At 44.1% G+C, this 144,179-nt stretch overlaps 2 protein-coding genes across 6 annotated transcripts; one reads left to right on the plus strand and one right to left on the minus strand.

The window, feature by feature from the left end:
• Positions 1–2,311: 2,311 nt before the first annotated feature.
• Herc4 (HECT and RLD domain containing E3 ubiquitin ligase 4) lies at positions 2,312–121,081 on the minus strand. Of its 5 annotated transcripts, none has more exons than XM_077648201.1 (30): positions 121,027–121,081; positions 119,533–119,605; positions 115,918–116,070; positions 115,425–115,610; positions 110,490–110,919; positions 107,371–107,494; positions 96,547–96,677; positions 95,887–96,086; positions 87,850–88,032; positions 78,573–78,676; positions 68,540–68,670; positions 65,443–65,611; positions 54,012–54,201; positions 49,472–49,521; positions 45,911–45,955; positions 42,941–43,000; positions 40,643–40,762; positions 38,562–38,654; positions 32,040–32,207; positions 28,058–28,105; positions 25,383–25,478; positions 20,445–20,563; positions 18,491–18,538; positions 18,339–18,405; positions 15,452–15,534; positions 12,661–12,769; positions 11,636–11,710; positions 11,375–11,477; positions 6,853–6,905; positions 2,312–3,296 (listed from the first exon to the last, which is right to left on the minus strand). In XM_077648201.1, exons 3-30 carry the CDS (start codon positions 116,060–116,062, stop codon positions 3,141–3,143), a joined length of 3,486 nt encoding a protein of 1,161 aa, XP_077504327.1. In that variant the 5' UTR covers positions 116,063–116,070; positions 119,533–119,605; positions 121,027–121,081; the 3' UTR covers positions 2,312–3,140. The 5 variants fall into 5 exon arrangements, with proteins under 5 accessions (XP_077504327.1, XP_077504326.1, XP_077504328.1 ...); XM_077648200.1 differs by having other exon boundaries at positions 120,925–121,077; XM_077648202.1 differs by having other exon boundaries at positions 87,850–88,029; positions 120,925–121,061.
• Positions 121,082–131,811: 10,730 nt separating this feature from the next.
• On the plus strand, positions 131,812–132,327 carry LOC144094445 (uncharacterized). The gene has a single exon (XM_077628384.1). It carries the CDS (start codon positions 131,812–131,814, stop codon positions 132,325–132,327), a length of 516 nt encoding a protein of 171 aa, XP_077484510.1.
• The last annotated feature ends 11,852 nt before the right edge of the window (positions 132,328–144,179 follow it).

Here is a 144,179-nt window from a genome sequence, read left to right on the forward strand (position 1 = left end):
TCCCCACGACATCACGAATGCATCCCCTCCCTTGGCCCACCTTGGCAACAACTCCTCTATGCAGTAAGCGAAAGCAAGAGCTTTCAGTCACGGCACGGCAGTACGCTACTGTTCACTCAGAAGGAAATAGTTATCGCTGTAAAAGTCTAACTGCATAGTAACTGAACATTACTCCCACATGGGTAATTAAAGAAGTATAGGCAGCAAATCTTGGTACTGTGTTCTTTCCTCGGAAGAATGCATAAACAAATGGGTGATGGCTCACAATGCCAACGCAAAACTCCATGTGTGGCCTACAAGCGTGCGCACCCACGCGATCATCATGCAAATGCTTTTTAACAGCAGCGGGTGCAATGTACAGGGTCCATTATGAAAGTAATGCGCATTTTCTGGGAAAAATAGATTTATTGACCGGACCTGAACAAATGGATAAAATTCTTCAAAATACATTCCCCCTGCATCAATACACTTGCGGCGACATGTCTGCCACGCCTGGAAGGCACCCTGAAAGTCCTCGACGGGAATATCTCTCGGGAGCGCTGCAACGTGCTTTTCAATGTTTTCCACGGTCTCCCAATGCTTTTCCTTCAGCGCTCTCTTCAGTCGGGGAAACAAAAAAAAAAGTCGCACGGAGCCAAGCCGGAACTGTAAGGGGGAGGGGGACCACCGGGGTGTTACTCCGGGCCAGGAAATTGGTAACGATGAAGGACATGTGGCTGGGGGCATTGTTATGGTGGAGCTTGACAGTGTCTTTGATGTCAGCCCTCACGTGTGCGACCCGGCGTTTCAATTTCTTGAGCACCTCGAGGTAAAAGGCTGAGTTGACAGTTTCTCCCCGCGGTACAAACTCTAAGTGGATGATTCCTCGGGCGTCAAAGAAGACAATGAGCATCGTTTTGATACGAGACTTGCTCGTTTGCGCTTTCTTGGAGTACGGGGATGATTTTGTGTGCCACTCGCTGCTCTGCCTTTTCGATTTTGGGTCGTACTTGAACATCCAGGATTCGTCTTGGGTTACAACAGAGTTGAGAAAGTCCCGCTCATTTTGAATCAAATCCAACAATTCTTGACATCACAAAACACGAAGTTCTTTCTGATCTTCCGTCAATACTTTTGGCACAAGCTTCGTGCAGACCTTGCGCATTTGCAGATCCTCGGTCACCATCCCATGTACCCCAAGTGGACATGTGTAGGGTGTCGGCAATTTGCTGGATGCTCAATTGACGGTCGGAACGAAAAACTTCGCTCACACGATCCACATTTTCGTCAGTCCTGGTCGTTGTTGGGCGTCTAGAACAGGGTTCGTCGGCGACCTCCTCCCGGTCCTCCTTGAACGTCTTGTGCCACCTCCCGGACTGTGACATTGATATGCAGTCGTCTTTCAAGGCCTCTTGAAGCATCTGGAGTGTTTCAGTTGCATTCCTTTCAAGCATCACGCAAACTTAATAGCGTATCGCTGGTCAAGTGAACGCTGCATCGCGGAGTGTTTGTCATCCGCTCACACTGCTCGGAGTAAACTGGCGACCGGCTACATTGGCAGGGCAGAACCCTTGCCACATTTCCAGACTGGTTTTACTGCGCTGCCATGGATAGTCGCATCATAATAAAATCATGCGCATTACTTTCATAATGGACCCTGTATGTGGGTGGTGGGAGAAAGATGACTGCGCCATAGTTTACTCCACGGAGAGTCTGCACCGAACCTCCTGCTTCACTGAAACGCAGACATCGGTGCACTGTTGCAGCCTTGTGGCAGCACCTGTGGGAAGGCACAGGCCAGCCTCAAAACCTGCCTAGCCTGCGGTCATGGAGGAAGGATAGCTTAGCAGAGGCCCTCGCTATCCTGGTTGCATAACAAAAAGTGTGCCGGAAGTCGCATGTTTGTGCAAGGACTACTGGGAATCTGGCTGATGGTGAAGCCAGCAATAACGCTGGGCGCAGCGGCAACGTCTGCATCATTAACTGCTGCACATGCGCAAGCTCAATAAGACAGAGGGCAACTAATGAGGAGGAGCCCTCAAGTCTTGGTTTAAAAAAATGTGATGCAAGGGCCTCTCACAAATTCTTGCCTTCTTCCATGACTATGTTTAGGTAAAAAATAAGAATACTGCTGGTGGCTCTAGGCAACAGTGAAAAATACTGTTTCAGTTTTTCTCCTAACCTATGTACCAGACTTTCTTCCTTTAGGCTGTTAATTTTAGATGGCTGCTGTATGCAGTCACCACTTCGCAATTTCTCATTGTTTAAAACAGAAACATTTAACTCCGAGAATTTTGTCACGCACTAGGCAAGTGCAAGTACAGCCACAAACTCAAAGAGTAAAGGCCGCCTTTATTTTTCAAACTTTGATCAAATGCAACAAACTTACACAAAACACACAGCTCACAGCGCACGCATGAGCATCAGAGAAACAAAACAAAGGCTCATGCATGCACAAATAAATTAAATTCGTGACTGCACGCCAGTAAAATCTCAAACAAACAAGAGCAATAGAAAATATATGCCCAGTTACGCCAATCACAGTAGAATGGACTTAAGCCCATAAGGCCAAGAATAGAGACCAGGCTCCTTGGGCTCTTTTCATGCATTCTAAATGCCAGTAGCCGAGAACTCTTTCATAATGCAAAGAAACACCTCGAGGCTTGAGTGCCAAGTAGCATTCCAATATCAGTAGCATATGCACATGGACTGTTGTGAATATTCAGTATCTTAACACACCTCCGAGTGACAAAACAGTTAAGATGTTGGAAATAGTTCTATTAAAATATGACTAAACTTGCCATTTTACAAGCAAAATGTAGTTGCTCATTCACTGCCTAAGTATAATAACTGGGCACTCTACTGAGAAAACGCCCAATAAGGATTTGGTTTTGACTCAAATCTTGAGCCACAGTTGCGATGTGGGTTGTTCATTTTTTTATGATATGCGACACAGCTTTTGGTATTTCTTGTGAGGAGCGCTCGTGCTTCTAAATGGGCCTAAAGTGCCTTGTGCGCCAGAGCTATACATATTAGTGGCAGCTTCCTGCTTTATTCACCCGTTACCCCTTGGGTTGAAAAAAAAAAAAAAAAGAAAGGCAAGCGCAGCTGACAATTGTTTGGTGTGCTTGCTGCTTTTCCAGCTATTCTTGCCAAGGAGGCTATACAAGACCAAACCCCTGGGCATTCTGGATGGCTAGCCGCAGTTTTTCTCGCATCACTGCTTCGCTTGAATACATTGGAAGATCAAGCAAGTTGAAGCATGTGTGGGCCACAGGTAAGTGGCTGTCATCCACTTTCATCGGCTGTAGGACAACCTGCGATGTAAAGCATATGACACTTGATCAGGAACTGTTCCCCTGATGTTTAAAATGAAAAATTATGCCCCCACCGTCTGGAAGACGAAGTAACAAGCGTTAGCTGTTTGGTACCGCAAACTATCGTCCATGCGATGTATTATCACGTGATTAGGCTACTTTTCCATACCTCACGGCGAGCGGGTGCCTGTCGCCTTGAGAGCTGCTGAGTGCTGACGTCACGGCCGCCATGTTAAGCCTAACCATATCTAAATATTAACCTAATTAGGTAATATTGATGTCTAACATGTTCTACTCATCAAGACCGTTACGAATATGCCATTAGTCAGATCATGATGTCATTGGTCAATTAATTACAAGCAATTAAATTTAAGCCTATCCATAAATAAATATTAAATTTATTAGTTAATATTGGTGTCTAACGTGTTCTACTCATCTAGAGGATTCCAAATATCTAATTAGTTTTATGATGACCTCATTAAATACTGAATTATAAGCGATTATACATAGTCACATGACTAGTTAATTATGACGTCACAAAATAATTGACCTCAAATCAATCACCAATTCGATATACTGATGACGTCACCAACAATCACCAGTTGGTCTGCTATATCGATTTAATATGGGGGGCCGCCATCTCGAATTGCTCACTTAGAAAATTTTGCGTCGAAGGAAGGTGGTAGCAGACCCCAAGAAATCGAGAAATGTGATGAATAAGAGCTAACGCTCTTAAAATTACATCAGAATCAGCTATTTAAGAATTTCAGCTGTGGCATGCCCACAGCCCTTCCATGGTTATATGTATCTTCAAACCTCTCCCAAAGGTGACATGCAAACCAAAAACATTGTCACATTTGTCGTCAGGCCTCAGTACTTTTGTGGTTCCCAAAGATTAGGCACACTGACATAAGCAGACACTGCCTACGCTCAGGCAGGGTCTTTTTCATACTTTTCTAATGGTAACTGCAATTCTGTGCAGCATTATGAGAGGCTTCATATGCTGCCTGGGGTGACCACATCATGCCCACATCAAGCAGCAGTCTCAAACTTGGCTGGCCAAGCAGCCTACATTGCTAAAAACTATGATTTTTAGGAATGGAAATGGCACAGTAACTGCCTCATGTATTGGTGGACTTCTCAACTGCGCCATGAGGGAAGAAATGAAGGCAGGAGTGAAAGAAGCAAGAGAGATAAAAGTGCTGTAGTGGAGGGCCCCGGAATAATTTTGACCCCCTGGGGATCCTTAATGTGCACTGAAACTTCACAGCACAGAGTGCCTTTTGCGATTTGCCTCCAACGGTGTTCCGGGACTGGCAAACTTTTGTCTTCCATTAGCTTGTACATGCGAAGAAGAGAGAAGGAAAAAGTAACCCCTTCATGCTGCCTGTGAGAATTTTAATTCTACCGCCGTGTCGCTTGTAGTAAGGTGGCTCAAAGCTGGAGATCAAACGAAGTTAGATTAACACCATTGTTTGGCTGTTGACTTACAAATAAGACAACTTGCTTGTGTCAAACAGTGCACAGTAAACGAGAAGGAGGATAAGCATGGCAAAAAAACCAAGATGGTACTGGCACAGCACTTGCAGAAGAACTGTTGAAATATTTGCTGAAAGCAGGCCACGTGAATCATATAGTGAACTAGAGGGTACAACCTTCTACTTATTACAGCTTGACACAATCAAGAGGAACCTGAAGCAAGTGGCAGTGGATGTAGCAGAGTGATGCAGACATTAGTTAGCAGCTTCATCATACGATGAACGTATGAAGCATTTGTTTGAATACATGTTAGGAAGTGCCACACTGCAAACAGTGGGAATCGGGCAGTATCGTGCAAGCGTCTGCAAGTAAAGCCTGGAGAGAGGGCACATTTGTTTTTCTACATCTCAAACTTCCACTTTATTCAATCCAACACTATGATGCTGATTTAACTATGTGTATTTTAACCAGTCCTCTTGCACATTTTAATAAATTTAAATTGCAACTTTGGGTACAGTATTAAGTTATTGCACTTAATAATGAAGCAAGGGAAGATTTAAGGAAAGGACACCCCCCTCCTTATGCAAGGAAATTTTTATGGGAAAGCACATTGGCTACAGATGGATTTACAGAATGAGCTGGAAGTGGCTGAAAAATTTTTCATTTTTATTACAACGTAGGACACTTGGCGCTCACCATTTTTCTGATATGCAATCAGGAAATAATGAAAGCCAGAAGCATCATCAACATCAGTTGCTCTACCCAGCATTCAGTGAAGCTTCCTAAGGCCTGCTACACTGACTTGGTGGGGTCTTCACACATTATTACCAGCACATCACTGGCCAAGCAGCAAATCGTGTGCTGGACACCTTTTAGTAAAGGGACACTAAAGGTGAGTACTAAGTGAAGCTAGCACATGTCACTACTGCGATGTGTGCTAGCTGACATGACAGCATCACATGATGGCAAATATGTCATTTCACTGAAAACAGAGCTTTGATAACCCAGAAAGTTGTGTGAAAGGGGAGGTACATGTGGTGACACTCCTCACAGATTCCTTCAACTATACCTAGTGACAAGAATTTTTCGCCGGCCACGATCGGTTCAATAACAATTGCCTTGGATTCAATAATAACAAATGCCTTGTCATCATGCAGAAAGGAACTATCTCTTGAGCACTTCAGTCAGAAACAAAAGTAGTTTTCAAATAAAGACTCGTAGGTCAATGCTAAGGCACTTAAAACATGCGCCTCCTGGCACCCTCTTCAGTGTTTTCAAAGAGCAGCAGTTGAGAATCTCCTCACAAGCATAAGGAATCGAAAGCCAATCTCAAAAACGACACCCAGCTGTTGTCTTAATTTTTTGATGAAGTGAGATAACAGAAGTTGAAAGAAAATATCGCCAACAATTGGGAATGAAAATGAATGACACAGGAACAATGACTTGATTTGTCTGAAACAGGCAGCTCTTGCTCCGAACCACAATGCATGCATTATCACCATGATCCAAGGTTAGCATACGCTCACACGAGCTGCAGTACACTATGCATATGATGGATGTAACTAATGATATTGGATGGCACATCCTCGTGCAGGCATGTGCCCTGGAAGTGCTGGGCACACAGCCAGCCAGGTGGATGCCTTGTTCAAAACACCAAAACCTCCTGCATATGAGGCAATATACTCTGCCAGTAGACCACTGCTGCAATGATTTGGTTTCAAAGAGGCACCTTGTCAAAATGCTTCACCCCTGCTTCAGGCCAGGGATGCTTGACCCCACCAGAAAAAAATTATTGGGCAATGGTTGGAAGAAACTGCGTCCCTAATGTGCATATCTAGAAATTGCATGTCACGGAACCTTCATCAGGTTTATTATGAAGATGCTATAAACAAGTGCTACACACCTAGAATAAACGATAACAGAAAAAAGGAGCTGGCTTCAGGGCACCACGTAGGCGACGCTCCGCCCCAAGGTGATGCAGCCAAGAGAAGCAAAGCAACCCCCTACCCAATAGCCAACTCACTCACATTTTGTACACACTAGCAGATTAAAGGAGTAAAACACTGAGGAAACTTACCTTAATCTCGCTCATTCCAAGGATGGGAATTCGGTCCGATCCTGTCAAGAAAACTGAAAAAAAGAAAAGAAAAAAGTGTGCACTAAAAAACAAAGCACAGCTTATCTGCTACTGCAGACAAACAAATGTAATCCCACTCAAGAAAACACATCTCAACATATTATAGTATGCCTCTACATCCACAAGTGGTGGAAATATATGAAAATTACTCAGTGAAGCCAGAATTACTTATCTCATTGCTTCTGAATGGTCAAGCTATCATTGCAGTAACAGTCATTATTAAGTGATGCACAAGTTGTCCACAGGAGTAAGTTTGAGGCTCCTTATCATGGACAACAGTGCACATGAACCTCTGCACAAGCATACTGCACTCAGAGTACATTATTAATGGCATTGCAAACAAAGATAAGTTTAACTGCGGAGAAAATGAAAAATGAACACGCACAGTGGCTTTTGTATAACACAGGCAAGTGACCCCAAGTGTTGTTGCGAAAGGTTACCCACTTCAGCTGGTGTAGTACCACATTTCATTTCACACTGTTATTTATAACATAAGCTAGAAGCCACCTATGTCAACCCTAATGAACAATGAAGAGTTAATTCTCACCTCACCAACAATGTCAACCTGACATAAAAGGTGGCATAATATGTGACTAAGTAAATATGTGACATCAGAATGTAGAAAGCCAAGAATAAAATATTAAAGTCTTCTGAAGCACTGAAAACTCTTGGAACAATATTCATGTAGTTAATATGACACGGCACAATACAACAGCTAATGAAAATATTCTGGATTGAAAAGGAGGTGCAAAAGACCTCACCTGCTGCCTCTGATAACAGGATAAGCAGCATACCCTGCAGATTGTTTTGTTTTTTTCGTGCATTAAGATATCACTTGTGGAAAGAAAAAAACTGTCTAAAGAAACGGAACATGAACGTGTGAAACGAGCCATAAAATGAATTGTGTTAAGAGGCCAGAGACTCGGTGCTGAGCTGAAGTTTTGTTTTTGTTTCTTCCCCATTGGGAAGAAACATCTTGAGCAGCTGAGCGCGGCATCATTTTCCTCCATGAGAGCACCCCTCAGTGCTGCGATCATGGCTGATATGAATTTCGGTCTGATAAGAATTTGTAAAATTTCTTGGCCGAACTGCGTTGTGTATGGTGTAAAAAATTTTGGAGGTTCCCAACCTCTCTCATGCCGTGTACCGATATTAATGCGAGAGCTGCGACTGCACCTGCGAGCAGCACTGCTCTCAAACTGTCAAAACCGTGATCGCCAGTCACCTAGTACCATCAGAAGCACTTAGTGGTGGCACGTCGCCCGCAAATTGCTGATGTTATCACTTCCGTGGTGGCCCAGTGGCCTTGCATGCGGGAGGTGTGGGGTCCGGTCCCCAGTGCCACTGGGCGCCCGCCGGTGATACAAAGGGGTACAAGCTTTCCCATGACCCGGCTCTGGGGTGCCATGCTTGGAAAATGACCTTGTGTAAAAAAAATACCTTGTGCCATGGCACTCTTCGGCCAGAGCTGCCCTTGCAGCAAAAAATAAAATAAAAAGTAATAATCATTATCATGTCGCCGATGCCGCGATTGCCATTCGTGTAGTATTGCTGCAAGCTCTGTTGCGGTGGCACGCAGCCAGCACATCGTCAACACCACAATCGCTAATCGTGTAGAACACACCGAGAGCACTGGCATGCAGCCATAAATAAATCACGTCAGTCATAGACAGATATGCGTGAATGCATTTCCATTTGCTTCAGCATGCATTCTTTTTTTCCTCCTGAGTTTCTCTCATGCATCACGGTTCTAGGAGCACTACAAAACTGTTCACAGTTTGTCCAAACAGTAAAATGGTGTACAAAAAAAAAATGCACGCTGAAGAATATGGAAATGCATTCACGAGTATCTATCTACGGCTGACGTCTTCAGCAGTAATTCTCTGTATTGATCGTGGTGAACCACCACATATATTTCTTTGCAAACCACCAGCTGCCTATCCACACTAGCGGAGTGACAGTGCTGTTACACGCAGGTCAACCTTGAGGCCAATATACACTTGGATCTCAGATGGTACCGCACTGTGCGTAGAGCACCACACAGTTGCTTCAGCCACTTGCAAAGTCTGCCACGTTTTAATAAACAACATATAGTTCGATATAGCCTAAATTTGCGACACAGAATTTCGTAAAAGACGCATGCGAGAAGAGTGCAATTTAGTCAGTGAAGAAACAGTAACTCAGGTGACCCTTACAAGACATTAGGGAGAGAACTTTTCCAAAGTTGTAGTGCCATTCTGAAAGCGCCCGCGGCGATTCCACAGGACGCGAAAAACAGCACCAAACTCCAGCTAGGCAGACTTCCCTGCACAGCGCCACCAGCATGCAGCAGTGGCAGTTCAAACCCCAGTTTAAGGTGACCTTCCCGCATTACAGGAGTGTCGCATAGAAAATGGTGCGCCAGAACAAAAGCTATAGTCGCTTTCACCACCTTCATGATAGCCGACCTGAGTTGGACAGCTGGACAGCCACACCTCAGGTTGGTTACTGCAATGCTACAACCGCCTCCGCTGCTGCTTGCAGTGCACTGTCGACGGGTGTGCGTGTCGACGGGTGTGTGTGCTATGGCACAAACGCTCGCCATATCACCACCAGTTACTAGTGTAGAGTGGCAGAACCTACCGCCTGCCATCGAAGCGGGCACCACTTGGTGCTCAGGAGTTAGATATATGGGTATCAGTATGCAGGGCTTAACGCACCAAAATGACACATGGGCTATGACGGACGCCATAGTGGAAGGAACTGGATTAATTCGGACCACCTGGGGTTCTTTAATGCGTGCTGACAACTCATAGCACACGAGAGTTTTGACAATTCGCTTCCACAGACATGCAGTTGCTGCAATCGGGATTTGATACTGCAACTTTGGGATCATTGACCACCAACGTCACTGACCAACTGTGGCAGGTTTCATTAGACCCGTTTCAGGGCCAACCACATGCAGTACATATAGGAAGGATTGCATGTATCTGTTCAAAATATTTAGGAAGCGTTTGATACAGCTAGGAATTAGACTGTCTGGTTCTCATTTTTTGAAAATCTGACAATTTTTTTGGTGTTTATTTCAGAACACATTTCCAGTTTTTCGGCGAATATTACTTTTATACTGATGAATCAGTGCTTTTTTTCAACGATATACTGTGGCATTTCGACGCAGTCAAAAGTCACACTGGTATGCCTTGGCCTTTTTGTAAACACAGCAGTCGGTTTACTACAGTCGAACCCAATTACTCCGCTGCAACGGCGGGTTCGAACCCGGGTACTTCGATCGAACTTGGGCAACTCTCGTCGACTCAAAAAGCTGGCTTTCCCTCAGCACAAAGTTAGCCTTGCCACGTGGACGTGCGGGTGCTATTCGTGCTACGTACCACGCGCAGACCAATGATGATGTGGATTTTTCATGCGATAGGAGGCGGGTGCATGCCCAGTCAACCAGAATGTCTTAGTTGCCTATGTGCCATAAAACCCAACACAACACAACACAACATCTGACTGCACGACTCCTGAATCTGAAAACTGGAAGACACACAAAAATCGATCTCTTAGGCGCCCTGTCTCTGACAAGTTAGTCGTGGATGTCAAAAACGGAACTATACAGATCTCCTTTCGATATTCTGGTCCCTGCTTTTCCGGCGAAGACGGAGAAAATTCTTTGCCGGGTGGGCTTGATGAAGTTGTCATGGGTCTTGATGATTTGCGGCACCAGCTGTCCGAATTTGCTGGTGCTATTTGTGATGGAGCGGCCGTAGGCGACTTTGTCTCCGTAGACGACGAATTTGATACCACGGGAGAGCTTGAACAACGACATCATTGCTGACATCATGGATTACAAGGACACTGTTGATGTGAAATGTGACGACGACTTGAAAGAATGTGTGCCCACGTGCTTCGACATGCTCTGTGCACTCAGCATGGCTCGTCGCTACTGCGCGTCGATTAAAGGCTGCAGTCTCAACTGTTCGGAGTCCATCGATAACAATGAAAAATGTGTTCTCTCTGAGGCAGTGAAGACGAAGAAACATAAAAATTCACAACTATTTTGCTCAGTATTCTGCGTGCAGCAAGTGGCTATCAAAGAAATTCATTTTTTTACATCTCAATATGTTCGTTGTTAAGCTTACTGCTACTTTTGCATCGAATTGCACATTATATCGAACTAGTTGACATTTTGTTGCAAGTTCGATATATGTGGGTTTGACTGCAGTAATTAAGGGGAGACACTCATAAAAAAATCCCTTTTTATTCATTATGAAGTTAGAGGGCTGAAATCTGCACAGCTGGTATAAATTGAGCTTCTGTTATGAAATATGTAATCAGTTTTTTGGCACCTTAATTTTTACGTTCAACGAAATGTATAATTAACTCCTTTTTTTGTGCACACAATTTTTCTTGTGTCATGAAAGGCAGTCAACTGTTACTAACACAATTCACAAGAGTTCAATGATGATACCAAGAAACTTACGCAGAAACTTCTTCTTCTCATCATAGTCAAGGCTGTGGAAGACTTTCCAAAACATTCGCACAGTCGGATGATTTCGGTGAAACTCGTCTTTGTATTCGGCATTCTAAAAAAAAAAAAGAAACAGTGCTACACACCACATCATTGCTCAAGGTTTGAGTGCTACAGCACATGCAATCATGACATGACCATATTAACTAACACATTATAATCCCACGTGTCAGTCTGTTTATGAAACTTTTATCTCTAATGCAACATCCATACCTTCTCGAGTTCATCCCAGTTGTAATTTTCACTGCCAACCACCAAGACCATCAACTCCTGAGCATGGAACAAGTCCTGGATGACAAAATAAACCATACACACAAACATACACTGTCTCAACTCCCTTGTGGACAAATCACCTTCGTGTACAAGCAATACAAATGTGGCAGACCTAATTACCAATTAACACATTTTTGTGTGACTGTGTGACTGAAAATAATACCTGCAAGGCTCAAAAGTGTCTATGGGACATTCCCTGAAGTAACTTTTCAGTAAGGAAGGAATCACAACTCAAAGCTGCTTGAGCTCAGTCATACGGCCACAAACAAAAAATAACTGGTGGTTTAGCAGTATTGTGCGAAAGCACTGTTTTTTGTAGGTGGAAACCACCACCACATGCCTTAAAGTGTGGTTGAGGTGTCCACTGACTGACCCAGGGGAGCCAGTTATGCACCTTTCCTCTCCTCAAAATCAATGGAGTCTTTACCTTGCGCTGGTTTTGAGAAAAGGAAAGGTGCACAACTGTTCACGCCACAGATGGAAGTTGATGAAGAAGACGATGTACAATGCACAGCGCGAGAGTGTGCTGCAGTTTAACACGAAGTGTGTTCGGCTGCAGCGATAGCCTAGTGGTCTCATGCAGCGGCCTTTGAAGCTGACCTGTTTACGCCGCCGCGGGTTCGACTCACAGTCATGGATATTTATGTGATTTCTTCCTCTGCCTCTTTTTTTTTTTCTATGCTCCCAAGGTGCATATACAAGACACGATTTTGAAAGGCTCTGAACCTCCGGATTAGTGCTTTTGCACTAAAAGCTTTACAGTTTGTCCAAAGTAACAGCAATGTGGCACAGCTTAGGAGCATAATCAAAATTACTGCTCTTACATACTAGACATATATAGCTCAAGTGACAACAACCACTCTCATTCACATGGCTTCATGCTGGATATGAATCGAAGCTGCACAATGTGCATAATTGCTGCAGCACTGAACAACAATGTTCTTTCCAGGAATAGCTCTACTTGCCAGGACTTTGCTGCTGCAGACCTTGTAGAAGCCTTGAGCAAAAGCCTCAAAGCAGTGCTGGACAGATGTAGTAAGGACAAAATCCACATAGAGATCCACATACTCCTGCCTGCAGTACCATGAAGCATTGTCCAATGTCACATAATGTACAGTATGCTAGCCAATGCATGCATACAAAATATGTTTTGTTTGTGTAGTAGTACAGCAGCAGAACAGGCAACAAATGCAGGGAAAGCATGCCTTTTGGTTATAGCTGTCTCAAAGTATAAACGATTCAGGAGCCCCAAATGTGCAAAGCAATGCGACAGCAATGTTGATAGAAATTTGCATTCTATACACTTTCTGCAATGCTTGTTTTGAGCATAACAGGAAACCCTGCAGTGTGAACCACTTTATTAGTTAATGTGCAAAGCTGTGTCTTTGTCAGACAATGCAGTGCATGCAATGTCCAGATGCCATTGCATTCACCAGATGAATTCACGGCCTTTATGGCTAGAACACAGAACCTCGTTGTTACTTTCCCAAATGATGCATTCTCCTGGCTGCTGTGTATTTGTGAGCCAGTCCCAATCTAGCCCCCATAGAAACCGATGCAATGCAAATACGACTTACATCGCAATCACAGCAGCATTCCCAAATGGTGCATCGCAAATGTCACTTTGCACTAATGCTTTACCCCATGCCGGTGCTTTGACAGCCTTTGTTTAGCATGCGCAAAATGGTGCTGGCACGCCAGCCAAGGTGGGACTCGTGCTCTATTGGCACCTGACCACCACTTGTGTTTGGCGGCTTTTGGTGCACTGCAGCCATGCTGACACTGACGCCAAGCACGCTTAAACCTGAACCACAAAGCAGCGCTTGCCCAGCGTTGCACCACTGTCTCATCTACCGGTGTCATCACTGGCAGGAAAGGAGGACCAAACACAAGCACATACAAACCTACTCAAACACCTACTCAAAGTACCTCACTGTTGGAATGAAAGGTGTGCCAGTTTTCCACCTATACTTTTTTTTCTTTACATGAAAAAATGCACTGAAGACAGCATAAACCAAGATAAAATATGACGAACACCTCTAGAAGAAAAAAACGCCATGCCCTTAACAGCACACAAGCCATATTTTACCAAGACATGGCCACGAGTTGGGACCGCTTATATCAGTAGCACCTGCTGCTCTGCGGAACGCCGCTTAAAAGCTGTACCCCATTTCATATATAGCAGTCAAGACTGCCAAAGCTAGCGCATCTGTTTGCGCAGGTGAAGTCCAAGCCCAAAAAGTAGTTAGCCATTCAACCAGACATATTTCACTTCAACAGGTATCAAGTACTGTGACTGGAAGCCTCCTGCACTTTGTTCCACCTCTTGCCACATTTTCATCTCGCAACTCATGGAGACTTCAAGAAGCAAGAATGTCATGTGGCGGAATGAAATGCGGCTGGCGGGCTGAATCCCTCCAACTCCATCTGCGCCTAAAAAGCAGTTAACACTCAACCAAAATTATAGTGAGAGGGCGTGAACACTGAGCACCTAACAGCATCAACCATAACTCCCAATGCTAGCTCTTCCTTTTTTACTGCTCTTTGTTTTCATTCATACACTCACCAAGGCTTCAAGAACAAATGATACGAAATGAAATATGTGGCGGAGTATTATGGCTTAGCGGACGCACTACTTCTGCAGCCTCCTCTACACTTTATCTGCTATGTATGAAACGTAGTATAGTTTGACAAGATTTTCAATGCCAAATTAAAAATTATAAATCCTTGTTTTATCATTGAAGGAGAGTGGTTTAGCGTCCCAAAGCGACACATGGGCTAAGAGGGACACCATAATAAAAGGCTCCAGACTAATTAAGACTAATTAAGTATGCTGACATCGCCCAGCACATGAACATTTTAATTTTAGCATTTTAGCATGCAGCTGCCGTGGTTGGGATTTAATCCCGCAGCCATGGAATTTGTTTGATCAGTCTTACAATGCTCTATTCCATCAACATGAAGCAAGATCTTTTCATTCTACCATAATATGCGTTGACTCATTTTGAACAATTGTTGGTCCCTTTAAATAAGTACTCTATTGTATAAACATTTTTCAAAAAAAAACAACTGGCAACCCTAGTCGTGTGTATTGTAATATCCCCCCCCCCCCCCCCCCCGGCAAAATATCGATTATGTCAAAACCACTGAGTCGTCGCCCTCCCCTAAAAAAAAAAAAAAAAAACTACGGGCATTGAAATTTGTGAAAAATACCCTCCTGAGTTGAGACTGCAAAAACGAAAGAGGTGACAAAGAAACTCCTGCATTCTCCTAAATTTTCGCGACCATAAGGTCAAGTATGGTCGCACAAAAAACGATCATAACAAAAGTAAACATTCTTTCGTTCACAAGCACAAGGAAGTCTGTTAGTGCCCAATACGGAACAGGGGGCCGCTACCTCTTTGTACCATGATAAGCAGCGCCGATACAGACCTTGTTGCAATTAGACTGCCCATCAACCCCTGCTTAATGGCACTGGACCTAGTTGCAATTGTGTGCAACAGGTGGCACTTTCTTTCGAAAGAGGTCTATTTAAGCTGCAGTTTCAGCTGCAATAAGCTGACTATTTTCTATTTTTTCCGATTTTTCTTTGTTTGATCCCTGAGACATGGCCCATCCCACTATATCTATGAATTTCAGGTGGTGGGGGGGCGGGGGGTGATGACTCAGGATATTACGGTAGCGTACTAAGAATGTAGCCTTGAAACTGGCGACAAGCTACACATTGAGCACAGAGGAGTGAGGCAAAGTACTTACCGGTTTTCTTTGGTCACTTTTATATTGTTGCCACCTTTCTTGAGCTCATGACTAAGTGTGTGGCCATAGTGCTCCACTGAGACCTAGTTAAAAGAAAAAAGATCATGGCAGCTGCAACTACAAAATCAAGGCCGCCTATTAATAAGCGAAACAATGTCAAAATACCGAAAATAACACTGAAGTTAAAAGAAATAAATTTCCAAACATTTCGTTCACACATGGGCCTACTGGCTGTGCAGTTGTCTTCAATATTGAAAAAAAACTAGCCAGTATTCCAACATGACTTGATGCCAGTGTTGATGGCAAACTTGGTGCTGGACTAGTTGGTTAAACATTTCTTTGAAACAGGTCAGCGCTAAAAAGATGAACACAAGGCGAGAGAACGATGAAATCTGTGTCGTGTCGTCGTTCTCTCGCTTTCATAGTCAACGAAATTCATATTCTTCAAAAGTAGCCAGAAAATTCCTTTTGTGCCCTCCTACGTTAACCCTTTGTTCGTGTAATTTTCCGGCTTCTGATAACGCCAACTTTCTCGGCGTTATTCTTGATTCAGCTCTTAAATTTTCCATCCATATCGCTCATCAAAAAAAAAAAAAAGATCTATGTTTGGCATCAGAGCACTAATTAAGGCACACCCATATTTTCCATGCAACCTATCTTTGTATTATGCCTTCATACATAGTCACATCACTTGTGGGATTATTGCATGGGGAAATGCCTATCATTGCCATTTATCGTCTGTGCAACACTTACAAAACCAGGCCATCCGCATTATTACCCGTAGCCCTTTCTCTACTAATGCTCGTTCTTTACTGCATGAGCACAATATTTTACCAGCCCACCAGCTTTTCCAGTATCACCTTGGAATCATGTTCTTTAGACTACTGCATGGCACCCTACATTTTCAGTTTGTAGACCCCATCCTGCTGATCAATCACAACCCTACCAGATTTGCAGCAAGAAACAATTTTCTGCTCCCCAAAGTCCATACCAATTATGGTAAAACAACGTAGTCTTTTCAAGCAATTTCATTTTGGAATACATTGCCGCCCACTCTAAAAACATCAATTTCCTTGCCAGCATTCAAGAATAAGCTCAAGGTATTTTTGTTGGAATGCTGTTTTATTCTCTTTTTATGTATATTACCTGCGTTATTGTGCTTTTAGACTGTTTTTGTGGTGTTACCTGGTAACTATGCTATCATTATTTCTTGTATTATTGGTCTATCGAGGGTTCCGGTACAGTCTTTGACTATGGGACCCTTGTCTGTACACTCATGATATTTTGTATATAATCTGGGACCAATAAACAGTCATTTTACCACAAGTGCACTGTCTCTGATGACGACTTTCTTATTATGCTGCCTCGGCTCTGATATGTAATTTGCCCCACCGGCCACCTCAGTTCAATGTCGGCAGTTTGGAGATTCTGTTGATCAATCTGTATGATGTATTGCCCAATATATGAGTAAACACTAGCTGCCTCTGGCTAAGATTTGATAACAACATGAGGGGTGACTTTTAAAACAGTGGTGCGGGTGACATGTGCTCCTTTCGCAGTGCCAGACTGGGAGTGACGAGCGGGAAGAGAGTTGCGACAGGTGTAATGATGATTGACGTGCAGTCATGGGCACACCTAATGCCCGTTCGGGCCAGGAGATTTCACTTTCGCCCGTGTGCAGCCCCAAAATTCCTTGTGCTGCAGCAGCGATGAGAATGGCATTTTCAGCATTCTAAAAACTGATATGGATATTACTTATCGAGGACTACGAGGACTACAAGCCGCCCAATAAATACGCAGCTTAATGATAATACAATCAGACCCGCTTATAACAATACTGGTTAAAACATTATATCGGATATAACAATGGACAACCATGGCGCCGTCAGCTTGGTAAAATAAACCGCTTATAACACTGCTGTCATAGCACATTACCAGTTATAACAATTTAGTCTGGTTACTAAGAGCCAACCTTAAATGAAACAGCACCATGGAAATGCTACAACCAAGCCAGAAACTATGCTTACAACCCAGAAGTGCGTGCGCGCATGTGGAGCCGATCGATGCATCGAGTCAGTGCAGCAGAAGTGAAAAGAGCATGTGAACACGCACTTAAAGACACTGGCCGAATCAGGGATGCTTGCATGCCGTAGCAACACAAAGGAGGAGAAAAGACGGATACTTTCCCCTGCATCAAGGCAGAGGAGGAGATAGAGAGTCTCTTTTGGTAGAGCAGTCTTAACATTTCTGAGGGTGCGTCACCTGTAAAGAATGCACTGGCACAAGTTTTTTGTTTTTTCCTTCTGCGTGAGGGCTTGCAGTGCGAGCGCGCTGCCCCATCCTCCCCTATTCTTCGTTAACTAAGCCGCGTTCCCTGCTGTTATGAGGGCAGGCGAGCTGCTGCAGTGGCCACATGCGTCATACAGCTCTTAATCAGTTGGTGAAGTGCAAATGCAAAGAGTTGCCAGCATGGTTTTTCTCCCGTCTTGCTTCACCATGCCCTCGGTCCTTCAATCTTCCTTGATTTCGCAAGTAAAATGCATGCATCGACACCGATTTTTGTGCAGATCCCAGAGGCCTTGCTGCTACACCGTCATTCACTTCAAAACAGCAGCAACCAGTCCTTTTCAGCATAGAAGTCACAAGTTTAAATCAATTGAGTGGCGGGAATATTTTTAAATTCAATTTTCTCAGCCATAAATGCATCTTTTGCTGCCGGGCAAACAACAGAAAGGCCCATAAAATCAATTTTTACTGAGAACAATAATTGGATAGAGTTGCCATTAGTGTCCACTTAGTACAATGCAAGACATCACCAGTGCAACATTAAAACCTGAGCTCAGCACTTACATACATGCTGGTTCAATTTTGTAATGCATAAGATTACCTCAAATGTGAGAAAAAATGTGTTTTCCAGGTCCTCTCCATTGTAGTCCAAAAGGTTTTGAAGACCCCTAAGTTGCAAACAAAGCACAACATTAATGAAGCATTAAACGCCCTTGCAATATGCACATTTAGATTACAAAAGTTGCCACTTACTTGGCTAAAGTAGGAGAAAGGTCCTGCAGATCCTTCAACGTTGGTTTCCTGCACGAGTTCAAATGTGCTAGTTATCACAGAAACCGAATGTCTTAATCCATACAGCCTGAAACCTGTACACCTCCTACACCTTTGTTTCCATTGTTTAATGTGCTAGGTAAAAAAAAAAAAAAAACATTTTTACATTCCGTGTAGAGCAGATTACTTAATCTACACTAAATATTTTTAGCAAGATGTAATAGCAGTGCAAATTTTGTTACTAAAACTGCGTCATATACCTCTGCAGAGATCAATTACCCCTGCCACAAGTGTTGACTAGATAACATCCCTTTTTAATGATAAGGACACAGAGGATACAGTTACTTTCTGCAATTATACTTCACAAAATTCGAAGCGTAAGCATGTGCTTCATATATATTATCTTCACAGCAACAATTTACCTAACTATGTAACCAAAAGCACGAAGTCTGCAAAAAGGCCCTTCATCATTTGACAAAACCATCATGCCAGCTATATTTATTCACTCTAGTTTTGATTAGCTACAGACCATGTAAACCATTATTAGCAATGAAATGTCATGGTGCAAAACTACTTCCAAACATCTGCACATCACTGCACCGTGATGCACCACTTATGAGCCACATGGAGTGATGAGCCACTTATGAGCCCACACAGTTATCATAAATGACGGAAAGCGTGACTTGGACTACCATCAGCGCCGTGAAACGACTGTCATGGGGTGCAAGATAATTCTCTCGGTACGTTTATGGTGGCTGATGATAGCTGGTGTGCAGCTCACTTTGCTTTTTCACCTGTGCCCGACCGCTGTGTAGACAGCACACTCGTTACTGGAGTGTTTCTCTATGCTTTGCTCGCCGATGCGGCCTCGCATGCCTGGGCAACGCATTGCAGTTTTCTTATTGTGGGAACCTGAAATTACATGTTAAGCTTCCTCAGCTCGCGCGCCTTGCGAGACAAAAAAAAAAAACAGCGCTGCAGTGTCCGTCTTTTCTTCAACCGTCTTAAAGCTGCGCTGTGTTTTTAGCTGTCATAAATTAGCAACTAGCCTGATCAGCCATGCTTGCACTGCAATGCTCGTAATATTTATTTTGTGAGATCGGCAACCATCAGACCAAACTTGTAAGGCGTGCGAGCTGAGGCAGCGTAGCGCACAATTTCGGGTTCCGCGATAAGAAAACTGCAACGCGTGCTGCAGGGCGTGCAAGGCCGCATCCGCGATTGAAAAGCGGACAAATGCCCTTGTAATGAGCGCACTGTCTATGTGGCGATCAGACACAAGCAAAAAAGCAGCCAAAGCGAGCTGCACACCAGTTATCGTGAGCCGCCGTAAACTTACCGCGAGCATTATCCTCAACCCGATGATTATTGCTTCGTGGCGCTGGTAAAGCTACGCTTTCCATCATTCGTGTTAAGTCTGTGGGCGCCTGTACATGAATGAGTAATTACACAACGTGACTTTTAGTGACCAATATTGCACAACACTTTCAGTGATGAATATCTCAAAGCACATGCCTGCTAAAGGAATAAAAATTAAGCGAGTCATTTTAAATGATGACCCTTAGATTGTCGCTCTCAGTTTTCTAGCTACTACAAAAACTAAGCTGAATAAGCAAGGTTGTGGCATTCAGCAACACAGATGGCACAAATGAAAGATTACTAAATATTTTATTGTAGGGCTACTAGCATTTAATATCTTACCACACGAACTAACTGGGGTAGTTGCTTCTTTTTTTTTTTATCTTTCTTCAGCAACACAGAAGAAACTAATGAAAGACAACCAAATATTTCATTGCAGGGATATTAGCACTTCATATCCTATCACACAAAATAGATGGAGTCGATGAAGCACTTCCATTCCAATCTCCAAATCTGCATGCATTGCCCACGGCTATCTTCAGCCAAATGCAGAGAATGTATAGAAATAGTTACTAACTGCTTGAGGAGCTTCTTGTACAGAACCAGTGGAAATGGTAGGGCTATGATGGTGAAGTTGTATATGGCCAGGCCACAGACGATACCAATCAGGTAGTACATGACGTCTTCTTCAAAACTCTGCATAAGGTTTTAGAAACAGCTATGTAAAAGCCATGCATATACATATATCAAGCAACATATACAGAAGACCCTTGTTAAAATAAAACAACTACATGCCAAGCCTGCCACAGTCCTGATTAAAATGCATACAATTTCAATCACATTACTCTGAATGAAAGAGCACTGCAACCAAGGGTTATACAGAAAATAACTAGAAACAGTTTTTCATGCACAGCAGTAAGGCACACGGAACAAGAAGCTGCAGTTAGTTTCATCAGCATTTTGTTGGAATGATTCACAGGTACGTGGCCATGCCATTGCTTGATACAAGATGGTAGTAACGTAGTCACCAAGGTCACTGTGAATGTGCACAACGTGTAAGGTAAAAAATGTCCCACTTGCAGATTTATACTACCCAATTAAAGCTAAAGTAATCCAAACTCTAACAAGGTAACCATGTAGGCTAGTTGGTGTATTTCAGACACAAGTTCACCAGCGGAAGCACGAGACACCACGAGAAGAAGAACACAGGACAACGCTGGTTATGTCTGTATGTCTGTGTGTAGTTATGTCTATAATCCAAACTCCTGCAGTCTGTGCATACCTTGCAACAAAACACTGTGTTGTAGGTACTATCGTCAATGATGAGATGGCTTCAACAACTTGCCCATATGGGCAAAAATATTGCCCATATGGAATTTTTTTTGTGCGTGTACCACTAATCTGGTGTTCCACAAAAAATTTAGCAATGTTCTAAATGTAGTCTTCCCTGGACGTATAACAGATGGCAGTACATTACGGGCATGCACCAGTGCATTGTAAGCTGCTTCAAGAAAAAACGCAAAACCGTCTGTTAGAAAATTATACCGGTGACTCTATGGGCACCTGCGCGCGTTCACGCCCAGTGCCACCCAGCGCCAGACATCAAAACTGGGCATGCACCTCCATGTGCCAGGTGCTAGCTCACTACCCTGCTCGCACAAACGCGCTTGATCAGAGAGTTTCATGCCGTGAAGAAAAGAGCAGCTATAGCAGTTGCAGTCAGCTCGAAAACTCCTCATGTTGCGGGAACAGAACATCCTCCGATTGGTGTATACCCGCATGCCACTTATGGGCGTGCGCATGGCTGGTGCAGTGCAGGTAGCACAGCAGCCAGTACTTGGCATGCGGCACGCATAGTGGAAATGTTGCAAGATCATGTGCAGAACTGCCTTCATAGAGCTCTACTACAGAGGCGGCAGCAATCAACAATTTAATAGATGCCAGAATGGGAAGCCCAAAGTCCTTCGTGGATGTTTTTTTACAGAAACTAACTCCTTTCATTGTTCGACATGCATTTGATTTTTACTATGCCAAATAACGATAACCTAACCCAGGGTTTTCAACCTTTTTCTCCTCAGGGAACCACGACAGCGTTCAAAATGTGCTGAGGAGCCTCATCATACATCTTGGCTTCCATTTCTCCCAGTCTGATATGCATGCAAAAAAGAGCAACATATGCACGGCCTCTAAAAACATGTTAACGTTCAGTTAATAATGACTGACTACATAGTGAAACACTCTTCTATAAAAAATTAGAGTGTAATTAGTCACAAAACAAAGTGGGTAAAGGAAAGGTGGTGCCTGAGGAATGCAAGAATTAAGGTGCTCAGGGAACCCAGAAAGAACTCCAAGGAGTCCAAAGGTTCCATGGAATTCAGTTTGAGAACCCCTGACCTAACTGTAATATGGCATACCAAATATATTATTTTCCTACATATTTCCTACATTTTGTACAACAAATTGCAAGTTATGAGAATGAACAAAAATTACATTCACGTTTTAGCACAAATCAAACTTAAAGGTCAATAGGCACCTAATTTTAGTTGTGTGTTTTCTTCCTTCTAATGATGCATTAGACAATAGAATACATGGATTACCACATGGTATTTGCCTATGACCGCTAAATAATTTATAACTGAATTTCTTCTTGACGCTGGTTCGTTGTTGTTCCGGTTTTCATTTCATCAAACGAACCATGGCTGTGATGTATAGTTGGTGTTTAGGTCACGTGAGGCAAAAAAAAAACTGCAATATATCTGCTGACACGAAGTTTTAATTCATTACAACACTTAAGCCAGCCTGCTTTAAGAGCTGGAATGACAAACAACGTATCAGCAATTGCAGTGTTTTTCATGCCTCAACGTGGCCTAGACAGCAACTACACGTCATAGCCATCGTTTTGTTGATGAAACCAAAACTGAAACAGTGTAAAAAAAAAACAACTGAATTATAAATTATTCAGCGGCTGTAGGCGAATACCACAGGGTGATCCACATATGCTAATGTCTAATGCATCACTTTAATGCAAAAGCATTACATGGCTCATCGGTAACGAAACCCAATGTCAAGAAAAAGTGGCGTCCCAAAACCCACGTGACCAGGCAAAGAAAAATAAAAATTATTCCGAAAGTGTGGGGAATCAAACCCAGGACTTTCAATTGCGAGGCGAGCATGCAATCCATAGGCCACAATACTGCATTTCTTCTAGGCGAACAAAGGTGAACCTAGTATATGTGTTGCCTAATGACAGTATGCTAATGAGTAGGTGTGTCATTAGAAAGGAAGAAAAAACAACAAAATAATAAAAACAAATAAAAGGAAATAACAAAAAAACTATGCTTCTGCATTGAAACCGTGTAAGTAGTCTTAGGTGACCTCTGCAATTTTTAAAGAAGAAAACAAGAAAGAAAAAATTCGGTGTCTATACTCCTTTGTAACAATTGTTCAAAGTCACGCGCATTTATGATGCCAGGAAGTCAGACCTGAATGTGACCAAAACAAACAGCTATGCTTTACAACTTCAAATGCTTGTAGTGAATATGACTAAATGTCTACTATTCCACAATAGGCAAGCAACATGCTACACTGATCGAGTGCTAACAAACTGAAAATATGTGCAGGCAGGATTCAGTAAATTAACTCTTTCGTTATCAAGCCACTAGGCATCGATCACCGTTGATAAAAAAATAAAAACTGCTACGACAGCACGACTGTCGCCGTTATGGACTTGCTGAGTCATCTGGTTTGTTGTTCACACACTGAACTTTCATTTCCTGCATAACTTGTATTTTTGCCGCAAGTTGGTATTTTTTGAAATGCACTTGAAGTTAAGTGTGCAGCGTCAAACGCTCCGAACAAGACGTCAAAGTTGGGAACGGCGCGCGCTCGAAACAACCCCGCTGCACACAATTCTGCTGTCTCTACAGCATTTATTTTTGATGCATCGAGTAGCAGGGACTTTGACGATGATGTTGCATCGTCAGATTTTGTTTCCAAAGCTAAAACTGCGCAACCAGATCCCGGAACGTTGGACTGTTTGTTTATTTTCTTGTTCCCAGTCGGTTTGCGCAAACAGGAGCGCTTCTATGGAGCTGCTACGGTGACGTTGTGCCATCTAGTTTGTTCTTCAGAAACTACAGTTTCATTTTCTGCATAGACTGAAATTTTCTCATGAGGCGCAAATTTCTGAAGTGCCCTTGAAGTGGAGGCCACGGCGTAGGGCGCTCCCAGCACGGCGACGGTGTGCGCTCGCAAAAACCCCGCTGCACACGATCCTACTTCATCTGTAGCATATATTTTCGATGCATCGAGTAGCAGGGTCTCTGACAATGATATTACATCACGGGATTTTGGCTAAGGTGCTCAAAACTGTGGAAACAGGGCTCAGAATGTTGGCCTGTTAGGTTTGCTTTTGGTTTATGGTATGCTTGTGTGAGCAGAGCGCCGCTATGAAGCATATGAAGGCTCTATGATGATGCGGTGCCATCTGGTTTATTTTTCAGAAACTAACTTCATATTTCTGTGTAGATTGCAATTTCCCCACGAGGCGCGAATCTTTGCAATGCCCTTGAAGCAGTGGCTATGGCTTAGGCTTCTCCAAGCATGGCATGGAGTGCGGGGACAGTATGCACTCGAAAAACCCTGCTGCATGCGATTCTACTGCATCGGCAGCTGATATCTTCGATGCATCGAGTATCAGGGCCTCTGACAATAGGATTTTGGGTCAGACACTGAAAACGCGCAACGGAGCCCGGAACGTTGGCCTGTTAGTTGTATTTGTATAATAATTGTGTTTGCAGAATTTTTCGTGATTTTTTCCTGAAATGATATTAGCTACAACTTGAATTTTTAAAAAGCATGCTTATCAAGCTTTATTTTGGCCCATAAAATAATACTACGAAAAAGTTCTTTTGTCTGACTGTAATAATTATATCAAGGACACACTGAAATCAGCCTTTCCAAAGAGTGCAAAGAAAAAATTTTTAGCTGAAAAAGTATTTGAGTTATAACTTTTACATTTTAGTGCCAAGTTATAAAAAGAATTTGATCATTTTGCAATTGCTAGAATTTTTTAATTAGTTATTTTGGTGAACTATTGTCACATAAATACAAATTTCTGTTCCTCTTTAATTTTTGCTGTTTTTCTATTTTTTCACAAACAAGTATTTCTGTTGAAATAAATTTGATTAGAAAGCACTTCCATTCCAATCACTGTTATGCATTTTGTATACATATACCTATCATACTTTTTCTAGGAAAAATGTTTGTCTGAGACCTATGAAAAACGGTCCCTTTTCCCGTGGTAACGAAAGAACTTTACTCTGAGGCTGATGCTGACAGGAAGTGAAAAAAAAAAGTGATTAGCCCAAAGAAAACTAAATTGTCTCACCATACAATACTAAGAAATCTGAACCTTGACTAGAGTACTCTGTAACCTTACGTAAAGACCACTGAAACCAATACCAGCAACAGCATGCTGAGGAATAGTGACAATTCTATTCATGTCCTCCCTTACCTGTGTGTTGAACCAGATGCACCGGGACTCTGGGTACTCTGTGAACATTCCATACTTAGGGTCCAAAATCTCCTTCAGTAACAGGAGAAAAAACTCCTGCATAAGTAATGACATATGCATGAAAATATTTTAAAAAAGAAATAGTCTGAGTGCACACACAGATACACAAAAGACCTCACATTTGCTACATTTACAGATTAAGCAAGTTAACAGTTGAGCCTTGATGAAAATGACAACAGTATGAATGCAAAAAAATTTTGCCTGCTCCTTCTTTTTCCACTAAAGAGTAACCCACATAGAGCGAACTTTCACAGTGAACTTCACGTGGCAAGCACCAGCGCAGCGAGATGCCGAAGGTGTTGCAGCACATATAGTGAAAAACAGGTAGCTGCCGCCCGACCGTTGCCGCCGCGATTTCAGTGTTGCTAGAAATGGCGAGATTCTATATACTCGATGAAATGCTGAAAAGAACAGCTTTGTATTTACACTTAAGCTATTATTTATTCACTGACGACAAATGGATGAATTATTATTTATTATTTTGACCCCCTTCTGAACCAAAATCGTTAACCTGCTTGAACCTCCCGCGCTTCCCGACACTAAACAACACATACTTGCTAAATCTAGCAGCTTTAAAAATGCAGAAGCAATCTCAAAATTTGCCCCGTTTCATTGCTAAAAATTTGCGGTGCAGGCATCTTTAGACAAAAGCCAAGGCTTCGTGTGCCTATCATTTGTAGCGGAAGCGAAAAATTGGTGGTGAAGCGAGAGGCCCCGCTTTGACGGGCACCGCAATATTGCACGGCAGGCGGAAGTCGGATGCTGTCGTGCCCTGATTGGTCTGCACTGACAGCTCACATTGGCCACTTACGGCAAGTGGCTGTTCGCCAACAAACTTATCTAGCTGGGCTTGATCGGCAACAAATGGCTGCCCCATTCGCCAGTTTTTCACAGGTTTTTCGCTCCATGTCGGTCGGCCTTAAAGCAAACCAATGCACATAATGCAGTGTGCTGTACGACTAGCTATACAATGAAGATAAAAAATATGAACATTAATCCAGAATTAACACAATGTAATTAACATGCCTACGAAAGAGTTGGACATACACACATGCATGGAGCCTTAACGGAATAATAAAAGAGCTCATTAAAATGACTCTGAAGTAGTGCAAGCACATGCGCACAAAAAATAGGAATAACGCATTGCAAATGATCCTAGGCACACAATTTTACCCGTTGTAAAACCCAATGTGTTGCTGAACTTAAAATTTCAGAAAAGTGCACAAACCAGAAAAATGCATACGGGAGAACAAATCCCCGATGCTGCTTCACAGTTAACATTTAGCATCTTCATATGTATCAACGTTACTCAAATAAATGCTTCAAATTACCAGTTCAAATGTAATTTTTTTTTCAGGCACAGTTTATGGTTTATGGTTTATGAGGTTTAATGTCCCAAAGCGGCTCAGGCTATGAGAGACGCCGTAGTGAAAGGCTCCGGAAATTTCGACCACCTGGGGTTCTTTAACGTGCACTGACATCGCACAGCACACGGGCCTCTAGAATTTCACCTCCATCCAAATTCTACTGCCGCGGCCAGGATTGAACCCGCGTCTTTCGGGCCAGCAGCCGAGCGTCATAACCACTCAGCCACCGCGGCGGCCTTTTTTCAGGCACAGTATACCGGGTGTTTCACCCAAGATGTTCTGCAATTTCTAAATATAGGCTTTTTGAGTTAGAAGAGTGCTTTTTTTTTTGCACAGCATTGTGAGCGATGTAGCGCATCAGAATAAAGCTAAGACGTGCTAACTAGTAGGTTCGCTAACTAGTTCGCCCATCTTAGCTGTATTCTGATGCACTACACCGGTGTAGTACACAATGCTATGCCGAAAAAAAGGGCTCTTCCACCTCAAAAAGCCTATCTTTAAAAATTGCAGAACATCTTAGGTGAAACACTTGGTATAACTCATTCACATCAAGGCTGCTATTCAAGGCTGCTCAAGCTGAGGTCAAGGGCTCGGCTTTTTTCCATGGCTGCTGAATTTTGGTAAAGGCAAGATGTGAAAACACATGTATAATAAGATTTGCACATGTGCTAAAGAACCCCAAATGGTTCAAATATTAGCAAAAGCCCTTCACTACAGCCTACCTCATATCTTACTATACAGCTTTTGACATGTAAAAAGTAATAAAAATGTCTCACTTCAAGAGAAAACAGATTTGCCAGGGCTGCCACACTTGAGACAGTGTATGACAGTCACTTGCAGTAAAATGGTATGTTCTATTATTGCAGATGCCATGTAGTGCTCTGATAGCTTGGCCAAAATGCTTAACATTTTACTGATTTGCACCACAAGTTATGAGAAGCACAAGTGGAAGCAACAATTAAGTAATTTATTGCAAAAAAACAGAAGAAAAACACAGGACTAATGCTTATTCTACCACTCATCAGGTGTGCTTTCTTTCCCTTTGTACAATTCACTTCAGGCCTCAACGAGCAAGGGTGGCAGATCGGACTGGTTGGCATATACATGGCATTTCGCAAGTGCACGAAATGACCTATAGTACCAGCATTTTGTTCATTAATTTCAGCAGCTGTAGCCAAAATTAAAGGAGGCTTATTTACCTTATAAACTGGACACAGACAGTAATGTCAAACACAGAGAGAGGCTTGCCTTTTTCACACCCCCAGCATCCACAGCATCTTCTCCGTGAAACTGGACCTTTTCAGTAAAAAATAAATAGCAACAACATTCCTTATTAATAAAAGAATATCAACACCGTGGCAGAATACAGTGCAAAAGCAGACAATCAGATAATGTAAGCTTTCCAACGGTATAGAGTGCGAGGACATACGGGGCACTAATTTCTGCCAGTGTCTCTTTGACAGAGTAGTATGCAGGATCACATACCGTGAACTGATGTAGCGCTTGCTTCAACAGAGCATTACATTTTACATCTTCTGTTATTCATTCAAAATTTGCAGAGTTTGTTGCTGCGAAATTTTATTTGGTAGCAGGTTTAACCCCTTAAAGGTCAAATTTTTTCCTCTGAAAAGGTGGCCCCAAAGTCAATCTTTTTTTTTATTGATGCTACACTACGAATAAGAATGCTAAATTAGGTACAAAATTTTATTTAAGGGTTACAATGGATGGTAGTATTTCAGTTCACAAATCAGTTCTATTGGAGGACATGCCATGCACTACCATAACAAAACAATGCACAGCTGAACGCCTCGAAGTAAACTGAGCAAACAAAGTGGAGAGTGATAACCCATGTGAGCATTGGAAATAAGCTAAGCGAGGTGCCAATCAAGATGTAAGCTTTCATACACCTCGACAAGAGCAGATGACAAGCACAAAGAAACCCAAACTCCACGAGTGCAGCACAATAAACCATGCAGAGCACTGAACAAGGCAAATGTTATTTTTTTTATTTTTTTCTATCGCAAGATAGAAGCACAAAAAAATGATTACTGCATGTCTCAAAATATGGTGTACTTTCAGTATGGCGTGAAATTTAGAACACACGATAACTCTTGTGAACCTCAACAACGGCAGGCGACAAGTACGGAGGAAAAAAAAAAAAAAAACCACGAGTGCAGGATCATAAACCATGCAAATCATTGAGCAAGGCAAAACTTAGTTTTTTTTTCTTTTTTTCTTCAGCAAGATAGGAGCACTAACAAAAAGATGGTGTACTTTCAGTATGGCATGAAATTTTGAACACACAAAAACTGCCAAAAATGTACTGCCGTGACCATGTGGGTTGTGCCTGCACCGCTGTACATATATGGCAGTGACTGCAAAGGGTCGATATCAATATGGATACCTTCTGTGTAGTCGGACAAACTCCCACGTTGTTTTCCAAAAGCCAATGTGAAAGAACTTTAAATCCATGGGCAGTATTATAGAACTGTTCAGGCATGCTAACCAGTATGAACGGAAAATTGCTAGATCCTGGCAGCAAGGTAAATAATGCACATAAGAAATATGTGAAGCCACACCACGTGGTTTTATAAAGTGGTACAACTAAAGCAGAAGAACAAATAATTCTCAAATCTCCTCCGAGATGTGTTCTAGGAGCTGCAAAAGATGTGCTTAAAGTTTGCGAAATGTACAAGGCTGGTTAGGTGACTTATCTTTAAGCTTGTAAGTTTTTTACACATTGCATTGCTTTACTCAGTCAGGTCAAGCCCCGGTTTGTGGGTATAAGCTAGAGTATTAGCGCAGCACCATCTGAAAAATTCTATGGCTCCTTTAGCTAAGCACCTTTCTTGTGTACCTATTGTATAATTCCGAGCAAGCGACCGCCCCCCCACCGCAAGTCAAAATTACTGGCAGAGTAAAGGGGGCACTATCCCGGAACAGCGCCGAAATCCAAGATTGCGGCAATATTTTCCCGCCAGAAAAAAAAAAAAAAGAAAAACGAAACGGCGCGGAAATGTGAAATTAACAGTGAAGTTAAGAGGGCCCTTGCATGGGTGGGGGCACTTGTTCAAAATTTTATGGTAGTCCTGGCTACCATCTGTCTGAAACATCCTGCTGAGAAATGTTCAGTTTTATTTAGGTGCAACATGACAGAGCTGAGTGTTAAGGGCCACTACCTTACTTTTTTTACTAGCAGGCATAAAACTTTATTCAGGTGCATATTAATCACATGGATGAATGGGCTAATTATGGCTTTCCGCTTAGACTTTTAACCTTGCTAAAGGGGGGCACCGCTTTCAACAATACCTTTTACTTTTTTTATGAATTCTGATAAACCTCTTGAATGTTAGTAATGCTTTGAAACTGAAGTACACAAAATTTCAGCAGTTAAGAACTTCTCCCCCACAAAATTTTGTTCTTCAACCATCTTGCGAAAAATCTGCAGACTCGACAAAATGCAAAATGTGGCAGAATACTAGTTCAACATTCACTATATTTCTGAAAGCATACTATGCATGATCACAATTTTCTTTTGCCTTAAATTTTTTACAACGCAGTTGGCACAGATAGGTCTAAATTGTAAACAAGATGCCACAACAAAAATCTACAATCCATCAAAATAGAAAAGCCAAGATTGCAATCGCATATTGCCGAGCTCTGTGAGAGCAACAAAACAGGGTCAGATCAGACAAAACTGAGAAGAAGAAATCGGCTTCACAAGGTGCACACCTAGTCAGAAAGCTGGAATGGAGAAAAACACCGATTTTTCAAGCATTTTCCCGGTATGCAATGCTACTGCGGTTCATGTATTTTTAGTACCTTCTGGCAGATTTCAGTAATCAAACTTTGGGATAGCACAGAAAATAAGGCATTATAGTGGATACAATAATTTTCAATAACTATTTCTATGGCCATTTTTCAAGCTTTCAAAGCCGCATCCCCACTTAATGGAGCAGAGACATTAAAATTTTTGTTGTGTATTTTTGCTGTCGAGTAAAGCATAAGGCATTAGTAAACATGAATCACCATGTCAAATTCGGTTTCAGTAGCTGAAAGAGGGTTGCTACATCATATGTGAGCACCAGATCACAACTTTTCAACTTTTCAGCTTAATTCTTTGTATAAAGGTATCATTTATGGGTACTTTTAATACCGTCATATTGTAGTTCCACTAGGGATACATTTCCTACTAGGACTGAGGGCAAAGAGGGAACTTTGTTCTAGACAGTGGTTGCAAGCTGATCCTTACCGGGATGAAATTAAGCAGTCAAAAAACCTAAGGCAAGGTTAAGGTCCACTTGAAGCACAACAAATGGCAAAATTTTCTACATTTAAACAGCATGCCAAACTACAGGAGCTAATACGCATGGCAATGTGCAGGTGTTGCTCGGACCATCTCAACTCCATGAATGGAGATTGTAATGTAAAAAATGCACGGTTGTGAGATAATGTCATCAGCAAACAAAAATAACAGCTAAAGCTTGCCAAAAAAATGTCCCCGGAGGAGGAGGCAAAGAGATAGAAGGAAGTAGTACAGGCATACCAAAAAAAAAGTCACTGAAGAAGCAAAGTAAAGTTACAAATGGTCTGAAATGCGCAAAACAGCAGACCTTTTAATGCGAAAAGCAGAAAAAAAGTAATCACTGCTACTAGTCATGTAAGACTACCTTGTGGTGAAAAGGTAAATATGCAGACAATAAACGTGGTAGAACATTTAAAAGGGGTACTGAGGACAATTCTATCCAATTATTAGTTCTCAGTGAAAACTGATTCTCTGCCTTTTTCTGGCTTTGTTGACTTTTTCCAGCAGGAAAAAACGCATTTAACGGTGAGGAAATTGTATTTAAAAATCTTCCTGCCAGTAGATTCAAACTCGTGATGCCCTCACTGAAATGGTCGGGTTGCCACTGCTTTAAAGTGAATGGTGATGTAGCGTAATCTATGGGTTCCACACCCAAAAATTGTTATAAATGCACGCATTTTACTTGCGAAATTGGCCAATGATGGCGACACCTGTAATTTCGTTTTTGGCCTTTCTAGCTTATAAAAGGTCGTTTTTTGGTGAGAGTGGTCTCCTTGCAATACAAACGTAGCATGCTACTGATACAGGCCAACTTCTACTTGTCCTCAGTGCCTGTTTAAAAGTCATGACATCTGCATTATGCAAAAATGGACAAATGCATTCACCCAGTTTTCTCAACAAATAGCCATCATGTCATCTAGTCACCTTGAGAGGCTTCTTGAGGTCTGCAGCAGACTGGTCGGCCAGCTGGTTAAGAGTATCATTCACTATATTCTCCCGGCCAACATACAACACCAAGTATGGATTAGAAGGTGGCACCACGGGCAAAATCAGGCTGGCAAATGTCTGCTGGCAGGCTGATTCCATTGCTTGCTGTAAGAGTAACACAACACATATTAATAAAGTTGGCAAAAAAATATTTAAAAAAAGAATAGAAGTTGGTGCCTAGTTGTTTATGCACATCCCTCGCATGCAGGAGGTATGGAATCCGATCCCAAGAGCTGCCAGGTACCCATCAGTGATGTAGATAAAAGCTTGACCCTGGTCTGGTGCTCGGCTTATTTAGAGTGAAATGCTGAGGAAATGGGTCTTTGACCCCACCTTGAGAAGATCAGTTGGTAGGGATACGAAAATTACCTAAGGTGGAGTAGAATTTGCAATAAGGGAGTAATTACTCATTGGCATCCACCCAAGCACAGCCATAGAACTGCAAAAAGGAAAGCTATACAGCTTCCACAGAAACTTCTTGAAAGCTTCACGGAAAAAAAAAAAAACTACAAACATTTCTTTAACTTCAAAGTTTCTGTGGAAGCTGTACAGCTTTCCTTCATAGCAGTGTGGATGCGCTTAGATGGATGTCAATGAGTAATTACTCCCTTATTAAGAATATAACTTGCTAGTGGTTGCTTTAAACGATGCAGAGCTTTTTTTCCCGTTAAGCAGAAGAACAGAAACATTAATTTATGACAAACAATTACATATCAAAAGGTTCTGTTTATTCAAAGAGAATCCAACAATTAATACTATTTTCATTATTTATGCATGAAATGTAACCAAATTTGGCATAGTTTTGCAATGTTTTATGCTTATTTAAAAATTGCACCTTATTTTCAGCTAGCTAGTATAGTTCATGAGTAATTGCAATTAACTCTTTTGTTACCATAAGAAAAATGACTGTTTTTGAAGGGATGGAGACCTTAATTTTTCCTGCAAAGTATTCGAAGTGCAAAAAGTGAAATTTATATTGAAACTGATGGCAGTCAAATGTGCTTCCTGAAGGCATTTATTTTAACACAAATATTTTGTGCGAATATGCGAAAAAAATAAGCAAACACACTAAAAAGTTGAAAATTAAGAAGAAAAAAAACTGCAGGGGACACTTAAGCTCCGCCTTGAGGATATGATGCATAGCGTAATGGGTTACTTCCCATATATGCAGAATGTCGTTCTCTACATTCATAGATCCCTACATTCGATTCACTACCTAGACCAACTTGCTACTCTTTTTTATTTATTAATTCTTCCGGGATTTTTCGCTCACAGCCAACGCCTTCAACGCCGCGTGAACCTGATGCTGCTGATGCTATGTACGGTGAAACGGATGCGCTGCGCGAGCGACAAACCATGTAGAAGCGCTGTCGGGCGCCTTGCCGAAACGCGCAAGACTCAAGTTGCGAGAGGCCTTTTCCGAAGTTTTAGCACTGTTTCAAAACCACTCACGGTGATTGCAGAGGCTGCAAAAAAACGAGCAGTACACGTAAGCTAGGTTGGCTTCCTGCAAAGCACTGCAGCACGTGGTGGTTGCAGGTCAAATGCCACATAGGGTGGCTTCCTCGCATCACAGAGGTGTCACATAAAAAATGTGACGCCAGGACAAAAGCTACTGCCATTGTCACCCCATCTGCTCCGTGACAGTAGATGCGAGCAGAGGATGACTGCTAGAAAACTACAACAACCGACCATGTCGGTTGTGCGCGAGCGGCACGAAGGGGTGCTGACCATCTGGCTACCAGCTATTTTCACCGCTATATCTTCTGCCAACGCTTGCCGCATCACCACTAGTCACCTGTGTATTGAGGCAAAGCCTGCCATCTGCCATTCACATAGGCATGGTTTGGCGCAAGGCAGTTCGATATATCTGTTTTATGGGGAACCGCTTTCGATTATTACAGTAAGGAATGTATGCGTTTGCTCAAAATATTTAGCAACAGTCTGATATAGCCAATAATTCGTAATATCTGTGTGCGCACAGTAACTGAATTGAATGCTTTACCATCAGGCATTAACTGAATGGAATGCTTTACCATCAGACATTGCCACAGAATCTGACCTAAATAAGTTTGAACATCTTAATCATTCACGTTTCAACAACTAAATATATATATATATATATATATTTTTTTTTTCCTGTTTCTACTTCAGTATACATTTCCCAGTGTTGTCTTTTTCTTCTGGTGATGTGTTATTCAATCCATAAGTTTTCCTGCATTGCGTATTGTTTAGACTCTTTTTTTGTAGATTCCCACTTTTCATTAATATTTTTTACTTGTATCTGTTTTATTTTAGTGCATTATTATAACCTCTAACCAATTCCTTGTACCCCCCCCCCCCCCCCCCATGCCCTCGTAATGAGGGCCTTTGAGGGTATTTTGAATAAATAAATAAATAAATAAATAAATAAATAAATAAATAGCTTGAAAGTACTCTACAATGCTTTGATTCTAAATCGTTTCAGATGATTTCGGACCAGTCAGAAGACATCCACAGCTTTCACGAACAACTTTAGCTATTATGAAGTGCCAATCCTAAGTTGGTGCCCTGATTTCTACCAGGCCTGAAGTAGATTCTTTTTTGGGGCAGATGGAACTAAATCTTGTCCTTATGATGTCGAGAAACTACAGAAACCAGACACATAATTCATGACATCAGTGTGACGCGTAAACCACTTCCATAAGCAAAAAAAAAAAAAACAGACAAGCGGAACATGAAGAAGCGGAAAAAAGCTTTGCTTCAAGTAAATACATGATTTTGAAAATCTGCATTGTGCCATTCAATCTCTTTTGTGTGCCAGAACAATTCGAAATATTCACTTTAAAACTGTTCAAAGAGAATTGCTATTCACTTCAAACGTGCTTCGAACCAAAAAACCACTTTTCACGCAAGCCTTAAAGTTAGCATATGAAAAAAGATGCGCAGCAAGCGTCCTTTATTTTGTATTAGTGCTTTTGCAGAAAGTGAATTATTATCAAGTATGTCACATATTGATTGCCATTATGACATCAAAGCTGAAATTGGTCCAGATACCTTTTCCAAGCACAAATTAATATCTTCACAAAGTCATCCCAATGTGAAGTAATTACTAGGGCAGAAATCCCAGTACAATTTATGCCTTTTAGATCCCAAGAAGTCGTCCATATGCTTTTATGCTTTCAGCAGTCGTTAAAAAAAAGGAAAGCACTCCCCATAATGAAATGCTACGGACTTCTTCAATATAGTAAAAGAATACCGGAGAAGCACAAACAGAAAACTTCACTGCACTCTTAAATGTCTATGTCACTAACTGCTCACAATGCAAAAGCTAGGAAAAGTAATGGTAGAGTGTAAGTGCTGATACCATGTACCAATCAATGGCTTGATGCATTCAATACATACTGAGCTGATTTACTCCAACACCTGTAAACTATGCAGATGAACTGCCAAGGGTTGGGGAAAAAAAAAAGTTATAAAGTGAATCCTTCAAATATTGAAAGAGTTTTATCTTTATATTCGGCATGCCCTCCTTTCAACGTCCTCTGGACACCTCCTGGTCAAGCGACACACTATTTAAAAAAACTCACTCCTGCAAAAATCTGTTGAAAAGGTTCTTAACAGCGAAGTTACAAGTCTCTCTATCCAGTAATTTCTAGAGGTGTGCGAATATCAAACTTCTGGCTGTGAAGCGAATACAAATAATAAAAATTGGCTGAGAATCAAATCAGATAGTTTCAAATATCAATGCAGGTTGTTTTAGAACAGTTTCAAATACCAGTACAGTAGTTACATTAAGATCAAATACTTTCCACAAGCTCCTGCAATAAAAAGAAACATGTATTCAAAGTTTTGTTTTCACCACTCATGAGCATAATTTAGTATACCTGTAAGGCCTTGCAGGCTTTAGACAATAGAGGAGGGAATCATGTAGTAGGAATAGTAACCTTGTTGTATGATGATGATGATGACGATGATGAATTTATGGTGCAAGGGCATCTGTGGCCCAAGAGCGCCATGGCACAAGCTTTTTTCATCTTGTCAAGGTGGGGTCAAAGACCCACTTCGCAAGCATTTCACACTAAAAAGGTCGAGCACCAGGCAGGGGAAAGCTTGTACCCATTGTATCACCGGTGGGTACCCGGCGGCACTGGGGAATAAGCTTGTTGTAGATTAGCTAATACCTTGTTTACAGTTCTTTGTAATATGACAGTTTGACTTAATGCTTACATGACAAAGGGGCTTACTGACTGCTGTCATGAAGCACTGTACGGTAGCCAGACACTTTCGTCACTGGAGGAGTGATGTCAGCGAACGCTAATTGGAGGGGCAAGGTGCAGGGCAATGCTGGCAAAACGGATACAAAAGTGGCTGCTCGAGCTCCCACGCTAACAGTACCATCCCATTCACGCTTCTCAGTGCACCTGAATGCAAAGCACAGGCTGTATGAACCCGCTCTAAATACAGTATTCACAGCGGCATGCAGTCTGCTTGGCTCTTGAGTGTCAGTTTCGCCTGACTGCAAGCCCTGTGATGGACTCAAACATTGTCGCAAATCGAAGGTGCAGAAATGAAGCCCCACCAGCCACGCCAAGTGGTTGGCATGGTTTCATTTCCCCTGCAGTGGGCCACAGTGTATACTGTGTGGTTGCGTGGCCTTCCTTCGACATTAATATTTCTCTCATAACTTTTCTTCTTGTCTTCTGTGGCCGAAGGTGGACAGTTTCCAGATGAAAATTGTCAAGGATGAAAGCAATCGCCAGGAAACAACCGCGGCAACGCATGTGGGACACAGCTTTGCCCCTTCCGCTATCCTCCAAAAGACCCGCTGCTCGTTGGTGCCTGTTCACTTTCATAGCCAGCTTGTTCATAGCTAGTCATTAACTGCATCATGGCATGTACGTGTTTTCCACGTGCTGGCTGTTGATTCTATGAGGAAATAGAAAATAAAATGGTGTGGCAAGTGCGAGAGAGAGATAAAAAGGAAGAGGGAAGGCAGGGATGTTCACCAGAAGGGTGTTCTGGTTGGCTACCCTGCACTGGGGAAGAGGGATAACGGGATTGAAAAGCGAAAGAGAGAGGGGGCGAGGGGCACAGTCACAACTGGTCCCTCAAGCCAGTCGCTCTCAGGAAGCAAAACAATGCCTTGTGGGCCTTGAGGGCAGTCGCAGCAAGCAGAAAAAGCAGAAATTTTGTCATTTTTATGTTTTTAGGAGGTTTGAGTACCTCGAATAGTAAAAAAGCAGTGCGAATTAAATTGAACAGTGAATATTATTCGCAAACTGTTTGAAATTTTAAATAATCACACACCCATAAAAATTTTTCTCGAACATCAGGCAACCAGCCTTCACAAGGGTTTCTTTCTCTTCACTTCAGGGAAAGAGGGGAAGATCCATCAAAAGTATACATCGACAATCCCATTTGCACCGAGCTACGTAGGTGCATGCTTTCAGCTGTTGTCAGGGGACAGTTGGTCATAATAGCGAAGCCCGCATTCCACTATGCTAAAACACTATTATCCTAACAGAAGAAATGAAAAGCATTGTAAAAAATGAGCTGCACATTTAATAGGGCGCTGTACTTGTACATACTAAAAAAATAGTGCACCAGTGAGCACATGATAAAAATACAACACAAAAATGAAACAAATAAAGAAAAAAAACACCATGCACTCCAACATGAAAATGTAAATGGACAAGAAAGCAAAGCTAAAATGCCTCATCTTAAAAAAGCGGCACAGTTAACATAGCAGGCGTAGCTTGCAAGAGACCAGATACAGAGAAAATGCATCACCCCTCAATCAAAAAGCCAAAACAATGGACTAATGAAATGCTTGGGCCCCTTCTAAGCATGTGCACTCATTTTGACACAAATGAAAGAAAGCTTGCATGAGGAGATTGGCTATGCTGGGAACAAGTGAGAGAGTTCTTTGGTCTGAGTGCATATGAACACTGCTTTCAAGTCTTGTGACAATTCTTTTTAACTGTGGTTGTTCATTTGAAATGTCTGGGGGCCCCTTAGAACCTGTCAACAGGCGGCCAAATTTATAATGAAAAGAAAAACTATGCAACAAACACAACCTCAGAAATGTATGTTTATGTCATTCACTCATGCTGCTTGGTTTGTTAGGTATACAAGACATGGAATAGAAAGAAAACAACAGCACAACATGTTCAAGTTATCAAAAAATAAAACGGTGATTAATATATAAAGAAATATTCAGTAACTCTACAAAAGTATAGTCATACACAGCATAAAACAGAATCACAATGCTTCTTTTGCATCTATGATTGCAATACCCTGTGTTGCATGCCCTGTTATGGGATGGTATAATTTCCTTGCAACTCCATAAATGGGGAATGATAACTGATAGTACTCTTACACAAATAAAAATACACTAGTCAAATAACGCTAAAATTTGCACAGTCAGAAGTTGAAAACAGGCTAAACACCAGAGTAAACAAATAAAAGCTTCATCACCTGCATCTGGAGATGAGAGTCTGTCTGCAGAATGAGCGTCTTGGCTTGAGCGTTGAACACAAAGGGGTATTCACAGAAGTACACCTTATGGCTCTAGTGAAAAAGAAAGATAAGAGATAGAGAAAGCAGTGTAGGTATTTACAAAAAATTATAACTTTCATTTCCTCTCCCCATCTAAGCTGCAGAAAAAACAAGAAACAGCATCAACAAAGTGAAAACTAAGATAACCACTTTTTATTCACTGATTTGTACTCACAGTGAGAGGCATTTAAAGAGGCAAGAATTTGCAAACAGAAAAAAATAAAAACACCAAGTATCAAATTAACAAAACCAATTTTCTGTAAATGTACCGCTATATCTCATGTTATTTCCTTTAAGACCGAGCATACACTATATAACACATAGATGTTTTTTTCATCATTTCTCAAATAACACTCCTGCAGCATAAATGCAGCTGCGAATCGTGTGGCACTTGCAGTGCTACCATCAAGTTACCATTACAAGAATTAGGTTTAGGTTTATGAGGGTTTAACGTCCCAAAGCAATGGAGGCTATGAGAGACGCCATAGTGGCGGGCTCCGGAAATTTCGACTACCTGGGGTTCTTTAACATGCACCGACATCGCACAGCACACGGGCCTCCAGAATTTCGCCTCCATCGAAATTCGACCGCCGCGGCCGGGATCGAACCCGCGTCTTTCGGGCCAGCAGCCGAGCGCCATAACCACTCGGACACCGCGGTGGCCTCCATTACAAGAATTGTGCGGCAAAAAGGGTGCTCTGAGTAGCCTTTCAAACAAGATTGTTTTGTCTAAATTAGTGTTCTGCTCATTGAAGCCAAGTTAGCACTAGATTTCTTACACTCTCAATACAAACTTGAAGGGGTCATGAAGAACTTGTTAGTCTTATCAGAAGTGCCTCAATGAAGGATATGTGCGCACGCTATAGTCAGATACAACTCAAAAATACAGTGGTGAATGCCCCTCAAAGGAGGCCCTTGAGCCAATGGTGTTGAAAACTTCTAATCACATCACAGTTCATCCCCTAGCATGAAATTGCAGGTGGCTGGTAGGTATGTACCTTCATGAAATGGGATTAACCGCAACAACATGGCAATCGGTTCCTCCTTGGCTTAGCTTGCCTTGGTGCCCAAGCGGATCGGGGCAAAGCCAAGGCAAGCTAAACCAGAAGTGAAGTTATGCCACAAGAGACAGAGAAGAAGAAAAGAAGAGAAAAAGAAGAAGGGAGAGAAATAGCTTCAGCTGCCATGGGCCCAAGGAGATCAACGCAAGCCAAGGCATGTCGAGCCAAACCAAGAGAGAATGAGAGAAGAGAGGTGAGAAGGACAAGCAAGAAGAAAAGAAGACGAAAGTCAGCATGAAACAAGAGGTGAGAATCAAGAGAAGGAGAGAAAATGGAGGGACACCGTGGTTGAGAAAGAAATGCACATGACGGCTCTTGCCGAATGTTTTAACTAAGCCATAGATAGCCTAGTTTAGCCAGCAATTTTTATAAATTAAAACAAAGCATAAAGCTTGGACAAGCCCAATGAGAGGGCTCACCCAGGCAATGTCAGACAACCCTTTGAGGTCAAGTAGGTAGGGCAGCTATAAATGCACGGAGTGGTGTCACTATAAGGCCAATGCAGAACCCTTACTCTTGACTCCTGATCATGATTTGATTTTAGAGTGCAAGGGCAGCTTGGGCCAAAGAGCGATCATGGCTAACATGTTATATCTCCACAAGGTGTGGTCAGATACCCATTTTCCCAAAGCTGTTCACCCAAGAAAAGCCTAGCATGAGGCCAGGTGAAAGCATGTGCCCATACAAAAACTGGTGGGTACCTTGCAACACTGGGGATAAAACCCTGCACCTCAAGCTGCTCAAGCCACTATGCCACGGCTGTGGCTTGAACTTGACTCAAATTCTGTACACAATGACCTCCTATACAAATATAATGAATTAAAATATAACCCGCCAAAATCGTTTCAGTGTCTTGTCCCTTAAAACACAGTGTTCCAGCTTCCTCATAGCATTACATAACTTGAAAAAGTTGCACAGCAGCCAAATGTAGAAGCTTACCCGGTCTTCTCTACTAGTCTGAATCCAGTGGATGTAGTCTAACTGAACATCCACCTTATCCGTGACATCAGGTATATAGAAGTGTTCATACGATACCAAGCCACCACACTCTTTGTTCACCTATTAAGGAGAAAAAATACATATCATAGCAAACTGAAGAAAATGATTACTAGAAGCATTTATTTATATGCTTACTGGCAGGCTTCAATGTGCAACACAGATGTTTTAGTTTCAGTAAAAGGAAGTGGCATAATGGCAAAAAAAACTGCTCCAAAATTACCAAGTGTCACTTTTAGATATAGGGACACAATTAGCATACAGAGAGAGGAGTGTAACAGCACTGATGCGGCGTTTTAGCATTACTGTAATGGCCTAAACTGATTTAAGCCCAACAAGGCTGTTTTGTCTTGAGTGAAAAAGCTTCTGAATCTCATTCTAGCTTCTATTTCTATCTACAGTTTTTAATACTTTTCTTTTTTCGAAGAAATGATTCTTGTTATCCCCCCTGCTAGTGGTATAGAAATATTTTCATACCAAGCCCCATCAGATATAAAGTCATTATGTGTTTACATAACTTTTGCAGTATTTGCACTGTTATACTCTGAAAACTAAAGAGCTTTTTGTATCCTGGTATTGGTTTTTTCTCCAGTAAGAGCCGATGATGCAAAATTACAAGCAAAACATTTTCCAACTCTAGAATTACTGGCATTCAATATAAGGTCCAGAACAAGAACTTTAAAGCCAAGGGTCGGTAGAATTTATCTAGCTGGTGATGACTGAAATTTTTATTGCTAAAAAAGCAACATGGGGAGCTAACCCCAAAGCCTAAAACAAGGCTTAAAGCAAGTGTTTTTCACTGTTCAAATCCAGCCAATGCACAAGGTTGACCAAGCATGGTGACAGAAGAGGCTGACAATTTTCGCTGAAATCAATGCCACTGCTCTTAAACAGGCACATATACGCACTTTCATATGCTCTGGAATGAACTAAATATGCTGTAGATTCTCGATGATATTGTCACGGCTAATACAAATTTCGGGATGATACGAATCTGTGAAATTTCCTGGCTGGTGATCGCACCATGAGCAGACCATGATAAAGCACATCCCACATGTCGCAAACATCACGAGCACCAGTTGCACAGCACGCATTGCGAGCAGGGGTGCACGGCTGTAAATAAATCTCATCAGCCATAAATGATCTACGTGAACGTGTTTTGCATGCGGATTTTGTTCGTTCTAGACGCCGCAAATATTTTCTGCTGCCTCGTGAGATATGTATCACTGAGATTCTACTGTAGTTCTTGAGTTAAGAGCACCGAATGAGTAAGAATAATCTTATTGTTATGATAAAATACCAACACACTCAACATACCGTATTTACTCGCGTAATTTGCCCACTCCTTTTCCTAAAATTAAGACTTCCAAAGGGGCTGCAAAAATTACGCGGAGATTTCACGAACATATCCTAAAACTCTACGAAGGTGTTAAGATGGACAGCATACTGTATGTTGTCGCATATAAGCTGACCCCACAGCCACGCTCCTCGATGGCCAAAAAAAGTTGATTTTAAATATAAGTCGACGCGAACCCAAACTCTATGCCCGTGCCAACCCCTGCCCTAGACTCACGTTATGTAGTTCCCCGCGTGAAGGCATAACAGCGCGTGCGCAGCTCAAAGCAATGAACGCGGAATGATAGAATCGCAAAGCCAGCAGTCAGAGGCAAATGGAGGTACAAGGCGATAAAGCAGCATCCTCGCATGCGGCCCGGCTGAGTAGAATAGCCAATGGTTCGGTAGTTTCGGATTCTGGCGTGCACCGGCAGTTACCGGAAGTTTGCTCTCAAAGGCCGTTCATACGGGAAATTGACCACCGGTACAAGCAAGCTGGATAACTTTTTTCTTACCGAAAGCAGTTTACAAACGAATTACTGACTTTTTTTTTCCACAACTCACTCACCTTTTGCAGTTTCATGCGGCGCCGCGGCCGTGTCGATCTTCCCCAAGCCTGCCCTGCGCACTCCCACGTGCATGCTTGCGTGCTTGCGCAACAGGGAGCGCAAAATATGAGAGTAAAAAAGTTTTTCAAAAATCCGGGTAAAAAGTTGGGGATGTGCAAATTATGCAGGTAAATACGGTAGGTGTTTTTTTTCTGCAACTTAACAATGTATTTAAATACCTCCATTTAGACTTGCAATGACAGCAGAAAATATGCTATATACTAGTGGAAAACCCGTAGGTCTATCATTTGATCCTGTCAGGCTAAAGAAAAATAAAGTGGCCTGAAGGCCATCTCACTGTGTTGAGCTTGGCCAGGACGTCAAGGGCCAGTTTGAGGTGTCCATGGTTCTTCTTTGTCTGGAACGACAGCACCTTCACAGACATGTTTCCCCTGCATACACACCACCTACCAGAAACCAGCCTTGGCTTCACTAGGACTAGTGCCACAACGTGGCATGACAACTTATCAAAATAATACTTGCTCCAACGTACAACCTTTGTCTGTAAAGTTCTGAGACTGAGTCCATTAAAAAAAATGCGTTTAACATTGAAACCATTTGTGCAGCAGCCCTTCGCAATAGTCTCCCTTGCAGTCTATACACAGCTTCCAACGCTTCTTCAGGTCTTGGAAACAGTTGTAAAATTCTTCTTTTGGCAGGGCTGCCAGCTCCTTTGTCGTGGCGTTTTGAATCGCCTCCACGCTCCCCATTCAGCGACCTTTTAGGGCTCTCTTCACACGAAGAAACAGGAAAAAATCACATGGGGAGAGGACAGGCAAGTATGGCGGATGGGGAAGTACAGTAATGCTGTGCTTGGTGAGAAATTTTGTCACGCTGAGAGCAGTGTGCAGCCTTGCGTTATCGTGGACAGACAGAAGGCTCCATTGTCCAGATGCCCATAAGTCAAGGCGACGGCGTCGCAGTGCATCAAGCATGCGTTGGAGCACGCGGATAAAAACCTGATTCACCATCTGTCCTTATGGGACGAACTCATGGTGTATAACACCGCTGGCATCGAAAAAACTATCAGCATCGTCTTTGTTTTGGTCTTTTGTCACCGCACCTTTCTCGACGCCGGAGAGCATGTGGACCGCCATTTGGTGCTCTGCCTCTTTGTTTGAGGATCGTATTGAAAACACCATGTTTCGTCTTCAGCAATGATGCTGTAGACGAATGCAGCATCCTTCTCTGCCTCGGAGAGCAAATCAGCCCTCACTGATGCCCCCGTGTCCTTCCAGTCCTGTGTGAGGGAGTGCGGCACAAGTCTGGCATTCAGCTTTTGTTTCCCCAAGTTCTCACGCAAAATTTGGTGGCATGTTGTCTTACTAATGTCGAGAGCATCTGATAGCATGTCTTGCTGTACAATATCCCTGATCCGAGCCACGTTGTTTTCATTCCGTGAGTTTGAAGGGCGCCCCTGCCTTGTGTCGTCTTCCACCGAACTGACGTTCTCTCTGAAACGAACATCTTGTCGGTGCCATAAGCGTCACGAAGGAGCTCATACGTCTGTGTGGCTGTCTTGCCAAGCTTCACATAGAATTTTATGTTTACACACTGTTAGAGGTGGACATCCATCTCTCCACATTCACTCACAGTAGAATGCGCATACAACTAGTGACAACATATTTTTCTACATGTAGTGCCATCTAGCGGCTGCCATAGCAATTAACATAAATAGTTCAGGTTAGTCCGAAAAGATGGCGCTACACATACGGACCAACATTTGTTTTAGGGTATCAATTCTAGAGAAGATAATACATATAGACACGTGTAAGGGCCGCACCTTGTTTTCCAGAAGGAAATGTTAGAAAAAAAATAATATCCGTATCCGTGTAAGGGCCGCACCCATACTTTCCAAACGACCCATGCGGGAATAGCCTTTGAAATGCATGTGCCGTGGCCTCCGCGATCAGCTCTGGCTGCGAGCAACGACGCGCTTCATTGCGGAGGCGACGCATGCGCACAGGAGTGTCCAAGTGCCGCCCACGGATGGCGCCACAGGCTACGGCTCGTTATCATCATCGTCAACTTTTTCCTCCGCCACAAACTCCCGCCAGCTCCCACTATTCATATCGGCATCAGTATCACCAGCTCTAGCGTTTTGTTGCTGTCAAAGGCACGGGTGTTAGTTGTAACTTTCGCGTACTGCCGCAAAACGTTGTAGTTTTAGCGGTTTTAGCACAATAAGAGAAGCACCTTAATAGCTACATGGCTGGGAGCTTGCTATCGAACACGGCAAGCAAGCGGCGGGCAGGAAATTAGACGTCGCCGAGAAGTGTGTCCGACGATGGTGCAACCAAAAGGATACATTGAGGAACACAAGCTGCAAAAAGCGCGCTTTCTGAGGCAAGCCGTGCAAGTTTCCTGAACTGGAAGAAGAGCCGCTCTGCTAAGTGATGGAAGCGCGGAACGACGGCTACGCGTTGACAGCGGACGTGCTGCGCGACTTCTTGTGGGATGAGCGTGCACCGGAGCACAGCACCAGTTTGGAGTGGGAATACACCGTGAGTGGCGATTGAACGTAGAATAAATGCCGCTGATTTCCTGATTGGTATGTTTTTACTTTAAAAAAAGTTTTCTTTTAGTAAATCGTGTGTATGGTCCACACACCAAAAATTGGCCCTCAAATGAGGAAAAAATGTGCGGCCCTTACATGCGTTTGTACGGTAAATCAGTCTCGGAACTTTATGGACAAAGGTCGTAAAATCAGAGGCCATAAGGATACGCTGCTTTTACCACTATGATATTCCGAAAACACAGCCACACACCAGCAATCCCAACTAGTTTTGTGAGTCAACAATAGTTACCCCTGCCAACAGCAGTCATTACTGATCACAGAAAAGAAAAAAACAGATATCTTACTTCTCCACGAGGTGAGGAAGTTAGATAAAAATAGCTGCATTGCCTAAACACACCTTTATGACAGCAACCACTCCATGGCCTACTTAGACCACATCTTTAGTGGTTACCAGGCGAACAAGAGCGTTTTCCTTTACAGCATGCCGTGCCAACAACACCATTAACTGCAAAGAAATTACCTCACACAACTATCACTATGAAATGCCCTCGCACTCTCTCCTTTGCCTACCTACAGGGCTACTTTCAAGGGCTGAATGGTCAAGCGATGGCCACAAACAAGGTCAGACAAGAACTTATGAAATCAAATTGAGTAATCTTATAACAGACACCGCATATCTTTTGAACAAAGACATGTCTCACTATGCAGAAAAACCTTTCCTTCAGCCTCGAGTTTATCATATGTACTCACCTGCATCTCACGGGAGAGAATATAAACTACGCACTCCTTAAATATCTGGAAAAGAAATTAAAAACTTTATAAGACATTAAAATCTGCTTTTGTTTCTGTGGTTTTAGCATATTTTTAGGTGCTCCAGGCTTTTCTGTCACTCAAGACATACATGCCATGCATACAGTATGGATAAATATATAACCTTGATCACACTTAGTGAGAAAAAAGAACATATAAACAAGAACATGTAAACAAAAACATTTAAGCAAGGATATTTAGCAAGAACATGTAGCAGGGAAGCCGCCTAGTAGCCTGGCACAGAACTGCAGCTCAGAATGTGCTTTGACTGCATGTATTATGCCATTAAAGCACTTCTGTGTTCTCTGCTACACAAATGCTATTTGCTACTGAAAAATGCGGAATCACAGACAAAATTCCAGTATCGTGCAGTTCAGCATTCACTTTTTTTAGTTTTAATAATTCTGGAACAAAAAAAAAAAAAAACACTTTTTATTTCAAAATACAGTTGGCAAGCACTAACTTCATTGAATCCAGCTTTTAAGCAGTTTAGTGCCACCTCAATTCCATAATAATATGTACAGCTGTTTACAGCAGCACTATGAATATGACTGACTGAGAAATTTGTCTACAAGCTTCAGAAGTGCCTCTGCATTGTTACTTTATTGCCATGTAACAGGAATTAGTCGTCCACACTGTCTGCCTGCAAGCCAACGAAAAACCTATAGCATTCTAATGCATCAATCATGATATTAAGGTGAACAGTTTAGTGAGTTGATCAATATTCATCATGGAAGGCTGCACAGAAACAGGAAATATGATGAAGCATCGGGATATAAGTCTTTTCACTGTTAATGATTTCACCAACTCCTCATGTACAGTGCTGCTTATTGCAGTGTGCATTTGGAGGGACCGGGCTGCCATGTCTATCCCCAGTACATCTTCACCATCTTGTGCGTCCCTATGCAGTTCTCAGGGATGAATAATGAAGCAAGAATGCATGAATATGAACTCAGCAGCAGGCTAATCCTCATTAAGAGGCCTTTTTTTTTTACGTGTCCTTTACTCTTCATGACAGTGTTTGTTTGGCCCTTCTATGAAACGAATATGGTAGGAAGCCAGTAAAAAGCACCACTTATTCATGCACGAAGAGGTCTGCACATTTGCTGCATAGAATTACCACACTACTGACAAGGAGTTTCCTGCCATAGCTCCTAGCATCTTTAGCAGACAGTGCGCGGACACTCCAGACAGCGCACGGACAATGGATGCTTTCTGACTGCATACTGAATGGCAAGCACTGTAGTTCTGTGCTGAAACGTTAGACTGCTAAGACAATACCACGTGCTATTTACTTCAGTGTACCTACTAACAAGATACGCAGACAGTAGATCCTGGATATATCGAACGGGATCGGGGGAAAAGTTAGATATATAGGTAGATAACTCTATATATAGAACACTCGCAATAGATAGGCCTATGTATAACTTAGAAGCATCAACATGTTGCACCCATTCTATCGGCGCACTTCTGCAGCAATGTCACGCAGTGGCTGGTTCTCTGAAACTAGCCATCACCTATCATAGCAGATCTAATACTGTAATATCTCACTAAAATTGTGGTACTGTTCATTTCTTCAGCAGCAAAGCAGGCCATGCGTAGCTGGCACAAGCCTTCGGTCAACTCTGTTGGCTTCATCGCATGTCAACAGATGTGCTGAACGCGGACTTCCCCGTACAACAGTGGTGTCGAGCTGAAACTAAGTATGCTGGACCAAAGGTTACCAGCAACTACACCTCATATTCCCCTCGTCATACGGTTCTCAACAAATTTACATGACTAGTGCAGCCAGCTGCTGTCCAAGGCAGCGCCGCCAACATGGGTCAGTGAGCGAAACATGATCGCAGAGAGCCATTTGGAGAAGTGCTACTTGCAGGAGCACGATGCTCAGTTTTGATATGGCCAATGTACCACTGAGGAGTTCAATAAATGTGAACAGTATTACTATACTTTTGCACGGAATTTTCAAGGGCACGTTTTGACTGTTCAATATGAACAATAATTTGATATAACCGGGTTCAATACGTCCGAAATAGACTATATATATGCTTCAGGCATTTTTGTAAAAAAAATCAATGAGAAAAGTTTTGACCTAACATTGCACTGGCAACAAATCACAATCAGTTGTTGTCATCATTAATTTGTTCATAAAACTACGTATACAAGCTTTATTTTCCATTAACAATAAGAATAAAGAAAAATAAAAAAGCAGTAATAAGTACAATCTGATGTGATGTGAAAATGACGAATCCAGGCTTAACCTACTCAGATTAATGTGCTCTAAAACAGTTCATTTTCACAAGAATGCTGAACAAGCTTAGGCAGCCGCTTTCTTCCTCTAGGCTTTGACAGGGTTGCTTTGGCCAGTGTGACGTCACTGTGCCACGCCCTAAATTAGAGCGCCACCACTTTCTGCACAACGGTACATTAGGCACAGAGTATGAGCACAGTGCTGCTCAATGCAGGCCCATGCGATGTTAATAACCTGCTGCATTTTATGTCATAATCAGGCATTCCTGAGTTTGTCAAGAACTCGTGTCATTCCTACACATCACTCCAAGTCTTTGAATCAACCGACAGTGATGTTTCATATGGGGAACTTTCCCTACTGCAGGGAATTTGAGAGGTAAAATTTGGTTAAACGAGAATTTTTACGGAGTTTCGGGGAATTTTTAGAACTGAAATCGTCTTTGAGTTTGAAATCGTCAAATTGAGTTTTCAAGCTGCCGCAGGAAAAAAAGGTCCTAAAATAGAAAATTTTGGGTCTGATTAAGGGAATTTTCAGTCACAGCATGAAGCATCATTGCTAAACGAGTCAGTGTAAACAGCTTGCTTGAATTATATGATAAAATTTACACGACAAAATGTGAGGACAAAGAAATTCTATAATACCTCGGGACTTCAAATTAACTGATATCAAATTATCAAGGTTTTACTGTACTGTCTTTGATTCGTACCATCCTCCGCACTGTCATTTACTCAGTGTAGACCATTGACTAAAGCAGTTTTTTCACATCTGGCATTCATTTATCGCAGAACTTTTTGCAACTACTTTACACTACAACAAAGCTTTCTTATGCAATTACTATTCTGCACACTTTAAATCCAATTCCTTCAGATTATATACACGAGTTGAAACTGCGTTAAGGCATACTGTTATAGTGTCGCAGATCAGTCATATATGCAGGCAGCATTTCATGGCTGGGCCACCCACAAGCACCCTTCCCATTTTTGTAATGTAATCATTAATCAAGAAGCACTGAACACCTTTTACTGTGGCCAGACACATTTTAACATATACCTAGAGGTCTGATTTGCTGTTACTCCCACAGTTAGGCACAGCACAGGAGTCTTGCATTCCATAACACAAGGTGCTGCCTCTTTTTGCCAGTGTTCTTTTTTCATGTAGTAATATTAGTTGGCGATTGGTTCACGGTGTAAAAAGAAAACTTAACAAACCAAGCAGAAAAGAAGACTACTGAACATTAAAATAGTTCTCACTGCCAAGAGGTCTTCAAACTGGGCTTGAGTCAAAAGGGACCACCATTTACCTGAAGAAGGAACAAAATGTTGAAAAGATCATTTTCAGTATGACAAGTCAATTAGTTTCAACCAAACTACTCTTAGCTGCCTCTAAGTTATTGCCGCAACTTGTGGTACTACCAGGTGAGAATAGAATAATTTTGTAGAAATGGCTATGTGGCCTACACTTTCGGAATTTTGCATCCACTCATACCTGTAATGCCCCTCACAGCTGTGATACGAACCACTGAGAAAAACTGAATGGAGAGTAAGAGAAAGACAGCGAGCATGTCCCGATATAGCAGCAAAAAAATATGAGCACAGTGTCCTCAGTGGTCACTCCATGAACCACTAAGCAAGGTGCCACAGAGGGCGTCAAGCACATTTGCTAGGGGTGTGCAAATACTGAAATTTACGAACACAAATCAAATACGAATGCAGTTAAACCTCGATGTAACGAACTTCAATGTAACAAAGTATTCCAGTTTTCATAACTTTACGTCCATAGAACACCGTGTATTTTTAAGCTTCAATATAAAGAAGTAGATTTTACCGCACTTTCAATGTGATGAAATTTTACTGTCAGCTGGAAACTAACCAAAGGAAAAAAATTGTACCACGGGCGCGAGTGGAGCAAAGCACGTACGTAATATGGGCGCCGCCCGGCTCTCACATACACAGCGCAGAGGCAGACGCAAATACGACAACGATCATAGAGGCGAGCGCGCTGCTTGCAGTGCCATCTGGGGTAGTACGGGCGAGGCTAGCACCAGCGTCTGCGCAGCCTTGCCAGCCTGCCAAGCCAGCCCGCAGTTTTCGCTATCTCAACCAAAATCGGTGCCGAATGCGACGCGCTGCCTGTCCTCAGAGGCAACGCACAGCGGTTATTGCGTTTACAGATGCTCAAAGCTTGATAAAAGGACTGGAAAGGTCAGTGCCATTGGCACAACTGTCGGCTGTACAGCCCATCGCTCCCTCGCTCTTTAATCAGACGATGCGTGCAGGTGCAGAAAGATGCGTGTACGGCGGAAAGCATGATAAGCAGGGCGAGCCTGTTTTCATTTCATTAGTTAGTTACAGGAGGACACTCTTCTCGCTCTCACCAACATGGAGAAAGAAAGGAGAGCAAGGGGAAGGGGAGGGGGGCAAACTGTGTGGCCCGCCGCAAGGCCACCGCCGGTGGCCACAAGATCGCAGCGGTGGAAGCGGCAGAATGGGTTGTGTTCGTAGTGTGCTCAGGGCACTTAAAAGAAAACGATGACAGTAAAACCAGAACTCAAAACTGGTGTGTCATCCCTGTCACCCGCGAGGTGGTTGGCACGATACGACGTGGTGAGGCGGCTCACGAGGTCGCAATATAAGCAAGATGCACGTAATGCCATTGCTGCTGGCAAAGCAAGGGAGAAGTAAAGGACTATTGTAATCACAAATAAAGGTTATTCCCATGAGTTATCTGCAGCACGTTTTTGGTGGATTCTTAGCATGCTGAGAGACTAATTTTGATGTAGTGAAACTTCCTTATTATGAAGTAAACTGCCAATTTTATCGACTTCGTTAAACCGAGGTTTAACTGAAGAAAAAATACCTTCAAATATCGAATATCTGTGCAGTATGAAATAAAATTTCAAAAAAAAAATTGGCAAATGTCCTTTTCAAAATAGCGCATAGTTATCTCAAGAGCAATAAACAAACCTAGACTGACTCAGCACCACACACACACACAAAAAAAATAACATGACATCCACAGAAATATACAGTAAAATCTCGGTGATACGAATCTCCCAGGGTCGCGAAAAAAATTCGTACCATCAAAACAAACGAGGTTCGTATGCAGAAGCATAGAAAATACATTCACACAGATCAGTTTATGGCTGACGGGATTTATTTACAGCCATGAAGCCATAGCTCGCTACTCGCGGTGCATACAGCACGGCTGGCCACGCTTAGTGCTCGAGGGTGTTGACGCGGCTCGCGCATTCATATCGTCTGTAGTGGCGCGAGAGAGAGTTCTGAACACCTGGAATTCCGCACAATGCGCACAATGTACTCAGATCAGGGAATTTTACGAATTCGTATCATTGCGAAATTTGTATCAGCCATGTTAGTATCACCGAGATTCTACTGTATACTGCTTGTTTAGACAGCATAGCAGTAAGCAGCCTGTACAGTGTCATGCACAATTAGAAACAAGGTGAAAAGCATGAATGACACATAACTAGCATTACCTGAAGGTCGAGCTATTAAATAGTGATATAATTGTAAATCCTAATAGCAAACATTTTGTCCAGAAGCAAAACAAGTCTTTAATGCAAGCATGTTTCAGCTCCTATCTTTTTTTTTTAGCAGTCTGCCATGACATTTAGTCTAATATTAGTGCATGCTGTGACCACGGAGTAGGTATACAGCTTCTTCTAGGTAAAAACCCCGTTGATACGTTCTGTTTTAATTGCGGAGAAAAAAAGTATTATCCGAGAAAACGTATCATCCAAACCACCTGATATCGAGAAATATAACTGTTGAATGAGGTAAAAAGACATTTATTGACAATTTCACTTTATAAAAAATGTCGATGGGCATTTCTTGGCACAAGAGCTGAACAGATCCTATTCTAGTTCTCACTGAATTCAGCCCGCATTCGCGCTGTCTTTAGCGCGGAAGGAAATTCGTAACACATCCGGTCCGTCGACTGCAGTGACAAAAGCAACCAAAATCTCTTCCGTGTCATTTTTGGATGCTTCGCCCCTTTGCACCCAAGTACAGTGGGAAAGCCATCTCGGCAACGTCGCAGTATTTCTGCTTTTTAAGCTGCGTTTGCCAGACCCGGCCTGTTCGTATATAAGTGCACCGCTGTAGTTCGTAGGAGATTCGCCTCCTTTACCTTATGCACTGCGAAGAAACCTCAGCATTTCTCCTTTTTATATCGCGTCCCCCCAGAAACGGCCGTCACAAATGCTAGCGCAGTTTTTATTTTTGTTCTTGGTGGAGTTGGTGATTGTGCCTCGCCTTGTAGCATCGAGGCACTGCAGAGAAATTACCACGGCAGGTGACTGCCGGAAAAAACATGTCGCGTGCCCTCTCGTTCGACCCACTTCTATGTTTGCACAAGTGGAGTTGGTCAATAAACGTATTATACGACCATAATTTGTTGAAATTTTAAACATAGTAGCCGGGAAATTGTGTTTTCCAAGCACATATTAACCGGGAAAAATATAGTGTAACTCTATGGGATATTTTTAATCGCCGCGATTTTCAGCGTATGGAGCGGTATATTGTATGAACTGGGAACGTATCAAAGAGGTTTTACTGTATACAGCTTGTTAAGAAACCTTAAGTCAAGAATATGATGCCACACTGCTCTTATCACTCACTGCATCACACAGGAACCTTGGAGAAATTTGTGTCTACAACAAATACGCCTACTTATGCATTCTTCAATTCTGCCAAATGTTTCAAGACAAGCTCAGACTGTGAGCAATAGTTTTTGCTAAGTCCAAAATGTGGTGTCAGCTGAAAAAATACAAACGCATCTCAAAAGTAAAATCTGAAGCCATGTAGCATTTTCAAGAGTAATATGACAGCAGAAAGTTGCTTGAAAGGGCTGGTGCTGAATTTTTAAGACAGTAGTAATGGCGACACATGGAGGCGCTCGCGTCCACTCGTGTCCTCCTGTGGGTTACCTCTCAGTCTTCAAGAATGTTGTTGCCCATGCAAACTGACTCTTCTTTTTTCAAGCGGTGTGTGCATTCGTTCGCGCCAGACCTGCGGCCGTGTCGCACTGTCTGGTATCGTGATGTGAAGCGGTGCGGACATGACAAAAGCCAGACCGTAGCCCAGATACAGTCTAATATCGCTTGGAAGCAGCGAATTCCGCTAATTTTAAAGCTGATTTTTGGCAGAAAATTTTTTTTTGAAGTTCATGAATTTTTATGACTGCTCGATTGTTCAGACCATTTTCTGGGTCCCGCCAAGTCCGAAAAATCGCTCGGTGACTGTATACATTCTGGCATGACTTATCTTACTCCAACATAGTTACTCCTCACATCAGTGCATGCTTGAACGATTATTACTAGTTTTTTTGAAAGATATCTTTTTAAGTTCCTATAAGACAGTGTGAGCACAGTTGCCAAATAAAAGGTCATACATTGTGGCACCATATTAGGGCAATCACATTTCTTGTATTTTGATCAGTTAAAGTGAAGGCTGTGGTCAAACGGTAGACTCATATTCAGTGCCACTCTTGATCACGTAACAGAATGATAAAGGCACTGAAAAGTTTTCATGCAAGCAAGCATTAATGAAGCACAAAACTGGTTCAGGTGGAGGGGTGGATTTATGGTCAATGCCTGGAGGAGGAAAGTTAGGAAACGCAGTCCTATTCACACATATCATTTTCTGAACTGTTTTCACACACAAAAAAATAGGTGCAGTGGAAAATTTAATGATGCTTGTGTGGGGGGACTGTCCCCTCTATTTAATCTGCCAACAGAGGAGAGCCACAAACGAAAATGACAGCTCTTACTAATGACTTCAGCAGCACGTGCGCCAAGGCGGGAGATGCAGAGGCAGTATTTGCCCAGTAGGGTTTCCAGGTAGCGACTTGGGTCTCTAAAGAAGTGGCAGAGTGGCAGCAGCAGCAGGACACGCATTGCCTCAATGTCCGAGGGACCTGTGGCTAGGCCCTTGACCATCTCCTCAAGGCATGCAGCCACCTGCATCAGGGCAAACCACAGCTAACGCACTCGCACACAATCAGCAGGTGTAGTCTGCCACCAAAAGCTGCACGGGCAGCAGGTGCTTGCATCAATCTGTATTGCCTGCAAAAACTCAATTCTCCCTTTTTTCCATGTGTCAACCTTCTTCGAATGATAATATTAGCTCAATTTCTTACACACTTCATTTTTGTTTATGTACCCTTGTATGCCTTTTTTTTTCCTGCCCAATGTTCCCGACAAATATTTACCCTGGTCAATGAAACTGTATGCAGATAAGCCTTACTCTGCTGTGTTTAGAGTGTACTATCGGGGACAAAAGTCTCCAGACCACCCCGCACGGTCGCCGGAGCAGCAGCGAGCGCATCGCCACGCGCTCTTGCGGTGATGCGCCTGGTTACGAGACCGACGCTGCGTGCATGCACGTCCTTTCTTATCTGTGAGCATGTTGGCTGACTAGCTCGGAGCCGCCGCTGATCGGTTGTCAGGGGCGCGCCGGCAGGGGCCGTTGCTGCAGCAGCATGCTGCAGACTCATTGGCGCTTACAGGCGCGTGTCGCTTGCTTGCCCATACGCTTGCACATGCCTATGATAACGCTTGTCGCTTGTCTTCACCACTTTTCCGGCCATAATAAAGCAGTAAAGAGAGGATTACAAAGCCGCAAGCAGCGCATTTAGAGCGGCAGCTGTGCGCTGCTGCCTCTCAACATTTGAATGGTCAGACAAGATGATTCAAACTTGAGCGAGCAATGAGCATCACCCATATACAATGAGGAAAATAAAACCGGGTAATGTTGTGGAGTGGGGAAAAATAAATTAGGACGCTTAAGCCTCGCCTTAAGAGTCGATGCAATAGTGCCTTCTCCTCTTTTTTTTCTTTCTCATTTATTTATTCCAAAGCACCAATTACCAATCAATATCTAGGTTACACTTTATGACATACTGCAGTAGCACATACTCATTGACATGCACAAGATTTGTTTCAGTACAATGAAGCCCCATAACATCACCTTTTCATTCCGTGCATTATTTTTGACATTAATTACTTTAGTTACTAATTACCATAACATCAGTACACATCTCCAATACACGTTACGAAGTCATAAACACCACAAAGTGTCCACTAGGCGCCCATCTAACACGTTTGAACAAAAGGCCCTTTGTGCATGACGGATTTCGTGATGCGACCTGGTTAAGTTGCACTTGAAGCCTGTCAGGATAGGTGTAATACTTCTATGAAATAAAGAAAAAAAACGTTTGTGGCTTTTGCGTAGTGTGCCTGCCTGGCATGCAGAGGTCAGAGTTCGACCACCGATGCCGGCTAATTTTTTTTGTAGCGAAAGCTACATTTGGCCACAAACTTGCAGTTTTGTGGTGCTCGCAGTTCCACCGTGATCGCACCGCACCACGTGACCAACCATGTGACTGGTCACGGGACCAGCTGCGTGACGAACCATGTGACCAGCCATGGTGCCACCTATGCCTTAGCTTTCACTACGTATATCTTGGCATAGCCGAGCTAAGCCACTGCCATTTGTTTTTTTCAGCTTCCTTTGAAACTTCTGCTTTTTTCACGACTGACACACGGCAATGGACGATGGCGCCGGGTTTTCAGCAGAACTATCACGTAATATTGGCAAGAAGCTGCGCGGCCGTAACTAACGTCTGCATGGGCTATCAAACAGTCAATTCGTGCATGAGACATCGCTAGCCCAAACACGTGTTGCCTAATTGTTTCAGGTGCTGCGCGCTTGGTAGTCATCCTTAACGGTAGTGCCATATCTTAAAATCACCAGAAAAATATGTGGTTGGACTAAATTGCTGTATGCAGTAATTTGAGGAATCAGAAATAATATGGATTGGATGTGCTTTATTCACAATTGGACGAATGTACGCAAGGCACAAAAGAAAACTAGTGGCTTGTGAAATGTCTCTGCAAAGCGATCACTTGCGCAATCCGCCGCGGCATTGAGTTGTAGAGCAATGTAATCACATCCGGTCGTCCACGTAATACCTCCCATTCCTCCTTCACTGCTTCCCATAAGGAGTCAGCCGTAGTGGGAACATCACGGTGGGTGCCGAGTTGTTCTTCGAGTACGCCCCATACATTTTCTATTGAGTCTAGGTCAGCTCCTTTGGGGAGCCAGTTTAGCTGGCGCACTACGTAGCAGTCGAGGAGGGCTGTCACTTTACAGGCTGTGTGAACTGGACTTCTGTCCTGTTGGAACTGAAGGTCACCATCAGGGAAAGGGCCGTCAAGAATGAATGGCAACAGGCAAGGAGTGATAATTTTGCAGTATTCTTCTGAGGTAAATGGCCCTTCGATCCGACCAAGCGGGCCAAGCCCTTCCTTGACCGCCCCCCACACGTTTACAGTGCACCACTCACTGCAAAAAGTGTTTTGAGTGTATTCCAGGAGGTAGCTAGGTGTAGAGAAATAAGAAAAGTGATGTTTCATCTCAGTAAGGAAGATATGTTATACTTAAAGGGAGGAAATAGCAAAGCAATCATTAAAAAAAAAAAGATTCGACACAAGGTGGAAAGGCCCAGACACGACACATGCAAAGACTATTACTGAGGCGTAGTGAAGGGAACATATTTTCGCCAGTATTCAACAAGCATGCCCACATACAAAACCAAAGGACAAGTTAGGTTGAATAACAAAATTAACTCTGCTTTACAAAATGCACCATGGGTGTACTAGGAAAGTTATCACATCTGTATCTTGCTTAATGCAATATCAGCGCGCGTTATAGAAGCCTAGGTGGCCGAACCTACTCTGACGCCTGCCATATTTCAAGTAATATGCAAGATGCACCCGCATGGTCGTGTTACCAAATCCTTGTGTATTAGAGTAAAATTATGTGATATTAAAATTGAAATCAAAAATAATCATGGAAAGCGGCAGCGCGAAGCAACAAGGACGAAAAGACACGAGAACATAGGACAAGCACAGGACAAGCAGTACAAGCGAGAACAAAGGGCAAGTTCTCGTGTCTCCCTTTCGTCCTTGTTGCTTCACACTGCCGCTTTCCATGATTATTCACCAACTAGCCCGCACTAAGATATTAATCAAAAATAAGTTCGCTTTGACAGGCAAGCTCTAGTACTTTAAGGACGAAGACACAGCTTTACCCAAATCCCAAATTAGAGATGCATATAATTTGGGCATGGCATAAGGAAGAAGACAAAAAATCAGCTCAAAGGGAGATACTCAGTAGAGAACATATTACCTATATTTCACAAAAAGCTGTACGAAATAGACAAATTAGTCACAAAGTTCTTTAGGCCGTCAATACTAGAAATTTGCTGAAAATTCGCGGAAAGGAGAGTGTCCGTGTCTAAAATTTTATTCACGAACAGGGTAGGAGAACCTTCGAACTGAGCGTTTGTTTAGACATGCACCTTCTGTTCAGAAAATGCTTTGTTTTTAAATAAACACACGTTTTCTGCAGCAGACTTAAGCGTGCTCAACTGCAGTTGAGTGGTCACCACGCATGCTGTTGGAGGTCCCAGCGAGTGCTGAAAGTCGATTCGTCTCAGAAGACAACTTCGCCCCAGTCTTCCATTGACCACTGCTCAACAGCTTGGGCAAAGGCCAACCTTTCTTTGCGCTGTTTTTCTGTCAGGTGGAGCTTATGGGCTACAACGCAGCTCTGGAGACCTGCTTCCTGCAGTCTCCTCCATATCGTCTTGCATGAAACATTGAGAGCAACAGCGTCCTTTAGTTCTTTTGCACTGAGGAATGGGTCGGCAACTACCGCAGCCACAATTAGTCTGTCCACTTCTTGTGTCGTTGCCCTTGGTCTGCCGCTGCGTTGGGCGTCACTTAGCCTCCTTTCATCATTTTTATAGGCTTTTCGCAGGAAGCGGCAGTAGCAAGCAGTTCGTCAATCAGCAAGGGAGACGAAGCGAAAGTCAGAGAGCCGATGACTCGTATTTCCAAAAGGATTACCGAGGTGAAAGTAATGAGGAAAAAAATGCGTGTTCGTTGTGTCATTCTGGATCAGTGTCATAGCGAATAGTTAAGCGTTCCAAGAAGGAAAAAGAGAAACCAGTGCAGCTATCTGACATGTGCACGGTGTAGAATTTGAAGGGTGGCTGGGACATCCAAGTGGGGCTGCAATACGTCATACGCCTGCTCACGGAAGACTGTGTGGAGAGCAAAAAGCAACGGTACCTCGAGTTCAAAACAAAACGCAAATGCGCCCAGTGTAACTTGGCATCCATCACCATGGCTACAGGAGAGCTCGAGCCTATCCACGAAATTGGAATGCATTTAGTGTCTAGTTTCCTGAACACCAAAACTGGCTGCAGAACAATAAAGCTAAATGACTGCAAAGTACTCATCGAGTTCGCACTGTGAGTAGGGAGTGCTCTTCTCTGACGGCAATCAGTAGAATCTGAAATACAGATAGGGGCATTAACAATAAGAGGTGAAAACACGGTATTTGGCAACAAATTAAGCGTTCAACGGCTCTTCGGCCATTCGTACCAAGGCTAGTTGTGCAGCCGGCTCTTGCAAATGAATCTTGCAAATGTATTGTGCAAATGTATCCTCATCCACATTCAGCGAGAGGCGAATGCTCTCTGTGCAATCTGCAACCTAAAAAGGGTGCTCCATGGCGTGAAACACTCTCCAAAGATGTCGACTGTCCTGCGTAGAGGACCGGCGGGCACACCATGCAGCCCATCCTTGCCTGCCTAGTCGCTTTGCATAGTGCTGTGCACTTGCGGTAGCCCGATGAAGAGCGGGAAGATCCGAGGGGTCATCAGGGTAACGAGGCGCATAATGATCCTCCTGGCAACGAAGAGGCCAGAGATTCAGGGGGTGTGTGTCCGGGTTTGGCTCGTCTTCATTTACAGTAGTAGTAAAAGTGCAAGTCGCAAGAACAGCAGAGAAAGCAGACAGTGCTGAAGACGGGTTGAATGTAGGTAAACGATTGTCTCCGTGTACAGAGTCCCGTGATGTTATGCGTACGCTGCGGCGAATTTTCCGTAGATGCGAAGGAGTGAGAGGTAAAAATAAGGCTGTGATCACTACCCCAAGTATCTGAATCAACAGCCCAACGAAGGATGCCGGGACATAACCACCAAGTCAGATGAATACGGGCCACCTGGTGGGCAGGTAGAGGTATGCGGGTGCTTTAAAAGTTGAAAGGAATTATCTGAAAAGCTCCCTTGGATGTGTGCCCCCCTGGAGGAATCCGATGGGTAACCCCATGAACTGTGTGCACCGTTGAAGCTGCCACCGACAAGGGTAGGGATACCCCAGTGGTGTCTACTTCGTCCATGTCTTTTCTGTGCTGTGTCCAAAACGGTATATGCCACCAAATCGCCCAAGCTTTTACATATCTGCAAAGAAGTGTTGTACCACCTCGGCATGCAACCATCTTTGAAACAGTTATTTTGAATAAGTTTCTCACGGATCAACATAATAAATCCTCTACGAACAAAGAAACGTAGTTGGTACTTCTGGCCCGCATGATAAAGGACGCTCACAAAATGCACAGCACCTAAGCCGATACGGTATCAAATGGTCGCGCTTACATTCACTCATACAAGATGAAATTGTTTCACAGCCCGCATAGACATAAGTTATGCCCGTACAGCTTGTTTTCTATATTTTTATTCGGCCTTCAGCATTACACTGGTTAGTACTCCTCAGTGCGCTCTCAAGTTTACAGCGTCTTGTCTGACCATTCAATTGTGAAGGGGCCGCATCGTGCGACAGGCACTCTGGATATTTCATTGTTTGCGGTGTTGTAATTGTTGCTTTATTTATTTTACACGGCCTTCACACACGCTGCGCTGACAATTGGCGAAGATGAGCGTTACCGTAATCGTGTGCCAACACCAGGGCAATCAAGCGAAAAGCGCCTGTCAATGCCGATGCAGACCGATTCGTTGACGAGTCAGCAGCGTGCCACTGCAGCAACGGCCCCTGCCGGTGTGCCCGAGACAACCGATCAGTGGCGGCTCCGAGCTAGTAAGCCGACATGATCGCAGGTAAGAAAGGACGCGGATGCGCACAGTGTCAGTCTCGTCACCAGGCGCATCACCGCGACAGCGCGCGGCGATGCGCTCGCTGCTGCTCCGGCGACCGTGCGGGGCGGTCCGGAGACTTTTGCTCCTGATAGTACAGCGCATTTGCACTGTGTACTGACTACATGGCTACGATTGTCTGATAATGGTTCTCAGCCTTTCCTTTTGGGAATGAGAATCTCTACAGCAAAAAGAAAAAAATTAAAATTAAGATTTCAACCATATCATACTTGCAATTAGGTTATTTTTCAGCAGTTTTTTTTTTCAACCCGTTATTTTTTATTTTGCACCTCTCACACCAAGGGTCTTGGATATATGCAGATTAAAAATCACAAAATTAGCTATCCCAGTTTAGTAAGTTGTCAAAACACATGAAAGAAGGCCACTTTATGTGCTTCCGCTCTTTGTTACATAACCATTTTTCTTTGTTATGAAGAAGTCTCTCTAGCTTTCCATTTTGTTTACGTCTAAACTGGAAAACTCTATGTTGCTCAAACCAGATGTACAAAAAGAAGACAAAGAGGTCTAACACTGCAACTGCGTTGCTGGCTCTGTTCCGTCGTGTGACAAAACTAGTGCTTCAAATATGCCAGTGCTAGTGCCAAGAGTTTTAAATATTTGTCAAAACAACCTACTGCAAAGGTAAATGGAAATTCTGAAGTATCTGTAAACTCAGGCTGATGAGAACTGTGCACATGAGACAGTGATAGCATGTGTCTTTAAGTGCTTAGTGAGACAATACTCAGGACTGGAATGTTAAGACATCACAAATGCCAAGTCCACCTTACAATGTGCTGATAGCATTATCGAGGCCAACTGCAATGCGCTTTCAGCCACTTTTCGGTGAAGAAACCAGTGAATGCGCCACCCCATGACCAACAGCTCCGGCTCGAAGACAGAGTGAGCAAGCATACCTGGTGGCTTAGCTCCACACTCTTCCTCGCAAAAAAAGGGGTGCTCAGAATCGCGTACAAACTTTTTCCTATTTTTTTTTTATGCAAGAGAGGGGATGGGTGCTTAGAACCACGAAAATACAGCTCTCGATTATAACAGCCCCCTTTTTATTTCCATGAAAATTGAGCCTTGAAATGCTGCCCATGTTACAATCAGACACAAAACCAAAATAACACCATGAAAAGCTCCAGTGTAAATGCTATTACAAGATGCCTGTTATGTTTTGTTGCGCATCTTGGAGAAGTTAGGCCTAACTACTCCGCTATGCTCTTCACTGTTTTCCACTGCCGTCATTTAGCAGAAGCATGATGGACACATTGCTGCTGCTCAAAAACAAAGACTGCTTCAGGGTTTACAGAGGCCTTTAACTATGCATCATGGAGGAATACATGCTGAGATGTGCTGACAGTGAAGAACTATGAAAAGAGCGACATGGAAGCAGATATGAAGGTCACTTCAAGGTTTTGGACAAATTGCGCTTTTTCCAGTTTCACAAACATGAAAATCGAGTGTGTGTGTTCGAAATGGAGGTACATTAGAATGAGTTAATTATGCTACTCAGTAGAATTCAACTGTGGTTTGGATATCGTGACCTGAATAGAAGCGAAGTTCTGGTAAGAATGTGACATGGTAAGAACATGACACAAAGATATTATTTCGACGAGAAACAATGGACTCTTATGAAGCATAGCACTCGAGCTCCAAAGAAAAACACACTAAACATGAAAGTAACACTGAGCTGCATCCACAGCCAAAAGCTCCATGCAACTACCTTCCCGTGGCATTCTTAAATTAAGAGCTCCTTCCATTCCCATTCAAAGTCTGAGAAGCATCTTGCATGAAATTTCGTTGCTGTTACTTTTAATCAATTCAACTGCAGCTATGTCATAAGAGAAAAGCGTTTTCTTTTCCACTATGCGAATTAAAAATGAGGAAAATTCTACTCTTCATGCAATCTTGTTTAGATAACCATTTCACCATTACGAAAACTGACAGGTATCTGCTCCAAATGTAAAAGGTGATTTTTTCTTAATTAGGCAAGCAGGATGAGAATGCAGTTCATAAATAAAATTTAATGCCCATACATTACTTTTTAATAAGAGCAGATGAATAAAATTTAACATCGATACATTCCTTTCTAATTGACAGCAGCAACTAGTGCTTCTTCCGACTATCAAGAGGTTCGCTTATAATCTTGCAACTGCTTATGGGATGCCACTAAATTCTGACTAGTGCTTCAAGCAGCTCATGTTGATGAGTCACACAGATAATGCATTATTCTAAGAAAACAAAATCACCCAAAGAGACATTTAGTTCCGTTCTTGTTGAACTCCACCATACGAAATCCAGCAAGAACAAGATTCCTGAGGCAATAAAATGTTTAACGTTCTCAACAAAAATTCACGAGACAATGTATTTCAGCTCAACAGCCTTCACAGTGTGCCATCCAACAAAAATAAAAATTGTAAATTGTGGGTTTTAATGTCCTGAAGCAACACATGGCTCATGAGAGATATGATAGTGGAGAGCTCCACATTAATTTAGATCACCTGGAGTTCTTTATTTATTATACACTGTCATCACACAGCACACGGGCATTTATGTACAGTGAAACCTCGTTACAGAGAACAAAAAATCGTAAAATAGTCTGCTATAGCCGAAATTTGTAATATAAAATTTCTTCAGAAACGCGCGCAACAGCGGCGCAATTTAGTCATTGAAGAGACAGCAAATCTGGTGAACCTTACAAGAGAAACCGAGAGGCGTTTTCCCAGGTTTGGGCGGCGTTTCGAAGGCGCTCGCGGATATGAAAACCGAGCGCCAGTTAGGTTGGCTTCCCCGCACAACACCGCAAGCGCAAGTTATGCACCGGCTACGGTGGCTTCCCCGCATCGCAGTCGCGTCGCGTGGAAAGCGGTACGTCAGAGCAAAAGCTAAACCCGTTTTCACCACCTCCACGACAGCAGACATGAAGGAAGGATTGTTACTGCAAGCTTACAACCACCTGCGCTGCTGCTTCCAGGGTGCTGCTTCCTGAGGCGTTAACGCGTACTGACTGCTGGACTGCAACCCACACGCCGCTGATGGCGAGTGCGAGATAAAAGTGCAAACCTTGGCGCGCACACTTGCCGCATCACCACCAGTCACTTGTGAAACGCGGCGAAGCCTGCTGCCTGCATCCGAATAGGCACAGTTTGGCACTGGGGAGTTCGATATATGTTTCATGGCCAACTACGTTAGACATATAATGTAGAAATTGCATGCGCTTTTCAAAAATATGTACGAAAAGTTCGATATAGCCAATAATTCGTATACCATGTACGTTATATAGAGGTTTGGCTGTATTCCGCCTCCATGGTTGAGGGTTCGATCCCAGCCGTGGTGGCTATATTTGCCTCCATCACAATACAGCCACCGTGGTCGGGATCAAACCAGTAACCTTTGAATCAACAGCCAAACGCCAAAGCCACTGACCCACTGCGGAGGGTACCACAAAAATTAATGTTTCTGAAGTAGCAGTGTGCAAGTGCTCTGGATGAACGAGTTGCAATGGCCCCTCACCAGGTAGCAAATAGCTCAGGCACTTACGATTATTGTTTCAACATATTACAGCCATGTGCACCGCAAAAGATGGAAAAAGGTGAAATTAAGGCTCGCTCACGCTTCCTCTTGGCATAGCTAATCATTATCTTTCTTTAACCAATCAAGAAACACTGTGAACTAGTTTGGATTACCCATATCACTTTCAGCAGTTCTGGCAGCCTTAAATAACACTGTTAGGCACAGCAAAAAGGCACTGCATTTCTGTAAGCAAGATGTGTACAGTCACAGACAAGCTGGCCTGAAAGAATGAAACGATGAACAAAAACTACTACTGGTGGTTGCATGCAGCTGCTAAACATGAACCTTTACAGAAATATAAACACCAGCTCAAGAGTGCAGAAAAGTGTGCCTGAATAATGGTGTCTTTGACTGGTCGCTCCCGCGATCCGGTTAGGATCTGGCAGAGTGGGAGCCACTCTCGCTCTGAGCGCATAGCGAGACTAGTCAAGCCGAATGGTCAGCGAGTTTTAGAGCGGAAGCGCATGAGGCAGAAGGGGGACGTAACTTCCGGAACCACTACACGGTAGCGCTGCTGATGTCAACAGTCGCCGCACGTAAGGTCCCTTGATTACCTTTAGCCGCACGTGGTCGCACACAGTTTGCATTGCGGTCGCCGCTTAGCCTGTATCGATCGCTACCCTGGCTTTCCGTCCCACGGGACGCTCATTTTTTGAACATCGCCTTGTGGAGAGCACTGCCATCCTTGTCTGAGCTGCTGCTGGAATCGCTGTTGTCATGTGACGGCAACAAAGACCGCGTTCCTAGCGTAGTTATCCGGCCTCTTTTAGACATTTTGCCTAATACAGCGTGGCACCCGCAAAATACAACACAGCAAGAACACTGCTACTGCGTCAAAAGCCTACACTTGCTTATGCCTACGCGCAGGTAACGCCGAGACCTCACACTGCTTTCGCGAAATGGCGGAAGTGGCTCTGTCACGTGGACTCATCTCGGAGCCGCTCTGACTTTTTTCTCGGAGCGCATCAGAGCGCTCTGAGCTGGAGGTGAGTGCTCCCAAAGAACCAGCCGAATGTAGTCAGAGCGGCAGGCTTCGACCAGCCGAATGTGCAGTCGCCTCTCAGAGCGCTCTAGAGTGATCTGAAGCGACCAGTCGAAGACACCATAAGCATAACAGGTGTTAAACAAGCCATAAACCAAGGGCATGCCTTTCTCGCACCATGTATCATAAGCACATTGTAGCACTGAGCACTTCCTGCTTTTGCAAAAGTTTTCAATAATGTTTTGGCTTCTGTCACTAAAGCTTCACAAATGTGTCCTCAAACTGTTATCAGTGCAAGGCCATTCCACTCGAAACAAGATGCAAGCAGCACTCTCACCCTGGTGTCTATCTCATTGGTGGTTCACCCTGACATGATTTCACATAGCCACCAGCAGTTTTTGGTTGTCGTTTCATCGTTTAAGGTTAGCTTGTCTGTGACACTACATCTCAATAGTGTGGGCTGTGTCATTTCTGTGATAATACAAAAAAAGGCTCACCAGAAAAATAGTCTGCTGCTTTGTTCACTATCTACATGCAGTGACTCATAAGCACTTTTCAGTTTGAACGGAGTCACTGAGTGCATCGGCAGGATTGATGAAGCTCTGAGTGAAGTGCATTTCAATATTGAAAGTTACTTACCACTTCTGCTACAGAAGGATTCTTGGCATCATGGATGCATTGGAAGCCATGGCGAGCTGCCTCCAAGTCCACACCAGGGTTGAGCTCACTACAGTTGAAGTGCCCATCATCCTCTTTCAAATATGATGCATTAAGGCAGGCACAGGATGAAAAAACCGTCTCCAAATAGCTGAAAATACACAGAACAGCTATTTTTAGCTAAATACACAATGTGAATAGGATTCATTTTTAAAAAATGCAATCCTGCTTTTGTACAACTGATGAAAACGTTTTATACAATAAAACCTCGTGGATACACCACCTGTTAATTCAGGAATTCTGACGATCCACACTGCCCACATAATAAGATACGTGATTGTCTATGGATGCAAACATGTTTGTTTCGAGGAAGCCAAGCATGCATAGTTAATTAAGGGCAAAGGGTTAGGCCCCATACTTCCTATGTGTTTAAGGTATATCTAAGACTCATTTGCTCAGCAACTGCACCACCTAGCTCATTTGGATTTGTATTATTTTACTTTGTATTCCCTCTTTTTAAGACTGAACTAGAATTTTAAGAGCATTAGCTCTTACTTATCACGTTTCGATATTTTGTGGGGTCTGCTACCACCCTGAGATCACAGTGCCATCTGTGGCAGCAACTACTCATCACGTTTCGAGATTTCGCAGGGTCTGCTACCACCCTAAAATCGCAGCGCAATCTGTGACAGCAACTAGAAAACAGCACATCTCGCATTGAGACTTGTAGAGTCATCTACAAGAGCATTGTAGAAACAACCACCTGCCGCATGCTAATGATCATGTCACGGTCCAATATGGTGGATAGAGGTGGGACTATGCGAGTATGATGTCAGGGGACGAAATGGCAGCATAGTTTTGGTTTCTCGAATCCAAGATGGCGGCCATTAAGATTTGTTGTGCCCTCCCATCTCTTTCCCCTCTCACCCCCTCCCACAAAAATATCCTACGTGTAGGAAAAGTGTCCTGTTACGGGACTGCTGTACATGTATATATTCGTTCTGCTATATATACTCCAACAATAAGGGGCACCCATCTGGGTACAGCTGTGTGCCGAATTTGGTAGGCAGATAAAATCCTATGGGTTGTGGCATAGAATAAAAGCATAATTAAATAATATGTAAACATTGCATACATGCAATTACTAATTGAAGCATTACCATATCGCACCGCAAGCAGAGTTCTAGGCCCACCTTGACCCCCCAAACGAAGCAAATTCCGTTTGAGACGTATCTTGAGGGGGTGTAACTCGACAATGGGTCACGGCCTGTCTCTAGGGGGGCATGTGCGCTCTTTAGAAGAAAGGCGCGCGCTCCCCTCGAGACTGGCCGCGAACAGGTAGACGTGCATTGTAACTTCTCTGATAGATGGCGCTAGGCGTCAATCGCTCCACTAGGTGGAAAAGTTGTTACTTTTGCAAACCGCTGAGGGTTTTCTTCACTGGCCCCGCTGGATGTGGAAAGGCTTTCGTTTTACGCATGGCCAATAAAGCTAACGCTCGTTACTTCAACGTCTTCCAGACGGTGGCAGCCTTTTTTTTTCTTTTGCAGTGAATATTTACAGTTTTGCTATCTTCTCCTGAAAAGGTTTTAAAGCGAAAGCTTTACTCGCCGCGAACTTGCGATTTCGCTGTGGCGGTGCTCGGAGGAGGCACAGAGACAGACCGTGAGCAGTTGCTTAGCAACCACCGCAGCTGGGCGGATGCCGTGCACTCGCCGCGCCATCTGGCATGCCGTCACACCGCACGCCTTGCCGCGGAGCCGGACCAGTCTGGCCGGCGGCGGCTGGCGCATTTGGCGCGAAATAGAGACATCCTCCAAGTCTCCGCCAGTGCGGTCAGAGTGCGCCAAAGACGCCGAACGCGTCGGCGGTCAAGCACAGTTGAAGTATAGAGGGTCTCGCTTTGGCCAACGCGACGTTGCCATGCAGCACGTGCGCGTTACTTCGGAGTATAAACGCACCTTAACATAGCCTGCACTTAACTGCTAACCAATGTATTCGGTGGCGGCATCTATGGGAGCCACTGAAACCCCCGCACACTCACTGCATAAGAAAAAAAAAAACCCATGTCAAGGCTGGCAATCGAACCAGGGCCTCTGGTGTTTGAGGCGGAGACGCTACCACTGCACCACGATAGCTCAAGGTTTAGTCATGAATAAAGGCGCATCTAGTGAATGCACTCTTCCGATGCAGAAGTCGCCACGTTTTCGCTACGTATATCCTGACCTAACAGAGCTAGGCCATCAGCAAATTTTTTTCTTTGGGGAGGTTTTCTAAGAATAAGATCCTCCAAGAAAACGACCTACAGCAAAGATGGATTACCATGCTAGTTCACTAGCTCTCCATCCCTATGTTGATTACGCTGGAGAAAGGATCAGCTTTATTTCTTGTCTTGCTTTTCTTTATTAATGGATCCAATGTAACAAAAAATGACATTTTGAAATATTTAAGATCTAAGACGAAAAAATTAACCCATGATTTATTTCAATAAACTCAATGCAACATAGGTGCACTAGCATGATATGCATGAAGTCTTAGCATAGGTTAATTATGACAGTTACTTATGACCAGCATGAGGCGCGTAATACCTGCAGCGTGACAGAACCTACACAGGCCCCACAAATAGGCCGGCTCTGTGTGAAGGGCGACTTCCTCAATTTCGGCCACTTTTACAAAAGGTGGACATAGAAAAGTTTCAGTGTACTCATGTTTTTTCACATAATAGCATTGTGTGCCAAAAGTTTCGAAATATTCACTTCAAATTATTCAAACAAAACTACCATTTGCTTTGAATTTGCTTTGAAAAAAAAAAAAAATTACTCGCGCAAACCTAAACACAAAGGGTCTTTCTTTCAGCCCAAGATTTCTTTACTCTGGCCTGAAAAATCACAGCAAAAGGCATTGTCTTACAGTATGTGATATATTATTAAAGACTAAAACCATGACTCCTTCTGGAAAACAATATTTCCATGCTCTAAGTTGTGAAAAACAATTCTAGGTTCTCACACTGAAAAGCTGTTGTTCAAAATGAATCGTCAAATTTATGCCAGTCCAGAGGATGGAAGTGGGAAGCACTCACGCAAGCAGCTCCTGAGGCACCTGTTCTGTAGCTAAAAGGAATGGCAGCTGTTCCAGAATGTCATTGTCCAGGCACAAGATCTGTGTTTCCTTCAAATGGAAACGCTGGTCCACAGGACGAGGAGCATCTGCCTGCACAGTAAATTCAAGTTATATCAACCCCAGCTGAACATTATGCACAATCATATTTTGCAATACTGAAATTAAACTACAGAAAAAAATAAGCCTGCTTACCAACATTTGCACACACTTCAAAGTTTTGCTACTGACTACTGTATTTACCCGAATGTAAGGAAACCACAATTGTAATGCAAGGAGAAACTTTGCAGGCGTGAAACAAAAAAAAAAAAGAAGGCAAATGTAATATGAGGAACCAGGCCACAGTGGGTACAAAATTTAGGAGAAAAAAGTACTTAAATAAATGGCTTTCCTGTGGTTTGGCTTCATAAGAATGCAAGGCCACCTTTGAACCTTAAAGGAGTAAAGATATCAAATTTTGGATGTTTCTTTTTTCTATGGAATGATATACAGCCTATTAGAAAACAAACAGCCACATGGATTGTGTGAAGAAGTGGTATATAACTTATAACTGAATATTTTTCTCTCATGCTGTTTCGGTTCCAACAGCTGAACAACGGCTGTGACTTAGACTATATTTGAGGTCATGTGAGGTTTACAAAACCTGCAGTAAGGTTGCTGCTTTCTTCGTTTTAATTCACACCAACTCTTATGAAAGCCTGCCTAACAAATGGAATGACAAAAAATGAACAAGCAACAATTATACCGCAGTTTTTGTACGCCTCGCATGACCTCAAATAGTCAGTTAAATCACAGCACTCTTTCGACTACTGAAACCAAAACCAAAACAACTTGAGAAAAAAATATTCAATTACAGTCGTGCCCCGTTATTACGACCCCCGTTAATATGGCCGACTCGAATTACGGACAGTTTTTCTGCGGATCAACCTTTTCCAATGTACTTATGCCTCATTAATATGGAAACTCACTCCAGACAATGGACAGGGCGAAAATGTACGAAAGCCCACTGGGACCCATTTTGTCCCATTAATATGGACCGTGGTGAGAACAAAACCCTAGTACGTCTTCCAGATGTTAGGGTCCCTGTATTCTGGGCGCAGAACACCAGCAAAATAGAGTCTAAAAGTGCAAATGCCATAGTAAGGGTCTTTTTGTGCGCATGGTTTCATGCGCACAAGGTGTCCAGTCGATGAGCCTCACAATTTGCCGCATTTCATGAATGGCTGTGAAAAAAATTATTTCTGTGTGCTACGTTGAAAACCCCATTCAACAGCTTTAAACCGAGTGAGTACAGAGCTCTTGGAACATGAGCAGCAGCAGAAGATGCTTCATCACACCAAGAAGCAGCATAACGCATCTCATGGATCACAAGGCATTCCAAATGGGCTAAAACTTGCACTGCATGATTTTATTGCTAATGAAGATCCAAAGAATCACTGTAAATTCCATTATTGCCAAATTTCCACTTCACTGCCTGGCAATACACTAAGAAGCAGCCCGTATTCATAAATCTTTTTTTAGAACATTTTTTTTCTTCGTGATTCATTATTACGAACGACTCGCTTTATGAACACTTTTGCTCAGGAGTGTCCATACTAATATGGCACGACTGTATGAGTTATTCAGCTGGCGTAGGTAAATTCCACATCATGACTTATGTATACCATTGTCTTGTGCACTATTCCAAAGGAAAAAACGCGCATCCAAAAATTTAGCGTCTATAATCCTTTAACTTACATGCTGTTCCACATAACTTGAGCCAAGGCCTAAAAAAATGTGGTAGACCACAGCTGTCCGAAACCAACAACTTATTGCTTGCTGTCATGAGCTGCTACTCAGAGTATTTTTTATATTCCGATTACTCAGTTAATTAACTGAGATTAATTATGCAAAATTTTTAATGTTTGCTTTAGAACCAAGTGAATTTCGTTAAGTTGTAGAGAGGGTTCGGAAACAACCGATCCAGTTTTTTGTGACAACATACCTCCAGCGTGGTCTGTTTTTCTGAAAGCATTAAGGAAGCCGATGAAATATGAAAAAAAAAAAAAGATGACTGCACTCATGCACTACCATACTGCAGCACTCCCAATCATGTTTTGAATAAACAAAATGCGTGCGATGACCGTTCCCAAGTGAGCAGCCACTGCTCACTTGGACAGGCTACACAACGATAGAAATGAAGCGGAGGCTACCTCGAACTACATGACTTCGCTGCTTTCCCTTCCTTTTAAGGCGAAAGCATTTAATGGCTCATGCTCGCGGCCGTCCATCCGTTTGGCCATCCGTCCGTTACAGTCTTCAACTAGGTAAGAAAAAAATCTTTGTGCACAATGGCATTCGTACCACCATCCTCGTCGCGTTCCGCAGCCAAGCGTGCTAACGACTACGCTACTTCCTGCCAACACATATGTAGTTCTCCTTGTCTAGGACGCTGGCGAGTGTTTGCGGAAAGGTGTCCAATGAGACGGATGCCTCCTAAACGGCCTCCAGTGTCTCCAGCATTTAGGATTCACAAACAATCGGGTACTTAATTAACATCTTAACCACACATCAGTGACACAAGCAACAACACCGCTCTAAAGGCTTTCGCCTCACCGCACCTGAGGTCAACAAAGTACCCCCTTGGATTTTTTTTTTGTTTTGTTTGTGTGATAGCTTAATAAAAGCTCCATCTGAATTCGATTTTGGTGGCCTGCTTATCAGTTATAGCAAATCATGCCATGCACTTTCTGTGTTCCAGACAAATGTGCTGATGCACTTTTAAGGCTATGTTGACCGCGGCGTCGGCCACTCACTTTCGAGACGGTGAGTGCACATGCTTCGTTTAAAATGCGTTTGGCAGCACGAGAATATGGTAGCACCAAAGTGCAATCATGTTTTTTTTTTCATTATTTAAAAAGGACCGTGTAGGAAATGTGTTGCTATAAAAAACTGAACCAGTTGTTTCTGACCGCCCTCAACAACTTAAAGAAGCGGGCCTTGGGCCTAAAACGAACACTGTGAGCGCAGTGCTTCCACCTCTTTCATCTGTACATGCCCATCATCGTCATTGTTCGTCTCTGTTATCGGGAGCGCGGATGGCGTGTCGGATTGTTCTTGGTATAAAGACGTCCATTTGAGCAGTTACTCACAATACTACAATTTTTGCATAGCTTATATTTGCTAATAAACTAATTAGGCAAAATTTTTAAAATACTCAGAGGAATGCCACACGACAACAAACAATATTTCATTGGTTTTACCCAGCTGCGATGCAGTGCTCTTTTTTTTTTTTCTTTTGAAGCCTTGGTTCAAGTTCCATGAAGTATCCCATACAGTATGACTGTTGTTCAACACAATGGCAAGATGGGTGAGTTGGTGATACATACTTAAGCGAAAATAGTGCAAAAGATGAGGACACGGAAAGAAAAAAACAAGAAGGCTTCATGCCCACTTCCTTTTCAGGAAAACTGCGCATAAGATTCTCTGATAAAGAAAGCATGTAGCCCCGCCACAATGTCAGTGCATTCACTTTGTGCTTTAGAGGCCTCATCATAAAAAAAACTTTGGGAGGGTTGAGGGCTGAAGTTCCTGCCGCCTTCGTGAAATCGGGGTCCCCGAGTATGCAAGAAGAACCGCGCTTCAGGGCTCAGAATCAGGCCCTTTGAGCTGTATACGTTTGACAAAGACTGCACATGTGAAACCTGGGATGGGCCCCTCCACCACTAGCCCCTTTTGTAGCGCAGCAAAGCCTCATCATCATCATCATCATCAGCCTTACTACACCCACTGCAGGGCAAAGGCCTCTCCCAAGTCTCTCCAATTAACCCTATCCTTTGCCAGCTGCATCCACCCTTTGCCTGCAAACTTCTTAATCTCATCCGCCCATCTAACCTTCTGCCGCCCCCTGCTACGCTTACTTTCTCTTGGAATCCACTCCATTACCCTTAAGGACCAGCGGTTATCTTGCCTTCGCATTACATGCCCTGCCCAAGCCCATTTCTTTCTCTTGATTTCGACTAGGATGTCATTAACCCGTGTTTGTTCCCTCACCCACTGTGCCCGCTTCCGATCTCTTAACGTTACACCTATCATTTTTCTTTCCATGGCTCGCTGCGTTGTCCTTAACTTAAGCTGAACTCTTTTCGTTCGCCTCCACGTTTCTGCCCCGTAGGTGAGTACCGGTAAGATTATGCTGTTGTACACTTTCCTCTTGAGGGAAATTGGTAAACTGCCACTCATGATCTGCGAGAATTTGCCATATGCGCTCCACCCCATTCTCATCCTTCTAGTTATCTCCCTCTCATGATCCGGATCAGCTGTCACTACCTGCCCTAAGTAAACGTATTCCGGCACAATTTCTAGGCTCTCGCTGCCAATTGTGAACTGTTGTTCCCTTGCTAGGCTGTTGAACATTACCTTGGTTTTCTGCATGTTAATTTTTAGACCCATCGATCTGCTCTGCCTGTCTAACTGATTGATCATGATTTGCAGTTCACCTCCTGAGTGACTCAGCAAGGCAATGTCATCAGCAAATCGCAGATTATTTAGGTATTCTCCATTTATTCTTATTCCCAACTGTTCCCAATTCAGGCCTCGAAATACCTCCTGTAAACATGCGGGGAACAGCATTGGCGAGATCGTGTCTCCTTGCCTGACGCCCTTCCTTATTGGAATTTTATTGCTGACTTTATGGAGGACTATAGTAGCTGTGCAGTTGCTATATATATCTTCCAGTATTTTGACATAAGGCTCTTCTACCCCCTGATTACGCAATGCCTGTATGACTGCTGAGGTTTCCACTGAGTCGAATGCTTTCTCGTAATCAATGAAAGCTATATATAGAGGTTGGTTATATTCTGCGCATTTCTCTATCACCTGATTGATAGTGTGAATATGATCTATTGTGGAATATCCTTTACGAAAGCCTGCCTGATCATTTGGTTGATTAAAGTCTAACGTTGCCCTGACTCTATTAGCGATTACCTTAGTAAATACTTTGTAGGCAACGGATAGTAAGCTGATCGGCCTGTAATTTTTCAAGACCTTGGCGTCTCCCTTCTTATGAATTAAGATAATGTTTGCATTCTTCCAAGCTTCTGGTACAGTCGAGGTCATAAGGCATTGCGTATACAGGGTGGCTAGTTTTTCTAGCACGATGTCCCCTCCATCCTTCAACAGATCTGCTGTTACCTGATCCTCCCCAGCTGTTTTTCCCTTTTTCATTGCTTCTAAGGCTTTCTTTACTTCATCTTTCATTACTGGCGGGATGACGCATTGCTGTGCACTGCTGTCTTTCTCATTAACGCTCTGATTACATTGGCTACTGTACAGGTCTGTGTAGAACTCTTCGGCTACGTTAACTATCTTATCCATATTGCTAATGACATTGCCCTGCTTGTCTCTTAATGCATACATCTGGTTTTTACCTATGCCTAGTTTCCTCTTCACTGTTTTTAGGCTACGTCCGTTCTTTATAGCATGCTCGATTCTCTCTATATTAAAGTTCCTTATGTCGGCTACCTTGCGCTTATTTATTAACTTTGATAGCTCCGTTAGTTCTATTCTATCGGTAGGGTTAGATGCCCTTGTTTTTTGGCGCTTCTTAATCAGATCTTTCGTCACCTGAGATAGCTTCCCGGTATCTTTTCGAACTGTCCTACCGCCTAATTCTACTGCGCACTCCGTAATTATTGATGTCAGATTATCGTGCATTGAATGAACATCAAGATCATCTTCCTCAGTTAAAGCCGAATATCTGTTTTGCAGCGCTATCCTAAACTCCTGTGCTTTCCCTCTTACGACTAACTCGTTAATGGTCTTCTTCTTCACTAGCTTCTTCCGTTCCCTCTTCAAGTCTAAGCTAATTCTAGACCTTACCATTCTGTGGTCGCTACAACGCACCTTTCCGAGGACGGCCACATCCTGAATGATGCCAGGTTTAGCGCATAGTATGAAGTCGATTTCATTTTTAATCTCACCATTGGGGCTCTTCCAGGTCCACTTCCTGTTTTCTCGTTTGCGGAAGAAGGTATTCATGATCCGTAAATTATTTCTATCCGCGAATTCGACTAATAACTCTCCCCTGCTATTTCTAGAGCCTATCCCATAGTCACCTACCGCGTGGTCATCAGCCTGCTTCTTGCCCACCTTCGCATTGAAGTCGCCCATCAGTACAGTGTACTGCGATTTTACTTTATTCATTGCCGATTCTACGTCCTCATAGAAGCTTTCAACGGTCTGGTCATCATGGCTGGATGTGGGTGCGTAGGCCTGCACCACTTTCAGCTTGTACCTCCTATTCAGCCTAATTACTATAGCTGCTACCCTCTCGTTAATACTGTAGAACTCCTCTACGTTGCCAGCTATATCCTTATTAATGAGGAATCCCACACCTAGTTCTCTTCTATCCTCTAACCCGCGATAGCACAGTATGTGTCCGTCCTTTAGTACTGTATACGCCTCACCTGTCCTCCTATCTTCACTAAGCCCTATCACAGCAGCAAAGCCTGCCGCCTCCCATATCAGTTTTTTGGCTCGGGTTATTTCCAGCGGAAAAAGTCTGCAATGCTTATTTGGACCTTCTCTTCCTTAATTTGTCGACAAGCAGACCCTTTTGAACAGCCCCATCATCGCCAGGTGCCTGCTAGCAGGCACCTGGTGGTTCATATGTCAGTATTATCCGTCACAGCTTGAGAAATTGTTTGCATCGTCTGGAACCACAGCGTATTGTATATAACACACTCCAGTAAGGACGTTTAGAAAATTTTTTACCATCGCTAAATTCAAATCAACCATAATAATGCCATCGAGATTCTACTGTATTTACAAGGTGCCACGCACCAGGAGCGTTGGAGAACCTGAACATTTATATGGACAGCTGAAACATAAGAACCTCAAATTAACAAAATTCGCAATTTAACAAGTTTTCAGCTGCAGGTATGACTTCCGTTAGATTGAGGTTTGACTGTAAAATGAAACTACGGCCTCTACATCTCGTGTGCTCAATTATGCTTTCACTGGGCGAAGCATCGAATCAGCACTCAGTGTGCAAGTGCGCCGTGACGAGTTTCTTCACTGTTCCGCCACTGCTTTGGTATGATTTTAGCTGTGTTGATCACCTTAGTTGAATGCTTGCTGCTTGGAGCTTCTGTTGGTCAATCTTTAGAACATTCAAACTTTGTTTTTTTTTTTCCCATTTACCAAAGCTGGGGGCTGACCGATACGACACATCAACCGATATGCGAGCAAACAGAAATAGCATGCTTTGTCAATACATAATATTCAATTATTATACAAGAGGTGACTTTTTACTTCCATTCTGGGTAAAAAAACTTTTGTTACATGAGTCAATAAGGTACATCAAGAATTAGAAAAAATCCAACAAGCAGCCATACCCGTTAATAATTTGCTTTGCCCTGGATGTTTTTGCCACTGCCATCATACAATTTATACATCAATGATAGTGGGCATTATGCATAACTAAATGTAATCATCTTATATGCACGACAACTTTCTGAATTACAAAATATCACACAATTCACAGTCTAGACCACAGCAGCCCCTATACAGGGCGATTTTTTTTTTTAACGTTTACAGATTTTTATTTTAAAACCTGCGAGTGTGGTCTGTGCACGTGGATCGTACAGCAAGGCTCACATGATGTATGTAACAAAGCTCAATAATCAGATGATTAATTAACTAATTTTAAGTAATAACTTTGTACTTGATTTTCAGGGGCAAGGTTATATTGTGAAATTGAAGGCTTTCAACATCGAAACTCAGGGCAGTTTAAAATTTTTGTAAACGTCAATGTGGTTCAAAATATTGCACATCAAAAATACGGATTTGAAAGCTTGAAGAGTTGGCTTTTCCGCATAGCATATTATTGAAATGACACTGCTGTGCATGGCACCATTGCTGAAATGTGAGCTTCTCCAACATCATCAAATACACAAATGGCGCCTGTAGCTGATGGGTTAAAAATGCGATTGGCACCATTTTATAAATAATTAAATATGCATTGCGGGAAAGCCAACACGAACTTTCAAATGTATATATTTGGCGTTTGACATTTCGAATCACACTGACAATTAAGAAAAATTTAAAATTCGGCTCACCTCCGATGTTGACGATCTTCAATTTCACAACATAATCTTGCCCCCTCGAATCAAAAGTAAAAAACATTCTTAGTCCATTTTAGTTAATCATCTAACTACTGAGCTCTATTACGTGCACAATGTCCGACTTGCTGTACAATTCATCTGCACAGACTGCAGTGACGTATCTCTCAGAGATTTTAAAATAAAAATCTGCAAATGTTAAAAAATCTTTATAATTTGCAAATAAACTAATTATTTCACTGTTGCCACCACTAGTTGCAGCGAATCTATTATTTTTTTTTCTTCAAGGACCCGCTATGTGGATTAAGATGGGGCAGGCTCCGGCTCTTAGTGTAGTCTGTCAGCCACAGGGTGAAATCTTTCTTTCTAGTAACCTTTAGACCAACCTCCTGTAGTCTTCTTAATCTTTAACAACACTGAGCTAAACATTTATTCTCTAATTTTTAGCAAAAAAAAAAAATCTGTGAGCAGTATCAGGGCAGAATTATGCTATTCAATAGAATTCAGAAAAGTGTAACAGAAGTCAGTCAAATATGAGATCTGTTTGCAATTATGTGATGACTGTACGTTAGGCTGGCCACCACTCCTATGAAAAACCCCCACCTGTGCGGACATGTACCAAGGGGTATAAAAAGGCTGATCAAGAGAAGCAATCATAAACTACAAATCTGTCAGCACACAAGACTAGGGCAGACCAGGGGGCTTGCTAGGACATAAGAAAAACAAAAGCCAACTGTCTTCAAAACCAAAAAATGCACAGAGGGAATGTTGTTTTTTATATCTTCTGTTGAGAAGGTAATTGATTAAGTATTCAAGATAGGAGACAGTATAACAGAAAGTAGCAGACAACCACATGCTGCTGGTAGGAGCTAAACCCATGCCACCCACATACTGTGTATGGTGCTCAACAACCAAGCTATTGTGGTGGCTGTCTCACCTTTCACTTTCATAGGCATGTATGTCAAGTGTAGTCAGATCTTGATAGTGCTTGCCAACGGCACGCTAAATCATTGCAGTGAATGTGGTAGTACATCCTTTTATACTGCAAGTGACAGTTGAAACGTTACAGATGCCACAAACAGCATAAAAGAGTAACCGCACTGCTTGCTACCCCTTTCCGGCTTAACTACGTTCACAAGGCACTTATAATATAACAGAACTTACCACTGCTATGACTGGGTGAATGCTGTCAACATTAAGCTACACAAGACATAAATACCCCTGAGAAAGGTAGGCAACAAAGCTGGCTTAGCCCAGCTGGTAAAGCAATGTTCCAAGACATCCGGAGATAGTAGGTTCTGCTCGCACCAGCAGCATGTGGTTGTCTTTTCTTCTACTTTTTACAAAGTTATCCGCTACCTTAAATGATCACTTCATTGGCTTCCTCCTTTAATCAACACAACATTAAAAAGTAATAGCAACAACATTCTCCTGTACTTTCTTTGCATTCAAATACAACAGCTCCTTTCACATGTAACATCTGTCCAGAGTGGAGGAAAACATTCTATAAACACTTAAAATATGATTTTTTAATATAAAAATGACCACTCCAAACATGCACTTATCAGGGGAGCCCATTGGCATAAATATAAGAGGATTTTAATACATGGCACCAAACAGAGGTCTCAAAATGGCAGTGTTGAGTGTCTAACAAACTCGAGTGCAGAGAATAACTATGTTGTCATACACAACTAAGCAGTCTGCATTTAATCGGCACCAAGAAAGGCAGGCAATTTTATTTTGTGCTACTGCTCGTTGCAGCCATGTTGTCAGCAGGAGCTGCCTGCTATATAATTTTTAGGATGTTGTAGTACTGATTTATGAAGTTATGGATAGAAAAGTAACAAAATAATATTAATCCCTGGAAATTCAGTAAGGCAGCTAAATCATTACCTTATTTTCATGGCAAAGAAGGAAATTTCGGTCAAACCCAGCAATGACCTTGTAGACCACCAGTGGCGCATCAGGGTCTATTGAAGACACACCACTGCTTTGTGCTGCAATATTAAATGAGGTGAAATTAGCAAAAGCATAGTAATTCACGAGTACACAAAAACCTGTCCTCTTAGAATCCAATACACATTCCATCAATGCAAATGCAAGCGATTTCAGTCATTTATTTAATCACAGTAAAACAGCAAAGCCAGTTCCAATTTATGCCTACTGATATTTTTCAATATATCTTGCTGTTATGAACTGTTATGGCAATAGCTCAAAAGTTACAAACTGCAGAGCAGGCAAAGTCATGCAAGTCCAAATTTGTTGCGTTAAAATATTCAGTACAGTAACATGTGCTTTCTTTCAGAACAAAAAAAAAAAAAAATTCAATACGCCACAAATGTAAGCTTGAACTAAAAAAAAATTCTGTTGTAGCCTGTAACCATCGCTGGCTTATCAGTGATCACAATTATTAAGGTCTGCTCATGAAAGTCTTCAAGCAAGAGATATGTATTTAGAAAGCCAAATCATGGACACCAAGGAAAGCATAAGGAAATGTTTTTGTTTTTTTGTATTTGTGGTGTCAATTAATGAGAAAAATGAGCAGTGTAATCATTTTATGGCTGAAAGATAATTGATTAGAGTAGAAGAAAAAACAACCACAAGCCACCAGTGGGATCCAAACCCACAAACACTGATGTCACATATGGTGCTGTACCAACTGAGCTATGGTGACGGCTGTCCAATCTTCTACTTTTGGAGGCGTCTATGTTGCATGTGACCTAACTGACCTAAACTTGTACGTGTTCACTAGCGCCACCCTCGTCGATAGCAGCGGACATAGAATGTTCTGTATTACCGAAAGTGTCACGCGAAACGCGAGATAAGAGAAAAATGTTTCCAACTGTGTGTTGCATCGTATATAAAATAACAAATGATGCAGATTTTGAGAAGCCACACTGCCTATAAAAGCATGTCCAAAGCATTGCAAGAGCCTAAAATCTCAGCCACTTGCAAGCACTGTACTCAAATCCTGGTCCACAGCCTTGGTCACACCTCAGCAAAGCTGGCAGCTTCACGGTGTGCTTACACAGGGTTCAGAGATTACAAAATAATTTGAATTTCATGCCCTTCTTCCAGCATAAAGAGAGAGACCTACTTTGGATTAAGGAAACATGATCAGAAATGTCACTAGGTGCTCCTTATAGCACTGTCACCTTGTTAGCAGAAGTTCTTTTCATGCCCACAGAAGTATCAAAAAGAAATGTTGCTAGTTCAAAAAAGACTGATCTCCACCCATACTGGATCAGTTCCATTCTCATGCAATGCATCAGCCTTTCTAATAGTAAGGTACCATCTACGCGACAACCCACACTCACCAAAGCAACCTGCACCTCTACATGTTAATCAAGCCATTTTATCCATTTGCAAGCTGCACTTCCTTTTACAAATGAGTATTTCAATGTAAGGCAAAGACAAATAAACTTTTTCAGTCAGTCTCAAAACACTCAAACATATAATCTACACAATACAATTGACACCACACTCAAAGGAAAACAAACCCCCTCAGAATAACAATTCTTGCCCTAGTCAATCAAAAGGAATAAAATCAGGCATTACATCACTCCACACTGCACCAGTATATGAACGGTGACACTGCGACATCATTCCTTTTGTTTATTTTGCACAAGATGACAGCCAGTAGAGATGACACACGATGCCCAAAGGGAAAGGAGGCGAGAAGAGGGCACACAATCATGACAGGGCAGGAAGAGGCAAAGCCTTTTTGCCCTCCATTTTGGTATGGAGTGTCATGATAGTGCTGAAATTAGTCATTTCTGCATAGATACTTTCACTCTGAGTCTGGTTAATGAATCCTTTAAGAAATTATCATTTGCAACCAAGTGACACCCATGTGCATCCTTGAGCACCAGTCGAACCAGAGCCTGTGCTGCCATACAACAAATGCAAAGGTCGAGGCAGAATTAGATGATGTCTGATGTCCGTGTACAATGTGCTTGTGTCAAGAGCAAGTAGATAGCCACGCACAGGATAACGGAGATATACATGATACAAAGAGGACAAAAGATTGATGGCAGACATGGCCAGAAAACCTTGGCATGCATGCACACAAGTGGACAATCCTCACTAATTTGTACATAGTTCCAGATGACTTCTTCATTCTCAGATGTTGACAGAAGTGGGTTTCTCAATACATTTTCCCTGCCAACAATGATGAGCACTGCTCTGTTCACTTTTGTCTGCAGCAACAGCAAAACAGTGGTGCTCAATTTGGTGAACCAGTATGGTAGGTGGCTCAATACTGGCAGAAAATATTTACAGTAAGGGAAACAAAAAAACGTTTCACTCTCTCACTACTTTACACACTTATGATGCACAGACCCAGTAATAATAGAAGGTTCATATGTCAAGTGCCATGTTACACTGGTTCTACGTTGCCCCTGCACCGTTTAATAAAGATATGTTGCTTGGCCAGTTGGTAACTATTCCGAGTAAAGCAACGCTGGTGGACTACGGACAATAAAAAGAAGTCCAACTTTTTCTTGAAAGGCTTCTTGTCCTTGTCCGTCATCAACACTGCTTTTCTCACTGTTTAACTCTCTAGCGGACTTGGACGAGCCAGCCTTGTTGTATGCAAACTGTCATTCCTGGCTCCTGACAATTCCAGCTCGTCGCATATTTTCTGGAGCTCTATGTCTGGTTTAAAGTGATTCATCCAAACCTTTTTTTTTGCCGATAGATGGCAGCACGGGTACTAAATCGCCCTTTTGGTACCATTTCACCATAAAAAAAAAAAGTGTCTGTTAGGGGGTTACTAGTTTACACTTTCCATGTCATGTCAACAAACAACACTGGTATGTAAGCCAAAGCATGCTATTTTTTGGCGTCAGCTAAAGGAAAGGTCAATCACTTGGAAGCATCAATATTGTTACAATAAGGCACAACCTATTTAGCAACATTGTTATGACTGCGTATGCAAGGCTGTATGGAGATTGTCATACAGTAAACAATGCTGCAAATTTTTTTTTTTTTTTCACCAATAGTGTTCTAGTCTTTAATAACAAAAATTTGCTTCATAATTTGACATGAATGTTATAAACAAAAACTTGTGCATAGCATGCCATCTATACCTAAAATTCCATACAGCACATTTATGTCTGGAAAATAACAGGCGACTACATATTTTACAATGCTAAGGCAGTGCTTCAGCTTCAATCTAAGAAAATTTTCAGAAGTTCGTACATTTTGCTAAAAATTTAATGGTTGGAATAGCACTACTTTTGTAAAGATAAGCGAGATAAAAATGTACATTTATAAATGTGCTCAACTTGGTCACAGTAAATTTCTCATAATGTAAGTGAAATTAAGCAAACAAAAAAAATTATTATTTTATGTAATGTCAGCTCTTGAGTGAACAAAGGATGCGTAAGTCGCACATACATTTCCTTAAACTAAGACATTTAATACTGAGGTCATAAGTGCAACACAGTAAAACAGCACATAAAATTACAAAGCAAACATAATGTTCCTAACTGAACACTTCACACATTTAATAATAAATCAGTTTCTCGCTAAAAAGACATGGCACATGGCTGCCAGAGAAGACCTTGACAATGCAGTAGAATTATGTCAGATATTATGTTTGCATGTGCTCTTTGCCACAATCACGTCCACGCTTTTGTAAAACATAAACAGCTATCTTTATAAAGCTTTCTGTTTTTTTTAAACCAAAACTGAAGAGCTCAAAATAAGTTACTATTAAAAGTGTTACAAAAAATAAGCACAAATGCAATAGAACTTTCTTCAAGCAACCACATGGTCACATCACCACCATCATTGGACATGTGGCCTACAAATCCACTTGTTTTTCAAAGCAACTACTCTGACTAGGTGCCACTCTTAGGCCCGCTTGTCACAGCCACCCCCTCCTTGTCACATCACCAGTGCCAGACAGCAACATGCCAGTGACAAAAGAGCACTGGCAGCCTGTGAGCCAGTTTGAGCAGGCACTCACTGCTCTCTTATGAAGCTCCATCAAGGCTGCCTTCTACCGCCACAATGGAGGATGGAGCGGTGAAGAGCCAAATGCTTGGCACATTGGTTTGGTCAACCATTATCACAGGATAATACATGGCCTCGCAAGTCCTTGCAAACGTTTGGTGCTGGAACGCTATGGTGAAACACCCATAGTCACAATCTTAGCTAAAGTGGACTGAAAACCCGAGCAAAAAAAAGTTGAAAATAAGAGCATCAGCGGAAGTATCAGCGGAAGTCATTTAAAGGGACTATGCAATAAACTAATTGAGGTTACATAAAGCAGACGAGAGATTGGCATTCAACCACTCGTCACCCCAGTGCAAGAATTTTTGAGCTAGCATCAATAACAACCAAGATATAGATGATTAAAAATTACGCTCCTCCTCTCCCCCCTCAACTCGTACATGCGGGCCACCAGAAAAAAATAAAGAAAACAGGTCTGGGACTGGGCCCCGCCTATGAACACGTCAACCACTGATGTTTGGTTTGCAACTTCCGGTTGTCGCACCCGGTGCCCCAGCATCAGCATTGGCAGCGTCTCCGCAGTCTCTCATCCCCTTTCTGGATTGTGGCGCGCCTCGGATTCCTTTGCTCGTTGTCTGTTCTTGCGGACGAAAAAGACACTGTGGGTAGCTCCGGAACTCCCGACACAAAGAGGCGGCAGAGGTAAATTGAAACCATATGCGCGAAGGGAATGACCTGGCTGGCGCTTGCCCAAGGGGCTCGCGCGGCGGCACGAGCAGGTGACTTTCACAGCTACCGGAAGTGTGCCCGTGACGCCGTGGCTGCCGTTGCTCCAGCGAATGACAGCGTGTGGTGGCCTGCCGACGTCACTGAACTGGTGACGTCTATTTTCACGATTTTAGTTGCAAAATCTGTCACTACGAAAACACCAATCGGCCCGTGAATTTTTAAAAACACGGTTTTTAAAAATTCATAATAAATTGCCGGCTCAGTTCCGAAGACTCATACTTAGTGTAAATGCTCCTTACGATCATTTCTAAGCATTGAAAACATTTACAAGCGACTTTTAATTCATTGCATGGTCCCTTTAGCGCCACACTTTTTATCTGCACGTCTTTTAAAACATGCTTGCTTATTATCACAGAAGAAAGCATGCAGCTCACAAGCTATTATCAAGATTTCAGTGATGATACAAGGTTCCTTCCAAGCTTCCATGACCACACACTACGCAAAACCTGAGTGCACAACACCGTGTAAACTGCACCAGAAACAAGTGATGCAAGTGATGCAGATACAGCAAGGCAACCACATCGTTTATGAGGTCATAGCACTAGTCAGAAATGCGCTGACTTCACCAAAGTTGGAGATTTTTCATTTGCACTGTGACTAGTCTATTCTCTACAAAGCGTGACCCTGTTCACCATGCCTTGACAGAAACTGAAGAGTGGTCTATGCTGCCGGTAACCCATTACCAAGGAGCAAATGGTTCCGAACCTCTCTTCACAGACACTCGTGTACCAGGAGTGGAGGAGGCTGGGGAGGCTGACAAATAAGTCCTTTTTCAGGCACAAGACAAAGCCCATCTAAGATATACAACTGCACAGCAATTGCATTTAAAACACTGTAAAGACCCTTTTAACTTCTTTGTGTGTGTATGCTACAAATTAAAGCCGTGTGTACTGGGAACATAGACAGTTAATAACTTTGATTACATGCACATAAGAGTAAGAAACAAAAGTATGATCTCAGCAGCAATAAATTTTTTTTTTAGTGTAAAACCCAACTGTTGTCAATCCTGTGTCTGTGTCATTTCAGTTCCTCTCTGACCTGTGCATCTTGTTTGAGGTGAAAATTTTTACACTTTACCCTTTCTGCACTGCACTTTATTTTGACTCAAAACAAACATTTTTTTGCCTAACTAGGATATCCAGGCTTCAAGAAAGAAAAATTGTTGGTGTTCCAAACCAAAGGCCAACAGTTAATTTTTCACAGATATGTGAAAAATTTTGCTTCCCTTTAAAGGCATGTAAAAGATTTCATACAAAGTGCCACAATGGTTGAAAACTGCAGCGTCGAAATGTCAGTATTCATCAAATAAGCACCCAAAAGATCATGGAATCCCTTTCTGCTTTGAAGATGCACATGATGCTAGAAATTCACATGCACACAGAAAAAAATTTATATTGTTACAGGTGGCAGGATCTGTTTGCACAAAAATAGCAGAGGGCATGCTCACACTGTTTAGTCAAATATTATTTACTATGTCGGATAGTTGGCATAGAAACACCATCCCATTTGCAGAATGAAGGATATGCCAAGTTCACCGGAAACAAAGAAACCACCCCAGTATAGTGCGCTCTCAGATTAAGCAGCAAGTTCGGTTCGCACACAACTGTGCACAAAATACCTTAAAGGGTTCAAATATTCTTGTCCCTTGCAATTATTTCAGACATCCATTTGTGCATGTGACATATGGAACAGAAATAATGCAATAATTTTTGGTAACAAATCTAAAGAAAAACTGTCCCTTTGGTAGTATGCCCTATTATCCTTATATTAAAAAAGCTTATTCAGAATGCTTAGTTTAAGAGCAGAGGCATACACTCCACTCAACGATCATCATTAAAGATTTTCCCCATGGAACAAAAAATTTTTGACCACTAATAACACCTTGCATCAATTAATCATCACAAAAGAACGAACAGGAAATCCTTTCTGAAATAAAACAAGCTTGCAGACAATTCTTACCACATTTGGGAAATTTTGAAAGCTCTGTCTGTCATCAGTTCATAGGCATGCTAATAAAACAGTCACACACTGCACGGAATATTCAGTCTATTTTTTACTTATTTTTTCTTCCTTGTGCTTCCACATCACTACGCAGTAGAGCTTTAAAACCATGATATAACTGACAGCCATGTTCAGACGTATTAAATGTATAAGAGGAGGTTGCTGTGTGCATTAGAGTAAAGTTTGAGAAGCTTTCATAAGCTGAATACTTTGCAATCGATTTCTAAAAATTGCAGCACTCAAATGATCAAAGAGACACCACTTCGCATGCTTACAGCTACCCCTGCCCATAGGATTGTCAATTGGGTTACTGTTGTCCTCAGGGTGAGCCTTGCCACAGGGCCTGCACAACTAATGTCCCCAGCATTTTTGAAATTTTGCAAAACCAAAGCCAAATACTTTAGTGCTTTTTAATAATACTTAAGTAACAAGTAGTTCTAATTACAAAAAATATAGACAGTAGAACCTCTCTATAATAAAGTAGCTCGGACCAGTAAAAATCTTTACTACGTCAGGGTCTTTACATAACAGTTATTGGTGATGGCATGGCTCTGACTATGCTCTCTGGCTGCTTACTAAGCACAAAGTGTTAGTTTATAAACCAAACACTCAGAAATACTTTACATCCTGCTCTTATCGTCCCTTTATACGATGATTATTTCTTATCAGTTATCACACATTATCACGTTCTCTACATCATTTACGTCTTGTGGAGATTTCCTTCCTCAGTGACCCGCGCCGCCTTCTTTCAACGTTCATAGCCAGCTTTACTATTTCCATGCACACCGTTTCTTAGTTGGCACAGAGGTGAGTGTCGTGATATGGCACTCCTCAATGTACAACTGATTTGATTTTGGTTGGAATGATGTTCTGTTTCAGATAACAAGTTCTAGTGTTAATATATTTTACAAAGTGTTGTACATTGTGAATACGTTTGTAACCCACTGCCTGTATAGGCCTGTCAAAGGCTTACAGTATTGCTAAATAAATAAATAAATAAATAAATAAATAAATAAATAAATAAACAACTGAAAGCCTGTCTGTGCACTACTGTTTTGAATTCTGGTTTCACAGTAAGTGTAGACAGCAGTCACATCACAATCAAGCAGGTCTTCGTTCCGTGAGACTAAACACAGCAGCAGTCGGTGGAAGTTGCATTGCAGGTCAGCTGGTTCAGCGATTGTGTTTGCTCTGCCAGAAGTTGACAACACCCAAACACGGGATGATGCATTGTTCTCTAAGTGAAGCACAGCCCCAGCTCCGAGTGTGTATGAGTTGAGGAGGAAAGCTGCGCCATAGGAGGAGGGTAATCTTTAACTGCACACAGCTTCCTTAATACAGTACAGAAAAATCTTTCTGAGAAAATGTATGTCCAGTAGAGGCCTGATGCCTAAACTATCCAGCCTGATTCAGCTGAAGAAACTGCTTCAGGGGACCAAAAGCCTGATAGCATGTCCAAAAAGTATTGAGTCCCCATCATGATCCCTGGGGGCTGCAATTGGACAGTAACATCACATGCTGGTCTGCTGGTCCCCAAAGCCTAATGTGATGCACTTTTTCTCAGCTCTGTGCCCTGCATGCAAGTGGTGCTGAAGGAGCTGGCACCAGTGGCCTTCTGGCACCATCTCCTCAACCTCTAGAAGCAGCTCTTCGTCTTCCGAGAAAAGAAACAGCACGAAATACACATTTTCCAATGTCCCTTCCTCGCTGCTACACTCTGCCAGGTCGAGCACTAGGAGAACCTCGACGCATCAGACAAGCATGGCAAGTCACAATATGTACATACTGTGGCGAAGAAATGAAAACAAATAAATGAATGAATTCCCGAATAACAAGCCTTGCCTCCAGCCACATGTGATTCAGCAGTCTTCCACATAGCGACAACAACACAACCGTCTGAAGCTAGCACACATTGCACACATCTAGGCAATAAGCCTGTGCTGTTGAAACCCCGTTTTGGGTCTGTCTAAACCTGACTGATAAGTCATCAAGCCTGCAGTAGTGCTCTTATAATGCTTTGGAGAGAGTATTCAAAGCAAAAAAGCAAAGGAGAGAGCTCAAAGTATGTCTCCCTGCATAATTATGCAATTTTTTGAGCTCTGCCTAAACATAATAAATAAGGCAATATGACTCACTCATAGATCAACCAATATAAACTCAGATTTGGACAAACCAGAAAATTGGTGCAATCAGCAACATGCCAGAGCAGCCATTATTAAGCATAAAAGCCATGCCTTGTGCACCCACAGACCATACCAAGGAAAGCAAGGAAGTGAACAAAAAGCTAAGACACAGCAGCAAGAAGTGATGTGCAAGAAAAGTGCAGGAGCAAGGGAACAGAACAGATGCAGGAAGAACAAAGGTAAGGAATTTCACTTCTTGCAGGATTTGAGGGGAGAAAGGTCAGCAAGGTCCTTACAGGACTCTGTGTCCTCAGCATCCGACGCATCCAGCATGGCTAGGTCGGTCGCTATAACATCGTCAGGGGTCCGCCTCTCATCATGGCCAGCAGGAGAAGGCACGACAAGAGTACCTTGGTCGTGGCCAGACAATGCTTCAGAGCGATCTGAAGGCCAAGTGTCCTCCACAGGCGAGGACTCTTCTTTTTGGACGAAAGGACATGCCACAAGACCAATCCAAGGAGTCAAATGAGCAAAAATCGCAGAAAATCACGAACATTTCCAGAAACATGGTTGCTCTTGTGGCACATATATGTATACATCATAAAAAGTTCAATGCACACCATCACTGCCTTCACTTTAGGCCGCCGCGGTGGCTCAGTCGGTATAGCGCTCGACTGCTGACCTGAAAGACGCAGGTTTAATCCCAGCTGCAGAGGTTGGATTTTTTGATGCAGGCAAAATGCTAGAGGCCCGTGTACTGTGCAATGTCAGTGCACGTTAAAGAGCCCCAGGTGGTCGAAATTTCCGAAGCCCTTCACTAGAGCGTCCCTCAGAGCCTGAGTCACTTTGGGACATTAAACCCCAATAAACTAAACTGCCTTTACTTTTAATGTTTGGAAGTAATGCCCAGGTGACGTATGTATCAGTCTTTTTCAGGTAAAGAAGCTAAAGAGTCTTACATGATCAGTCATTTCATTGCATAAAAATTAACATCACTATTTCATTAACAAATGCATACTGAAAGCCATATTATATATTTATTGTAATCTTGCTTCACTATCAAGCACCGTAGTAGAACTTTATCAAGACACAGCTGGCGGACATGCAGAGTAGTACTCACAAGGATAACAACAACATACAGTTAAACCTGGATGTAACGAACCTCCATGCAGCGAATTCTTCAATATTATGAAGTTTCTCATGTTCCTCAACACCGCCTCCAAAACATGTTTTTGTGACCTCCATGTAACAAAGGTGCTACGTCGCTACGCCGACTATTATGCAGTTCTGCATTACCTGAAATTTGGCCAAGCAGCATGAAAGTTTCACGACAAGACGTGAACCATCATGAGAGGAACGTCTATGATTGGAACAACTGAACACAGCTGACACAATGTGTAGTGCTCCAGGCAGATCAGCATCTTTCCATGGAAAACGCAGTGGTTTCTGCAGCCTTTCGCTTTTGTAACTTCATACCAAATGGCATTACAACAGCTGATGTTCAAAAGCAGCGCAAAACAACACGACACAGCAAAGAACACACAAGACGACCAGTGCATGCCCATCAGCGCTGCTTGGCTGCTGGCATGATACTACTGGCACTGACAGCAGCAGCATCTGCACGGCAAGAGGCAGGAGCTTCCAATTCCCTCGCATTCTCCATTCTCTTTACCTCGCACGTAGCAGCATTGTGTGAGCCGCAACAAAAAGAGTGGCAGCAGGGCAGCAGCTTTCACAGGCTAGATTTAGATATACCCTCCAAGATAAGCAGCGATATGAAAGACATTTAACTTAACCAATATTGCTGAGATATGCACCTTTCAGTGATGTGATTGGTTGAAGTCACTTTGGAGCAGCTTTTGGAGCAGCGAAAATTGCCCTTTGGCGCAGACACGAGAGTAATAGGCGCAGATATACAGTCGAAACCCGCAATAACGAAATCGCCGGGGACAGCAAAAAAATTCGCTTTCGCGAGAATTTCGTTGCCGCGAAAATGAGACAGAAAAGATAGAAAACAGCCCGCAAAAAGAAAATTTATTGCCAAAAGTCAGTCAGCTTAGTTTGCCGAGCCTTGCCTTGCAGCTACTTCATGGTTCTATTCTCACACTGCAAGAAGTGATCCATTGCCACGTCGTCGTCGTGTGCGCCTAAGAACGACCGGATCGTGTCAAAGGCGTCCAACACATTCCTCGGGTTCGGGTTTACCGTCTCTCCATGTTGTGGACCTTGGTCCTCGGTGTCGTCAGTTTCGCACACGTTTTTTGGCTGGCGGAGACATCTCAAACGCAAACGTGCGGACTGCTGCTCATACACACCGCCACCACACACAACGAACACATGTGCCTGCATGTGCACCGCTCGCAGGCCTAAAAGTGCAGCGATAGATACTTGAGGCCTTGCCCTCGCCGATGATCTAGTGTCGCCCCCTGATGGTGTCGCATCGAGGCTGCCTTCCCTGAACACAGCCTCCGAGATAAACAAGCAGAACCGATCACAGAGGACACGCGCTGCGCCGGTATGGTGGCTAGCACCGGCTCAAGGTGGCTAAAGTTTTTAAAGTTGTTCCGGCTGCAAGGTTGCCAGGCGCCAATGCTCTCGCTGTAGCCACGCAAGCGCGCTATTGCAGTTTGCTCAATTTGAGTGCTTTTTTGACACTGTTATTCATAATATGGGAGACAGTATGCGGACCGACGCTGCAGCAAATTTCGTTATCGTGGGATTGCGGTACAAAAATGTTTCGTTACCGAGAGATACGAAATACATTGGCCCCTATGGGCATTTGCCGGGATCTCGGAAATATTTCGTTGCGGCGAGAATTTCGTATTCTCGAGATTTCGCTATCGCGGGTTTCGACTGTATACAACATTTTCCGGTGTATAAGTCAAGGTTTTTGCCTGAAATTTTTGTCGAAAAATGACACGCCAGTACATGCCATCTTCTGTCGTTGCCTTGAACTATGTTTGAAAAAAAATCTACGTGTAAAAGAGAAAAAAAAATGAGTTACTGTATATACTCACGTAATGAACCCACTCGCATAATGAACCCATCCCCACTTTTGTCCGTGAGAATTAACTTGCCTGTAACTACATTTGAAAGAAAATCTACGTCTAAAAGAGAAAAAAATCAAGTTACTATTAAAAGGTATTAGCGCAATGCAATCTGCTTCTGTGGAAACCCAGCTGTGCCTGCACAATGGCAAATGTGCTCTCCTCAGAGCCATCTGTGCATGCGCACATAGCTCCCCACAGAAGCGGTTCACGGTAACAGATCACGCTGTGCTATAACTGTATATTTAAGATGTCCTCCTACGGGTAGAATGTATAATCTCGCAACAACCAGACGGAATGCGGCAGTGGCATGAAGTGCGCGCTGCTGCCATCCCATCCAGTCTAGTCATGTTCTCGAATGTTTCGATTTCAGCGTCTCATCTGGGTGGCTTCACACGCGTCGTGCTTTGTTCTTGCTTAACATGACACTGCCTGTGAGCCAAAGAAGCTAGGATAAAAAAGCAAGTTGCATGCCACTGAATGTGCGCTAGAGAACAGGAGCTAGGAAGCAGGGAGAGTTCGACACGAGTGAAAAAATTATCCGGGACTGGCACAAACCGACAAGAGTGCTCTGGTTGACGAAGCCAACAAAAAAGGTAGGCCGTATGTGGGAAGAAGGCACGAGTGAACAGGTGCGTCTAATACACCGGTGCGACTTATGTGTGATTTTTTTTTTTCGGAAAAACTGCAGTTTGCAGGGGAGTGCAACTTATAAGCCAGAAAATACAGTAGACATGTACTAGGGAAGGCATAAGGGTATATTTCTTAACTTCATCATTTATCACTGGGGTATATTGGCGCTGACGTCTTTGGCTACACAGCACAGAGGCTACACCCCACTGCTATTTCCTTTAAATCAGTGGCAATCCGTCCTTTTCAGTGATGACATCAAGAGTCTCAATCAAATGGCGGGAAGACTTTTAAATCCAATTTTATTGATGATAAATGCATCTTCTGCTCCCGTACAAACGTCAACATAGCCAAAAAGATAGTGTCCCTTTAAGCTAGCTTTCCCATCCTGGACATATACGTGCCACACATTAACCACCTCTTTTTGATAGGGCAATGAAGCGAACCTCAAAACCGACGCCCACTGAGAACTTTGGCCGTGCAAGGACGTGAAAGTCACCACCAGCGCCATTCATGAATGTTTGGGCCATGCGCACTTCCCAGCGTGCCCTCCACAACACGTGATGACCAGGGTGAAGTGCTACAGGACTGTTTCGCTTCTCTAGTTCCATTATGCAGGCCAACAGCGGGCCCGGATAGCATGATGCCCTCCCGCGCATATAGTGATTGAAGGATTTTCGGAAAAATTAGGTTTTTCGCTATTTCGCTAGTGCCATGCCTAAACCACAAGTAGGATTACACACAGCGCCCGAGAATTTCGTTCCTATGGAAATAGGAACTTTTAGTGCAGGCTTGGCGCAGATTACTCATACTCTGTCAATGTAGCAGCATGTAGCAAGCTTTGCCTTTTGACGCAGTTTGGCCCACTTGGTGCAGCAATCACACCACTGAGGTTTGACTTGATGAAGGCTTACTGTAGCCTAAGATTCTGCACCAAAGGGGCAAAGGAGCCCTGAAACCACTCCAGACACCTTTTGGACAGGATTCATGACATCTAAAATCCAAAATAATGAAATTCTTGATCCAACGACATATTCCAATGTTTCTGGTGAGTACGCATAACTTTTCAGCACATTTTACCCCTTACGACAATGAAGTTTATGCTGCTACTCTCCATCTACAAAAATTTCGGAACAAGTAACTCACAAGTTTTTGTTACATTTTAGCCTAGAGGTATACACAAGAGCAATAAAACCTCACAGACATAGTTTCATGGGAAAAAAAAAGTATGAGCCTTGTGTAGTGAGTGTAGTGATAAGCACTAATCATTGAAAGTCAATTTGAGGATAGACTTCTTATTTGTTTAAACTGCTGAACATGGAAATTGCCTTTGTAGTGATCTTCATCACATATTTTGATGACCTAAAACAGTAAAAATAAAACAAGAGGAAAAACTAGAACTGCTGCCACTCCTTACCATCAACAGAACCTGCCATTAGTGACTCAAGATCATGCTTGAGATAAGGCACTAATGCTTGTTTCCCTTCAGCATAAGATTATAAGATGCGGCATGCCAAATTCATGGGCAACATCCGCAAGTCAATAAGACTGCTGAACTGTTATGAGTAGAGGTGTGCGAATATCAAATTTTGGGATTCATAGCAAATATGAATTACAAAAATTGATTGCAAATCGAATAGAATATTTTCAAATAATTCCGAATACCAGTGCACATAGGCCGAACTAAATGCTTTGCACAAAACGCAGCTACGAAAAGAAACAGATATTGCGAACAAATTTTGTTTTCACCCATCACCATAGCATAATCTGCTACCACTGTAAGGTATACTAAACATTAAATGAGGAAAGGGGAATCCTGTAGTAGTAAAAGCAATAAAATTTATCTTGTAGGCTAACATCCTGTTTACAATTCTTTAGACAGGAATTGCATTCAGAGGTAAAAAGTCTATCTATCACAGTTTAACTTAATGCACACATGACAAAGGCACTTATTGAATGTCATGAAGGATTGTAAGGTAGCCAGATGCCTCCATACTGGAGGAGTAGCGTCAGTGGTCCATTATCGGAGGGGCAAGACACAGGGCACTACTGGCAACATGCAACAAACACGGCTCACGAAACAGACTAAACAGCAGCAACCCAAGCTGCAAAAGCGAGCGGGACCATCCCTTCTGCACTCTCTCACAACGCGTGAAGGCAAATTGCCGGTTATCGAATACCACCCCAAATGTAGCGTTCATGATGACCTGTAGCCCTCCTAGCCCTTGCGTGTTGGTTTGGCCAGGCTGCAAACCACATGACGGGCCCAAACGCTGTGACGCTGTTGCATACCGTGAAGGCGTGAAAATGAAACCCCGCCGGTAGATGCCCCAGCTGGCGCACTGCACTGTACGCGATGCGGTTGTGCGGGCTGGTTTCAAGCACAATGGCATACACTTTTTTTTGTTGCCTAAAATATGCAGTTTCCTGAATTGACGAAAATTGTGAATGATCAAAGTGGTCGCCGCAAAACAACCCAACCTGCCACAAACTTGAAGGCTTTCAAATTCGTAAAACCTTCGCAACCAGGGAAGGAGGGGGCAGGCAGCCAGCATAAATATTTTTAAAGCAAAATGGTGCGTTGCGTCACTTCTTTCAGTGTACGACGCACTAGCATGACATCGCACAAGAGTAAACGCACGAACGGCAAATGGCATGTGATGAGCGCGAATTTTCGGCGTGCTGGAAGAATAGAAGTATCATGCCACCAGAATCGAGGGATGCGCGCAATGGTTTCAGAGACTTGCCGGAGTGGCAATTAAGACACCTTCGATAAACGAACAAACGAACAAATAAAAAAAAGTCCACGACAACGCAATCATCCTTCTAAATGGCGTGTAGCTCGACTGGCTGACTGACAAGCACTGAGGGGCTTTAACAAGCGCCGCCACTCCGGGCTGGTGGTGAAGCTCCGAAAACGAAACTACATGGCCAGATACTTTACCGGCCGACACATCGCCAGGGGCTTGCCTTTCATCAAAACACCTGCAGTTGCGCGCATGTCAGAGGAGCACCAGAAGCTATGTATAATGCAGTTCAGGCCTGGGGACGAATACTTGGGCGATCGGTTTGTTGAGAAGGTCATACTGCGATACAGCATTATTTGGGAGCCCGTCTGAGTTGACCGATGCCAGCGCCTGGGCGTTCGAATAAACACCGCACGGGCCCTTGACGGGCCTCTGGCGGCAGTCTGGACTTCCCGAATTAATGAGAGTTGAGGAGTAGGAATAAAAGCTTATTAGTTGGGTCAAATTAACAATGTTTCACAACATAACCTGCGATACATAAGTGGTGCGGGCGAGGTTCCCTTCCCCACCTCAACCTATGTGGAGCGAGGAGTTCTCTTCTGGCTTGGTTAATGGGCGTTTAATGTCCCAAAGCGACTCAGGCTATGAGGGATGCCGGAGTGAAGGGCTCTAGAAATTTCGACCACCTGGGGTTCTTTAACATGCACTGACATCGCACAATACATGGGCGTCTAGAATTTCGGCATCAAAATTCAACCGCCACGGCCGGGATCGAACTCGCATTTTTCGGGTCAGCAGCCCAGCGCCATAACCACTGAGCCACCACGGCGGCTAGTTCTCTATCGGAATCATCTATTATCTGTACTATGTTCCAGCTCCTGCTGCTAATTTCACAGATGGTACATATACAAAGTCATTGTGGCGGCGCAAGGTATCATCGGCAACGGTGTGGTTTTTTTTATAGAATTTCAAATGTTTTTCGCAAATAAAATTTATTTCTCGTTACATTTGGGGCAAGATTCCCAAAATCGTAACACCTGTCCAAATTCATACATTTTACGGAGAATTTGGAAGAGTTGGCAGGTATGACAACCCCAAGAACACACACGGGCCACAACTTCCCTCATCCACTATCCCCCACAAGTAGTGCTGCTTCCGTGCGTGCTGAGTCTCGTTTTAGGTCACTACAAAGTGCATGTTAGTGCGCAAACTACATTATTAGTGTGCTCACAATAAATCCCCAATCTCTGATTTCGCTGATGTTTATCTGTTCAAAGCCTCTGGCAAGTAGTCCAACTGCCATGGTGGGCAGGTGGCCCACCTGCCAGCAGGCTTTATGGCCAACTATGCAAAACACTTTATGGCAAAACACTCTGTGGCCGCGAATTGGTTTCAAACCTGCGCTGTTGCAAACTGATAAGATTTGCTGGCCACTTGGTCACCACCGTAGCCGGACATCCCACATGTTTAACTGCCAATCTCTCATGATGCGCTTTGGATGCTGTCGTGTTCATCAACTTCCATCGGTACGCAATGGATCCATAACACACTGCTATCGCATTGCTCTCTTAAACCACACATTGAACCGAAACCCAAACCAAAGTGAAAACCTAAGTGCAAACACACCTAATTCAGACTTGGTCTAACCGCGCTAAATAAATCGTCCATCATTTTTTTTTCCACTTTTTTCATGACAGCACCACTATTTTTCGTTGGAGTTTAGTTTGGGCAAGCCTCAGTGTGTTTTTTTTCTTTTACTATCTTTAAATGCATTATTTCTCAACAGCAAAATTCTCAACAATTATGTGATTACAGGATTCAACTGTAATGTTAAGAATGAGAACTTGGTGCACAGTGTTCACAACAAAGGTCTGTAGAGAATGGCAAGAATGACCCTTTATTCACTCACCGGCAGGCATCCGTGATGTCTGGGGGCGAGGACTAGGTGGCCTGTCTATTTGAGAAAAGTGGGCCACACCATGCCACAGTCCAGGTATGGTGACAGGCAAGGCAGACGACTCCAGCACTCCATTGCCCAGCTGGCCACTCTTGCCCAGGCCAAAAATGTACAACTTTCCTGACTGGGGAGCATACGCCACAGTGTGGCACCTGCATTATACACAGTTGCCCCACATGTAAGAGGTCGACTATAAGAACTGATGCTGTAGTTTTAACATAAAAGCCCTCAAGTCCTTCAAAATTGCACTTCAGCTGCAACAAACATGAATAAAACAAAAAGCTGTCAAGCAAAAGCTCGGACACTGCATGGTCTTTCAACCCACAGAGAGCAAAGGTGTGCTATTAGCAGCAACACAAGCACCTGTGCAAATTGATTTTGTTCAGTGTTTATCTGCTGTTGATGTTTTTGTTTCTTCAAAAAATGGCTTCCCAAATAAGTGTGACAGTTATCTTTTGTACAATATTTGTTTGCACTGCAGTAAAAAAACATAACAGACAGAGAAGCATGCCCAATTAATACATAATTTTTTGCTCTCTGACGCACTTTCTGTGCTACTCTCGATGCAAATACAAGAAAGAAGGACCCAAGTTCACTATCCACAAAGCTTACCGTCCACATCCAAGCTGGGTGATTGCAGTGCCCATGAGCTCAACAACCCGTCGTGGCAACACTTCATTCACTTTGACTCCATGACCCAACTGCCCATGGGTACCGGCACCGAACGTGAAAACACCTCCATCCTGTGAACATAACATGCAACTGCAACTTCTGTCCTACTAACAGTAATAAGCAAGACACGAAAAACCCAACAGTGTTAAACACTTTACAAAGGCATGTAAGCTAACTTCTTAAAGCAAAAAAATTGTCAGCTAAATTAGCAGCTGTAAGGATATGAAGTCATGTTACATTCAGAATAACAGAAAAGATAGTTCTCAAGCTCCGTAACTAGAAGCACTGCTACAAAAAATGTTCACCAATTACTCATTCGATCAAACAAATGCATTATCTTGTGCCACTACTAGAAGTGTCAGCAATGAGCGCAAAGTTTGCAAACAATTTTATTTGATTTTTTAAAAATAAATTCTACTATTTATTATGTTCAGTGACACAAAACATAGTATGATCTATACCAATAGCATAAACTCAATGCCCACCCACAACAGTAGATCTTATGGATACAGATGAACCTCACTATTATGAAATGGATGCCGAAATTTCCTTGCTGTGAGTATTAATTTCTAATAATAACTACTGACAACAACCTACAACCACTGTACACCATGAGGCTCTATTTAGCATAAGTAAACCAAGACTGGCATATCGGGCCACTGGACAACTAAGCAACTGCTCACGCAGTTAAATTTCAATCATCGTTGTTTACATTATTGGGGGGAAAAAATGAGCAATTAATTTACAGCACAAAAACAACTGTATTAATCGCATCCCTTGGCTTGGCTGTCATTCTTACCAAGAAAAGGCATGTAAGAGGAGCATTTTAACTGCTGAAATGAATGAATGCTTGGTAGCACTGCACGCCACTTCAAAAAGAAAAAAGAAAATGCAGCACAGAACTGGACAGTTATTATTCAGCTTCAGAGAAAATATAATTCATCATATTTATGCATGAAAAAAATTTTACTTTGATAAAAAAATTGGCAATGGACCAAAATATTTGTGAGATTAGGTGAGAAAAGAAAAGATCTTTCCTCATATCGGCAGAATCAAGTGTATCAATACCAGTGAAACAAAGATTTATAATTTTAATTTGGCATTGCAAATCCCATAAAACAAGCTGAAGTGACATTCTGCGGTGAAACATTGTTATTATTAGAGTATTCTATCATGCCACCCCATATCAGTAAAATATGACTTATGTTGTCAGATACTGTATTTTTCTTGACATAGTATTGTTATATTTTATTGCAGGTTCAACCCTCTGTAATTTGTCTTTTGATGAAAAAAAAGAATATATGTTTCCTGCTTGCTGGCAGACAAATGAGAGTGCACTGCAGTCGTCACATACATTTATGCCTGTATGTAATGAACCTCCATGTAGCGAATTCCTCGATATTACGAAGTTTCTGAACTGCCCAACGCTGCCCCCATTAAACCTTGCGTATTTAAGAACTGCATGTAAAGAAGGTGTTGCGGTGGTTGGCCTTGATATAATGAACTCACCACGACGACTAACCGTTAACTAGTGCTGCGTTACTGAAATATGGCCAAATCATGCGAAAGTTTCAAGACAATAAAACACAGACTGCCATGACAGGAATGTGCACGATCGCAACACGGTGTGCACGACACACTGTGTGCACGATACGGTGTGCCATGCACTAGACTGATTAGCGTCGCTTCTGTAGCATTGCACTAAATGGCCCTACAACAGCTCATGTCCACAAGCAGCCCAAAACAACACGACATGGCAAAGAACACAAGGGATGAGCAGTGCACACCCATCGCTACTGCTGCACAGTTGCTTGCCCGGTTCAGGCACCAACAGCAAATGCACAGCAAGAGTGGGGGATGGCAGAGTGTGCCAGCAATACGAGGCAGAGAGTCGTTTCTGACGGCTACAATGGACGACCAGGCCAAGAGACTTTTTTTTATGAAAGTCGTGTACGTGGAACGAGGCGTGCGTCTGACTTTCCTGCCTCCCCACCCTACATGTAACGGCGCTGTGCGATCTGCAGCAGGGATGGTGGCGGAGCACATGAACTGCCACCGTTCACCGCGATCGCTAAATGTCTCAACATGTTCGCGACTTCAAGTAATTGGGGTTTAGAGTGAACGTTTCATCTACATTTATTTTTTTCATTTTGGATTCCATTCTGCATAGTCTTCGAGTTTTCACATGAAAATTAGATATAATGAAAACCTGCATGCAACGAAAAATTGTGCACTTTTCTCGATTTTTGAGCTGAAGTGCTTTGTGTGGCTGTTACTAGATGGCAGCACATTACTATTAAGGTTTTGCACCTACCATTTGAGAGTTAGAAAAGTTCACTAAAATGGTAGCCGACGAGACATATGCCAGTGTGTCATAATTGCCTCTTATACGGAAACGGAAGTTAACGCTAAGTTATACTAAAAGTGCCTAATTACCGTCTGGCCAGCTGGGACCATATTAGTTTCTGGTTCCTCACTTTTGCCAGTACACAATCACCATCACGCTCACCGATCACTGCTTCCAGTTTGCTTGAGAAAGCAGCCAGCCAGCAACGACTACACCTGTAATTCAGTTTTTGGCCTTTTTCTAGCTTACAGACCCGCCGCGGTGGCTCAGTAGTTACGGTGCTCGGCTGCTGACCCAAAAGACGTGGGCTCGATCCCGGCCGCGGCGGCGGAATTTCTATCAAGGTGAAATACTAGAGGCCCATGTACTCTGCGATGTCAGTGCACGTTAAAGAACCCCAGGTGGTCGAAATTTCCGGAGCCCTTCACTACGGCGCCCCTCAAAGCCTGAGTCGCTTTGGGACGTTAAACCCCCATAAACCATAAACATTTTTCTAGCTTATAAAAGCTCAATTTCAGTGAAATTATCGTTTCTGTCATTGGGATGCACTAACCTATTGATACAGATACTTCAATTTGGTTTTGGGGGGATTAACGTCCCAAAGTGATTCAGGCAATCAGGGAAGCCGTAGTGAAGGGCTCCGGAAATTTCGACCACCTGGTGTTCTTTAATGTGGACTGACATTGCACAGTACATGGAGATACTTCCAATTTGTGCTCAGTGTCCCTTTAAATAGTCAGCCTTAAATATCATACCGTCCACATTTGTTCACAAATAAAACTAACTGTGAAAGCTATTTTGTTGAAATACCAATGTAGGTGTCATAGTAGAACCGCACTATGGTAAACTCAGTTATAGTAAAAACTCTGATACAGTAAAGTGAAGCTATGGTCCCGTTTCGTTTTCAATAGATGACCATGCATTTTTTTCGGTTAAAGTAAAGATATTTTTTTTGATAAAACGGATATAGTAAAGAGCGTCCGGTCCAGGCGGTGTACCTCGCATGAAATGATGACAACACGGCGCGTGGAAGTCTGGAATCGCGAGGCAAATAGATACCAAACACGATAAAACAGCGCTCTTAGAGGTGAGGAGAAGCCAACTTCTCGAAGACCTTGAGGCCCTGAGGCAAAGCGCGCGGCACGCACTAAAAAAGTAGAGCTGGACTATTTCACCTCTTTCTTTATTCTGTCATTCCCTCCTTTATCCCTTCCCTTAGGCATGGTTTGGGTGTACACTGGGATGTGAGACAATTACTATGCCATTTCCTTTCCTTAAAAACCAATTTGCAATTTACAGTTAGTATGAATGTAAAAAGAAGGCGGCGCAGATCACTGAGAAAGGAAAGCCAGTAAAAGAGCAGTGAGGAGTAGAAAAGGTAAGCAAAGGGCGCATGTTCGCAGCACAACAGAGTGAAGCAGGACGACAGAGTGAAGCAGGACGACAGAGTGAAGCAGGACGGCGCAGCAAAACTGCATAGGCGGTTTTGCCGCACTTGACTGTGTTGCGCGAGTTTTTAACCACTGCCTCTTAAAGGGGCCAAGACAGCCTATTTTCAAACATACCCTGCTTATCGCGTTTAATTCTCAACTTGTTAAATTAAAATTCCCCCAAGTTTCAGTTTATTCTGTGTGGTATATATTTTTAAAACAAAATTTTTTCCGTTTCTTCTGCGAACTGCTTGCTGTTCTCGCAACCTCTGATCGCTGACGTCAGAGGGGCACACCCGCCCTGTGTCGTCTGCTGCGCGCTGTTGAGGTGCTTGCATGCACACCATAGACGGTGGTCGCTCGAAAAGTTCTTTTTTTTTTAGCTTATCAAAATAAAATGCATTTTCAATGTTTTCTTTTCAGAAGGCGTCAGCTTAGTACGCGACCCGAGCGATCCTTAAGAAAGTGGATTTGCTCGTGACACCCCTTTCCTGATTGTTGAGGAAACAAAAATCGATGGACCCCTGCTTTATTATTTACGCTTACAAGCATGCTGTTCGTATGTTATGAGAGTGGTCTCTTTTGAGCAGTCAAGTGCTCTTGTATGTGAAAAGCGGCACGTGCCTTGCATGCCTTCGCCGATGTGCACCGTGAAAGCCTCGGCATTTTGTAGCTGGCTACCAATTTCTTGTCCGCTATTCATTGGCTCGGTAATTAAACTCAAATTATCACAAGGTGGCACTAGAGTAACCTTGAGGCATGAAAGGTGCAGAGAAAAGTGCCGAATGAGACGACTTCCCCACTGCATGTGTGCATTTGTAAGTCGAACATACATTCCCTTCGGCTCGTAGAACCCTTTTGCAGGAACCAAGCTGCTTGCAAAACCCTATGCAACTCGAATGCTCTCACTGCCCGCACCGGTGAATAGTCGCCACCATTTAAATGGGTGCTTGAGAATAATAGTACATCATTTAGCATTTACTGTTCGTGCGCATTGTGGCCTAGGAATGCGACAATCACGACAACTGCAGCCCCGCGCTGGGGTTGTTTACCTAGCTGGGCGCAAACAGTACTGCTTGTTTACTTGGCATAAAACGCAAGCCCCGCGCTGGGGTTGTTTACCTAGCTGGGCGCAAACAGTACTGCTTGTTTACTTGGCATAAAACGCAAGGTGGGCTCTCCTTATCATAAATACTACGTAGTATTGCTCACAAATTGTAGTTTTACTCATTTACACACTATTATAACACTGCAATAAGCGCCGCTGATGCTACATCACCTGCTTGGGAAAAGCTTCGCATTGGACCGGCGCTTCCCGCTAATTGTATCTGCTTCCTCTTATGTCATCAGTACTTGATTTTAAAGCGCTTTAGCTAAAAATACGTTCGGACATTACTTGAATTAATGAAAAAAAAAACAGATTTGTTGTCCACAGTTGACGCCACCAGCACATATGCTGTGCAGACCGGGTCACATATCGGCACTTCCCCCTTATTGTACTCGCACCCTGCGATGTAGGCAGTCGTCGCTTTGAGGGCACTGTGGCCAAAAATACGCTCGAGAGCTATTTTCAGGAGCTAAAACTTGCGAATTCACTCTCCGCAATCGCCAAAATCGCACACACGAATCCTGCGTACTCGCGAGGCCTCGTCACGAAAGGGGCCGGCAGTCCACCGTCGGGCGAAATTCAAGCATCTGGCAGGAGTTCTCCGCTGCTTAGTAAGGAAGTGTGAAGATATAAAATGCAGCCGCTCGTTTCACTTTTTTCGATAAGGATAAGGTACAAAAGCGCAGTTTTTTGGGCCATCTATTCACCAGGCGTGAAGCTTTCGCTCGTTTGCACAAGAGGCAACGGCGACGAACGACGAGCGGCACCGTCGTGCGGCGTTTTCTGCTCGTGTCACTCAAATGCCTCGCTGATAGGTTCTATGCGCAGACACCGAATGAAAGCACATCTTCGCTCATGCATGCACATCGCGTATGTCACCATGGCTAGCATCAGGTACAATAAGTTTTAAAATTTTTAAGTTTATAGAATGTCATACATACCAACTAGTCCCCCACTACACTCTGCCAGTTCCCACTAAGTTCACTCTTTACACTACTGCGATACGGGGTCGTTGGTCGTGCTGGCGTCATCATCGGTCTAGCTTGACAGACTAGTGCATCAACGATGACATTTGCATACCGACCAGCCAACCAACTGCCGATCGCCGTCCCAACGGCCTAGTGTAACCGGACCCTATACCAATACCGAAGCATAACTGCGTTAATATTAATAACGCTTTTGCGGCACCAGTCGCTCATATATGGGGGACGACTGCTACATCGATCGAACGCGGAAGTACAAGGGACAAGAGACCTCGCTGCGCACATTGCAGCAACGAGAGCAGACGACGTTGCTCCGTGCATGCCCTGGTGACGCCACGATAGCATTCAATATGGCGGTCTCTGCCGGTGGGAGAAGTTTCCCATTCTCAATTTCTATCGCATTTTTTTTAATATAGAGCGCGTCCAGGGCAGCCAAATTTCGGAAACTGAATCATAAGCTCTTGTATTAGTTACTGAAGCACAAAGCTGCAATATGAAGAACGACCATGTCATGGCCCCTTTAAAAGACGCTGAGGCCACGGGAGAAGACACCGTCATCACGCAAAGCTTTGGTTTTCACATAGCCACGTAGTATTCGTGTAAATGTGGTGCTTCCACAAGATGTAAACGAAGTCGAAAACATAATATGTGATAACTGAAAATAAATAATTATCACATAAAGGGATAAGAACAGGATGTAAGGTATTTCTGATTGTCTCTTTTATAAACCAACACTTCGTGCTTAGTAAGCAGCCAGAGAGCATAGTCAGAGCCATGCCACCACCAACAACTGATATAGCAAAGACCATGATATAGTAAAGATTTTTGCCGGTCCGAGCTACTTTACTATAGAGGGGTTCTACTGTCGAAAGCTTGTACCCACTGTATAACCGGTGGGTACCCGGCGGTACTGGGCATCAAGCCCTGCACCTCTCACATGCAAGGCGGATGCTCAAACCACTAGGCCACCGCTACGGCCCCACAAGGTACAAAATGAAGCGGACGACTGAAGATAAAAAAAAAGAGCTTAAATTTGTGCAAATGCTGCAATGTGGCTTTCGAAAGCGCCTGTATTGCGTCTCATCCCCTCAGGAGCATGCGGGGGCGCTGCTACCAGAACCACAGTGTCTGATGCGCTAGCTTGCCTGAGCGGCCGGGGGAGTAAGCGTGTCAGGGCACCAGCAGAACTTCGTTCCTTACCATGTTTCAAGGAAATTCGGACGATTAACTTAATCACATTTCAAACATTATTCCCGCTAATGTCCACAAACACAAACAATATCATAAAAAATGGTAACTCATAATTCCATGAAAAATGTTAAAATCCACTACTACTTGCGTAATCCCGGGCAACTAGGGGCCTTAGTCATAATTAGGGGTTGGAGTTTTCGGTTCAAATTGAAAAAGAAAAGAAAACGATAAATGTAAACAGATTTCATTTTTTGATATTCAGTTTTAACCAAAAAAGGTCAGTATTCAGATGTACGCTACACCTTGCTGGATACTGAGCAAGAATTACAAAAAAGTGCAGAAGCCAAGAGCGTGCAGAGACGAAAGCGTTGATTAAACAGTGAATATGTACGTTTTGAGGCATTCCTCCGCTATTTAGACACATGCCAGGTGCAGGCCAAGAGGCTCCACCTCATTAAGCTTCACCTGCTAGCGTAGCGCCTTCTGCTCCCAGACTGTCATCACCTTATTAGAGGCGCTACTTGGTTAACACGCGTTATCTCACAAGATGTAAAGACACAACATTTGTAACGAACAAGCCACTGCCGACTTAAAATCATGCCCAATCATTACAAAAAAGTGTCATGTTCTGGCTTCTGTGACAGTTCAACTGAACAGTGTAATCCACTTATAACGATATTAAAGGGCCACAGAAAGAGGTGTTTGAGATTGGCTTTACAATGCTTGCACTATGTAGAATACAGGCCACCGAGCGTCCATGCCGCATACGAGACCTCAGAAGCGGGCGGGAAATTTACAATACATTTTTAAAAATTCCCGCTTTCGCACCTCGCGGCGACGCGCGGTGCCGGGCTTTCGCACGAAAACCTGGCAGACGACGTCACGTCTTGCAAATGACATAAGCAGGCGGGGGTTATCATTGGTTCACAGCACCAAATTCTTTCAGACGTCACGCGCTACCGCGGCCGCGGCCACTCCGCGCGCGTCGCAGCCGGCGGAGGTAGGGAAGGGGCCGAGTGTGTGGGGCAGGCGGAGGAGCGCCGCCGTTTTGGCGTGCGAGAGGGAAAGGCGCGAAGACGCGGAAGTTAAAATTTTGTCTGCATATGACTCAGCTTCCACAAAACGCATTAAAATAATTCTTGCTGGGGGATAATTATGAACCGTCGTCTTTTAAAGGGACTATGCAATGAATTAAAAGTCGCTTGTAAATGTTTTCAATGCTTAGAAATGCGACTAAGGACCTGCCCTGCAGTCCCCTGTGTTTGCTTTCCTGCGATGCACCGTGCAGCAACAGCCTCACCTCGAGGAGGAACGCATTCCCTTGTCAGTAACATTAACTGGCAAGAACTGGCCAGCGTTGCTGCGTGAGAGACTGCTTGAAGCCCACATGCGGAAGAGGGCATGAGGTCTTCGGCTGGGATCGTCGGCGCGAGCGGATGTGTCACTCGCAGCTCCGGCGGGGCGAGGAAGCGGCAGGAAGACTGGCTCCCGTATTTCGTCCCGTCCAGGCCGCAGAGTATCCCTTGCCCTAGCGCGGGTGAACATTCGCTCGGAACCTTGCTGGTGAGTCGGACGACCTTGATTCATTAGCGTACCTTGTTGCTAGCTGGCATTATTGTTGCTGTAGCAATAAATGCCTGTTTGTGTCAGCCAATGTGTCGTTCCTTTGTTCCCTCAGAGCAAGGCCCGCCGTGGTTGGCGTGCGCTCGGTAGAGTACGTGATCACGGGGTGGAGTCCGGGCGGCTTTGAACCGTGTCAGCCGCGATTAAGTGGGGAGAACGTATCTCCCCAATTCAACCCCCCAAACTAAACCTGGATATAATGATATTAAAAAAAGTCCGGGATTTTTCATTACATACAGGTTTTTGTTGCATACAGTTTTCGCAAGAAGACTTAAAGGCCAACGCAGAATGGAAATCAAACTAAGAAATAAATATGGCTGAAATCACCTTGAAAACGTTTACAGGAAACCCTGTCACTCGAAGCCATAAATGTGGAGAAACATTCTGCGATCACGCTGATAGGGTGACTGCAGCAGCAGTCACCATAACCTCCGCTGCAGCTTGTGCAATGCTACTACAAGTGGGGTGGGGAGAGTTTGGGAGGTGAGTGCACAGCAAATGAGCCACAAGAGAGCACGCGCAGCCGCACCGGCGCCGTAGCCTGGCCACGGAGGCACATGCTTCTTCCCGCATGTTTTTTCTCTCGGTCTGCCCACCGTTACTGCCCCAGGAAACAGACTTTTCGCCTCCTTGCATCGCCAGCACCCTCTGCCATCCCCACTCCCGAGTTCTGACACGTTAGAGCTATCAACGCCGGAATCACGCAAGCAACCACAAGGCAGCGATGGGCATGCACTGCTTATGCAGTTTCTTTATTGGTATTCCCTATTATTTCTCGCTGCTTCTGAGCATAAACTGTTGTAGTGCACGTGGTATGACATTCCAAGAGCGAACGCAGTGAAGACGTGCCATCGCCGCCGGAGCACGGCACATTGTGTCAACTGCAGTCACTCATTGCAGTTGTAAACATTCCTATTCTGTCAGTTCATGCTTTGTCGGCAGGAAACATTTCTGCCAAACTTCTTAACTCAGCACAAGCTAACAGACAGCCGGCATAGCGAGTTCCTTATATCAAGGTCAATCGCCGTAATACCTTTGTTACATGGTGGTCTCCAATACACGCCTTTCAATGGGGGCGGCACTGGGAAATTGAGAAACTTAGTAATATCAAGGCATTCGCTATGTGGAGGTTCATTACATCCAGGTTTAACTCTAGTTCAGTAGTATTCAGCTTGCAAAAATAGGGTACAAAGATGCACCGTTGCTCGTTTGTTAGCACTTGAAGCAAGTGGGACCTAATGAGTCCTGCTGTGCTAAAAAGGGTCAATAGTACATCGAAATCGGCATTGTGGTTCGAGATACCAAACATGAAAAACACGAGAACTCATTACGTTTGCTTCCCCACACTGCGCATTGGCCAAGTGGTATCACTTGACTCCTTTGCAGGAAATACTAATGCAGTTCATGTATTTTATGGCAAAGAAGATGTTGCTGTCGTACCCATGATGAGACTACATGCAGCAATGCCATTTGATAAATGCAAAATGTGGAAAGGCCAACTTCAGCTGCATTCAGACATCTTCATGTTCAGATACCTCGAACAACGTTGTGGGTACAAAAATCGTAAAAGTGGGCCACAGCTTTAAATTTCACAATACAAACTTTTGCCCTAAAACAAAGAATGAAAGAGTTAATTAGTTAATGTTGTTTATTAGTCATCTTTTACTCGCTCCATACCACATCAATACTGTCTGCCTTGACATACAATCCAACTGCACAGACCCCCCTGGCATATCTATCATAGCTTTTTAAAAAAAAATTACCTATACTGAATAATTTTACATACCTAACCCACTCATGCTCAGATAAGAAAAGATAAGATTAGGGCACTCAGATAAGGAAAGCCACTGAGGTCCTATGACCACTTTTTTTGCAATTAAACTGCCATATGTCATGAAAAAAATGCATAGACACGAATAAATAGACCTTACTTTTGCAAAAAAAGCAGTAGATTTCTTCTAAAAAAAAAAAATCACCTATCACAATGGGTAGAAAAACCTCACTTGCGATTTTGAAAAATAGAAGTTTGAGAATTTTTAGAACAAATTTCCAGCCAGGTAAAGTTTTATGAAAAATTCTTACTGCAGTGAGAGCAGCCGTGTGATTCTCTCCACAGCACACATGCTTGATTCTCTGAGACCGAAGAGGCTTTATCACAGTTGGATGTGGCCGGTCCTTCTGGTCACTCAGCCCTAGCTGCCCACAGCTGCCAAAATAATTCATAGGACACTGCTTTGAAAACTGGACACACACAGTTTGGATGTACATAAGAAATGCGCTGTTAAAAATTGACTGCCCACTCATGGAGTGATAAGAGTGACAATAGTTGTACAGTCGTCCACACACTTGTCTAGAATGTGTGAATGACATGCTCTGTTGTCCATTTATGACAATCGCCGCTGTATGGCAGGCCTGATACAGCTTTTAAAGATCTGAGGCGTTACCCATGATCCATGAGAATGTGTATGCCCGATAAGGTCTTGTTTCGAGCCATAGGCCGTTCGTAAATGACACAAATGTACTCCCTCGTGCGCCGTCCGACTGCTCTAGACAGGTGTGTGGACTGAACTACTTGTTACGACTTTTTTTTGGTGCTTTAAGGATGATGCAGCCATAATAATCAGTGGTCATTTGAATCAGTGAACCAGTGAGTGCAGGTCAAAATGCACGCAGATCCCTGGCGAATTTGGTAATTGGTTCTTAAGAGTGGCATCAGGTCACACTATAAGGCGGATGACTGGAGCTCGTGTGTTTCATATATATTTTACAGCATCTATACACCACAGCACTAGACTACGTGATTATAGTCTTATTTCCCCCCAGCCACTTCCATTATGATGATGCTTTTCCTCTAAATTCTGCTTCCAAATTTCGACATAATACGTGAACAGTGCAGAAGGCATAGGAAACAACATATGCATGGGAAGCTAGGGGTATTTCACTGTGAAAAGGCTGCCACACAATAACATGCAAAAAAGGTATCAACAGCTTTACTGCATGCACACACGTCTTTTACAAGTGCCCATGTCTCAGACAAAGACACAGAGCATAAAGGCAATGAGGCCAAGTAACTTTTGTAATGCCAAAACTCACTACGATACTCCCACTAAACAGAAGAAAATATCTTCACTATGCAGATGGTTCTGGGATGTTGCCATGACATGTTCCACAAAAATATCTGCTGTGTATAGCACTGATGTGCCCAACACGTGTGCTGCAATGTTTGCCTCAAGGGAAAAACAGCTTTATGAGACAGTGATAACGTTAAAGTATTGCCACAAAGCTCAGGAAAACTGTACACAGGCACCCTATTCGCTTTCCTCTCTGCCATTTATCGCTGGGACCGGTCACATTCGGATGCGGATAGAACCTCATGCGAAGTTCCACAAGTGGGCTTTCCTACATATCACACACGACGAAAACAAGATGGCCAACCACCGCTTTGAGCAATCACAATTAGAAAGAGTTTATTTTTTTTCATCCTTCCATAATAAATTCCATAACTAGGAATTAACGTCTACTCCTATGGTACTCGTCCTGCTGCCTTCACAACTTTCTAGCGCGAGCCCCGCCAAGTCATTTTTGTCACTCATTAAATGCAGAACAGTCCATTTGCGAAATTTCGCATGGAATTCCCGAAGGGTGCCTCAGTCAAAAGTGTGACCGGCACACGCAAGCAGTCATTTAAAAATGCGACCTACTGCATGGTGCCCTGTAACCCGCACACCTCTGACAAGCACGTAACGGCAAGCATGACAACAACAGAGAGTTTTGGCACCGCCATATGGTAAACACAGTAAATACGGTAACTGCAACCATATACGACAAATGCGGCTAGGGAAGCCTGGCGACGATAGCAATGGCAACGCATTACCGTATTTGTCGTACGGATGTGCTAAAATTCGCTAGTAGGAAGGCCCCTGTCTCTAGGCCAAAAAGCAGCTTGTCACATAGTTTTCAAGCTTCGCCGCAGGCTACTGGCTGCACATTTGCCAGCCATCCGAACCCAGCTGTATGCCACTGTCAACTACCAACTGGCACTTCGCTAATTTCTCTTTTAGGAGCAGGCTCGCCGTTCTGGCATCCATGTGCGCTTGCTTAAATTCACGTTGCCCGTCCAGCACACCAAAACTGTGTGCTTGACATGGGCTTTTTGCTGTTTGAGCAATGGAGGCTCCTCACAAACCTTCACCGCATTTTCTAATTTCCTAGTTTTTCAGAGAGCAGCTCTCAAGCGCCCGCTCCAGGGTTAAGCATTGGCCTCAGCGTAACTGGCAGAGCTAAGGGAAAGAACGCCCAATCGAGGCATCATAAGTAGAGCGAACGAGGACCAAAGCACCGAATGAAAGTACATTGAGTACAGTGGGCCAAAGAAAAAATATAAAAATAATAACGGCTTGCCTGCACAGCGCCAGCACAACGGGCTCGGATGAAAGTACAGTGGGAGTGAAGAGAGCGAGGAGGAAAGTGGAGGAGGAAGGTACGGTGGGAGCGGTGCCGCGCTTCATGTGTGACGGCTGCTGCGAAATATTCCAGCTGAACAGAAGCGTGCCGCCACCGTTCTGTGCTGTGTTCTGCTTGCGATCGTATATAGTTAAAATACCTCAACAGCTGCGCTGAAATTTCACACAACCGAATATCATAATTGTGCAGTGATTTTTTTTCTTTTTTGAGAGAAGCTGAGGGGAGGGGGTGAGGTACTTAAATAACTTCACGTTCAGATAATTGGGCATTTTTTCAGATCCCTTGAAGTCAGAATTATTGGGATTTTACTATCCATAATGTTATTTTTAGTTCCAAGTCGTATCATTCATGGATTTCATGTTTTTTTTCATATTGAAAAACCAGAGTACAGGTTGCATAGTTATGCTAACAAAACAGTATACACTGCTCTGCATGATGTTTTTTTTGTATGGCATTGAATCAGTCCAGGTTTCTTTATTTCAGTTGAAAACTATTTTTAAAAAATAAGGGTAACGTTTGCCTACTTATCTTTTCCTGAAATTTCTTTTTCATATTGATCAGATATTCGATTCGATATTCGAAGACAATTTTTTCTTCAGATTCAAATTCGATTTGTATTAAATATTTGCACATCCCTAATATTTATGTTTTACATCAAGAACTGCGAGAGAAACCAACATGATAGAAAAAAGACAAAGAACAAAACAAGAGAAAGACGCCGCCGTACACAGGCTCACCTGTTGCGGCCCCAGACAAAGACAGTGCCTGATGGTGTAAGGCCAACGCTGTGTGTTGCCCCGCAGGCCACTTGGGCAAGAGGCACGCCTCCCAGGTGTGTCACTCGACGTGGCAGCCGCTCATCTCCGGATGAGTCCCTCCCAAGGCCTAGCTGGCCATAAGCATTGCCACCCCAGCTGTACAGCTCCCCATTATTAGCCAGGGCAAGGCAGTGTACCGAGCCACACGCTATCTGTACAACATGCAAGGTGGCCAGCTTCTTGATCACCTTGGGGCGCAGACGACTCTCATCCTCAGTTCCGCAGCCCAACTGACCATTGCGGTTGCAGCCCCACGAGAACACTTGGCCAGCGTCACTCAGGGCCAGCGAGTGCACCTCACCACATGCCACTGCTCGAATTTCATGCGCTGCAAGGGCAGCCACTTGCTCTGCACAAGAGTTACGTGATGGATGGACTTTTAGTGTATGCAACGAAATCTACATGGAAACAACAAACACTGCTCACAGCAAATAGCTCAAGAAAGCAAATATGTAGTGCCGAGATTATTTAAACGCTTCTTTCAATAAAGTTAAAGCAAACAAAACGTGTTTGCGGTTACCCCCGAAATGAAGCAATTATTTTGTAATTGTGCATATTATAAACTATTAGTCAACAGTTTTACGAAAAATACAGAATGAAAAGCAGGACTAAAAAATTTTTAACGCTATAAAAACAGTGCTATGTGCTTTCCATGTACAGTACTCACGGATTGAAATAGGACATTCGGAGCGCTAACCTTGCAGTGCCACGCGGCATGTGGTAAACCACAGGCCGGCTCATTGGCTACTGGAAGGAACAATTCTGCTTTGTAGATGTTCTCCCTCTCGCGCCATACCACAATGCACCACCTTGGTTTCATGAGCGTCTACGGGCGGCACTCCATGAAGCGACGGCCACGCGCTCCGAATGTCCTATTTCAATCCGTGAGTACTGTACACATAGATAGTGTGCCCTTACAAGTGTGAATGCCATGAGATAAGGAAAGTTACATTTAAAAGTACAAGCATTCAAGTACTACAGTGCAATTACTTCGTCATTCAAAACTGACATTACACTGACATCAGAACCCAGTGCAAAAACTAATAGCTTCATATGGACATGGCAATACAGTATATATGCTCGTACTTTTTCTCCCCGCAGTTTTGACGGGGTGCGGCCTTTACAAGGGACCGGCATTTTTCTGTAAAATTTTTCCAACTACAGCAAAGCCCTCAATATGCATCCCCTTTTCATGCTGCAACACGCATTTTTATGACAAAGTGGCACAGTCTGGCGAACCCTTGTATACATAATGCATTGAAAGTATGGATTATAGGACACGTGCCCGAAAACCAGCACAAATTAACCGCATAAAGTAAAACACGTTGCTAGATCAGTTTACTGGCAAGGTCACGTGATCCTACGAAGATCTGGCACTCGAATGTCTGACGATTCAGAGCCGCATGCCACACACGCGACCTACGGCAGTCAATGTGAGGTGGCGTTTGCCTGGCCTGCTTTTCCGCGTACTTCACTGTCGAGGGCATGGCAAAAATCAATTATACGTTCATTTTAATTTGAAGTTAATGTATCATAGAAAACTGGTAACGAGGTCACACCTTTTATAGTAAGCCGTGACTAGATTCAAAGCACCCTCGCCGCGGTTTCAATGCAAAGCACACTAAGCCTAGAGACACTGGGCAAACTGCGCACTACTACAGTACCACAGCCTGCCAGGCAGCGTATCGCCGCAATGAAACGTGCTGCTAGCATGGGTGCACCTCTTTCTAGTTTTTTGTGCCGCATAACGTTTTGTCCATTCTGGTATGAACACTGAGTGCACAAGACTAGTTAACAGCGCTGCGGCACTATACGTTCGCAGTTCTAGGAGGAGTCCAGTGCACGGGACAACGCGTGCATGGTTGCACTGAGTTCCGCAGGCAATTATCGTCTACCAGCTCCCAGCATAACGTACCACATGGGCAAAATTACGCAAACGTGGAAAAATTCTTTTGAGGGACTTTTCTTTTTTCCAGAATTCTCTGCTGCCAAATTGGGGACACGGCCCTAACACAGGGACGGACCTTACACGAGTATATAGGGTATATAAGCAAGCTGCAACTTACACCATGAACCATGAAGCAAGCTCACAAAATCAAACAAGTCCACAAATAGTCACCTGCTACATGGCTACTGCTGCAACTGTCACCAACAAAGCTTGTAGGCTTGAAGTAAAGGCATGAGGTCTGTACCTTTACTTCATATCTGAGCATGACTTGGCAATACACATAGACACACCACAATGGCTCCATCTTCTGTTGTTAAACCTCTGCTAAAACCATCTGGCAGTGCACAAAGGCAGAGAGGGGCAGATGCTGACACAGTGTAGCATTGGCCCTTATCATACAGGAGCCCAAATAAGTAAATGCTAGCAAAAAGACATGTTAGAGCAAACAAAAGACACAAAAGAAGTTGACTGGAAAAGCACTAAACCCCAACTAGCTAATTTATTTCAGGCCATGACCCAGTGCATATACACCGTACTTTCAGTGATTATACCGAGCCCAAGTCATCACCTAAAAATAATATAAAAAAATTACACTTACTCCTGAACAGGGTGACATATGTATCTGCTGATAATTCTTTATGCAGTTAACTTCTATATGTTCATGGGCAGTTGTATCTTTGACCCCACCTATAATTCTGATATCATGCATTCTGGTATCATGAAGCCGAGGCTCACATGAGCAAACCAGGAAATGTGCAGGCAAATGCGTGAAGCCCTTTACTTTTTAGAAACATGTCATGCTAATGCTTGTAGTCACTGGCACATCTACCAGTCTGACCTGCCACAAGGAGGAATTTAAAAGATCACCTCAGTGGCACATTCCCCGTAAGGGCTCACAAGTGTTTTGCCACACTTTTTCGTTTTATCTGAACAGCAAGTATATGGGCACAGTCCCATAATAGACAACTAGTACACCATACATGTTAGATAACCTTTTTGATGCTGTGGAAACCTCTGTGGAAATAAGGCAGAACTTCTGCCTTATGCAGTTTCTGCACCTGCTCCTACATCTGCTAACAGGCATGGTATACATTCAATGCTATGCTAAGGATGTAACTAATATGCAGCAAAAAAGGGTAAATATATTTAAATGTGCATACTTATATTACATACACCTACAGTAATCCCTCGTTATAACGAAGTCAGCGGGACGGCAGAAAATTCGTTATAAGCAGTAATTCCATCTAAGAGACGACCCGAGAAAATCTAGGCGGTGAGGCCGCGGTCACCGCCCATGCATTCAACCTTCAGGGTATTTCGAATCGCGAAGGCAGTGGCCACTTTTATGGGGGTATTTCAGGGTATTTCGAAGGCTGTTGCCGCTTTCATGGGGGGGGGACACGGAAATGCCGTGACTCGATTCTGAGGTTGTGTTTGTTGTGCTCAAAAAACGATTAGCCGCTCATTGTAGGTACGCAGCGCGATCGTGAAAAGTGAACGGTTTTGCAGAAGGTGCTTTGCATGATTATGAAGCAGTTTTTTTTTTCCTGAGGTGTGCAGCTGTGAAGTTTGCAAATGAGTTTTTCAGCGAGAGTTTTTCGGCACACTGTTGTCGACGACAATGTTCTAATTCTACGGTTCGACTATTGGTGTTCGCGCAGCATCGCGTCTGTGACGTTGACAGATGTCTAGGAACAAAATTCAATTACCCTGCCACGCATTTAGACCTTTTGTCTAGTCGGATGGCACAAATCGAGCATGACAGGCTCGAGAAAATCGCCGGGGAAACACCGTTGTTGCGTTGACCTGCCATGTTGACAGCCTTACTCGCCGCTGACGACGCTCGGATTTTTCGTGTTTTCAGCAAGTTATCGGTTGATTTTCACCGTGAAATGTGCAACGAAGCTAGGGGCGGTGTTTTATTGCGATGCAGGCCGATTATGACAAGCGGCAAGCAAATTTATAGACCGGCTTCCCCAAAGTCGTCTTCCCGATTCGTTAACGTAGCTCCTTGCGTCGAACACGGCAAAGGGCGTGCGACCAGGCAGCAGCTCGACAACACCGTTGTTCACGCATGCAAGAGCGACCTGCGGGTCGCCTTCTCGTCTGAAGCGAAAACTCTCGGGAATGACGTTCACGCGCTTTCAAAAGTTTTGTCTGCTTTGGCCGAAGTGAAACGGTTAGGCTTAGCGACGACTACGGCAGCCAGGAAGCAGCTCGGTTCATTGCCGAAAGCTCACCTCGCGCGCGACTCGCAAGTGTGAATGGGCTCATAATCGGAGGGACACTTCTTTTGTGCTTTTTTGGCCCGTTTCAGCGCCAGAAATGTTGTTTAGAGTGGAAAAATTCTGCTCACCGAGTGCATCCCATGGAATGCTACGGCGCAAGTCTGCCCGCGGTCTTTTCGCCACTTTTCAGCATTCAAGAGACCGCGGTTTTCTGGCATCGCAAAGCGTCATGAAAATTTTATTTTTGTTTGGATTCTATCACAAGGGACACCAGCGATGCGGTTGCGACTGATTCGGGCGCGCTTCCGTTCGCATCCCCTGTAAACAGATGAGGGTACTCGGCACTCGCTTGGTACTCGTTACTAGGCAGGTCATCGGTCATAGGTTTGGTAATTTTGTGGTCTGTTCTCTGCCTGCATGAGACTAATTTGTTGGCGGTATTAATTTGATATTGCATGTGCAAAAGGGTCGCCGCCGCGGAGGCGGTGACTCCACTTGCCAGTTCGCTCTAAGCGGGTCAAGCTCTCCATGCGCTTTGAGTAATGCGGCTTAAAATGCATGCATTTGGGTAAGGACTGGAAGAAATTTCAAATAAAGTGATAGTTCGAGTAAAGCGATTTCGTTATAACGAGGGATTACTGTATATAATGTACCGTCAGCAGATTTTGCATTCCTTACCCAGCTTGCGCATAGAGCGGTCTTGACCCAGCTGGCCAAAGTCATTGGAGCCACAGCTGTAGACAGATCCATTTGCCAACAGCACAAGCGTGTGTTTCTGGCCACAGGCAACTTCCCGCACTGCCCGGGTGCCGAAACGCCTCACCCGCTCAGGCTGACAAACTGCTGTCTCTGTGTCCACCCCGTCTGCACGGCCAACGCACATTAAAAAGGCCACAGTAAGACACGCACACAGATCTACATCTCCAAAACGTATGCACAGAGTAAACTGTGCGAAATAAAGAGCATGGTTCGGACTAGTTAGTAAGTAATGGCATGACAGAGTGAGCCCTAACTCATTAACACCTGTTTACACTACTGCTTGTTTTTGTGACCAGTAGATCAATTTTGTGAACTAAGCACTACCAGTTTTAGCTGCTAAAAGACTAAACTATCTCTGTTTGCAAATGAACTGCCTTTTAAACACGCTCTTTTAAACCATTACTTTCCCGACCTTTTCCCTGAGTGAGTCCCAGCTCTCCATGTGGTCCCAGACCCCAGGAGTAGAGCATCATAGGAGCCCCTGGTCCTATGGGACCAAGCGATGGGCTTGTCCTCCCGCTGCCACCTGCCGCTGTGTCGGAATGTGACCGCCTCATGCCTGGCACTGCACAAAAAATTGTAAAAATGAGAAGTAATAACACAGCTAGTAGTAATAAATGGAAGAAAATGTTATGCCTGCTGCTCTAATGAGAGACCAGTAAGGAGATATAAAACCTATGTTTACAGTTGCCAATAAAGCACAAAAGAAATGCAAACCGAATGAGTGTTCAAAAGCAATATCACTAATGGTGCTGCCATCAGTATCACCATTAATGTTGTAGTATGTTATGCACAAAAACTTCCCTATTCACATGTTGCCCAAAGACAATGTTCCCAATACGTAGCCGACTCAGGTGAGCCGTGGACTGAGGCACGAGTGCGTTTGAGAATGTGCCACCCTTGATGGGCCTGGAAGTGGGTGCACCCATGGGGGGCCGGCTAGGAAGCAGTACAACTGTTGCTGAAAATTCTCTACCTGGGGGCGGACAAAAATTCTGAGACCTTCTTTATTCAGTGTGCTGCTCAAAGCACTAACAAACTGTGGAATAAGTCCAATGTTATAACCAAGGCTATGTGCATGGCTGTAGCAAGGGTTATAATGATGCACCAATAGAAATTATCAGCCTCTTTTGGAACTGATGGTGCCATCTTGCCATACGCACAACATTTGGCACACAAGCAAGTGAATGAACAATGAGCCATAATCTTTTGCTGTGCCTATAATACCGTGATGCAGTCACAAAGCCAAGATATGCGTTAATTTTCCCCATACTGCTGCAATATAACAAGCTAAACAGTACAGTGGTGTACTTTTCAAATGGCTTGAAGAGTCCAGGAATTTCATGAATTTTCCAACAACCTGTATCTGGTCCTAAAATTTGTGGTATAATCCATGCTACGCCTGGACTATTTCACTCTACCAAAGCATGCATGTTGCTCCATATTTTGTAGCCATGCTAACACTCACAGTGTTGTCACTAAACAAGCTGCTATGCATTTGTTTATTGTGCTTATCTCTTGTGCCATTGCCAAGGGCAGCAGCCAAGTGATCAACGTCAAACGGCTAGAGACCCCATTATTTTCTTAATGTATTTTTGCTTTCGAATGTTGGGCAAGTCATTAGTAAACATGGCCCACTGTGTGGAATTTGCTTGTGCTAAGTAAATAATTTGTACTTAAATTTCTTCTCCCATTTCGATTCCTGTTTCAGTAGCTGAACTATGGTTGCGACATCACAACTAGATATGTCATCATGTAACGCAAACAAAAATTGCAATATAATAGCTCTTCGTTTGTTTGCTGTCATTCTGGCTTCTGGAGCAATTTAGCATATAAGCTGGAGTGAATTAAAACAACAAACTGGCGATTTTATTGCAGCTATTATTATTATTATTATTATTACCACCTAGTTTATTAATACAATATACGCACAAGGCAAAGTACAGAAACAAACAGGTAGCTACAACTTGATGAGGCCATAATACCCCTGCCACATGGGAAAATACCATTTTTATTGAATGACATTAGTTCAATCTAATGTCATTTTTTCTATGCACTGCTATATGGCCAAAACTAATGACATTTGCAAATTATGACTATTGTGATGGACAAAAAGTTGTGCAGATAAAATAATTTATGTAAAAGTTGAGAGAAAGAAGCCTAAAAATCTTTACTGCACTTCTTAGTGCCTTGCAAGCATATTTGCACAAACTTATTGAACGCTACTAGCCATCATGAACCAAGCCAAAGTCAAGCCAGCATTAAACGGCAGGCATATGGCCATGGAGGGAAAAAAATTAAGGAGAGAGCATAACATCATGCGGCCATAAAGTGCTCATAAAGTCGTTTCCTTCTTCGGTTTTTCGCTCTCTGAGTCAGTCCCTAATGCTTTGGTGTCGGTATGTTTTTTCGTGCACGCGCCTGCATGGCCCATGACGCAGGCAAGGTTAGTCTACAACCAGTTTCCCTGTGCTGGTCCATGCACATGTGAGCCAATCGGTGATAGATATCACCGCACATGATCATGTGCTGTGATCACGAGGGGGACAGGCTATCTCTTCTTTACTTTGTATGACTTGGCTTCAAGGTTATCGCTGGACGTGCCCTATTGAGTTTTTTTCCTCCATGCATATGGCAGACCTTGCAACAGTACATCGCATCAAGTTGATTTCCAACGACGGCAGTGTGAACTTATTGCTACCTTTCTGCTCACTGACAGCTGCTGCGGCAAAAGGCATGGGCATACTTCAACATCGCCACCAACACTGCCACTGAAAAAGCATGCACATGCAACATATAAACAAACATGGCCACCCGACCACTTGGTTTAGTTGTAGTGAGAGTGGCAGGTTTCTCGTTTACGATGCTATTTGGCGTTTCATATGAGTAAATGAATGAATACAAAACTATACAGCCAAAATAATATTATAATTCTTGTGATGCTTTTGTAACGTATTTTGGATGGATATTATCAGTCTTTGGTGTGGAGATAATATATTTGCTCCGAGAGCACAGGCGAAACTCGTTAGACTCTAATTTCGTTTTCATCAAATGCCATCATATTTTCTCGGGCAGCAGCAAGCAAATGTCATTTTCAACAAATGTCATGCGATGGAAACGACATTAAATTTTTTATGTGGCAGGGGTATAAATCTGCCAGCTACATAAAGGAAGTAAACAGACAGATGATAGAAAACTACTAAAATGGACAGTATAACATGTCACTCCTAAAGAGCACAGCTCCCTAACCCATTTGCAATTCCCTTAAACGATAGATGATTTTTATACCACAGCACAAATACAAGTTTAAGCTGCTTTCCTTTCAATAAGGTTCACTATTTTTCAAGATTCCACACCTAAAAGCAGAGTACAGAACAGACAACACCGTACACTTCAAGCCCTGCAAGCCACCAAGGAATTTTTACCACATCCACCCTAGAACAGCTGCTATTGACCATAGATGCATTGTGGAGGAACATAATTCACTACTGCTACCACACAGACTGACAAAGCGCAACGGAACTAGGACGAGTAGAAGAAACACGAAACACAGGACAGGCGCTTCCTGTGTTTCGTGTTTCTTCTACTCGTCCTAGTTACGTTGCGCTTTGTCAGTCTGTGTTGTAGCAGTATGAACCAACTAGCCCACACCAAGGTCCTCTTATAATTCACTACATCAGGTCAAACACAAGTGCTATCACTCCGAGGCATAAGTCGACATGGTGGAGCCTTGTGCCAGACTAACTGTTCATTCATAAATATGGCAAAGTCATTGTTGACATTGCTCATGTAAATCTTGAGGCTTGCACATGCCTCAAGGTTTTTGTGCACGCATATAAGTGCATAATACAAACCGTGCCTCGAACACAGACACTCTCCACTGTGGCAACCGTAAATTACATGCAGCAGTCACTGCTTTTTTTTTTTAAACGATATCCATTGCCACAGTATACACTCCACATACTTCCCCGACAAGGAGAAAAGCAGAAATTACGGAGCGAATTTGCTGACATTTTTGCTAACTCACCTTGATATCACAACTTCCAGCAGTTTCCAATGGTCACCAGTGAGAAATTTTCTGTCACACTGCAGGCACACACCTGAAAACATGAAGGTTGTATCTAGAGTTCCGTCCAGACGGAACAACATCCGTCCGGACGGAACTGCAGCTGGAGTTCCACCCAGGCGAAATAAAAATCGCCCCCAGTTACGTCAACACAGAACAGTGACTGTCACTTAAGTTCCCTAATAACAACAAACCGAAGCTGACAAAATAAAACCACGCTGCAGCAGATATTTGCATGTTTTGTGATGCTATACACTGGTACGTCTGGACAGAACACTTGTAATAGTATTCCCTCAGGGTGGGACACCAGGCATTCTGAAATAAAATTATCCGCACTTGAAGTTATGTCCAGAAAGAACAGGAACTGCTGCCTGCCACCTGAGACCTAACCTGACTAAACCAAACCTAACTGCTTTCAATACATAGGGTATCAAAACAAACCACACAGCAATATAACATCGTACGAGACTGGTGCCAGTTTGATCAAAAACTGATTGGTCATTTGACACCAGGTAATGGTCCAAAAAGGAGTGAGGGGTGTGGTATGGACAGTACTGCAATGCCAGCAAATGCTGCATTTGGACAGAACTCTAGCAGCAATCACATCATTCCGTCTGGATGGAACGCTAGACGCCCCCAAAAAAGAAATAAAATGAAAACAAGCATCGCATCGTTTTGCTCTAGATGTTTCTACAGAAAGGAAGCTGCGTGGTAAATCTGTATGAAATAGAAACTATGTGCATCAGTATATGAGCTATCACTACAGAGAAACTACTTGATATCCCCGCAGTGCATGGCACCCAAGTTAAATCTTAAATTTACAAGGCAACGTAGACAGCAAGAGAAAAGGTGAGGCTACCAGTAGCAGGCTCATTTCGACACTATCACGGAGAACAAATTGCGTCAGTCCAGTTGTTTGCTGACCCGAATAAAAAGCGAACTGATATGTGATAAAGCATATGATGTTGCACAAATAGCAAGGATCGGAGATTCATAGTCGGTTGTGGACGCTATGCAAAAACGCTGAATGCACTAGGATGCGGAAAACGGAAAACTGCACGCTATATAGCGGGAAATTAAATGCATTAGCGGTGATGTTACCTGCTTTAATCGTTCTGGTGGTTAGAGCGCAACGCGTAAGCTGTCATTGCCAAGTAAAAAGCTTGATTGGTCACACAAAGCCACGATGCACAGTACAGCATGCATCTGCGAAGACCCGACAAGCAGAAGCAGAAGCGAAACACAGCCACAAATCACATGCAGTGCACACACGAAGCGCAGAAAAGACTCCCGGCATGGTCATTGCTAATTCGCAAGAGCGTCTAGCCCCTCCGATGCAGTCGTTTTACACACCTTCGAAGGCATTCCAGGCATACAGTGTCAATCTATCAGTGCTCGTGAATTTGTATCGTTTGCGAAGTTCGCGATTTACGGCCGTACTACAGGATACGATACCTGTGCTTCAAGCCAGCGTGAATACGGGGAGAAACGGGTAGGGGAGGAGGCAAAGTAGCGCCTTTAGTGTATCCGAACATTCGGCCAAGCCAATCCGCAAAATAGGCTCGAAGCAGCTCAAAGCATAGGGTACCTAAATATTAGAAACTCTATGATTGTACCATTGTAGCGCATCGTAAGGTTTTATACAGTTTCATGCCGTTTCGAAGGGTTTCATATTTAAATGTTTGGCTTGACACCCCACACAGACCGTTCATCTCTGTGAGCTTAGGAACGTGACGTCATTATCAGCAAATAGCAACTCCAGCGTTTTTCTACTTTCTATGGTTTTACTGAAACTTCTCGATATGTGCTCCTCAGTTTTATTGTTCTTTATGCCAAGTTTCGCAGTGGGGCGGTGTTTTGTTCCGGTGGTAACGAACTTCTTGGCCTCAATCGAGATATTTCTACGGGCAACCTTGCATGTGTGACGTCACATGTCGATGTATTGTCTACCTTGGTATTGTCGCTATTCGCTCTTTGACGAAGGACAAAAAATCGAGCTCGCTTTTGGTCATTTCAGACAAATAATGACCGAAGCTTTCACTTTCAGTCGTCATTTTGGCCATTCAAAGCGCACGCGACAGGTTCATATATCTGCAACGTCATCAGTCTGTCAGTCAATTAACTTTATTTAGCTAAAGGGTGGTCCCCGTGGGCCTAAGCCGAGGTCCCGGGGGTTGGGCTACCGGGCCGCGGACGGTGCCGTTGGTCGGTCACAGCCTCGGCCGCCAGGCTGATGAGTTTTCTGCGTAGCGGGATCTCGCTTCGCAGCAGATCTTCCCAGCCCATAGAATACTCTGTGTTGACGTCATCGTTTGGTTGAAGTCCAGTTTAGATTTCGGTTACCCTGTTTTTGCTACATTTAAATTCTTGGAAATTGGAAATTGGTTTGGAGGGAAAGGAAATGGAGCAGTATCTGTCTCGCATCTCGGCGGACACCTGAACCGCACTGTAAGGGAAGGAACAAAGGAGGCACTGAGAGAAGGTAGAAAGAGGTGCCGCAGTGGAGGGCTTCGGAATAATTTTGATTACCTGGGGACCTTTAACGTGCACTGACATCGCACAGCACAAGGGCGCCTTTGCGTTTTGCCTCCATCGAAACTCGGCCGCCGCGGTCGGGTTCGAACCCGCGGGTACTCCGGATCAGTAGTAGAGCGCCCTAACTACTGAGCCACCGCGGCGGGTAGATTTAAATTCTTAATTTTGTAATTTCAATTTTTTTGCACCCATGAGAGAGAGAGAGAGAGAAAATTTATTGGTGGAGAGGAATTCTCTAACGTCCATAACACTGGCAGCCCGACCGGTGGCGACGGTCTGCACGGCCGGGTTCTCCGAGCGCAGCAAGGTCTCCCAGTCCTCCCAGATCTTGAGGTCCTCTAGGCCGCGCGGGGGAGGGTCCGTCGGGCAGAGCGAGAGGATGTGGAGGGAAGAGGCGAAGGGTTCTGGGCACAAGGAGCAGGCAGGAGTGGGGAAGGAGGGATGATAGTGGGCTAGGGTCAGGGGTGAGGGGAGAGTGCGTGTCTCTAGACTGCGCCAGAGTGTTGCGTGTTTGTTTCTGGGGGGGGGGGGGGGGGGAACTGGCGCGAGGTTCTGTAGGCCTGTTTCAACTAGGGGACTCTATGAAATGTGTTGTATTATCAACTCAAGCTGTTCAAAAGGCCCCCGGGGGTGGTCTTTAACGGAATATTTTACAAGCACAGCGCTTCCGCATTGCTGTTGTCTGCTAATCATTTGATAGTTTTGCGGCTGAGTGCTAACAGACAGCTCATTGAGATTGCATATGCCCACTAGACGCTGCGCCAAGATTCATTTATGCCAGCCTGCTTCAAGAGTCGATAATTTTTTTCGTGCCTTACGGGACCTAAACCACCTTAGGCGTCACAACCATCATTCAGTTAAGAAATAAACAGCATGAGTGAAGAAATTCAATTATAAATTATTTAGTGGTCGTAGGCGAATTCATTGCAGAGAATTAGAAAAAACGCAACTAAATTTAGGTGTTTTGAAATGCTTTTTCTTTTATTACAGTTTCTGTGCATTGTTTTGTTAATGTTTAAAGGACTATAGACACCTAATTTTATTGCGCGTTTTCTTCTGTCAAACGATGCATTAGACATTATAATAACTGGATTGCCGGGTGGTATTTGCCTACAACTGTCATATAACTTATAATTGTATTTCTTCTCTCAAGCTGTTTCGGTTTCATCGACCGAACGACGACTATGACGTTAAGGTGATGCTTTGGTCACGTGACACACTAGAAAACCTTTAATATAATCGCTAATATGTAGTTTTAATTTACTACGACATTTAATCCCGCCTCTTCCAAAACCTGGAATGACAAAAAACTACCTTTCAGCAATTATATAGCCGATTTTTAATGCCTCATGTGACCTAAACACCAACTACGCGTCACATTCATCGTTCTACTGATGAAACCGAAGCAGCGTCAAGAAGAAATTCCATTATAAATTATTTAGCGGTCGTACACGAATACCACAGGGTGCTTCGTGTATACGAATGTCTAACGCATCGTTTGAAAGAAGAAAACATGCAAGCAAAAATTTGGCGTCTTCGATGCGTTATTAGTAAAAATGTATTGATCCCCGTCCTTGTGAGGGCCCGTAGGGATAACATGAAAATAAATAGAATAAGTAAATTACACGGTGCCATACTTAACAGAGCTGGATCGACGATTTTTCTTTGGCATATTGTATCTTGCTTCGCATAACCGGCGCTAGGTACAAAACAGGCCGAAATAAGCTATGTTCTGGAGCGCTGCCAGTGACGGTGCCAAGGGAGGGCCGGACCCCAGAATGAATGAATGAATAAAACTTTATTTTCGTTTCTTTGGGTTTAGCGGATTCCGGACGTCTTCATCTTCCGAGTTCCAATGGTCGGTGCCCTCATTCCAGGACCCCGCTGAGCTCTGCCACCTCGCTTGAGTGCCGCACGAGTCCTCTCTGGACCGCCAGCTCGCTGCTGGTGAGCAGGCCCTCCCACTGTTCCGCACTGGGATTTTCTAGTTTATGGAATGCATAGTTGCGTCTACATTCCCATGTAATATGATATAGCATGGGGGTTGCCCCGGACCACGTGCATTTGTCATTGTATTGTCCTGGATACATCTTATGTAGTGTGTGTAGGTTTGTAAAAGTACCTGTTTGTAATCTTCGCCATCCCACTGCCTCGTGCTGTGTCAGCAACGGGTGCGGTGGAGGATACGTCAGTCTCCTTCCTCTGTGGTAATTTAGTATTTCTGCATATGGTTCTACCGTTGTGGTATGTTCCTGTGACTCCGTTGTGTCTGCTCGGTGGGTCATCTCGCGAGCTAGACTGTCTGCCCTCGGGTTCCCTTCCACTCCGGCGTGTCCCGGTATCCAGAAAATTTTGTGTTGTAATGTATTTGGAGGCCCTGTTTGGAGGATGATTTGCAGTGCTCCTTTGTATATTCTTTCCGCCGTGTAGCTTCTACAAGCGGCTTTCGAGTCCGTCAGAATCGTGAGTGATTTATTTAGTCGGTTCCCTTCAGCTACTGCCTGAGCTACGGCAACTTCTTCCCCCTCGGTTACCGAACACTTTTTGGTTGTTACACACGTGACCGCCTCTAGGCTCTGCTTGACGACCACTGATGTAACTCTATGTTCTTTGGTGTCCCTGTTCCACGGATACAGGCCTGCATCCGTGTACCACAGAAAAATTTGCCGAGTGTTTAGTTTATGCCCTGACGAGGAGAACTTATCATGATGCTGATACCTGCATTGGACCACTTCGCTTGCTCTCATAACTGCATTTTGTTCACTCGTTTTATTAATGCCATGAAACAAAAAAAAACAAAAAAAGCAGCGTTGTGTACGTATCATAAAAATTTGATTGGTCGAAGTCAACGTTTTTGGTAAGTACATATATTAGTTTGGGGCAACCTAAAAAGATTGAAAAATAATAATCCCCTGCCTGCACCACTTACGTATAGCAGGCTTAATCCAATTTTAAGATAAATGAAAAGGCCCGAGGGCAATGGTATAATTTTACCACCCGTAGGTGAGGAGAATGTAAAAAATTAGGGTGGGGGGGAAGCTACATAGCGACTCGCCGCCGGGGGAGCGGGCCCGGGGAGACTCCCCTTATCTCCCCTGGGACGTAGCGGAGAGGATGGGTAAAATGGATAGGTTGTATGGTTGTCGGGAAAGGGGTTATGGGCATAGGGATGGCAATGGGGACTGCGAGTTGTTTGCTCTGATCCTCGAATGTCTTGACTCCATTGCTGGCCTGCCTGGCCAGTGCAGGGAGGGCGTCAAGATTGCCCAATGGTGCGGCCCCGCTCACGGAATGCCCGACCACCCACCAAACGCAACGGGCTCCGACCGCCGGAGACAGTAGAACCTAACCCGGGGTCAGCTACCTCGGGCCCCTCCACGACTATGAGGGTTCGTTTCCAACCTGCCAGCTAGTAACCGCCGAGTGCTTTTCGCGGTTTTTCAGACACCGGAAGTATGTGTGGTGTGATCCGGCCAATAGAGGGTTAGGTCATCAGCCTATCGGCCCTCCGGCCCTCGGCACCATGACCTAACACTTCCGGGAGGGGGGGGAGGAGGACCACCTGTGCTTCCAACCACCCAACCATGCACTTATTTTCTCCCCTAGTTGGTTCCGCGCCTACTGAGGAGGCAGTGTTCAAGGCTGGGCTGACCGGGCCACAGACCAAGAACGTGGCTTAGGGTGAGATGACCCGGGCCTACTCCGCCGGTACTCCACAACATCAACGGTTTTCGCACTGGTCGTAATACGCACCCCTTACTTCGGTGTCCCACAATGGCCCCAATGGACCCGCGATCAGCCGTGAGGCTGCTTCCCCGAGGCATCGCTTCCGAGGAGCCTGGCTGCTGTGAACCCACCGCGCGGACCTGGTTTCTCCGTAACCAGAAACCGGCGCGTCGGTCGCCAGACGTGCACACCCCCGCGTGCGGGGGGAAGTTGCATGTATCTGAAAACCGTTTGACTTTGTACATGCCTTCCGTGCCGGATTTCGTGGGTCCAGCCTGGTCCAGCCTGCCTCCGCTCAGGCATCGGACCGCACGAGCGCGAATGGCCCTCACAGTCGCTTAGGAGTCGCTGCCACTCCCCAGTGGATGGGTACCGGCCAACCCATCCCGACCACTTGCGTTGCACCAGAATAATGCCTAGTAGCCGAAACTACAGCGGCCCGTATTCGGTGGGGGGGGGGGGGGGGGGGGGGGGGCACGAGAAGGCAACACAGTCGGATTTTCCAGGACAAACATTATTGTGGAAAAAAAAAACGAAAAATAAAGTGTCCCTGCTCCCCCCCCAAGGGCAGAGGTTAGATTGGGCTAAAGGCAAAAATTATTGTGGGACAATAAAAGGAACGAAAAAGAAAATGTCTCTGCCCGTACCACTAAGTTTAACGGGCTTGGGCTAAAGACAAAAATTATTGTGGGGCGATTAAAAGAACGAAAAAGAAAGTGTCCCTTTCCGTGCCACCAAGTATTAAAGACAGTTGGAAAACTTGCTCCGGGGATGCGACCCCAGTCCATTGCCGCTTTAATCTCAAATAGGGTGCCTCGATGCACGCGCTCCCTAACCGCTCCGTGGAGGGGGGGGGGGGGGGGGGGGGGGGACAACCACGTAGTCTGCTACGGCGTCCGACATATTTGTGACCACTCTATTCATCGCGCTTCGGGAGAGCGCACTGGGGCCGAACGCGCTTCATTGAAAGTGAGCTGCTTTGCTCACAGGGCGACACGTATCAATATAAATAGGAGGTGCATGACTCAAATGATAAAATGTCATACTTGTGGTAAAGTCAAGGACCTCTAAGGCAGTTCTACTTCGGGAGCCCACACAAACACACAAACGATGCTAGAGTGCGGTATTTGGAATGTATTTGCGACATGCAATATTATACCGTATTTTTCGAAACCTGTTCATGTATAGTCCGCATTTTATCGGGCCTTAAAGATAATAATTATGGCTATGGGAAGCGAAAGGCGGGGCAACTCTCGCTCTCTTTTAAGAGCACACCTCAACGGCGAAGCAGTAGAGCAGGGAAAGAGAGAAGTGCCGTAGTGAAGGACTTCAAAATAATTTCGACCACCTGGGGATATTTATCGCTCGCTGACATGCACAGCACACGGCCCCATTTTGCGTTTTGCCTCCACTGAAACGTTGCCGCCACATTCGGGTTCGAACCCCGATAGTCCGGTTTAGTAGTACTGAGCCACTGCGGCAGGACGGCGTTGAACAGCATTTTCTTAACCTGCCAAAAAAAGTTTGCTGGAAGTGCAGGCGTAAAAAATTTCCAATCAAACAAACAATTCCAGCCTATTGAACTTTGGCAAAAAGTTCGCGTCACGTTAAATGACTTCTTACTTTTTCATTACAGCAAGACACTTATGTGGAAATCACAGAAAGAATGCACAAGAAGTATAGTAGCGATGAAAAATCTTTGCGACACCCCTCCATCACTTTATTACAATATGCGAAAAAATATGCAAATCCTTCTAGAAATAGTTATATAAAGTACACACAAGCTTTATGCACATTATCGAAATTGTGGTGTGACTTTAAGTTGAGACCAGCAAACGTTTTGCTTCCGCGCCGATAACCTTTTTTTTCAAGCTGACGCAGGTGAATGCGTAACCTCATTTGAGCATAGGCGGAGATAAAAAGCTTCTGAACGGTTGCATTGTCTACTTGGCAAGCCCTCACGTTGAACTTTGCCATTTTAGTAATGTATGTTACAACAACCTGTAAAGGAGATTGTACAGTAAGAAGGCTTTCGGTTCATTCCGTGATCCCCTCGAAAAGTTCCCCGTACGACTTTAGCAAACTCACTACTCCAGAACTGGGGTAATGTAGGTTGTCGCCGTTCTGTATGTATCAGAGTATACCACTTCGATACAAGTTCAAAAAACCATGCTCTGTCGTTTCGGCTTCAGTCACGACATATTTTCCCTCTCTCTCTCTTGTGCGATGTTGTTGCATCCAGATGTTGACGTGGAGTGGTAGAGGGCGGGTCTTGTGAGTGACCCGGGGGGCGTACTTCGCGACTGGTGAGTTTGAGACAGACGTGCAGGTCTTCTGACGTTGGCACTTGGAAAGGCTTTCCTCAAAAAAATTATTTATTACAATATTTACAAAACTTATTTACATATGCCGAAAGATTTCGGCCTCTCCGCTTTAACTAAAAAGACAAAACTCCAAACTCTCGCGACTCCGGACCACCGTCGGCCACCACACGGCCAACCAGCTCGGCCGCCGATCAAGGAACTCGCGTCTCCAACTCCGCGACCCCGGGACCACCACCGGCCGCACACGACCGATCTGTCCGGCTGCCACCAACCAACCTCCCGCGCTCTCCTTAGCGCCCACATATCTCCTTGTACTCCCGCCAAAACTACACCCTCAGCCAATAGGTGACTTTCCCGCCACCTTTCGGACGCAACATATCACAACACAAAAGAAAAGCACACAATATAAAACGCACGCCTTGCAACGCAAAAGAAAAGCACAAAATATCGAACACACGGCTCGCTGCAAGCTGCCGTGGCTAACTAGAAAAAATGCCACAACGAGGGGAGAGAAACCACTTACGACACATGCGTCCTGTTAGCCGCTCTGGCCTAGGGTGCCCAGATGCCCGCTCGCCTCCGGCGCTGGCCCATCGACAAGCTGCCGTGGCTAACTAGAAACATGCCACAACGAGGGGAGAGAAACCATTTAGGACACATGCGTCCTGTTAGCCGCTCTGGCCTAGGGTTCCCGGATGCCCACTCGCCTCCGGCGCTGGCCCATCGACAAGCTGCCGTGGCTAACTAGAAAAGTGCCACAACGAGGGGAGAGAAACCATTTACGACACATGCGTCCTGTTAGCCGCTCTGGCCTAGGGTGCCCGGATGCCCGCTCGCCTCCGGCGCTGGCCCATCGACAAGCTGCCGTGGCTAACTAGAAAAGTGCCACAACGAGGGGAGAGAAACCATTTACGACACATGCGTCCTGTTAGCCGCTCTGGCCTAGGGTGCCCGGATGCCCGCTCGCCTCCGGCGCTGGCCCATCGACAAGCTGCCGTGGCTAACTAGAAAAGTGCCACAACGAGGGGAGAGAAACCATTTACGACACATGCGTCCTGTTAGCCGCTCTGGCCTAGGGTGCCCGGATGCCCGCTCGCCTCCGGCGCTGGCCCATCGACAAGCTGCCGTGGCTAACTAGAAAAGTGCCACAACGAGGGGAGAGAAACCATTTACGACACATGCGTCCTGTTAGCCGCTCTGGCCTAGGGTGCCCGGATGCCCGCTCGCCTCCGGCGCTGGCCCATCGACAAGCTGCCGTGGCTAACTAGAAAAGTGCCACAACGAGGGGAGAGAAACCATTTACGACACATGCGTCCTGTTAGCCGCTCTGGCCTAGGGTGCCCGGATGCCCGCTCGCCTCCGGCGCTGGCCCATCGACAAGCTGCCGTGGCTAACTAGAAAAGTGCCACAACGAGGGGAGAGAAACCATTTACGACACATGCGTCCTGTTAGCCGCTCTGGCCTAGGGTTCCCGGATGCCCACTCGCCTCCGGCGCTGGCCCATCGACAAGCTGCCGTGGCTAACTAGAAAAGTGCCACAACGAGGGGAGAGAAACCATTTACGACACATGCGTCCTGTTAGCCGCTCTGACGTGGTCAATGGCTGTCAATGGCGACTTGTCTCCTTTGAGCTGCAGAGCGAATTTAGCTCCCTGCGCATATACTGCGCGCTCAATGTCCCAGGAATATTCCAGGACTCTGGGAATAGCCGTTTTTGAGAATTTTTTTTTGGTTCAGAAGATGGCACGCACGTACGAGGTTTCGTCGAAGTTGATTCTGTGGTTTGAGTCTTCGGAATGTCCGGGTACACAGGACTGCGCTCTCTTGCGAAGTTGCGGACGTCGTTTCTATGTTGCCGAATTCTTTCTTTCAGTTTTTTTTTTCGACGATGTAGCTTACGTCGCATTCGCCGCAAGGCTCTTTCCCTCGTGAACGGTCTTTGGGAACATGTGGGCAGAGCGCAACAGTGTTTGTGGGCTTGTGCGCAACGTGGAGACCCCTTTTCTCAGGATTCGGGCGGTGGTTTCGCTGGCATCTCGGACGTAAGGCAGAGTGACGTACTTTGGTGGTAGCGTTGGTTGCTGTTCGTGCACGTGCTTCGGTTGTAGTGCTTCGGTTTTGCGTTTTCTGCGATGGAAAAAAGGACAAAAAGCAGATACTGACTGTTTTGCACTGGGTTGCAAAACTGGATATCCCGGGCATCGAGTGGAAAACGGTCGGAAGCTTTCTGCATTTGCAGCACCCAAAGATGCGGAACGTCGAAAGGTTTGGGAGCAAAATTTGAAGCGCGACGACAAGCCTCTTGCTGAAACGCCCGCGATCTGCGAGAGACACTTTGAAGAGCATTTCATCCTTCGGGATTACATACATGTGATTGACGGCAAAGAAATCCGGCTTCCTCGAGGCAAGCCTGCCCTAGCTCCAGATGCGGTGCCGACACTGCTACCAGGTCTGCCTAAGTACCTCTCGAAGCCTTCTTCTAAACCGAGGGCAGAAAGAAAGCGCCGCGAGGTCGCTGCACCAGGACCCAGAAAGAAATCTCGGCTGTCTCGTTGTGATGAGCACGAAAACGAGAACTCGGACAGAAGCTCCAACTCGGTCGGTGACTTGAAACAAGCTGAGCAAGTCGTGCAATCAGGCGATCTTCATTTCATCGCTGAGAATGTAACAGTACCGAAGTTGTGGACGGGGCTGAACACACCGGATCTTGATACTCTGCTATATGCAACAACACACGCCACCAAGACACCGTTTACTGTATTCCATGAAAAAGTGTTCTGGTTCAGCTCGGATGGGGCAAGTGGAATTGTGGCCAAATGCTATTTCAATGGAAAAGAAAAGGAATGCCGAGGAATTACCTACCTTCATGAGGCAGGAGATATTCTAAAAGAAGCTGACTATGCACGGATTTGAGCAGGTGCTATGAGTGCAGAGACGTATCACGAACTGAATGAGATGCTGACCTTCAAGATGAAAAACACGCTGAATCTTCTCAACAGCAAAGTCTTTAGCAAGTTCTGCCTTGGTGCAGTCACAGCTGAAGGTAAGTGCTTCTTGTATCATAAAGCGCACGTTTCAGCTATTTTTTTTTAGCCGATTGAAGGCGTGCGATGTCGGCGTATTATGTAATCAATTTCATTCCATTTTTTAATTTCCCGCCCTTCGCCACTGGCTGAAGCGATGCCCCGCACCCGCATTTCGTTATTGGCTCAATAACGCCGCTTCAAGAAATGGTGAGGGGCGGGAAATTCAAAACTGGAATGAAATCTGGTAAGACTCGTTATATATACCGGCCCTGTTTTCATATTTAGTACATGGATCAGCAACCAACTTTGTGTATTTTGCTTTTGTTCTGCAGGCGGGATCTGTGTTAGCTGCAGATACCTAAGAAAAGCACTTGTCACCATAAAGTCAAAGTTACATACCAAGACCGTGAAAAGGAATTTGTCCCAGCGACTGAGAATTACCAGTCAGAAAACAAAACGGCTCAGTCTACGTTTGAGGAACCTTGCAAGTAAGATAACTGCAATGAAAGAAGAAAACTCCAAAACAAGCGAAGCGACATTCCAGCGTAGAATTTAATCGCTAACCGCAAAGCAGCAAGAAGCAGCTTTGCACATGTTTAAAGCATCGAAAAGAAAAAAGCAGGAGAGGGATGATGTACTCAAAAGAGTGGATCCTTGAATGCAATATTATGCGAATGAAAGGTCTGCAGCTCTATGAGCACATGCGCAGGCAAAACATCCTCACTTTGCTAAGCAAAGTGACATTGCAGAGGTATCTCAAGTCATACAGGACAGGATTTGGCTTTAACGAAAATGTCCTGAACATTCTGAAGCAAAAGACTTCCACCATGGATATCTGCAAGAGACATGGTGGACTCAATGTGGACGAAATGAAATTATCAGAAAATCTTTGCGTCTCCTCTTCAGGACATATTCAAGGCTTTGTGAACATGTCAAAATTTACCCCAAGAAGTGAAATGCACAATGTGGCTGACCACGGGATGGTTATAATGTTTGTGCCATTTGCTGGCAAGTGGACACAGATACTTGCATGTTTTGCTACTCGGGGAAACACGAAAGGAGATCTTTTGACAAAAATCATGCTGGAAGCAGTAATATTGGCAGAAAATGCTGGCCTGTTTGTTGACTTCATTACCTCTGATTGAGCAACTTGGAATCGCAAGGTGTGAATTGTAATGGGCATTCAGGCAACTGTGTCGAGCACAAAATGCAAAGCACAACATACCGTTGATGGAAAGCGGTTTCTTCATTTCACCTCTGACTTTCCGCATCTGGTTAAATGCGTAAGAAATGGACTTCTGCACTCAGGCTTCAATACACCAGCCGGGCATGTAAGTGCTCAAGCATATTCAAGCATTCCGCTAAGAAAATATTTATTGCTTAGAGAAAATTGGATACTTTCGTTGCCGGTGAAAGAACGTGCGTGCTATTTAACTGTTTAAAATGCTGCACGTTGTCTGTTGCAATGCCACATCGGATTCTTGCTCGCTTTGTTTATCTCAATACAGTATAGCGAGCAGAAATTTTTTTGTTTTCTTATTTGTTTCAGGTGTCTATCTATCCAGTTCGAGAAGCCTTAAAACTAGATGGCTCCAACGTGACGCTCCAGGCCATACCAGGCATCACTGCACGCCACACACAGCCGAACAACTTCGAAAAAATGAGAGTAACATATGCGTTTCAGCTCTTTGGTGACAGCGTTCTTAATGGCCTCCAGCTGTACAAGAGCGAGATTGAGAACCACTGTGGAAGCATTCAGCCTGTCCTGACTTTTTTTGGGTACGAAAAAAGTACGACTGCGGGTACTATCTTCCTAAGTATGCTCCACGTCATTTTCTAATATTATGCATTGCCTCTTCCAGAATGATGAGGGACCTTATTGAAATTATGACGTCTCGATATCCCGCCGAAGCTCTGCGTCCGGATTCCCCTTCTGAGGACAAGTTGCTCTCATTTTTTTCTTACATTTGCGAGTGGGAAGTTGACGCCCGCGAGCGTGGTGGTTTCTTGTCCAACTCTACAGCAGTTGGACTTAGGGTCACTCTCGGCAGTACACTGTCCCTGATGGTCTACCTGGCATGTAGCGTTGGGTATAAATTCACTATGACGTCAAGACTCAGCCAGGATCCAGTGGAGAACTTGTTTGGCATCGCCAGGCAGTCGTCAGGTTGCAACACGCACCCAACCCCAGAGCAGTTTTTAATAACTGTGTCGTGCCTAAGCTTTTATAACCTTGTCAAGTCAGTTTCTCATGGCAACGCGGAGCCAGGTATTTTGGATTCTTTAATTAGTGCTGATGCTGTTCCAGGGACAAAGAAAACCTAACAATCACTCATTGATAAATTGATTGCTGATGGTGATCTGTGGAGTGCTGAGCTTGCTGTAAAAGAACTGAAAGATCCAGCTTCCGACCACAGGGCATGTGTATCCGCAAGGAGTGATCAGCGTCTTATTTTTTATATTGCTGGATATGTAGCACGAAAGTTCTTGGCTAAATCACCATGTGATGCATGCAGAAAGCTCCTACTTGCTGACGAAACTGACATACGAAACCTTCGCGCATCACATTTTACACGCCTAAAGGACAAAGGAGGCCTTTTATATCCGTCCGGTTTTCTTTTTATGTTTCTGGAAAAGCTGGAGAATCTTTTCACCAGCTGTTTCAGCACGCATGAGCTTCACCACGAAAGTGTGATGGATATTATCGCACTTTTTCGTTGCAAGCACAAAGAGAATATTGGCTGTCCTGATCACTCTGAATTACTGAGTGCTGAGATGATGGCATTTTATGTGACAACAAGGTTGCACTTTTTTGTGAAGTCGCTGAACCGTGCCAGGGTGCAGAAGCACGAAGCCGCGAAATATCTTAAACTTAGTCGCACCACGTAAGTCGCACTTTCTACGACATTTTTATTTCGTTTCCTATATATTTTTCATATGAATGTCATTATTTTCAAAGTGTGTTTACTTCTTGGTTGTCACAGTATGTAACTATTTAACATGTATAGGACTGTATATATAATAAATCTGTTCGTGCTTTTGTAATACTATTTCTCATGCGTGCATTTTTATTGTATTTAAGATTCGATTATTTAATGCTGCTGTAAATATACATGTCTTTTATTGCGGAAAGGTATGCTGTTATCATGGTTTCTTTTCTCGTGCTTGTTCAAGTTTTGTAGTGAGCACATTGCTTTCACGTCTGAATATATGTAGGCATTCCTTTGCGTTTGGAGTGCAGTTCTGATGCACAGAAAGCAGCAACTGCATAGATTTGCAAAATCGTCGTGTCTGATCGAGAAGCGTCTTAGTTGTACATTTTCACTACATTCATTTTCGTCGTTCTCAACTAGCTGCAATCAACTTGTTCAGTGCTGTGATGTCATGCGACTATATTATATCCGGCTATTAATTGTTCTTGTTCCGCCACTGTAAAAAACCAGGCTCAGTACGCCTGTGAATTTATATTGCACAGAAACAAATAAAGGAAGGATATGGACAAATTAATATTGCGATGTGTTGTTATCATAACGAGTGTCGTGAAGTGAAACCGTCGAGGTCATCTCCGGACCCATAGCAATTTCTATCCCGTTTCGTCGGGAACACATTCAGCCTGACCTTCCTGAAAATAAGAAAAATGAAACCTTGGAAGAACAGAGGTAAGCAGTTGGCCTTTTTTCCCGAAATTAAACGCGCTTGCAACTCCCTGATTTCCTTCTAAAAGCCTCAGTCATTTCTTTTGTGCCTTTACATCAGCAGCCAAGCGGTGATGCATAAAAAAAGGGGGGACACTTACGCGATAATGCCACAACAAACAGCGCGACTCTCCGATCGGCCCCCCTTAGCCACGCACCGCGCGCAGCGGCAACGCGCTCGCTTCTGCTCCAGGAGTCTACACCAGCGCCACACCGCGGCAACCGCTTCTAAAGCCTCACGGGGAGCGCGCCGCTTTTGGCACTACACCTTCTAGAACTTGAAAGCACGAGGTGATGATTTCTTTGTTAGCAGCGAACATCACAATCTTGCTGCGCAAAATGTGTGATATACTGTGCCAGTTCACTTTCTACCATCGCTATAGATTATCTGATTTAGGTGCACTTTTTGCTCAAAATCTTTGCATCATAATCAGTTTCACAGTTTTTTTTTATACCTCATTCATCTACTACTTTTCATGTCGTGTTTTATGTGTTGAAAAATGAGCGTTATTTCACTATTTCCTGTGTGATCTGTTTTCCCGTGGCGACGTGAAGATAACATTGTTGCTACTGGCTGTGCTCCGAGATTTGTGAATACATAAATGCATTTGTACTCCTGTCACACTGGATTTGAAACAGTTGACATTCAGTACATGAAGTGCCACTCAGCTTCCTTTGGTGTTATCTGGTAAAACAGTGTCATTGTCTAGTGATAGCAGTATCAGCAAGAAAACATGCATGATATAAAAGTTATACTACACACCTAAATTTTAATGTCAGTATACTTATTCTTTCTACATTAATTTAAAGGCTATAATTATGATGTAAAATGCTTGCTTGACGACTTGATCTGTAATAGGAGTGCTTTGTAAACACTTCTGTTAATTGGTTGATGTTTCCTTAGGCTACTGAATTTTTGCACGAGTTTGACAAGAATGAGGTTTGTTGCTTTGTCTTTTCAGAAATTCTGTGGGTGGGAAGATTATGGACATGCTTTCCAAGCTTGTCATACCTGAAGTCAGATATTTTACGAATATAAGCCACTCCTCTGTTTATGTACATCAACGACAATAAAATATGCCTGCTGTACATTAAACTGTTTTACATTTTATTGCCTCGCGGGAGTGAAAAGCATGCATGCACTGTATATGCAAATATCCGAGAAAAATCCGACAACGGACGTCCTCAAACGGACGTCCGACGGCGAGACAAACGTATACCTTTGGACTCCCATCGGACGGCCGACGGACGTCCACCGGCTGCTTGCAGATGTTCAGCGGACGTCCGGAACATCCGAAACGGACCTCTGTCGGCCGTTCAGTGGATATCTATGGTTGCTTGGGTCATACACGCAGCGACGAAACGCTCCGCGAGTTCTACCTTGAACGATTAACAACTGGACGCCCCACTCCAGTTGTAGTCAACATAGTGCTTTGCGCGTGTTTTAATTGTTCCACCCCGGGTACTGACACAGAGTTGATCGAAAAGCTCAAGACCAGGTATCTGTGCACGGACCAAGTCGTGGAACAGCCGGAGTATCCTGGACTGCCAAATCCCAAGCTGGACCTCCCACTCACGAAAGAAGAAATCAAAGCAGAAATCGCGGCCATGAGAAAAAATGCAGCTCCAGGTCCAGATCAAATAACAGCGAAGCTCTTATTTAACCTCAGCGATGACACCATCACCGCGCTGGTGGAATGCTTCAACGAGCAGCATTGGGCTACAGGAACGTTACCAATATCCTGGAAGACAGCCGAGGTTCGGTTCATTCCGAAGGCGAACAAACCCCTTAAACTGGATAATCTACGACCGATATCGCTGACCTCGTGTTTGGGGAAGCTCATAGAGAGGGTCATCAATACGAGACTGAGTAGATACTTAGAAGAAAACAACCTCCTACCTAATACTCAATTCGGCTTTCGCCCTAACCTATCGACACAGGACGCCCTCTTGTACCTGTACAAAGACCTCCTTGAGACACCTCCCAAGACACAGACAAGGGCCATCCTGGCACTTGATTTGAAAGGAGCGTTCGATAACGTTCTACATAAAAACATCCTGTAAAGCCTCGCCGATACCAACTGTGGCGCAAGAACCTACAACTATATCAAAAACTTCTTATCAGTCAGGCAAGCCACTATAAACTTCGGTGGAATAAAATCAGATCCCATCACTCTAGGCCCGAGGGGAACTCCGCAAGGGGCGGTACTGTCACCCCTCTTGTTCAATTTGGCTATTAAAGATCTACCAGGCCTTCTTTCCGAAATCCCCGGCGTCAAACACACATTATATGCGGATGATATCACTGTCTGGTGCAACTCGGGGAGTGACGCCGAGATCGAGGAGCGTCTTCAAGCAGCAGCCGACACGGTGGACCGGTACGCCAGGGAGAGAGGTCTCCAGTGTGCGCCGGAAAAGTCCGAGTTGCTAATCCTGAAGAACCCGAGGACACCCCTAGCGCAGAACATCTCGGTGTATATAGAGAACCACCCAGTACAGAAACCCACGGAGATCAAGATACTAGGGCAGTATATCCCGCAGGGGCGACAGAACACCACCACTATGAAGAAGCTTACAACATCCACCGAGCAAATCCTCCGCATGATACATCGTATCCGAAATAAACACCATGGCATGAAGGAAAGGGACACCATCCGCTTAGTGCAAGCTTTCGTGATCTCTCGGATAATGTACGGGACGGCATTCCTTAACCTCTCCAGGTCGGAAATTGAAAAGTTGGAGGTACTCATCAGGAAAGCCTACAAGACGGCACTGGGGCTACCAAACTCCACGCCAACAGCAAAGCTCATGGCTCTAGGAGTACATAATACCCTCAAAGAGATGTGGGAAGCACAATGGTTCTCACAACTGAATCGGCTCGCACTCACAAAACCCGGCAGAGAACTGCTCGATAAAATCCATGTTAATCTGCCCTATACAATTGACCAAAGGGAAGAGGTCCCACGCGATGTGAGAAGACGCATAAACGTGCACCCCATTCCGCGGAATATGCATCCCGCATATAACACCGAGAGGAGGAAAGCAAGAGGTGAATCCCTGCAGAAGAAATGGGACAAGCAAATTAACACCCTTTACGTGGACGCAGCAGGACCAAATAATGGAGTCATGACTATTGTGGTCTCAACGCCTTCAGGGTCGATGGTGAACTGCGCCTCGGTGAAAACATCTAACCCCACTCACGCAGAGGAGGCAGCTATTGCATTAGCTGTAGCATCTAACCCCAACGCCGTTGTGCTCACTGATTCCCAGAACGCCTGTCGAAACTTCAATAACGGATTAATTCACAAGTCAGGGTTGTCATTGCTGACTAAGCATCCACCCAACCAGGTCTCAGTAATCTGGTTCCCCGGTCACCTGGAACTACCAGGAGGAAACGAAGCCGCCCACAGGCATGCCCGAGCTCTTCTATACCGGACGTCTCCCCCTGATGACCATGAAGGGTGCCGCGACCTAATAGGTTTAGCAGTGTATGCTGACAATCTTGCGCCATACAGAACAGCCAGAAAGGAGTACCCAACACCACACAAATCCCTCAACAAGTTAGAAGAGAACACCCTTAGGAGACTACAAACCAACACCTACCCAACACCAGCTAAATTACACCAGTGGTACCCTACACTATACTCTCCACAGTGTCCACATTGTGGAGCGGTAGCTAACCTCTACCATGTGGTGTGGGCATGCCAATATAATCCCTTAGTTGACCCCATTCCCAACCCCTCGGAGGAGCAGTGGGAGGCTATTCTGCTCAGCGATGATCCTGACCGTCAGCACTGGCTGGTGGGGAGGGCCAGCGCAGCAGCAGCAGCCAGTGGACTACCGGACTAGGCGGTCCACCCACATGTTCGGAGAACATTGAAGAAATAAAGACGTTTGTAATCAATCAATCAATGGGCATATTTCTTATTGTGTAAATAGTTTGTGTATATTACCTCTCCCCCTATCCTGTATTCCTGTCCCCTCACCTCTTTCATTTCATGTCTCCATTCTGCCTGCCATCCTTTATTTCCGCTGCCCCAGCTCAGGTGCTCCAGTATCGATGGCAGAAACCGGGGCTAGCAAAAAGCTTTTCCTTCCTTTTTATTATTATCTTAATAAAACCCACTTACTCATATTCCCTTACGGGCGCGCTTCGGGTGTCAACAGAGATATGTAAGACAGGGATTGCAGCAACAATTTAAACTGCTTAGTCTCGGGGACCATTGTTTTCCGAAGACACCGAGATGACCATTGTTTACTTAGTCGGAGGAGCTACTCACCTCTTGCCTTCATGTAATACTGCCGGGCGGTCGCAAAAGCCCTGGTTTTTTTTAAGCGTTTGCTTCAAAATCTGCACAATTTCAGTCAGACCTCAAGCGCGCATCGTATAGCCTTTAATTATTGCCTCTATAGCGAAATTATTTTAATCCAATTTTATTTAATCACATTTGCCTGACGGATAAGCTTACTTTCATGCCTGCCTGAAGGGAGCATACGCAACAGGGCAATATCGTGGCCAATAAAAAATATATTTTTTTTGTAGGAAAGGAAAAACACAGTAACTCTCTCACTAGTGTTGTACACCCCATTAGTGCCTTTTTCTTATTTGAAGAAAGGAAAGGGGCAGTAACTTCCTCATTTCTGGGTGGACACATTACCCCGCCGTGAGCGAAGGGAAGGGAAGAAGGAGGGAGTAAACGAACGAAAGAGGGAAAGAGGTGCAGTAGTGGAGGGCCCAGGAATCATTTCACCAACATCGAACAGCACCTGGGCGCCTCTTGCTATTCTACTTTAATTAAACACGGCCACCGCAGCTGGATTCGTACCCGGATCCTTCGGCTCAGCAGCCGAGTGCTCTAACCACGAGCCACGGCGCCGATTATCGGTGGACACCCCTGTTTCACCAAGAGTAGTAGTAGTAGTAGTGACGGAAAATTGGCTTTGCGGAAAGGAAAGACTAAGCCACTGCCTCATTTCCAGATGGACAGCTCAACGGCGCCTTGAGGGAAATGAAGGAAAGGATGAAGCAAGAAGTGCAGGAAGACAGAAAGAGGTGCTGCAGAAGGGGCCCTGATTTATTTCGAATATCTGCAGTGCTTTCAAGGGAAACCGATGGCAACTCCATGCAATTTTGAAGCGAAAACCTTCACTACGCTAGTCAACACCGCGCTTCGCAGAAGGCGGCGTATGTCGGAGGACGAGTGACGTCACGCACGGCGCAGGTGGCCGCCGCCGACTCCGTCGCCTGATCTTTCGTTTCTCTCTCTCTCGCGCCCTAGTCACTACTGCTCATGCGCCACTAGTAGCCCCGAGCCACAGGTGCTCCGCCGCTGCGCAGCGCCACGCCTTTCCTCGAAAATCAAACTTTCAGTTTTCTCTTTTTTCTTTCCCTCCCTCCTTTACCACTTCCTTTACGGCGTGGTTGGGGTGTCAACTGAGATATGTGATACCGTTACTGTACCATTTCCTCTCCTCAAAAACCAAACAAAACAAGTGAGCCGACGGCGTTCATAGAGTTCATTGGCGATGACAACTTTGCAAAGGCCGTTCATTTTCACGAAAGGAAAGGCGCACAACCGGCTCCGTGGGTCAGTGGAGACCTCAATCTCGCTTTCGCTTTCCATATCCTGGATTAGCTGAGCAAATAATCCACATCAATTTTTTGGGTATTCTCCATTAACTCTTATCTCAGGCCTCGGAATACCTCATGTAAACAGGCGGTGAATAGCATTGGCGAGATCATGTCTCCTTGCCTAACGCCCTTCCTTATTGGAATTTTATTGCTGACTTTATGGAGGACTATGGTAGCTGTACAGTTTCTATATATATCTTCCAGTATTTTGACATAAGGCTCATCTACACTCTGATTCCGCATTGCCTGTATGACTGCTGAGGTTTCCACTGAGTCGAATGCTTTCTCGTAATCAATGAAGGCTATATGTAGGGTTTGGTTATATTCTGCGCGTTACTCTATCATCTGCTTGATAGTGTGAATATGATCTATTATGGAATATCCTTTACGAAAGCCTGTCTGATCATTTGGTTGATTAAAGTGTAAGGTTGCCCTGACTCTATTAGTGATTACCTTAGTAAATATCTTGTATACGCAACGGACAGTAAGCTGATCGGTCTGTAATTTTTCAAGTCCTTGACATCTCCTTTCTTATGAATTAAGATTATATTTGCGTTCTTTCAGGCTTCTGGTACGGTCGAGGCCATAAGGCATTGCGTATACAGGGCGGCTAGTTTATCTAGCAGAATCTCCGCTCCGTCTTTCAACAGATCTGCTGTTACCTGATCCTCGCCAGCTGCTTTTCCCCTTTGCATTGCCCCTAAGGCTTTATTTATTTCATCTTATGTTATTGGCGGGATGACGCATTGCTGTGCGCTACTATCTCTATCATTAAAGTTCTGATTACATTGGCTACTGTACAGGTCTGTGTAGAACTCTTCGGCTACCTTAACTATCTTATCCATATTGCTAATGACATTGCCCTTCTTGTCTTTTAACGCATACCTCTGGTTTTTCCCTATGCCTAGTTTCCTCTTCCCCGCTTTTAGGCTACCTCCGTTCTTTAGAGCATGCCCGATACTCTCCATATTCAACTTCCTTCTGTCGGATACCTTGCTTCGTCGTGGCGGAGTGGTACCGTCTCCGCCTCACGCCGAAGACCCTGGTTCGATTCCCAGCCTTAACACAGGGTTTTTTTTTTATTCAGTGAGTGTGCGGGGGGGTTGGCCACGTGGTCGGTCACGCGCCGTTGCTGGTCACGTGGTTCGTCACGCGGTTGTTCACATGACCATCACGTGGCTGGTCACGTGGTGCGATTTCCAGAGGATGCGCAGACCGGCGAGGCGCGCGCGGCGGCGGCTCCGGCACGCCAGTTGTGCCTTCTTGATGTCACTGCTCCTCGCGCATGCGCAGCACGGCTGTCTAGGAGCCACGAGAAACTGGTCAACCTCGGCCAGTGTAGCTTACGCTACAAAAAAATGGCGGCGGTTTAGCTCTGGTTAAACCTGGAGTGACGCGATAGCTACAGCTGGCCCAGTGGAACTTGCCCAGTTGGATTTCAAAGTCAATCTTTCGCCGCTCCGTTTCGCTGGTCGTTCCTTCTTCATCTTCGTCCCACTTGACAAGGCGCATGTGCACAGCTGTTGCAGCTTGGTTTCGCCGGCACGCTGCACCGCCGGCAGCAGTAGGTCCTCCGCACCACGTGGCGGTGGCGGCGCCGCCACTGTCACGTGCCGCCGCCACGCTGAAGGCTCTAAATGCCACGGTAATGTAGCTATCGCTACAAACCAGGTTAATTGCCTTTATAAAGCGCTAGCCGGTGAACCGCGGTCGTTGCCCAAACGTTGCATCAAGGCAAGTGCGTAAGAGCGAGCATGGGCCGACAAGCAGCGGCAATTAATGTGCCACTGGGTTGTGCAGGAACCAATCCGGATTAATTGTCTACCGTTTTCTTGTGTTGTTTTTGACACTTATATATTTGGAACCTTCGCTGCCTATCAGCCCGACGCTTCGTCCTGCTTCGGCGCACTAAGTCAGTGAATGAGATAAAAATAATGTAATGTTATGTGCAGATACAGATGCTCATCTCATTCAAGAAATTCGCCTCATATTTTTACTATGTTCGGCTTGTCTACTTGTGTGTGTCGTCTTCGTTTTCGTGGCGGAAACACGCCGCTAATTTCAGCATCAAATTTGTCTGCAGGCTCGCTTCGAAGACAACAGCTTCGAACAGAACCGCGCGGATGGGTTGAAGAAGCTCAAGACGAACGCTGTGCCAACGGTGTTCTCCTTCAAAGGTGAGATGCCTCCTAACCCTGGAATTTGGTACACAGCTGTTTATCGCCTGATTACTTGCATTTGAAAAGTGGTGTTAGGAAATGATTCGTGCACATACATAGTAAATGTTTTGGCGCGCCTTCTATTCGCACCACTATTTTATTTATATGCAATGCACCATTCCACCTTTTTATTTATCTGCTTCCAGAACTTCCTAACGTGCGAAAGCCACCAAGAGAACGAAGAGTGCCTATGCCTGCATTATTGAGTGAAGATGCAGCTCCACAAGATGATTCTTCACCAGAAGTGAATGACACCCTTCCCTTAACTACGCAGGAATTCCTGCCTGCTGATACTTCATTAGAGAAAAGGTCGTCTGAGAGATCGTGGAGTACAGAAGCCAGCAATGCTAATTAATGGGCAACTTTCTTTGACCTTCGGGGATGCACCCCCCGAGGACACCACACTGGCCAGTGCGACCTATTCATTTGATTCTGAGCCAGCACAGCTTCGGAAGATTGCAGACCTGACAGCAGCCTATGGTAAGTTGAAAGAACATTGTGATACATTTGAAAATAATGTCCGAAATTTACAGGCATAGGCTCGCAAGCTCCAGAAAGAGGCGAATAATTTTTCACTAAACACGATTTTTTTTTAAATGAGGACCAAATTCGTGCCCTTTCTCGGAACAACAATCAAGGCAATTCGTGGTCAGTGCGAACAGTAAAGCAAGACCTATAAATTAATTTTGCTTGTGGGACCACCGGTTACGAAACACTCAGAAAGATGGGCTACCTTCTGCCTATAAGCAGAACTTTAGCGAGAAGAATTCAAGGCCTGAAGTTTCTGCCAGGTATCCTGCATGAAGTGATCGACGTCATGAGGTGCAAAGCAGAGGGAATGGAGGACGCGGAGAAAGATTGCGCTCTTTCTAGACGAAATGGAGATAGCACCCGGATTTGAACTGGGTCGTAGCGAAGATGTGCTTCTGGGAGAAACGACACGGCCCTCAAAGCCTGAAGAGCCAGCCAATCATGCTTTGGTGTTTATGCTGGGTGGTATAAACCAAAGGAAGAAGCAAGTGATAGCCTACGAATTTACTGGTAGGCACGTGGACGGCTCTGTACTCAAGGCCTACATGTCCTGGAAATAGTTAAGATATGCAGCCAGATTTCCCCAAGAATCCGTGTTGCAACATGTAACATGGGTGCAGCAAACTGTGCAATGTGGCGAGAATTTCGTTTTTCAAGCCACCGTGATTCGGAAACTTCGTGCTCAATACCCCACCCAACTTTAGAAGGCAAGGAACTTTTCTTCATCTGAGACCCGGCACATGTCCTTAATGACCTGAGAGGACAGCTTCTAAGCTCTAAAGTTTTCACACTTAGTGATGCTACAGTGAGCCAGAACGGATTGGCAGCCTCGAAGATGAAATTGTGCAGGCCGTCCTGCCTTACGAAGCTGCCCATGAACTTAAGGTTCACGAAATTTGTCGGACGTCCACATCAGTTGT

This window comes from Amblyomma americanum, chromosome 1 (genome assembly GCF_052857255.1).
Source record: "Amblyomma americanum isolate KBUSLIRL-KWMA chromosome 1, ASM5285725v1, whole genome shotgun sequence".
NCBI lineage: Eukaryota > Metazoa > Arthropoda > Arachnida > Ixodida > Ixodidae > Amblyomma > Amblyomma americanum.

Excerpts from the sequence above, each read along its gene's own strand:
- Herc4 (XM_077648201.1), bottom strand. The coding sequence starts at position 116,062 with ATGAGGCGGTCACATTCCGACACAGCGGCAGGTGGCAGCGGGAGGACA. Across the intron at positions 68,671-78,572 it reads TTCTTTGCCATGAAAATAAG|GCAGATGCTCCTCGTCCTGT; the intron begins GTAATGATTTAG and ends TTTACTGTGCAG. Across the intron at positions 11,478-11,635 it reads ACTGGGATGAACTCGAGAAG|AATGCCGAATACAAAGACGA; the intron begins GTATGGATGTTG and ends TTTTTTTTTTAG.
- LOC144094445 (XM_077628384.1), top strand. The coding sequence starts at position 131,812 with ATGATGTACTCAAAAGAGTGGATCCTTGAATGCAATATTATGCGAATG.